The sequence below is a fragment of the Pongo pygmaeus genome, chromosome 11, assembly GCF_028885625.2.
Source record: "Pongo pygmaeus isolate AG05252 chromosome 11, NHGRI_mPonPyg2-v2.0_pri, whole genome shotgun sequence".
NCBI classification, from domain to species: domain Eukaryota; kingdom Metazoa; phylum Chordata; class Mammalia; order Primates; family Hominidae; genus Pongo; species Pongo pygmaeus.
In genome coordinates this window covers 190,689-312,584 of record NC_072384.2, presented here as the reverse complement: position 1 = coordinate 312,584, position 121,896 = coordinate 190,689, and the positions used below count along the sequence as shown (strand labels likewise).

The 121,896-nt window shown below is 42.6% G+C and overlaps 3 protein-coding genes and 2 pseudogenes across 15 annotated transcripts; 3 read left to right on the top strand and 2 right to left on the bottom strand.

Moving 5' to 3' along the window:
• Window positions 1-7,964: 7,964 nt before the first annotated feature.
• Window positions 7,965-49,484, top strand: LOC134737666 (zinc finger protein 717-like). 12 transcript variants are annotated; one of them, XM_063647260.1, is made up of 5 exons: window positions 8,017-8,128; window positions 11,725-11,882; window positions 26,725-26,817; window positions 28,673-28,872; window positions 41,662-49,484. In XM_063647260.1, exon 5 carries the CDS (start codon window positions 45,595-45,597, stop codon window positions 47,353-47,355), a length of 1,761 nt encoding a protein of 586 aa, XP_063503330.1. In that variant the 5' UTR covers window positions 8,017-8,128; window positions 11,725-11,882; window positions 26,725-26,817; window positions 28,673-28,872; window positions 41,662-45,594; the 3' UTR covers window positions 47,356-49,484. The 12 variants fall into 12 exon arrangements, with proteins under 12 accessions (XP_063503341.1, XP_063503330.1, XP_063503335.1 ...); XM_063647265.1 differs by lacking the exons at window positions 26,725-26,817; window positions 28,673-28,872 and adding an exon at window positions 36,634-37,158; XM_063647262.1 differs by lacking the exon at window positions 26,725-26,817.
• Window positions 29,002-30,589, top strand: LOC134737750 (zinc finger protein 33B-like). The gene is made up of 2 exons (XM_063648454.1): window positions 29,002-29,535; window positions 29,589-30,589. Exons 1-2 carry the CDS (start codon window positions 29,002-29,004, stop codon window positions 30,441-30,443), a joined length of 1,389 nt encoding a protein of 462 aa, XP_063504524.1. The 3' UTR covers window positions 30,444-30,589.
• Window positions 49,485-51,006: 1,522 nt separating the features above from the next.
• Window positions 51,007-53,561, bottom strand: LOC129026145 (tubulin beta-8 chain-like; annotated as a pseudogene).
• A 40,541-nt stretch (window positions 53,562-94,102) lies between these two features.
• LOC129026146 (protein FRG2-like-2) lies at window positions 94,103-95,712 on the bottom strand. Of its 2 annotated transcripts, none has more exons than XM_054473649.1 (4): window positions 95,535-95,712; window positions 95,196-95,273; window positions 94,889-94,966; window positions 94,103-94,569 (listed from the first exon to the last, which is right to left on the bottom strand). In XM_054473649.1, exons 1-4 carry the CDS (start codon window positions 95,710-95,712, stop codon window positions 94,103-94,105), a joined length of 801 nt encoding a protein of 266 aa, XP_054329624.1. The 2 variants fall into 2 exon arrangements, with proteins under 2 accessions (XP_054329624.1, XP_054329625.1); XM_054473650.1 differs by having other exon boundaries at window positions 95,196-95,270.
• Window positions 95,713-110,036: 14,324 nt separating this feature from the next.
• Window positions 110,037-112,018, top strand: LOC129026135 (angiogenic factor with G patch and FHA domains 1-like; annotated as a pseudogene).
• Window positions 112,019-121,896: the final 9,878 nt, after the last annotated feature.

Below are 121,896 nucleotides of genomic sequence, written 5' to 3'. Positions count from 1 at the left end.
TCATGAAAATGTATTCTGGGTATACGACCAAGAAGTAGTGAGTTGTAGCACACAGGAACTGAAGGACCAAGATAACTGCTGTTGCTAGGAACATCCCCCTGCATCCCCTCACCTAAAACTGTTGACCAGATTGTAGGAAACCCGAACAATTCCTTTAAGTAGAAAGTAAATAAATTAAGAAAGCTATTTAGATGGCTTTTTTTCTTTTTTCTCTTGTTATTTTCATGATATAAAAGGTTAGACAGGCCTGCACTGCAAATGTGGAGACCTGTGTCATCTTTCTGCTGCCAAGACTATCCCAGTAAGTTCCTCCTGAATAAATCTTTGACTATCTACCAGCCTGGAATGGTCTATCTCTTTCTTTGGTCTGAGAGCTTCCTCTCCATTATGTAGGATAGCTCAGTTCTGGCAGGGAGTTTTCCTAACATTTTTCTAGACTGACTAGGAAAAATAGAAGACTCAAGTAACTAAAATCAGAAATGAAAGAGGATATATTACTAGCAGCATTGCAAAAAGAAAAGAACATTTAAGGAAAAATAATATGAACAATGGTATGCCAAAATATTAGATAATTTAGATACAATGGAAAAATTCCTAGACACAAACCAGTGACACTGATGCAATAAAAAATGCTCTCACTAGACATAATAAGCAAAGAGATTGAATTATTAATAAAGAAACAACTCCACACCAAGAAAAGCCCTAGCCCAGAAAGTTCACTGGTGAATTTTGTCTAATATTTGAAGAAGATTTAGGATCAATTCTTTTAAACTCTCTAAAAAATAGAAGTGATAGAGACATGTCCCAACTCATTCTATGAGGCCAGTATTACCATGATAGCAAAGCCATACAAAGACATCACGAGGAAAGAAAAATTCAGACCAATATATCTTATGGATACAGATGCTAAACTCTTCAATAAAATACAAGCAAATGGAGAGGCCAGGCATGGTGGCTCATGCCTGTAATCCCAGCACTTTGGGAGGCTGAGGCGGGGGCATCACAAGGTCAGGAGATCGAAACCATCCTGGCTGACACAGTGAAACCCTGTCTCTACTAAAAATACAAAAAATTAGCCAGGCATGGTGGTGGGCACCTGTAGTCCCAGCTACTCGGGAGGCTGAGGCAGGAGAATGGCATGAACGCAGGAGGTGGAGCTTGCAGTGAGCCAAGATCGTGCCACTGCATCCCAGCCTTGGTGACACAGCAAGACTCTGTCTCAAAAAATAAAATAAATAAAATAAAATAAAATAAATAAAATACAAGCAAACAGAATACAGCAACATGTAAAAATAATAATACCTCATGACCAAGTTGGATTCATCCCAAGTATAGAAGGTTGGATAGCAGCCAAAAATTATTTAATATAATACACTATACCAACACAATAAGCAAAACCACAGTCATCTCAATAGTTGCAGAAACAAAATCCAACATCCTTTCATGATGAAATATTCAACAAAGAAGGAAAGAAGGGAACATCTTTAAACTAATAAAGGACATATGAAAAACCACAGCCAACATCATACTTAATGTTGAAAGCCTGTATACTTATATGCTAAGATCAGGAACAAGACAGATAAATCCACTCTCACTACATCCATTCATCATTGTGCTGGAGGTGCTAGCCAGGACAATTTGACAACAGAAATAAATGTAAGCCATCTAGATTAGAAAAGGAGAAGTGGGCCAGGCATGGTGGCACATGTCTGTAATCCCAGCACTTTGGGAAGCCAAGGTGGGTGGATCACCTGAGGTCAGGAGCTCGAAACCAACATGGCCAACATGGTGAGAACCCGTCTCTACCAAAAACACAAAAATTAGCCAGGTGTGATGGTGCGTGCTTGTAAATCCAGCTACTTAGGAGGCTGAGGCACAAGAATCACTTGAACCCAGGAGGCGGAGGTTGCAGTGAGCTGAGACTGCACCACTGTGCTCCAGCCTGAGCAACACAGCCAGACTCCATCTCAAAAAAGAAAAAAAAAAGCTGAGCTGGTGCGTACCTTAAATAAACAACCCTCCTGTCCTGCATATCAGCCTCTCTCATCCTCAGTTTCCTGCAACATTTTCGGCAACCATGAAGGGAGTGGAGACGGCAAGTTTACTGTCTCCTTTGCCTCTAGGGGCTACAGCCCCCAGCCTCAGGAGACCTGTGACCCCAGGCACCACCAGGAGAGCTTCAACCCAGAGAGCAGATCGGCTTTCACGTGACCCGGCACCCCTACCCAGCAGTGCAACATAACCTAAAGAAAGGCTCCAGGATGATTCCAGAAACAGTGTGCTTCAAGAACTGTGGTAAAGTTTTAAGGCCCAAGGCAGGACCCATCCCATAAGGATGGAAAAGGAGCCTGATCACCTCCCGAGGTGCGCCTAATAGTCCAACCCAGAGAGGCTAAAGGCGGTGAGAAAGGCTCACCAATTCAGATGAAACTCACACCCCAACAAACACAAGATGTGAGACTGTCTTGCTAAGTCTGTTAAGAAAAAGAAACTAGAGATGGTGAGAGTGGCTTGCCACCCCAGTTAGGTACACAGGGGTGTACCTAGGAGTAGAGAAGTGTGTGAAAGTGTGTGAATGAAAAGGCCTAATTAAGCTCATCAGCCGTGAAGTAAGGAGTCACAGATCTCTTAGCGTGGACTGTGTGCTCCGAGCAAAGTGTAAGGCCGACTACGAACAGTAGCGATCTGCGTATGACTAATAAGAACTGCCCTAAAGCTCAGAGTTGTAGCAGGAATAAGGAACTCTCCAAAGCCAAGCAGCCTCTGAAAACTCCCCTAATAGGAGATGGTATAGTAGGCCGAAATGAGAGGAAAGAGTGTGCTGTGCCATAAAAGAAAGAATAGGAAGAAAGTCATCAAAACTTACCCCGTTAGAGTGCATGTTACAGAACTTTAAGAAAGGTTTTGCAGAGGATTATGGAGTTAAGCTAACCCCACAGAGGTTGAGAACTGTCTGTGAATTAGAATGGCCTTCTTTTAGTGTTAGATGGCCGACCGAAGGAACTACAGATGAGGAAATAATTGGCTGTGTATTTAAGGTGGTGACAAGAGTCAGAGGACACCCAAGGCATCCAGATCAATTTCCTTATATTGATTCACGGTTAAATATAGCATAGACAAGACCAACCTGGATCCAGCCCTGTTTAGCAGCTTATTGTGAAACAAGTGTGGCCTGAGCCCAGACAAGAGTGAAAGTAAGAGCAGCTTCACTGGCAGACACAGAGTTAAACAAGTCCCAAAGAGACCAAGAAAAGTCAGTTTTGCAGGAGCTGCCAGAAAGAACAGAGATTCTTCCTCCACATGTCCCAGCCTACCCCTCTTTACTGAGTCCAACAGCCCCCCAGAAGCCAGACTGAAGAGCCAGCATGCCCCAAGTTTCACCCCAAAGGGGAGGATCAGAGCCTTGAAAGGCCAGGGAAGGAAGTCAAGATAGTCAAGTAGGCTGTCTCAGATCTGGTGGTGCTCAAGCTCTGCAAATGCCTCTCTAGGAGACACAAGGACCCATTTATTATGATGACCAAGGCCAAGTCCAAAGAAGGCAATGGACTTTCATCAGTCAGCCCTTTTCAACCACTGATCTTTTAAACTGGAAACACCATACTCCCTCATACATGGAGAAGCCTCAAGCTCTTATAGATCTGATACAATCCATCTTTCTGACACACAATCCAACCTGGCCAGACTGCCAGCAGCTCCTCCTCACATTATTTAACACTGAGGAACGCAGGAGAGTAACCCAGGAAGCTCTCCACTGGCTAGAAGCCCAGGCATCAGCAGACGCAGTGCATGCTCAGGCACACACGCAAGGTCAGTTCCCAGATGCTGGCTAGGAGCCCAGGCATCAGCCGCAGTGCATGCTCAGACATGATGCAGACACAGTGCATGCTCAGGCATATACTCAAGGTCAGTTCCCAGATGCTGGCTAGGAGCCCAGGCATCAGCAAACGCAGTGCATGCTCAGGCATACACTCAAGGTCAGTTCCCAGACCAAGATCCTAACTAGGACCCAGAGGATGCAACTCAGTTTCAGCATTTGCAGAGGTACCAAGAGGCACTTCTGCAAAGGCTGAGATGATGGAAAGAAAGCCATTAAGATAAAGAAGATTTCAGAAGTGCTTCAAGGAAGTGATGAGAGCCCTAGCCAGTTTTATGAAAGATTCTATGAGACATACCGGCTTTCACCCCGTTTGACCCTGAGGCCACTGAAAATCAGTGTATAGTGAATACATCATTTGTAGGACAGGCCCAAGTGATTTCTTAAACGAAAGCTTAAGAAGTTAGAAAGTTTTGGCTGGGCACGGTGGCTCACGCCTGTAATCCCAGCACTTTGAGAGGCCAAGGTAGGTGGATCACGAGGTCAGGAGTTCAAGATCAGCATGGCCAAGATGGTGAAATCCCGTCTCTACTAAAAATACAAAAAATTAGCTGGGTGTGGTTGTGGGCACCTGTAATCCAACTACTTGGGAGGCAGAGGCAGAGAATTGCTTGAACCCAGGAGGCAGAGGTTGCAGTGAGCCAAGATCGTGCCACTCTACTCCAGCCTGGGCGACAGAGTGAAACTCTGTCCAAAAAAAAAAAAAAAGAAGAAGAAGAAGAAGTTAGAAAGTTTTGCAGGTATGAATGTCATCCAGCTTGTAGAAGTAGCCACCAAAGTGTATGTTAACTGTGACCAGGAGGCAAAGAAAGAAGCAGACTGGAGGCTTAAGATCTGTTGGCAGCAGCCCTTATAGAAAAAGAGATTACCAATGTAACATGACGTGGACGCAGACGTGGATGTAGAAGAAGTCAAGTCAGACAAGGATTTGAAAGTTGACCAAGGCTAGAGAAGTATCGGTGTGCGAGATGCAAAAAGAAAGGACACTAGAAAGATGAATGTCCAGAAGGCAATGAAAGAAATGACCAAGGCCATGAGACAAAGAGGCCATTGGCCAAAGGCTGCCGCACCTTAGAGGAACCAGATATTGATCTGATCAGGCTAGCAGGAGCTGAAAGATGTGAGGACTAAAACAGACCACACTCCTTCTCATTAGGCCTCCAAGAGCCCATCGTCATATTAGAAGTTGAAAGCAGCAAGATTCTGCTGTATCTAGATTATAAATTTCTCACTGATGGCTAAGCCATTATATGAAATTACAAAAAAAAAAAGAGAGAGAGAGAGAAAAAAGAACCCCTCCTCTAAGAAACTGAACAGGAGAAGGAGCCATGCCTTCATGCCTTGTGAAAACTTGCTTATGGACTTTATCAAAATGCCCCATGGCAGAGGCTATCAGTCTATGCTAGCGTTTATTTGCACTTTTTCAGGATAGGTTGAGGCTTTCCCCATCAGGACAGAAAAAGCACGAGAAGTGACTAAAGTACTACTAAAAGACATTATCCCTAGGTTTTGACAGCCTCTAACTTTAAAGTCAGACAATAGGCCAGCATTTGTAGCTGAAATAGTGTGAGATTTAACAAGACTGTTAAAAATAAAATAGAAGTTAAACACAGCCTATCGGCCGCAAAGTTCAAGAAAAGTAGAACGCATGAACCAGACACTCAAGCAGCTACTGAAGAAATATTGCCAAGAGACTCATCATGAGAGATCAAAGGAAGGTCCTCTCTTAAACCAAACCAGGGTCCCTCCCTTTTACCAAGGGCCTATTTCTCTGTATTTTGATGCTTGTCAGGCAGCAGACCAAGACTCCCCTCTCTGTGGTAACCTACCTTTAGAAAGATACTATAGAAATGACTACAAATACGTATGCATGCCAAGAGTAACTCCACCTTGTTCCCCTAGGACCCCAGAAAAATATTGTTGGCATTGCATATCGTAGCACCCTAGCACACAACAAAGGTCAATTATGCTTACCAAAATGCTGGTGAAACCAGATTGTGAAGCAAAAACCTGTAATCCTATAAATTTCACCATTCTAAAGCTAGACTTACCCATGTACACTGCAGGTTACCCCATACATATGTATATACACACATACCCAGCAATCTACCTATATGTTATCAAAAAAGAACCCGGACCCATCCAGCCCAGCAACAGTTCCAACTCTTTAAATCATTCTATAAGCATGTAGACCAGAAGTTACCAGAGCCTACTCCTTTAGCCAAAAACCTGTTTGCTCAGCTGGCTGAAAACACTGCCGGCAGCCTAGGCATTTCATTACGTTTGTAGAAAGACTAACGTAGGAGACCAATGGCCTTAGGAAGCAAAAGAGTTAATGCCACAAGATAATTTAACTCTAATAGACTCTTCCCCTGAACGGATGCCCACAAGTTCAAGTGTCTAGCTCTTAAAGACTTCTATTATCAGGAGATACTGTGTTGCTCCCTGAAGAAAGGCTTTTACAGACGCAGTAGAACTAACCTGCTTTGGACAGCAATATTATAATGAAACACTAAAGAAAATTTTGTGGCGAGGCAGAGATGACTCCAAAGCACCTCATCCAAATCAGTTCTCCTGTTTCTCTCCTCTAAACCACACCTGGTATCAGCTTGAAGCTCCAAACACTTGGCAAGCACCCCTTGGTCTTTATTGGCATCTGTAAGCCACAGGCATATCGACAGTTGCCAGCTAAATGGACAAAGTCCTGTGTGTTTGAAACAATTAGACCATGTTTCTTCCTACTCCCGCTGCAACAGGGACAAACTTTAAGGTTTCCCATCTATGATGGAGTTAGAAGAAGCAAAAGAGATGCAGACATAAAAAGAGATATAGAAATAGGAAATTAGAAAGACACAGATCGGCCCCCTGAAAGAATAATTTAATACTATAGGCCAGCTACCTAGGCACAAGATAGGTCGTGAGGGTACTGCACTCCTATTTACATGCTTAGCCGCATCATAAGTTTGCAGGCAGTACTTGAAATGATCACTAATGAAACAGCAAATGCATTAGATTTACTGGCCCAGCAAGCCACAAAATGAAAATTGCTATTTATCAGAACAGATTAGCTTTAGACTACCTCCCAGCCCAGGAAGGAGGAGTATGTGGAAAGTTCAATCTAACTCATTTCTGCCTGGAAATTGATGACAATGGAAAGGCAATTGTAGAAATAACGGCAAGAATGAGAGAATTACCCCATGTTCCAGTTCAAACTTGGAAAACGTAGTCTCCAGATTCCCTCTTTGGAGGCTGGTTTTCTTCCTTCAGTGGATTCAAGACTTTAATAAGAATAGTCCTGGCCATACTAAGAGTTTGCCCAGTAGTCCCTTGCCTCTTACCCCTCCTTGTTAGAAGCACTCAGTCAGCTATAGAGGCAACAGTAGCTAGGCAAACTACCACTCAGCTAATGGAGCTATATAAATATCAGCCTGTGCCTAAAGAAGAAAACTTGTCTCTTCAGGCAGAATACCCTACATACCCTAAAATAAACAATCGTCCTGTTCTCCATATTGGTCTCTCCAGTCTCTGGAGTCCTCTATTTCATGTTGGTCTCCCTAGTCTCTCTAGTCCTCTAGTCCAGCACTTTTGAAGGCCAAGGTGGGCAGATCACTTGAGGCCACGAATTCAAGACCAGCCTAGCCAACATGTGGAAACCCTATCTCTATTAAAAATACAAACATTATCTGGGTGTGGTGGCGCATTTCTGTAGTCCCAGCTTCTCTGGAGGCTGAGGCAGGAGAATCACTTGAACCTGGGAGGTGGAGGCTGCAGTGAGCTGAGATCCTGCCACTGCACTCCAGCCTGGGAGACAGAGGGAGAATCTGTTTAAAAAGAAAAAAAAAAAGTTTTTTCTGTGACAGCAACATTTAGAACTAAAAAAAAAAGTAAGATTACTTGCTAATATAATTGACTAGTTGGTCCGCATTCGAATTTTCCCAATATTCCTGCAATGTGCCTGGTTGTCAAACCAGGATTTAATAACCAGATTCCACGTCTGTCAGGCGGATAGACACCAATCCTGATCCATCCTCGGCTCCCGCTTGGAACAGAATTTCCCGCTTCAATACCGCAATGTCTGTGGGAAATGCAGTCTTGGCTTCCAATGACGTCACCAGCACAGGACGGCGGGAAGGGCTCTTTGCGCATGCGCCATCCCGCCCACGCCCGCCATCTTCCGCTAGAGAATTCCGGCTCCTGCCGCAATGGAGAGGGTGCTCTGGAAGCTCTGGGGTTGGAGTCTCTTCGTCCCTGCAGGTCGGTGGTAGGATGAAACAGGAGACAGCGGGCTTGGAGGCACCATAGGGAGGCGGGGCTGACGTGCCACAGTTGGTGGGAGCAGAGGCGCGGGCACATCTCAGGGGGGCGGGGCCTGATGCGCAGGTGCGGGTCGCGGACCCAGGCTGGGGCTGAAAGGGCGGCGCTGCTGGGAGGGCGGGCGTGGGATCCCGGTACTGAAGCCAGTTCCAGAGACGCCGGAGCGGGTGGGTGAAGCCGGTGGCGGGCGGACGGGGTCTGCAGGCCACCCGAGCCTGGGAGGTCTGCGGGGAGGCTGCGCTCCCGCACTGCATGAACCTTGTGCGGCGTTCCATGCACGCCCTTGTAAGGTCAGCATAGGGAAGTTCTAGGGAGATGCCCCTCATTCCCAGACGAGGAGTATGAAGCGCGTGCACACCGACCGTCCTACTACTTGGCGAGTGTATTAGTAGGGTTTCCCGGTGTCTTTTCAGCAAGTGAAGATTCTGCTTGTGTCCCCTTCCTACGCATCCCATCCCGGCTTTAGTTTATAGGAGTTTATACAAGATCTGGTTTCTAGGGAAGTTGGGGGTCCCAGATGATGGTCCTGTTTTCTTTGTAATAAAGTAGGTGTTACAAAGTTTGGAGGAGGGCGCCTTTTAGGAATCCCACCTAAAAGAACACCTCTTTGGACTAACCCTCTCACTGGTACTTCAAAGCAGAGGAAGTGTCACAGGTGAAGATTCCAGTTTGTATGACCTAAGCAGTTATTTTCCCACTCCCCGGAATGGCCCAGATTTGGTTGATAAGACCTTATCCAATACCTCTCAAACACTGGGTGGTAGCGGAAGGTTTGGACCAACATTCAGAAGGAAGAGGGGAGTTTGGCTGCGAATGACAGGCAGGGGCCAAAGAGATGTTACTTATTGGAGAGGACTTAATAGTGTGGCCTTCGGTGGAAAAATATCCTGTTATACCTGAGAGGATCTGTCTCGAGTACTCTGTAAAGACACTTTCATTCCTTCAATCTTTTCTCATTGTTTCCAGTGGCTGAACTTTCTTAAAAGTAGCCTAGGCCAAGGCAGGAGGATCATCTGAGGTCAGGAGTTCGACACCAGCCTGGCCAACATATAGTGAAACCTTGTCTCTACTAAAAAATACAAAAATTAGCTGGGCATGGTGGTGCACACCTGTATAGTCCCAGCTACTTGGGAAACGGAAGCAAGAGAATGACTTGTACTGGGGAGGCGGAGGTTGTAGTGAGCCGAGATTGTGCCACCCTAGTCTAGCCTGGGCAACAGAGAGAGACTCTGTTTCTCAAAAAAAAAAAAAAAAAAAAAAAGGCCTGTCATGAAATTCAGCTTCCAGTGATATGCCGAAGCTCCCTCTATCCTGGTAGCTCTTTCTGGTAGTTCAGTAAGGGTTAGCCAAACTATTTCTACCTTATGAGAAACATGAAAAAAATCTGGCTTTGAGGAGCTGTAACTTGCCAGGGTCACATGATATACAGATGTTATGCATCCTGACTTTTTGGCTAGTGTTACTCATTTTGCCCCAATTAAGTCAAAAGTTTTTTTTTTTTTTTTTTTTTAGATTTTTGCTGACACTGAAGTCAACTAAGAACAAACATTGCTTTAAAGTACTTCCTCAGCCCCTCCCTGCCTGTTCACCCCTCCCACTGGAAAAAATAATAATAAAGTACATTCCCTTGCCGGGTGTAGTATCTCACAGCTATAATCATAGCACTTTGGGAGGCCAGACAGGAGGATCGCTTGTGCCCAGGAGTTTGAGACTGGCCTTGGCCACATAGGGAGACCCTATGTGTTCACCAAAAAAAAAAAAAAAAAATTTAGCTGGTTGTGGTGGCATCCACTTGTGGCCCCAACTACTTGGGGGGCTGAGGTGGGAAGATCACTTGAGCCCAGGAGGGCGAAGTTACAGTGAGCTGTGGTTGTGCCACTGCACTCCAGCCTGGGTGACAGAATGAGACTCTGTCTCAAAACCAACCAACCAACCAATCAACCAAGCAGAAACATTTCCGTAACCATCTCTTTTCCTTTTTATCCCCAACTCTTTCTTTGAATTATGTGACCTCACGGACAAATAACACAAGTGTTTCCTGCTCAGTGTCAGTAATCTGTTCTTGGAAATTATAAATTCTGTAGGAAAACAATAGTATATTTTACATACTTAAAAAGGGAAGATTAGACAGTGTCTCACTTCTATTCCAACCAGTATCTTAAAATGTAAGTAAAATACAGTACAATGCTCACTTTGTAAGAGATCCTTTTTGTGTATTTTTTTAAAAGTCAACAGACATTTTTATGATGTAAAGAACCTTAAAACACAATTTACTAATATGCAAAGAGTTGCTTTTTATGATTTAGCACCAGCAGTCTCACTGATTTCCATCAAGTTGGCATTTATTGTGATTTGCAAAACTTCTACATGAGGTTGTGATGTTCTAGTGATTGTATTTGACAAGTAATTTCACATTATCTCCTTCACACGATTTTCTTAAAAACATTGAGTTCTGGTGGCTTAGGTGTATCAGTTACTGTTTTCTGTGTAAAGAACCAACGAAACTCAATGGCTTAAAAAGAAGTGACCACTTTATTTGATAGAAGTTCTGTTGATTCACATTTTGGCGTGTGTTCTCCTGGGCATTTCCTTTGCTAATATTGTCTGGATCACAAATGAGGCTTTAGTCATCTGGTGCCTCCACTCATATGTCTGGTGGTTCATGCTGACACTTGTCCAAGAAGGCAAGCACCAGTGGGCAAGTACTTTTCCAACATATATTTTCATCATATTTTCTATGTCCCATTGGCCAAAGCAAGTCAAATGCCAGAGCCCCATTCATTATGAGAACACACTCTATGAGGTCTTAGATACAGGGAGACTTGTCACTAGGAAACATTACTAAAACAGTATATCCCAAGAAATATACAATATGTACATCTTTCCCCCTATATAATTGTGGGCAAAAAATGTTGGGTTGCAAGATGCATTCTTTCAATGATGCTTAGGTATATAAAAAATGCATCCTTTCAATGATGCGTAGGTATATAAAAGATGCATCCTTTCAGTGATGAGTAGGTATATAAAATGCATCCTTTCAGTGATGCTTAGGTATATAAAACATACATCCTTTCAATGATGCGTAGATATATAAAAGATGCATCCTTTCAATGATGCCTAGGTATATAAAAGATGCATCCTTTCAATGATGCATAGATATATAAAACATGAATCCTTTCAATGATGCGAAGGTATAAAAGCAAGATGTATTCTAGTGGAAACACCTATATGGAATCGTGTAGAATCTCCATATTAGTAGTGAAATAGATAATGCAGCTGAATTATATTTCTACAATATTAATTTCATTGAAGACTAAATGTATATTTCTTTAGTTTAAATTATTACATTGTTTCTTTGGATAAATTAATTGTCTCTTAATCAGTAGGTAATACATGTTTTCATTAATCCCAAAATAAATTGTATGTATCTCTACTAATTAACGTTCTTGTGGGTACATCTTCAGTGGGATATTTGTTGTCCTTTACTGAGGCATGAATGACTATTCTGTCACAGGGAGGTTTTGTTGTTGTTTTAGTCTTTTCCAGCTATTGTGTAGAGCGTTTTGGGCAAGAGAATCTAGGACCAAGACACATCGGTTCTCTGCTTAACCCACTCCATTCGACTGTTCTCCCAGCTATGCTTCCAGAGTGCTCTGTGCATTTCCACAATCAACAAACGATGAATAAATCTCTGGTGAGTCATTTGTTTATATATTCCTCACTTTGTTTTACATTGTATTTTTTGCCTTTATGGAGTCCACCCACGGATTAAAATGAAAAAATAGAAATAAGTAAAATTCAGGTTAAAGGAAATGCACATAAATAAAATAATGCTGGCATGTAGACATATGCAGGTTATAAGCCATGGAACTTGAGTACAAATGTGTCTCTGGTCTTTCTGATGCTGCAACAAAAAGGCAGTTACATTTGTTGCATGATTGGAATGGAACCTGTAAGGAGTGCATGCTGCATTCTTGTGGGACAGGAAGACTTGCTGTCACCAAAGTCTGGAACACTGACTGCATTGGTCACAGAGATGATGTAGTGAAAAGTTTTTTTACTACCAACCTGGAAATAAACACTTTTAGCATTTTGCAGTAGAAACAGTCACTTAGTGCTAAAGCATAACTCCCGTAATGAGGTTTTTCTGGAGTTGCTAAAACAGTGCGGTCCCAGACGGCTTTTGGAAGGCCCTACTTGATTCATGGCTAAAACTTAGAACATCTGGAGGATTGAGTTGACCACAGGTCCTTAACTAACCCCCCATACGTTTCTGTCAATTCATCTGTACATGAAGAATTTGTAGCAGATTGTTCACAATTGTATTTTCTGACAAATATTTCCACTGCTCACTTGCATTTTCATTCAGTGTAGTCTTAATTGGTTTATTCTAATGCTCACCATTAACCTAAATTATATGCAACCCCAATGGCTGTTCTGTAGTCTGCCTTACTTGAATCTTGTGCCGTACAGTAATCCCCCTTATCCACAGTTTTGCTTTCTGTGGTTTCAGTTCCCCGTAGTCAACTGCAGACAGAAAAGACAATAAGATATTTTGAATATCTTAAATATTTTGATATTTTGAATATGTTGAATACAGTAGAATAAGATATTTTGAGAGACCACATTCCTATAACTTTTAGTATAGTATGTTGTAATAATTGTTCCATTTTATTGTTGTTAATATCATGCTGTGCCTGATTTATAAATTAAACTGTCAAGGGTATGTATATATAAGAAAAAACATAGTGTATATAAGGTTTGGTACTATAAACAGTTTCAGGGATCTGCTAGGGGACCTGGAATGTATCCCCCATGGATAAGGGGGGATTCCTGCATTTCAAATTATTGTTCATTATCTTCTCCTGGAAATTCTTCTGTGTTAGTTTCTATCATGATCTCACTGATGCTGCTTGTCTTTTTTTTCTGAATTCTTCTCCTTCTCCTTTACATAGCTTATCCAATTGTTTCATCCAATTCCCCATCCATCCCACTGTGCAGTTCTTTTTTTGTTGTTGGTTGTTCGTTTTTTACCAGTTCTGCTCTCTGTGGTGTAGCAGTTGTGTTTCTCTCCAGCATGGACTTCTCCAGACTTTAGACCAGGGATCCCCAACCCCCAGGCCATGGACCGGTCCTGTCTGTGGCCTGTGAGGAACTGGGCTGCACGGCAGGAGATGAGTGGCAGGCAAGCAAGCATTACTGCCTGCACTCTGCCTCCTCTCAGATGAATGACAGCATTAAATTCTCATAGGAGCAGGAACCCTATTGTGAACTATGCATGTGAGGGATCTAAGTTGCCTGCTCCTTATGAGAATCTAATGCCTGATTAATAGCTTCATCCCAAAACCATCCCCCTCACACCCTGGTATATGGAAAAATTGTCTTTCACAAAACCTGGTGCCAAAAAGGTTGGGGATCACTGCTCTAGACCACAGGTTCAACTCTCCATTGAATGATTCTTTGTAGCTATCCGGAAGGCACCTCAAGCTTAACAAATCCAAAATAAAATTACATCCTTCTCTCTTCCTTTACACACGGTATTAGATTAGAGACTAATTAGCTTCTACCTCTCAATAAGAGGAATAGTGAGAATCTGTAGCAGTCTTTAATAAAACAGTTTTCCCTCGGGCTACAAATTATTTACATTCCTTCCACATGCAAAATATACCTACCTGTAGAGATAAGTATTCACCCATGGAACCGTCACCACAAACAGTGCGATAAACAACCTTTGCCTCCACGAGTTTCTCCCCCTGCTCCCTGCCCGTTTTGGGATACAACCATTTGACATATGATATATTCTCTGTATAAGTCTGTTCTCCCATTGCTATAAAAAACTACCTGGGACTGGGTAATTTATAAAGAAAAGAGGTTTAATTGACTCACAGTTCCACAGGCTGTACAGGAAGCATGGCTGGGGAGGCCTCAGGAAACTTACAGTTATGGTGTAAGATGAAGGGGAAGCAGGCACGTCCTATGTGTCTGGAGCAGGAGGAAGTGGGTGGTGAAGGGGAAGGTGGTGTACATTTTTAACAACCAGACCTCATGAAAATTTACTAACACGAGAACAGCAAGGGGCAAGTCTGCCCCCTGATCCAGTCACCTCCCACCAGGCCCCTCCTCCAGCCAGCCTTGAGGCTTACAATTTGACATGAGATTTGGGCAAGTAAACAAATCGAAACAATACCATCCTCTTAACACATTTTTAAGTATGCAATTCCGTATTAACTATATGCTTTGATCTGTAGATTCGATATTTTGAACTTACTCATTGCATAACTAAAACTTATACCCTGTGACCAATACTTCCCCAGTTACCCTTCCCCATCAGCCCTTGGTAACCATGATTCAGCTCTAGGCTTTTGTAAGTTTAACTGTTTTACATTTTTATATACGTGGAGTTCCACAGGCTGTACAGGAAGCATGGCTTCATTTGTGCTGGAACAACAACATGCTTCAGACTTGGAAATTAATAAAGAACAGAAATTTATTCTTAACAGTTCTGAAGGCTGGGAAGTCCAAGATCAAGGCACCATCATCTGGTGCCTGGTGAGAGACTTCTTCCTGCATCCTTACATGGTGGAAGGCAAAAGAGTGGCAGAGAATGAGTGCACTCCATGTCCATTCGAGAGGGAAGAGCCCTCACCTCATCACTCCCCTGAGGCCTCACCTTCTAATATTATCACCTTGGTGATTAGATTTCAACATAGGAATTTGAGGGGAATACATACATGTAGACTATTGCAGATGGGATTATGTAATACTTTGTTCCTGTTTGGCTTATGTCTTAGCACAATATCTTTCTGGTATGTGCATGTTTTTGCAGATGGCAAGGTTTTCTTCCTTTTTAAGGCTGAGTAATATTTCATTGCATGTATAGACCACATTTTCTTTATGCATTCATTATTATTGAGAGTTCTTATTACAAATGGGGAAGTGGTTTTTAATATTCATTTAATTTTTATTATTAAAAACGTTTTTAGATGGTTAGATTCTTTTTAAAAATAAATATACTTTATTAAGGCAGTTTTAATTTCACAGCAGAATTAAGAAGTACATAGATTTCCCATATACCCTGATCCACATATATATGTAGCCTTCACCCTTTTCAACTCCTCCCCTCACCATAGTAGTACCTTTGTTAAAATGAGGAACCAACATTGAGACATCATAGTTGTCCAAAGGCCATAGTTTACATTAGGGTTTACTCTTGTGGTTTTACATGCTATGGGTTTGAGTAAATGTATAATGACATGTATCCAGCCTTATAGTACCTCACAGAACACTTTGTTCTAAAAGTCATCCCTGCTCTTCCTGTTTATTACATATCATCCCCTTAACCCTGCAAACCATCTCCATCATTTTGCAGAATGTTACATAGTTGCAGTTGTATAGTAAGCAGCCTTTTCAGACTGCCTTCTTTTACTTAGTAATATGCATTTAAGTTTCCTCATCTTTTGAGGACAAGATAGCCCATTTCTTTTTAGTGCTGAATTATGTTCCATTGTGTGTACCATAGTTTATCCATTCACTTACTGAAGGGCATTTTGGTTGCTTCCAAATTCTAGTTATTTTGAATAAAGCTGCTATAAATCCCTGTTTACAGGTTTTTATGCTAGCATTTATTTTCACCTCCTTTGGGTAAATACCAAGGAGTGCAGTTGCTGGATCATATGGTAAGAATATGTTTACTTTTGTAAGAACAACCAAATTGTCCTCCAACTGAGTGACTGTACCATTTTGCATTTCCACAATCTGAATGAGAGTTCTGGTTGCTGTGCATTCTCACTGTCAATTGTTGTCAGTGCTCCCAATTTTGGCCATTCTACTAGGTATGTAGCGGTATCTCATTATTTTAATATGTTATCTTAATGTTACACAAGATAATGCATTATTTTATATATTTATTTCCTATATGTTTCTCATCATTGGTGAGGTATCTGTTAAGGTCTTTGGTCTATTTTATTAGGTGGTTTTCTTACTGTAGAGTTTTAAGAGTTTTTGGAATGTTTTGCATAAAGTCTCTATATCAGATGTGAGTTTTAAGAGTTTTTGGAATGTTTTGCATAACAGTCTCTTTATCAGATGTGAGTTTTAAGAGTTTTTGGAATGTTTTGCATAACAGTCTCTTTATCAGATGTGAGTTTTAAGAGTTTTTGGAATGTTTTGTGTAACAGTTTCTTTATCAGATGTGAGTTTTAAGAGTTTTTGGAGTGTTTTGTGAAAGTCTCTTTATCATATGTGAGTTTTAAGACTCTTTGGAGTGTTTTGCATAACAGTCTCTTTATCAGATGTGAATTTTAAGAGTCTTTGGAGTGTTTTGCATAACAGTCTCTTTATCAGATATTTTGTAGAACAGTCTCTTTATCAGATGTTTTGTGTAATGGTCTCTTTATCAGATGTTTTGTTTAAAAGTCTCTTTCTCAGATGTTTTGTAGAACAGTCTATTTCTCAGATGTTTTGTGTAACAGTCTCTTTATCAGATGTTTTGTGTAATGGCCTCTTTCTCAGATGTTTTGTTTAAAAGTCTCTTTCTCAGATGTTTTGTAGAACAGTCTATTTCTCAGATGTTTTGTGTAACAGTCTCTTTATCAGATGTTTTGTGTAATGGTCTCTTTCTCAGATGTTTTGTGTAATGGTCTCTTTCTCAGATGTTTTGTGTAACAGTCTCTTTCTCAGATGTTTTGTAGAACAGTCTCTTTCTCAGAAGTTTTGTGTAACAGTCTCTTTATCAGATGTTTTGTGTAACGGTCTCTTTATCAGATGTTTTGTGTAACAGTCTCTTTATCAGATGTTTTGTATAACAGTCTCTTTCTCAGATGTTTTGTGTAAGTCTCTTTATCAGATGTTTGGTATTAACAGTCTCTCAGATGTTTTGTGTAACAGTCTCTCAGATGTTTTGTGTAACAGTCTCTTTCTCAGATGTTTTGTAGAACAGTCTCTTTCTCAGATGATTTGTGTAACAGTCTCTATCAGATGTTTTGTATAACAGTCTCTTTCTCAGATGTTTTGAGTAACAGTCTCTTTATCAGACGTTTTGTAGAACAGTCTCTTTCTCAGATGTTTTGTGTAACAGTCTATCCGATGTTTTGTAGAACATTCTCTTTCTCAGATGTGTCTTTTGCAGATATTTCCTCCAAATCTGTGGCTTTTCTTCTCATTTTTGTGACATTGGCTTTTGCAGAACAGAAGTTTTCAATTTTAATGAAGTCTTGTTTATGAATCATTTTAAAATGGATATTGACATTGTTATTATATCTAAAAAGTCATTTCCTCTCCCAGGATTGTCTAGGTTTTTTCCTTTGTTATTTTCTAGTTTTATACTTTTGTATTTTACATTGAAGTCTATGATCCATTTTGAGTTAATTTTTGTGATGGCATAAGAGCTATGTCTAGATTCTGGTTTCTTGTTTTTTTAAATGTGGATTTCTAGCTGTCCCCATGCCATTTGTTGAAAACAGCAACTTTGCTTTATTGTATCAGTTTGGTGTATTTAGGTGGGTGTATTTCTGGGCTCTTTATCCTGTTCCATTGTTATGTTTGCCTACTTTTGGGTAATACCACAGCATTTTGATTAATGAATATGGCTTAAAGTTAGGTAGTGTTAGTTTTCCAACTTTGTGCTTCAGTAATTGACTATTCTTGGTCTTCTGCTTCTCCATGTGAACTTTAGAATCAGGTTTACTTTTATTTTATTTATTAAGGTTTTATAGTATTCCTCATATAGATCCTGTTACATTTGTTAAATTTATACATAGGTATTTCATCTTTTGGGTGCTAAATATAAGTAGTACTGTGTTTTCATAGCAAATTGCACTTGGTTGTTGCTGGTGCATTAGAAAGTGATTGACTTTCTCTTTTAACCTTGTATTCTGTAATCTCGCTTTTCAGTTCCAGGAGGGTTTTTTTTTTTTTTCGGTTTGGTCTTTTTTCTTTTTTCTTTTTTTTTTTTTTAATTTTTTAGATTTTCTGTATAGACAATCCTGTCATCTGTGAACAAAGTTTTATTTATTCCTTCCCAAGCTGTATGCCTTTAATTGTGTTTTCTTGCCTAATTGCTTTAGCTAGTATTTTCAGTACGATATTGAAAGGGGTGATGAGAGAGTACATCCTTTTCTTCCTCCTGATATTGTGGAAAAGCTTTGAGTTTCTCATTATTAAGTATGATGTTCCCTGTAGTTTTCTGCAGATATTCTTTATTAATTTCAGGAAGTTCCCCTCTTAGCTTGATCATGTGATTTTTCCTTTTCAGTCTCTTGGTGTAATGAATTACATTAATTGATTTGCAAATGTTGAACCAGCCTGGCATCTCCAGAATAAATCCCACTTGGCGATGGTGTATGATTCTTTCTATATATTGTTGGATTTGATGTGCTAGTGTTTTTGAGGATTTTTGTATATATTTTCATGGGAGATCATGGTCTGTGATTTTCTATTTTGAAATGTCGTTGGAATAATGCTGGCCTCACATAATGAACTAGGAAGTATTTCAACAGCCTCTATCCTCTGAAATAGATTATGGGAAATGGGTATAATTTCTTCCTGAAATATTTGGTCAATTTACCAGTGAATATATCTGGGTCAGGTACTTTCTGTTTTGAAGGTTATTAAAATAATAGGTTATTCGGATTGTGTGTTTCTTCTTGTGTGAGTTTCAGTAAATTGTGTCTGTCAAGGAAGCAATCCATTTGAACTAGATGATCAGATGTGTGCACAGAATTGTTCATAGTATTTCCTTATTATCTGTTTAATGTCCACAGGATGTGTGGTGGTAACCCCTCTTTCATTTCTGATATTATTAGTTTCTGTCTTTTTTTCTTAGCCTGGCTATAGGGTTTTTAATTTTATTGACCTTTTAAAAGAACCAGCTTTGTCATTAATAATATTCTCTTGATTTTTCTGTTTTCAATTTCATTGATTTCTGCAATAATTTATTTTCTTCTTACTTTGAGTTTAATCTGCTCATTTTTTCCTTTATTTTATATCATTATTATTTTCTAACATATGCATTTGATGCTATAAATTTTCTTCTAAGCCATGCTTTTGCTGTATTCTACAAATTCTGATAAGTTGTGTTTTTATTTTCATTTTTAGTGAAAATACTTATTAGGCCAGGCGTGGCTCACACTTGTAATCTCAGCCAGGGAGGCTGAGATTTGGGAGGCCAAGGCAGGAGGATTACTTGAGGTCAGGAGTTTGAGACCAGCTTGAGCAGCTATAGCAAGACCCTGTCTCTACAAGAAAATTTTAAAAAGTTAGCAGGGAGACATGTCCCTGTATTTTCAGCCACTTGTGAGGCTGAGGTGAGAGGATTGCTTAAGCCCAGGAGTTCAAGCCTGCAGTGAGCTTTGATCATGCCACTGCACTCCAGCCGTGGTGACAGTGAGACCCTGTCTCTAAAAATATATATAAATAATAAAATAAAATATTAATTTCTCTTGAGATTTCTTCTTTGATCCATTCATTATTTAGAAGAGGTTCTTTTATTTTACTGTATTTAGAGATTTTCCACTTCTCTGTCTATTGCTAATTTTAAGTTTGATTTCATTGTGGTCTAAGAGTGCAAATGGCAAGATTTGTTATTTTAAATTGGTTAAAGGGTATTTTATGGTCCACAATGTGATATATCTTGGTGATTATTGAGCCTGAAAAGAATGTATATTTTACTGTGGTTGGATGAAGTCTATAAATAGAATTGTATTTGTAAGAATTAAAGAAAGAGGAGAGAAACATGAAAGGTGTCTTGCCAGTTAAGACAGATTTATTTTAGAGAAAACAAACCTGAGAGACGCCTTCTGGACAAGTGAGGTCAGAGGCACACTCTCTTACAGACTAAGAGTTTTTAAGGATTCAGGGTGGGAGAGTTGATTAAGCCTTGGACTGCTTCTGTGTCTGTGTTGCACTTATCTGGGAGGGAGAGTTGTGTGTCTGTCCCCATACATCTTTCTGCAGCTGCAGGCATGTCCCCTGAGTCTGCTTTTAGCTTTTCTATCTTAGTGCACCTGCAGGGAAAGGAATGTGCTTACTAAGGCCCACATTTTACTGGGCCTATTGTATGAGGGTGAAGTTTGGCAGTTAAACTTTACCCAAGAGACTTTCCCCCCACCTCTGTCTGGGCCCGAGCTGTCTTATCGGTGTTTTACTGTCTGCTCTTTCTGGCTGCTTGTAGTTAGAAGAGAAGTGATTTCCTTGAAATTCATGAGGCTAAGAAGGGAGCTGGAACTTAAAGTGGTAGTGATTGTCTGAGGTGATGGGTGCTCCTGCTCTGTCAGTATCCAGTTGATGTATATTAATATTGAATTCAACTATATTGTTACTAATTTCTGCCTGCTAGATCTGTTTCTGATGGAGGGTGCTGATGTCTCAAATTGTGACAGTGGATCCATCTATTTCTCCTTCTAGTTCTGTTTTTGCCTCATGTCGTTTGACAATCTGTTGTCAGGTGCATGGACATTAAGGATCGTCATCTTTTTGGAGGGTTAACTGCTATGTCATGATGAAGTACCATTCTTTATCCATGATAACTTTCTTTCTTTGAAGTCTACTTTGTGTGAAATGTAGTTACTCTTTTTTATTTTGAGACTGAATTTCACTCTTGTTGCCCATGCTGGAGTGCAATGGTGCAATCTCAGCTCACTGCAACCTCTGCCTCCTGGGTTCAAGCGATTCTCCTGCCTCACCCTCCCAAGTAGTTGGGATTACAGGTGCCTGTCACCATGTCCAGATAATTTTTGTACTTTTTTTTTTTTAATACAGATGGGGTTTCACCATGTTGGCCAGGCAGGTTTCGAACTCCTGACCTCAAGTGATCCACCCACCTCAGCCTCCCAAAGTTCTGGGATTACAGGCATGAGCCACCACACCTGGCCACTCCTGCTTTCTTTTGATTATTGTTAGCATTGTATATTTTTCTCTATTTACTTTTAATTAATGTGTGGTTTTATATTTAAAATTGGCTTCTTGTAGACAACATATAGTTGGGTCTTGTATTTTGATCCACTCTGACAATCTGTTTTAATTGGTGCATTTAGACCATTGACATTCAAAGTGATTATTGATATAGTTGAATTAATATCTGCCATATTTGTTATTGTTATTATTCCCATATTGTTTTGTCTTCCACTCTTTCTGCCTTTTGTGATGTTAACTGAGCATTTTATGATTCCATTTTCTCTTCTTTCTTAGCATGTATTTTCTTTATAGCTGTATATTTTTAAACTCTTTATACTAGTTGCCCTAGGGTTTCAATATGCACTTACAAGTCCAGTTTCAAATAATACTATACCACTTCACAAATAGTGTGACTGTCTTCTAACATAATTTTTCTCTTCCATCTTCCTGTCCCTTGTGTCGCTGTCATCATTCATTTCAACTATATATAAGCACACATAATCATGCATGTGTATGTAATTGTATATATTTGTACACAATAATATGTAGATTGGTTAAGATACCCCCATTTATTGTTTCTTTACTGCTCTTCCTTTATGTAGATCCAGGTATATGACCTGTATCTTTTTCTTCTCTCTAAATCATTTTTAATAGTATGAAGATGATAATTTTAAAAATTGGTTTGATTGATACTTAGTGCATACAATATATTAGGCATGATTCTAAGCCATTGTACATACATATTTAATAGACATGATACATAAGAGTTTAAAATTAGGGACCCAGAGATTCATTAGTAGTGACAGATTGACATGTTTTAAATCCTATTTGGTAACTGTAAAACTATCATACAAATTTACTATTTAGGTTTACAATAAATGAACATACCATTGTTAGAAATTTTATTAGAAAGTTGGACTAACTGGGCTTGAAGATAAATGGGTAGCACAATTGAACAGTAAGCAGAGGATACACACTATTAGCAAATGACAGACAAAAATATTTTAGAAGAAAAAATACTAGGACTAAAAAATGCGACTGACTTTGTAACAGCAAAAATACAGCAGATCACATTTTGGGGCGCTGTGATATACTAACAGAGGCTATCATTTAATGTGTAATGACAGTCCATTGTGCTCCTCATTACACCAAATAACTTTTTGAACTAATAAACTAATTAAGTAACATTTCAGGATATTGTATCAATGTACCAAAAGTACCACTTGCATTTCTGTACCCTAACAATATATCTGACAAAAATCCAGAAATAAATCCATTTAACAAATGTCAAAGTATTTAGGAATAAATATAACCAAGAAAGTGAAGGATCTGTACATCAAAAACTGTAAAATATTAATGAAAGCAATTATAGGAGACACAAATAAAACAAAAATATGTTGTGTTCTTGAAAAAGGTTTCTTTAAACATCCATACTGCCCAAAGTGATATACAGTTTCAAATCAGTCTCTATCAAAATTTCAACAGCATATTTCACAAAAATAGAAAAAAATTCTCGTTTAGAATCATGAAAGAGTAAAGCAATTTTGAGTAAAAAGGCAAAGCTGGAGGCGTTATACTTCCTGATTTTAAACTACCTACCAAAGCTGTAGTCATCAAAACAGAATGATACTAGCATAAAAACAGACACATAGACCAATGGAACAGAATAGAGAGGTCAGAAATATATCAGTCAACCCGGCCTGAGTGAACTAATTTTCAACAAATACATACAAATACACACAAGAAAACAAACCCTTCAGTAAATCTGGTTATCTACCTGCAAAAAATTGGACCCATATTTTACACCATACACAAAAGTAAATTGAAAATGAATTATGGCAAGATATTAAAACAACCTAAATGTCCATAGAAATATCAGTGAATATAGAAAATGTTATATAGTTGCACACTGTAGGTCATGTCTTCAATCCCAACACTTTGGGAGGCTGAGGCAGAAAGACTGCCTTAGGCCAGGAGTTCAAGACCAGCCTGGGTAACACAGTGAGACCTCATGTCTACAAAACAACAACCAAAATATTAGCTGGGATAGTGGTACACTTCTGTAGTCCTAGCTTCCCAGGAGGCTGAAGAGGGAGGATTTACTTGAGCCCATGAGGTTACAGTGGTCTATGATTTTGCCACTATACTCCATCCTGAGTGACAGAGTGAGATCCAGCAGCAGGATGGTCTGGGTGGCCCTTTTCTCTGGGGTGAGTTTGGTGCTGGGAGTGTCTCTACTTAAACGAAAGGATTACCATGTGTGTACTTGAGAGCAGCATGAGACCTATAAGGCAGACATCACTAAGTTTTGGAAAACACAGTAGGAACAGCTAGGTTCCAAACTTTTCCGTGTGTGAGCTCATTTTTCTAGATAACTTTGGCCTGGTTGATTGTGTGGTCTCAGTGTTTGTCATCAAAACAGGTATCTCCCAATAGTCCAACCATGGCAATCACTTGAATTTGTATCTTCCAAATCTTGCAGTAAAATTAGAGGTCAGGTTTCCAAATAATGATTTTGGAGGACAAAAACTTGTAGACCATAGCCAAAGTGGGCTGTAGTCCCATCAATAGGGCTTATTCTTTTCATGAGCTCTTCTTCCTTTTGAACTGTGAACTTCACAAGTGTTGCTCTTTTTTTTTCCTTCTATTTTAGGTGGGACATGATGGCTAGAGTGGGTTGGAGTTGGGTGTTTCCCTTCACCTAGGTCTTTGAAGCTGTCAATAGCACACCAGGCTAGGCTCTGGTTAAGTAGTTTCTCTGAAGGCAGGCCTGGCTCTGGTGAAGTAGTCTCTACCCAGGGCAGGCCTTGGCTCTGATGAAGTAGTCTCTCCTGAGGGCAGGCCTGGGCTCTGGTGAAGTAGTCTCTCCTGAGGGCAGGCCTGGGCTCTGGTGAAGTAATCTCTCCCGAGGGCAGGCCTGAGCTCTGGTGAAGTAGTCTCTCCCCAGGGCAGGCCTGGGCTCTGGTAAAGTAGTCTCTCCCCAGGGCAGGCCTGGTAAGAAACAATGCAGTGCTCTTTCGTATTTCAGAATGATTTGCCTTTTCCGCTCCTGCCTGCACGTGGAAGCAGGAGGGCAGGTGGAAGCAGGAGGGGAGTTACCTCCAATATTTACTGTAGGAGCCTGTTTAAGCTCCTAGAGGTAAATTTCACAATACTGTGGAGTTACCCCTATGACTGGGTCCTCCCAGAGTTTTTAACTTTTGGAGTTGTTCACACTGAACCTCTCACAATTTGTCAGTTACAATTCAGAATTTCCTACTCCTGCACTGGTTCCCATGGTGGTTTTTGCTAGTGAATCTCTGTTCTTCTTTTTCCCTGTCTATATCTCGAATCCTGGGGCAGTGGATTGTCCTGTGTTCTCCCTCCCTTACAGATCCAAGAAGAGTTGCTAATTTTTCCGTTTCTTCTGCTTTTCGTTTGTTGTTAAGATGGAATGATGACTTTCAAGCTTCTTACATGCAGAAATGGAAACCTGGAATGTGGTTCTAAAAGTACCTTGTGTATGTCTATGTGCAAAATTGAATTTTTCTTTATAGAACTATGAATATGATTACATTAGTATACTTATTAACACTGAGCTTTATTTGTAGAATAGTCTTAGAAAGTTTCTCTTGGTCAGTGTTTCTGTAGATTCTGCATTTGTTACTTTTTTCTTTCAATCTCTTAAACTGTGATGACTACAAGTACCTTACAAATTCTGATACTTTCCACATATTTATCTTCTGCTTAGATATCTTTTCTGAACTTGAATTGTATACCCAGTTGCTAGTTGGACATCCCCACGTACGGTACCTCAGATGTTTCCAATATGATCTAAGTCTGTGTCACTTCTGGTAATCATATTTTTAATTTTCTAAATTTGCAGTACCAGTACCTCACTAGACATGATTCTGCATCATCTGGAAGTGAAACTCCCCACTTTACCCTCTGCACAGCAAATTAGAACCAAATTCTTTTTCTTTTCCCCTTTTCCTTTTTAAGGGTTACTTCCCTGTTCTGTATTCTTACTGCTCTGTGATAGGATGAATGTGATCATCTATCACTCTATTTTCTTCCCCTCTGAGTCTCCCCAAAGTCCTTACCCATTCTCCCTCTGGGTGACTGTTAAAATGCATATTTGGTTACGTAACATACTTGTTCTTACAGGTATGTATTACACACATTATACTCACAAATGAGTGTAAATTTTACACAGATTTACACATTATTTATACCAGGTGGTTAGGGAAATAGGAGTGTTCATCCTAGGGTGGACACAAGCAGTCATTGGGCATGAGGAAGGAAATGTTCAGATGCTTGTGTACATTATTTTAATTTATAAATAATTTAAAAATAAGGTTTGGAGTTAGGTCAGATATTTACATGCAGACTCACTCCATAATCAGTTCCTTCAGTGTTGTGTTCTCTCTCATCACAGCCCAGTGTCATTCACCTAGACAGGGTGCTGGGTGCAGTTCCGTTAATGTGGTATGTGTTCCTCCTGTTCTTACGGCTAGGCTCCGGTGTTGCCTCATAGTCATGAGAACACACGGTTCACATGGAAGTACTAAGCATCTTTGGTTTTTCAATGAAGTGCAACCTTCTAATACAATATAGAACTATATTTTCTCTTTTCTTACTACAGTCAACATTAAACTTATGTCTCTACTAGTTCATCTATCATATTGTTCCAGGTATGTATTTATAATTTTTTTCATCATACCAGATTACAGCAGAATTTTATTCCTACTTTTATCTTTCACAATAAGGATGATTCTACATCTACAAGGTAAACTCTGTAATCTATTTTATTAACAAAACATTATAGTGGCAGGATACTTCTACTGTGCTTGTTCTTTCTCCATATAGAGTACAGAGAAGCTACAGTTTATGTAAGATACACATAAGAGACATGCAGCTACAGAAGAATGAACTCTGACATTCCTATTCTTGTGACCCTGGGCTGATGACTTGAGGAGAAATGTGCTATTACAGGGGTTGGGGTCCTTTGAGGAGGTAGCCATGCACTTCACCTGGGAGGAGTGACAGGACCTGGATGATGCTCAGAGGACCCTGTACAGGGACATGATGCTGGAGACCTACAGCAGCCTGGTATCATTGAGTGAGTGAAGCTTCCCAGTAACCCCCAGAAGCAACACTTACTTCCACGTTGGTAAATATAGGAAGCATTTATAAGGTTTCTTTTTTTTTATTGAGATGGAGTCTCACTCCATCGCCCAGGCTGGAGTGCAGTGGCATGATCTCAGCTCACTGCAAGCTCCGCCTCCTGGGTTCATGCCGTTCTCCTGCCTCAGCCTCCAGAGTAGCTGGGACTACAGTTGTCCACCACCACACCCAGCTAATTTTTTGTATTTTTAGTAGAGACGGGGTTTGACTGTGTTAGCCAGGATGGTCTCGATCTCCTGATCTCATGATCCACCCACCTCGGCCTCCCAAAGTGCTGGGATTACAGGTGTGAACCACCATGCCCAGCCCCACATTTATAAGGTTTAATGCTATTCCATGTGAAGAATGTGTCAACCCTCTCTAACAAAAGATTCAGATAGGCTCCTTCATTATCCAGCTTCTGAAACCGAGCTGTTATCATTCTGAAAAGGACCTTACTTTGCAGTTTGGCTAAGTCCTACATTATTTCCCATTACCAGGCCATTGCGTTACCAAACCTGAGGTGATCTTCAAGTTGGAGCAAGGAGCAGAGCCATGGTTAGGAGAAGAATGGGTGAATCAGTGTCTCTCAGGTTGGTCACTGCATCCTGGGCAGGGAAGCCAGGAAGAGCAAAGCCCAGCAGATATCTGCATTGTTGACTTGTTTTCACCAGTTTTTCTCCCAGGTCCCATACCTGAAGACAGCTGGTCTTTGTGCATCAAACATGTGAATTATATCATCTCCAAGGAGGGCTTTCATGCATATATCCCTGAATTTTATTTTGCTGAATATTTAAAAATATTTCCTCAATCTAGTCCCTACCTTGCTCTTCTTAGACATTTTTCTTTGCTGTTCATTTTCTCAGTTGTCTTCTTTTCCTGCATTTTCATGGACTGCTTTTTTCCCCCAGACATTTATTCATACATCTATTTATTCTTTCAACACATCTTAATTGAGGAGCTTGTAAGCCGTGGTAACTTTATACTTGCATTTATAAGAGCAATGGTCAAAATAATGTCTTTTTCATAAAGTGTACATTGTGATAAGAGAAAAACAAAATAATATATGTTAAGTAGTTGTAAAAGAACCATGTGGAATATTTAACCAGAGTGAGAAAAAAAGATATAATTTAGGAAAGATGTTAAGACAATGCAGTGTCAGAGGCATTGTTAACTTTGGCATAGCTCCAGTTCAATTTCACTCTTTTCCAATTATGGCACATAGTAGGTGAATATAAATATATATGTAAGAGTGGACATCACAATTGGAGATACCAACTTAAAAATTGGTAAGTCACAGCTGGTGTTTAGAATCATAATTATAGAGGAGGTCACCTAGGGAGTTGAACAAAAAATAAGAGCAATCTAAGAGTGAGGCTTTTTTTATAATGACACCAGAAATCCTTACAGTGAGGAAGACCCAGCATAAGAGCATGGAACAGGATAGGCCTGGACTTTGGAAGAGAACCAGGAGGTTCTGGATTCCAAAGCCTATTGAAGCAAAGGTTTGATGTTGAAGGGCTGAGATTTCTGTTTGGCAGTAGACAGTGAGAAGTGTACAAGAGACCCCATTTTTCTCTGAAACTAGGAGACAGCTGAAACTTGAACACACAAAATAAAAGCCTTCAGAGGCATTGAATTATGAAGCAGGGATGGATGTGCCAGGAATTTGGGGGGAGAATATCAGGGCTGTTCATCTCGGAAGGAACCCATAAATGACTTTTCAAAGATGGTGAACACCACCCGAGTTCCAGAACTGAATCCTTAGGACCAGCAGGGAGGGGATGCCCACAGTGGTGGAGTGGCACTTCTTGTACCTATTACAGTTCTGAGAAGTGAAGCAAGTCAGTTTAAATTAGAAATTTGAAAGAAGCAGTCTTCATCTAGTTTGGAGGAGAGACTTTGTATTTGAAAAATGCCCAGATGCCTATAGACATTCCCAGGGAAGCATGAAAACTAAAGAAACACTGGTATAAAATCTGGTCCTGAAGACACGTGGCCATCATGGGCACTTGCAGGTAGCTGATCCAGGAATACCTTATCATCTTCAAGGCAGAATGAGAAAAATAGCAGCACAAGATACCTCCTGTTGTTACAAGAATGAAATGGAGAAAAACAATAGAGAAAACAGTTGGCAGGTGATAAGCACTTAGGTGAAAATTACAACTAGGTGTAGGTGAATATTTTTTACCAAATATATTTGATGAAACAAAAAACAGTGAAAGACATGATTTCACATTAGAAAATCTATTAATGTAATTTCTTATATTAAGTTAGTAGGAACAGCCATGTGCTTATAAAACCAGTACTGATTATTGATTTTTAAAGAACCTTATGCCACTAGGAGAGAAAGTAACTTCATTGAGTCTTTACATAAGCATTCCATAACAAATGCTTACGTGTGGTTCATGGATTTTTGTTTCACTTTGTTTCGTTTTTTCATTTCAGATGTCCAGACAGTTGACATAATTGAAAGAAGCCAGGAAGTTCATCAGAGACATATATGGCAGGTTGCAATCATCAACAGCAAAACATCAACTGAGGAAACAGTTGAATTAGGAAAAATACTTAATTTGAGCTTAAACTGTATTCTAAATATGATGGTAAATAATGCAAGTGATTCAGGAATGAGGGCTGAGGAGTTAAATGTAAGTCAGAACATATTTATCTCTATTGAGCCTCATGAAATACAGGCAGGAGGAAAACTTGATGATTGAAGTATAACTGGGAAATCTCTCATGTGTCATGAGTATCTTAGTCACCATAACAAGATTCATATGGCACAGCAGCTTTTTGAATATAGTGGACAAGGAAAAGCTTTCAGCACTGAGGCAGAGAAGGTTCATGGTAGAGAGACTGCATGTACTTATAATGAATATGGGAAATCCTGTGATAAGTCAGCACTCTCTTCCCAGAAGATAAATGTTGAATGTAATGTATGTGGGAAAATGTTCAGTAAAAAGTCTAAACTTACCAAACATCAGAAAATACACACAGGAGACAAACCCTATAAATGTATACAATGTGAGAAATCCTTCATTAGGAAATCATACCTTGCAAATCATCAGAGAACACATACACAGGAGAAACCCTTTGCATGTACTAAATGTGAGAAATCCTTCTGTCAGAAGTCAAATCTAATTGTTCATCAGAGAATCCACACAGGGGAAAAGCCCTATGAGTGTCATGAATGTGGGGAAACCTTCTGCCAAATGTTAGCCATTATTTATCATCACCGAATACACACAGGAGAAAAACCCTATAAATGTATGGAATTTGGGAAAACCTTCTACCAGAGGTCAGCCCTCAATGTACATCAGAGAATTCACACAGGAGAGAAACCATGTAAGTGTAATGAATGTAGGGAAACTTTTTTCAGAAGTCAGTCCTCACTGTACATCAGAGAATTCACACAGGTGAGAAACCATATGAATGTAAAGAATGTAGGAAAACTTTCTACCATAAGTCAGCCCTCACGGTACATCAGAGAACTCACACAGATGAGAACCCATATGAATGTAAAGAATGCAGGAAAACTTCTGCTCAGAAGTCAAAACTTTCTGTATATCAGAGAACTCACACAGGGGAAAAACCCTATGAATGTAATGAATGTGGAAAAACATTTTGCCTGAATTCAATTCTCATTATACATCAAAGAACTCACTCAGGTGAGAAACCATATGAATGTAATAAATGTGGAAAAACCTTTAGCCAGAAGTCAAATCTCAGGATGCATCAGGGTACTCACACAGGGGAAAAACCCTATGAGTGTAATGAATGTGGGAAAACCTTCTACCAGAAGGCAGTACTCACTAAACATCAGAGGACTCACACAGGGGAAAAACCCTATGAGTGTAATGAATGTGGGAGAACTTTTAGCCAGAAGTCAAACCTGAGGATGTATCAGAGTACTCACACAGGGGAGAAACCCTACAAATGTAGTGAATGTGGAAAATCCTTCTACCAGAAGACAGTGCTCACTACGCATCAGAGAACTCACACAGGAGAAAAACCCTATGTTTGTAACGAATGTGGAAAAACCTTTCATCAGAGGGCAAACTACAGCAGGCATCAGAAAACTCACATGGGACAGAAGCCTTGTAAATGTAATGGATGTAGGGAAACCTTCTTCCTGTACCTGAAAGAATTCACACAGGGAAGAAATCCCATGAATGTAATGAATGTGGGAAAACATTCTACCAGAAGTAATCCCTCATGATACATGAAAGAATACACACAGGGGAGAAACCATATCAGTGTAAAGAATGTGGGAAAAGCTTTTGCCAGAAGTCAACCCTCAGTAGACGTGAGAGAACTCACACAGGTGAGAAACCATATGAATGCAAAGAGTGTAGGCAAGCTTTCTACCAGAAGTCAGCGCTCACTGTACATTACAGAACTCACTCAGGTGAAGAGGCCTGTTAACATACTGAAGGTGTGAAAAGCCTTATTAGCAAATGAAATCCTACAGCCTATCAGTGGATGCATACAGGAAATAAACCCTGTGCATGTAACCAGTGTGAGAAATCCTTCAGTTACAAGTCAAGCCTTACTGTCCATCAGAGAAATCACACAAGGAAAGCCCTATGACTGTATGAGTGTTGGAAACAGCTTTTAGTAGAAGTCAGACTTCAGGAGGCATCAAGAAATTCATACAAGGGAGAAAGCTTAAGAGTATAATGAATGTGGGCTGGGTGCAGTGGCTCACGCCTGTAATCCCAGCTCTTTGGGAGGCCAAGGCGGTTGGATCATGAGGTCAGGAGATCGAGACCATCCTGGCTAAGATGGTGAAACCGTGTCTCTAATAAAAATACAAAAAAATTAGCTGGGCATGGTGGTGGGTGCCTTTAGCCCCTGCTACTCAGGAGGCTGAGGCAGGAGAATGGCATGAACCTGGGAGGCGGAGATTGCAGTGAGCCAAGATCATGCCACTGCGCTCCAGTGACAAAGTGAGTCTCCAATCTCAAAAAAAAAAAAGAGTGTAATGAGTGTGCAAAATCCTTTTGTCTGAGGTAACACCTCAGCAGGTATTAGGGAATTCACACAAGAGAGAAATCCTGTGTGTCAGAGACTGGCTGTGTGTTCTACAAAATTCACCCTTTTATCTGTTGGACACACAGATTGCATTTCTCAGCCCCCTGTTATTGTGGGTGCATTATATAACAGCTCTGTAGTAGAATATGTATGCAAGTAGCCAGGCACAGTAGCTCACGACTGTAATCCCAGCACTTTGGGAGGCTGAGGTGGGCAGATCACGAGGTCAGGAGTTTGAGACCAGCCTGACCAACATCGTGAAACCCTGTTTCTACTAAAAGATATAAAAATAAATAGCCAGTCATGGTGGTGTGCACCTGTAATCCCAGCTACTCTGGAGGCTGACGCGGAAGAATGGTGTGAACCCAGGAGGCAGAGGTTGCAGTGAGCTGAAATCGTCCCATTGCACTCCAGCCTGGGTGACAGAGCAACACTCCATCTCAAAAAAAAAAAAAAAAAAAAAAAAAAGTATGTGAGTGATGATCCTTACGGGCCTGGCTCTCACACAGAGTGACATAAAGCCTTCCACATTTTCTCAGATCCTGTGGTACCGAAGTACTGATGACCCCTATGATGGCCTTGGGAGACATAGGTGGGAAAAGGTGACTGCTTTAAGACTGAAGGAATTACATACACCTACTATGTCCCAACAAAAATTAAAAATAAAAACATTGAACTGATTGTCTATCCTTGGCTTACTCCTTTAGGACGTGTTAATCCATGGCAAGTGGCGCACACAAGTGTGGCAGCGTTTTTTCCGAGTACAGTAGTTTAATGGGGAAGAACAGTATTGAAGAACATGTCAAAAACAGAAACAGACACCTGCTGAGGCAAGGTAACATATACAGGATCTTGACGAATAGGATTTTGCAGTGGTGGAGTGACACAGCTCAATTCCAAATGCAGCATGGTGAAATGGGAATGTTTAACAAGGGAGGGGGTTTAGGGTCACTCAGGGTTACGGCTTAGAATCCAAAGATAGGTTTATGATTGTTATGGTGAGAATTAGGGTTACTATCAGTGTGAGGGTTAGGATTAGGGTATGATGTTGGGGTTGGGGACAGCATTAGCATAAGGGTTTAGGGGTTGTGATTAGGATTAGAATTAGGGTTAGGGGTTATGGATTAGGATATGTCAGCTTTGGGATTTGGGTTGTGGTTACATTTTAAGGTTAGGGGGTTAGGATTTGAGGGGTAGGGTTAATGTTTGGGGTTAGCATTAGTGGTTATGGTGAGGGGTTGCAGTCAGATTAAGGTCAGGGTTTAGGGTTTGGGCTAGGGTTATGGGCTACCATTAGTGGGTTTGTGTTATGGTAAGGGTTAGGGGTTAGGGTTAAGGTTTAGAATTAGGATGAGGGTTAGTGGGTTAGGGATGTGGGTTCAGGTTCAGGTTATGGATAGGGGTTAGGGTTAAGGTTTAGGGTTGGGGGTTGGAGTTAGGGTTAGGGTTATGGTTTAGGGGTTAGAGTTAGGGTTAATGCTAGGGTTAGGGTTGGGGTTAGGTGTTAGGTTCAGGGCTGGTTCTGGGGTCAGGGTCATGGTTAGGGGTAAGGGTTAGGTATAGAGTTGGGTTAGGGTTAAGGGTAGGGTTAGGGTTAAGGGTTAAGTTTAGGGGTTAGGGTAGGGTTAGGGGTTGGGTTTGGCATTGGGGTTGGGGTTAGGGTTAGGGTAGGGTTAGGGTTTGGGGGTTAGAGGTTAGAGGGTTAGGATTAGGGGTTAGTGGTTTGGGTTAGGGGTTGGCGGTAGGGTTAGGGGTTGGTGTTAGAGTTTGGGGCTGGGGTTAGGGTTGGGGGTTATGGGGATAGGGTTGTGGTTAGGGGTTAGGGCTAGGGTTAGGGGTTGGGGTGAGGTTTAGGGTTGGGGTCAGGGTAGGGTTAGGGTTAAGGGTTAGGGTTAGTGGTTAACTTTAGGGGTTAGGTGTTAGGGCTAGGGCTATTGGTAAGGGTTAGGTTTAGAGTTAGGTCTTAGGATTAGGGGTTAGGGGTAAAGGTTAGGGTTGTTGCTGTGGTTAAGGTTAGGGTTACAGGTGTGGGATTACAGTCGTGAGCCATGATGCCTAGCCTCCCCATCTTGAAAAATTGGCATATATGGTCCAAATAAATTACCACATTACTTCAAATAAATAAAACTTATTATATAAGTCCTAATTAATTAGTGAAGGGGTGATTATCCTCATTGCTTCAACAGTTAGCAGTAGAATTTGGTCTGTTCTTAAACCTACAAATAATAAATGGTGTTTCATAGTGGGTTGCTGTATTGTGAGTGAAGTGCTCCCATCCATTAAGGCCCCCATACCCAGTGCCTGATATTACTGTGGTTAATTTTTTTTATTTCGGTAGGTTTTTGGGGAATACAATGGTTCTTTTTTTATTTCAACAGGTTTTTGGGGAACAGGTGCTGTTTGGTTACATGAATAAGTTCTTTAGTGGCGATTTCTGAGATTTTTGGTGCACCCATCACCCAAGCAGTGTACACTATACCCAACATGTAGTGTTTTATCCCTCACTGCACCCACCCCACCACTCCTAGCCTTTCCCCTAAGTCCCCGAAGACTATTGTATCATTCTTATGCCTTTGCATCCTCATACCTTAGCTCCCACTTATGAGTGAGAACATACAATGTTTGGTTTTCCATTCCTAAGTTACTTCACTTAGAATAATGGTGTCCAGTTTCATCCAGGTTGTTGTGAATGCATTCTTTCATTCCATCTTATGGCTGAGTAGTATTCCATGTTAAATATATATACCACATATTCTTTATCCATTTATTGATTGATGGGCATTTAGGCTCGTTTCAAATACTTGCAGTTGCATATTGTGCTGCTATAAACATGCATGCGCAAGTATCTTTTTCATATAATGACTTCTTTTCCTCTGGGTAGATACCCAGGAGTGGGATTCCTGGATCAAATGATAGATCTGCTTTTAGTTCTTTCCAAAATCTCTTCACTGTTTTCCATAGCTGTTGTACTAGTTTACATTCCCTCCAAAAAGTGTAAAAGTGTTCCCTTTTTACTACATCCATGCCAACAGCTATTATTTGTTGATTTTTTGATTATGACCATTCTTGTAGGAGTGAGGTGCTATTGTATTGTATTGTGGTTTTGATTTGCATTTCCCTGATAATTAGTTATGTTGAGCATTTTTACATGTGTTTGTTTGCTAGTTGTATATCTTATTTTGAGAATTGTCTATTCATGTCCTTAGCCTACTTTTTGATGGGTTTTTTTTTTCTTGCTGGTTTGTTTGAGTTCCTTGCAGATTCTACATATTAGTCCTTTAATCAGAAGTATAGATTGTGAAGATTTTCTCCCACTCTGTAGGTTATCTGTTTACTTTGCTGATTATTTCTTTTACTGTGAAGAAGGTTTTTAGTTTAATTAAGTCCCATCTATTTATCTTTGTTTTAGTTGAATTTGCTTTTTGGGTTATTGGTCGTGAAGTCTTTGCCTAAGCCAATGTCTAGAAGGGTTTTTCCAATGTCATCTTCTAGAATTTTTGTGGTTTCAAGTATTAAAGTCCTTGATCCATCTTGAGTTGATTTTTTTATAGGGTGAGAAATGAGGATCCACTTTCATTCTTCTATGTGTGGTTTTGCCATTTATCCCAGCACCATTTGTTGAATAGGATTTTCTTTCCCTGCTTTATGTTTTCATTTGCTTTGTTGAAGATTAGATGACTGTTAAGTATTTGGCTTTATTTCTGGGTTCTCTATTATCTTCCATTGATCTATGTGCCCATTTTTATAACAGTACCATGCTGTTTTGGTGACTATGGCCTTATAGTATAGTTTGAAGTGGGCTTCTAGATTTGTTCTTTTTGCTTAGTCTTGCTTTGGCTATCAGACTCTTTTTTGGTTCTAGGCTTTTATTACATTAAGGTATGTCCCTTCTATGTCTTTTTTGTTTCCATATGAATTTTTCTGGTTCTGTGAAAACTGATGTTGGTACTTTGATGGGGATTGCATTGAGTTTGTAGATTGCTTTTGGCAGTATGGTATTTTCACAATATTGATTTTACCTATCCATTAGCATGGGATGTGTTTCCATTTGTTTGTGTCTGTAATTTCTGTCAGCAGTGTTTTGTAGTTTTCCTTGTAGAGATCTTTTGCTTCTTTAAGTATTCCAGATGTAATTAAGATTTTGTCTGCAAATATTGCACACAATTGACAATTATAGGAATATACTATTATAATTATAGGAATTATAATATTCCTAAGGTTTTTATTGCAGCTATTGTAAAAGGGGGTGAGTTCTTGATTTGATTCTCAGCATGGTTATTGTTAGTGTATAGCAGAGCCACTGACTTGTGAACATTAATTTTGTATCCTGAAACTGCTGAATTCATTTACCAATTCTAGTAGCTTTTGGGATGAGTCTAGGGTTTTCTAGGTATATGATCATGTCATCAGCAAAGAGTGACAGTTCGACATCTTTACCGATTTGGATGCCGTTTATTTCTCTTATCTGATTGCTCTGGTGAGGACTTCTAGTACTGGGTTGAATAGAAGTGGTGAAAGTGGGCATCATCGTCTTTTTCCAGTTCTCAGGGGGAATGCTTTCAACTTTTCCCCATTCAGTATAATGTTGGTTGTGTGTTTGTCATATATGGCTTTTATTACCTTAAGGTATGTCCCTTCTATGTCGATTTTCCTGAGGGTTTTAAACATAAAGGGATTCTGGATTTTGTCAAATGCTTTTCCTATGTCAGTATTCCTGAGGGTTTTAAGCATAAAGTGATGCTGGATTTTGTCAAATCCTTTTTCTGCAGGTATTGAGATGATCATGTGATTTTTGTTTTTAATTCTGTTTATATGGTGTATCACATTTATTGACTTGCAGATGTTTAACCATCCTGCATCTCTGGTTTCTCTTCAGATCGTATACATCTTTCGCCTTTGATGGTAAATTTTATTTGCCAAGTTGGGTTGCCTAAACACTCTGAATGTGTCTGTGAGGGTGTTCCTTGATGAGATGAACATTTGAATATGTAGACTTAGTAAAGTAGTTGCCCTCCTCAATGTGAGTGGGCCTCATCCAATCCATTAAAAACCCAAATAAAACACAAAGGTAGAGGAAGAGAGAATTCACTCTCTTTGTCTGATGATTTCAGAGCTGAGACATAGATTGAAGTCAGACGTGGACTGTAACTTATGCCATCAGCTTTCCTGGTTCTCAAGACTTTAGGCTTTGACTGGGACTCCAACATTGGCAGTCCTGGTTCTTCAGCTTGCTGACTGCAGGTCCTGGGACTTCTTCGCCTCCATAACCACATTAGCCAATTCCTTACAATAAACCTATATATACTCATGCAACTGATAAATACTTTGTTGTTACAGATTTGGCTACCATGTTCTTTTTGTGCCTATTTTAACAGAGTCTCAGTCATAGCCTGCCTTCATCTCTGAAGGGACCAGGCGACCCACGGAGTGCCTCGGCAGCCTTGTCATTGCATGCAATCTTCACAGACAAGATCTCACTGCAACCACCTTTCTACAGGAGCACAGTTGTGACATTATACTGATGACATCATTCTCAGAGAAAATTCATTTTACACACTAAGGACACACAGATACAAGGAGGCTTACACAAAGGGAATGGACCTTTCCCTAACACACTGGTGCAAGGCCCTGCCACTTTGCTTCAATTCCTGAAAATTCCTTGGTAAACATGGGGCTGCCCTATTCCTGAGACTTTCAAAAAATAGTTATTGATCCTCTCAGCATCCACAATGTTAATACAAGCCCAACAGTGTTTAATTTGTGTTTTGTTTTTTGGAGGCACAGTCTTGCTCTGTCACCCAGACTGGTGTGAAGTGGCACGATTTCATCTCACTGCAGCCTCGACCTCCTGAGCTCAAGCAATTCTCCCATCTCGGCCTTCCAAGTAGCTAAGACTGCAGGTGTGTGCCACGACACTCAGCTAATTTTTTTTTTTTTTTTTTTTTTGGTAGAGAAAAGATCTTGCTATGTTACCCAGGCTGGTCTCAAACTCCTGGGCTGAAGCGATCCTCTTGCCTCGGCCTCCCAAAGTTCTGGGGTTATAGGTGTGAGCCACTGTGCCCAGCCCTTTAATTCTTCACTTGGGGTTCAGGTGACAACATATTTCTTATTTACAAATCTTACTTAATCTCACTGATGCTGTCATTGGCAAACTGACCCACCTTGAAAGAAGCCTCCTTCAACAAGTCTGGAATCTGTCCAAATTTAAATTAACAGGTGCCCCTATGAATATCCTCAGAGAACACACTGTGGATGCTTTAGCAACCTCTTCTCATGCTTCCTGAAGTATCTGGGTTGCATATGGTGGCCATAAGTAGTCCATTGGCTTCTGATGTAAAAAACAAACCTGCCCCTTTTGACCCTGTGCTGTACAGCATCAGGGCAGTGATTGCTGACCACATACTGGACACTCTGGAAACAGAGGGCTCTGCATCCATGTCCACGAGTCTTCATGCCTATCTGGTCATCAGGCCTTGGGAAGTAGCACCCCACAGCCTTGGCACAGCTGCAGAGACCTCCTTGCCTCAGGATGGAGTCAAACCTGGACCCCCTACCATCTCATCTGCAGGAAACCCTGGCCTGCTTCATCCTCAGGCTGTGGTGCTGGAAGTCACCCGTCTCTGAGGCCCCTCGGGATCGACTGAGTGACCAGCAGTGAAGTTCGTCCACCTTCTGAATGAATGCCATCATCAGACATTATGGAGCTCAGTGGGATGCTGCTGCCTTCCCTCCCTTAGCTAGGATGTCCCTGATAAAGGATGACACCCAAGCCTCAGCATGACCGGCCAAACTTGAGGTGGTCATCTCAGCACTGATGCTTGGCCAACAATTAGCCCCATTTGTAAATTTTTACAAACTTTTTGGCAATTGCCAAGAATTGTCCACCTTCCCTCCTCATTGAATTGAAGAAACTTCTTGTCTAATGGATACTCAGAATACAATCAAGGTAACATGCCTTTTTTTTAACCAAGGACATAGTACGGATCTCACAGGGACACTCCTTATCCCCTGCAGAGTTCCAGACACTACTGATGGTGACCAAGGCAACATTTCATCAGAAAACACAGTGCTGGGCTTGTGAAAGTGTCCACTAGAGCTTCCACTGCCCCTATAGGCTGCAGGCAGCTGCTTTAGTTGAGAGATAGACTGAGCTCCTCAAAGAATTCCTATTTAAGTTACAAAGCAGTGAGTGGATGCCCTGCTGGGTTCCACTGTTGTCCCAGGCTTTGATTACTCTAAGTTCATGCTTCTTAGGAAAGTGCACTTTTTACACCAATGCTACACAGTTCCCTCAGTTGCCTTTACTGGACATCAAGGAGTTCACATTTTTGACAACCATTCAGTCCTGGACTGTCCAGGGGTGGAGGTAGCTCCACACAGGAAGCTGCCTGCTGCTTGTGAATCAGTAATATCAGACTTGCCCAACAACTCACTGGAGACATGAAAACCAATGCATGGGGAATGCGTGACGTCACCCAAATATTTATGAACACACTTGTGCTGCCAGAGGCCCCAGATCTCTAAACCAATGCATGGGGAATGCATGACATCACCCAAATATTTACCAACACACTTGTGCTGCCATGGACCCCAGATCACTTTTCCTGTGTCCTGCTAAATAAATGGGGCCAGTAGCTTTGCATCAGCTTCCACATTACATTACTCATAACTGTGGCCTTCCTAATCTCTCATGTCCCTAAGCACTTATTACAATGTCTCAACAGCTTTCTCTCAGCCTCTCAAAATATTAGTCATCATGAAAATAAATGTCTGATGTTAAAACATCGGGGTCAATTGTATTTTGGCACCTAAAATTTCATGCAGCACCCCACCATGTCCTCAGCCTAATGGCTTTATGCCCCCACCAGACTGCAAAACTCAATTAGTCAAGCAGATCCCTGAAGGGACCAGGGTTTACCCCACCCTCTGATTTCTACCAAGTCTGCCTTCCACACCCACTAATCCAGAGTGCAAACCCTGGGTAGACCTGCATAAATGCAGTGTCATCCCCCGCTGGGCTGAGTATGTGTGATGAGTAAATTACTGTGAATTTCATCTGCTCGGTGTTTGTTGTGTCTGCAGCCATTCCCAGACTTCTAGGGCAAGACTAGCTTCTTCACCAATGGGGTGAACAGGAAGGAACCCAACTAGGAATTGCCTTTTTAAAAAAAATCACTTCCCACCCTCTTAATTATGTAATGCATGCATTTTTATAGCTTTTTTTCTCATTCCATTACCTGAGGTCAGCCACTGATATTTAATCCATCCTTAGCCTCGGAGGAGGGCAGAGGAACACTGGTCATATTGATTTCTCTAGCAGTGACATGGTTTCCTCCTGTGCCACTCAAGTTATCTCCTTCTTTAACTTGATGCTCAGTAAGTTGCATTTCACTCATCTTTGCAGATTGTTAGGAAGGTGAGAATCAGCTTTCATTTTTGATGTTGCCATAGAGAAGACTCCATGGTAATGTTTATTCGCACAATCAACTTTTTCTTTTCCCCCAGAAATTGCAAATTCTTATGTGAGAGACAGCTTTCTGGAGTCTGCAAACATAGATTATCGTCTCTCTTTTGATGGCAAACTTCTTATATCCCCACCAACAATAAGATACTTACATATAATTTTGGCATGTCATATTGATTGCCAACTACAAGTAAGAACATTCCTTGATTTTAAATCTAGACTAATTATGAAAATTTGTGTAGTCACAAAAAATTATTGTGTACAAATTTATAGACCTTAGGATTAAATGAGTTACTATTAACTAATATTTATTGTGCAGTTAGTGTATGGCAGAAGCTTACTATGTACTACTTCATTTTATACTTAAAACAATATTCTATGCAAAATGCTATAATTTCCCCGTGCCTCCAATTTGGACATGTTAAAACTGGGTCTCATAAAATTTTCACCCCAGAGTTCTCTGCTTAGTAAGAAGTAGAAGGAAGTCTAAACTTAAGTCATCTGATTTCAGAGCCCATATAGTTAAATGCTCTAAATGCAGCTTCCCATGGTGATGGTGACTATTAGAGCCTGCCACATATGATGTAGGACAGTGCTTCCCTGTAATGTGTGCAAGATTCCCGTGATGATGGTGACTATGAGAACCTGTCAGATACGATGTAAGACAGTGCTTCCCTGTAACATGCACAAGATTCCCATGATGATGGCGACTATGAGAGCCTGTCACATATGATGTAGGACAGTGCTTCCCTGTAACGTGTGCAAGATTCCCGTGATGATGGTGACTATGAGAGCCTGTCACATATGATGTAGGACATTGCTTCCCTGTAACACACAAAAGATTCACCCGGGGATCTTATTAAAATGCAAACTCATAGACCACACTTTGACTAGCTAAGACAAGAGCATTTAAATGGATGTCCAGGTGACAGTGCTAAGATCCTACTGTTCATGTGGGCACTGGCTCACCATATTAATGAAGCTTAGGACCTCCAGTCCATGCTGGAAAAGAAATACAGATACATAGGATGTGACTGTGCATATGGAATATCTGTTATGTTCTCGACATTGTACTAGACACTAGAGATAAAAAGTCAAATATCCCTTGCCTGTATCTGAAAGGAGCTTCCTACACAGTGGCTTCTGACTGCTGTGTATATTTTCTCTTCTGTCCTGGGTGGGTGAGCTCTATCTCAACGTTGGTAACTGAACACTGCCTAGTGGGTTTGACGGGGGAGACCATAGCTGGCTGTGCTACCACATAGCTATGACCATAGCATGTCTCATGTTGCCATTTCCCCCTTGTCGAAAGGCTCCCTCCAGTATCATACATGCTCCCCATTATTATAAATTCTTCCTCCTTGCACCAAATGTTCCTAAATCTTGCAAAGATAAAAACATAAACCACATTCTCATCATATTAGTTATAAATGATGAAAATTCCTTTTATTTCTTTTTTGTTTCTTGCGACGGAGTCTCACTCTGTCCCCAGGCTGGAGTGCAGTGGCGCAATCTCGGTTCCCTGCAGGCTCCGCCTCCCAGGTTTATGCCATTCTCCTGCCTCAGCCTCCCAAGTAGCTGGGACTACAGGCACCTACCACCACACCTGGCTAATTTTTTTGTATTTTTAGTAGAGACGGGGTTTCACCATGTTAGCCAGGATGGTCTTGATCTCCTGACCTTGTGATCCGCCAGCCTCGGCCTCCCAAAGTGCTGGGATTACAGGCATGAGCCACCGCACCCAGCCCAAGTTCCTTACTTTCATGTGTTTAATATTTTCTCCCAATTTATAGAATATATTGATTAAGAATAAATGTTAGCCATGCACATCTATTACAAACTTCATGATATACTTTGCTGTTTTTAAATTTCTTATACTCATAAAATGTGTGTTCTGGACTCACGTTGGCTTCCATTTCTTCCCTCTGGCTTCTATTAGTTTAGGCTATGAGCAGAGATGGACGAGGTGGCTACTGCAATGGATCAAGGCTATGAGCAGAGATGGACGAGGTGGCTACTGCAATGGATCAAGGCTATGAGCAGAGATGGACGAGGTGGCTACTGCAATGGATCAAGGCTATGAGCAGAGATGGACGAGGTGGCTACTGCATTGGATCAAGACTATGAGCAGAGATGGACGAGGTGGCTACTGCAATGGATCAAGGCTATGAGCAGAGATTGACGAGGTGGCTACTGCAATGGATCAAGGCTATGAGCAGAGATGGACGAGGTGGCTACTGAAATGGATCAAGGCTATGAGCAGAGATGGACGAGGTGGCTACTGCAATGGATCAAGGCTATGAGCAGAGATGGACGAGGTGGCTACTGCAGTGGATCAAGGCTATGAGCAGAGATGGACGAGGTGGCTACTGCATTGGATCAAGACTATGAGCAGAGATGGACGAGGTGGCTACTGCAATGGATCAAGGCTATGAGCAGAGATGGACGAGGTGGCTACTGCAATGGATCAAGGCTATGAGCAGAGATGGACGAGGTGGCTACTGCAGTGGATCAAGGCTATGAGCAGAGATGGACGAGGTGGCTACTGCAGTGGATCAAGGCTATGAGCAGAGATGGACGAGGTGGCTACTGCAGTGGATCAAGGCTATGAGCAGAGATGGACGAGGTGGCTACTGCAGTGGATCAAGGCTATGAGCAGAGATGGACGAGGTGGCTACTGCAATGGATCAAGGCTATGAGCAGAGATGGACGAGGTGGCTACTGTAATGGATCAAGGCTATGAGCAGAGATGGATGAGGCAGCGGCTGTAATGGATTAAGGCTATGAGCATCTTGTGAAGTAGGATGTTAAATCTGTAAATATCAGAATGAATCCAAACTTACCAGTTCAAAACTGGATTGTAAAATAGCTCAAAAAAGACTGAAAACACAGCTCTACACATTAGGAGGCTGAGGCAGCAGATTGCTTAAGTTCAAGAATTGCAGACAAGTCCAGGAAACATGGAAAAACCGTCTCTACAAAAAAAAAAATTATTTTTAATTAGCTGGGTATGGTGATATGAGCCTGTGGTCCCAGCTTTTCAGGAGGCTGACGTGAGAGGATTGCTTGAGCCCAGAAGGCAGAGGCTGCAGTGAGCTCTGATCACGCCACTGCCTAGGTGACAGAGTGAGACCCGTCTCAAAAACAAACAAACAAAAATAACAAACAAAAACAGCTCTAAACGAAGGTGGCTAGAAAAGTAGCTCAAGTTGTTCCTGTCTGGTTAAACACAAACATAAATGAACTACTTGTGTGCCCAGTGGCTTCATAATGCTGAGAGCAAAGTCAATTATTCTAGCAGGTTCTAGAAAACTTCATCATATCATGGGGTTCAATGAAAATATCAAATCATAAATATAATAATCAAATCTGAAAGTGAATCTAGTTTCAAAGACCTCAGAAGCCACTGTGTAGGAAGCTCCTTTCAGATAGAGACAAGGGATTATCTGACTTCTCTATCTTTCAATAAGAGAAGATTATTTCAATATTTGAATTAAGATTATTTCAACATTTGAAATAAATAATAAATTTGATTATTTCTCTATCTTTCAGATAGAGACAGGGGATTTTTTGACTTCTTATCTCTGTTGTGTAGCACAATGTCCAGAACACAACAGATATTCCATATCCATAGTCACATCCTATGTATGTGTATTTCTTTTCCAGCAAGGACTAGAGGTCCTAAGGTTTGTTTATATGGTAAGCCAGTGCCCAAATGAGCAGGAGAATCTTAGCACAGTCACCTACACACTCATTTCAATGCTCTGGCCCCTTATCCAGGCTAGTCAAAGTGTGGTCTATGGTTTTGCATTTTAAGGGATCCCCGGGTGAATCTTGTGGCTGTCAAAGGAGGAGAAGCACTGCCCTCAAAATATAGAAAAGGTGAACTAATTTATCGTGGCAGGCTGGCTATTTATTTGTGTATTTATTTATCTTGTTGATGGGAAAATTCAAATTGACATACACAATCACCCCCATAAGGATTTCAGGTAAAAAACAAAGGTTTAGATATCAGATGTGTTTTACAATTACCACACCAGTCTTTTTACTACAGCATCTAGTAGCACATTTCCAATAGATTTAGGTGAAAATTTCTATCTCATGAGCCTTCTGTCAGTGTTTTTAAAATTGGATTCTCTATTAGTGGCCATATTGAATCTCTTACAGGCATCTCACTCAAACTGCAGTCATACTTTCCAATAGGCCCCATAAAAATCCTTGTTCTGGAGCAATCTAATATATTTATCCACCTCGTTAGACACTTAGGTAAGTATAATAATACAAGTTTTGTGTGTGTTTGTGTGTATTGTGTAGGTTGTGGCCTCTTGCTCAGTTTCTGCAACACCCGAAGCTGATGCAAGTTTAATGTAAATAACGTCCAGCAATGTTAGAAATGTTGACTTCTATGAGCCCATCAGGAAAAAAAGGTGAATGTTATTGTAGAGGAAATTTTCATTCTGGAAAAAATGCATACTGTTTAAATATTACTTTCATGCTTTCTGCAGATATTATACACAGATATTATATTCCAAGGGTTATGTTTCAAAGTCTTCAAAAATAGAAAATACATTTTATATTTCTAGCTGAAAATAATAACAGTAATTAGCCTACCTTTGGGGAAATGGATAAAAATACTAACGAACATCACAACTCATTTAAAAGCATAAAATGTGCAATGATTTAAACTACATGTTCTTTCTATGAATCTGCATAGAAATATAGACACATTTGATGAATGCTATTTAAAGTCTGAGTGCTTTGGTAAATGATTCATCTATAGGTTGAAGGGATTACTTTTATCTGCCTTCATAGTGAGAATTAGATTTCTATTCTTTATAAAGCAAGGAATACAGATTGTGCATGGATTAAAAGCATTCAATCCTTAATAATGATGGTAGCTGCACTGCAGAAAAGAAAGCCTGTCAGAGTAACGTATTCAGTTTTACATCATAATCAGAGGTATGTCGATCTCTGTTGAAGGCAGAATTAAAAACGCCTTCAACATTTTTAAAATAATAGATGAAAAACATCTCAAAGTCACTTTTAAAATTTGAATTGATGATTCCACATAACAGGAAAAGGACCAAGAACATCTTAAATACTTCACTATGGAAGTGATGTTTTAAGTGCAATTTCATCAAGGAGAAGTTTTTCCAGAAAGTCTTTTGACCTCAGTAAGAATCTTATTTACTCTGGTAAATAGTTTCTAGTAAAATGAGAAAGACTTGATTTTTTAAAAACAATAAAAAATTTACATGGTTTAATCTAATGTTGTGATTTCGAAAGTACTACTTGTGCCCTTATAGTTACGCATGTGTATTTATACGCATTTTCTTGGCTCATTCAAACGCCAATAAAATACTTTACTATCCAGGCCCCTTAAAAGCCAAATTAATTTTTAAAAGTGAGGATTGTATGTATGCTGTGAGGTGTGCGCAGGTGTATGCGTGTGATGTGTATGTATGGTGTGTGTGTGTCTGTGTGTGTAGTAGGTTCATGGGGTATGTATATGTGTGTATGGTGTGTATTGTGGGTGTTATGTGTGTATACTGTGTGTAGTTTGCGGGTGGTGCATGGTGTGTATATGTGCTGTTTGTGATGTATGTGTGTGTGGTGTGTATGTGTACTATGTGTGGTGTGCGTGTGATATGTGTGTGTGCAGTGTGTGGTGTATGTGATGTGTGTGTGTGGTGCTGGGTGTGTGTGCACTGTGTGTAGTGTTTGATGTGTGATGTGTGTAGAATGTGTGGTTTGTGTGTGTGCACACTGTGTGTGGTGTGTGTGCTCTGTGTGTGTGTGATGCTATATATACGTGTGCAGTGTGTGGGGAGTATGTGTGGAGTGTGTGTTTGACGTGTGTGGGGAGTATGGGATGTGTGTGGTGCTGTATGTGTATGTTGTGTGTGTAGCAGATTCGTGTGTGTTGTGTGTGTGCAGTGTGTGGGGGGGTATGGGTGTGTGCACATTGTGCGGTGTGGTGTGTGGGGATGTGTGCACGTGTGCACATGGTGTGTGTGCAGTGTGTGTGGTGTGTGGGTGTGTGTGTGTGCACATGGTGTGTGTGTGGTGTATCAGGGGTGTGCGTGTGTGCACCTGGTGTGTGTGCGGTGTGTGTGGTGTGTGTGGGGGGGTGTGCGTGTGCACATGGTGTGTATGCAATGTGTGGTGTCTGTATGTGGTGTGTGTACATGTGCACGTGGTGTGTGTGCAGTATGTGGGGGGGGTGTGTGCATGTATACATGGTGTGTGTGCAGGGTGTGTGGTGTCTGTGGGGTGTGTGTGCGTGTGTACATGGTGTGGTGTGTGGGGGGGTGTGTGCATGTATACATGGTGTGCTGCGTGCAGTGTGTGTGGTGTCTGTGTGTGGTGTATGTGTGGGGCGTATGTGTTTGCATACATGGTGTGTATGCAGTGTGTGTGGTGTGTGTATGTACACATGGTGTGGCGTGTGAAGTGGGTGTGTGTGCAGTGTGTGGTGTCTGTGTGGGGTGTGTGTGCACATGTGTGTGCAGTGTGTGTTGTCTGTGGAGTGTGTGCACGTGTGTGTGCATGTGGTGTCTGGGGTGTGTATGCGTGCACATGGTGTGTGTGTGGTGTGTGTGTGCACATGGTGTGTGTGCAGTGTGTGGTGTCTGGTGTGTGCATGTGCACATGTGTGTGCAGTGTGTGTGTGTGTCTAGGGTGTGTGCATGTGCAGATGGTTGTGTGCAGCGTGTGTGGTGTCTGGTGTGTGTGCACATGGTGTGTGTGCAGTGGTGTCTGGGGTGCGTGTGCATGTGCACATGGTGTGTGGAGTGGGTGTGGTGTGTGTGTGGGGTGTGCATGTGCACATGGTGTGTGTGCAGTGTGTGGTGTCTGGGGTGTGTGCGTGTGCACATGGTGTGTGTGCAGTGGTGTCTGGGGTGTGTGTGCATGTGCACATGGTGTGTGGAGTGTGTGTGGTGTGTGTGTGGGGTGTGAATGTGCACATGGTGTGTGTGCAGTGTGTGGTGTCTGGTGTGTGCATGTGCACTTGTGTGCAGTGTGTGTGTATCTAGGGTGTGTGCATGTGCAGATGGTTATGTGCAGTGTGTGTGGTGTCTGGGGTGTGTGCACACGGTGTGTGTGCAGTGTGGTGTCTGGGGTGCGTGTGCATGTGCACATGGTGTGTGGAGTGGGTGTGGGTGTGTGGGGTGTGCATGTGCACATGGTGTGTGTGCAGTGTGTGGTGTCTGGGGTGTGTGCGTGTGTACGTGGTGTGTGTGCAGTGGCTGTGGTGTGTGTGCAGTGCGGGGGGGCGTGTGTGTGCGTGTGCACATGGTGTGTGTGCAGTGGGTGTGGTGTCTGGGGTGTGTGTGTGGTGTCTGGGGTGTGTGTGTGTGCACATGGTGTGTGTGCAGTGGGTGTGGTGTCGGGTGTGTGTGTGGTGTCTGGGGTGTGTGTGTGTGGTGTCTGGGGTGTGTGTGTGTGCACATGGTGTGTGTGCAGTGGGTGTGGTGTCGGGTGTGTGTGTGGTGTCTGGGGTGTGGGTGTGGTGTCTGGGGTGTGTGTGTGTGCACATGGTGTGTGTGCAGTGTGTGGTGTCTGCGTGTGGGGTGTGTATGCGTGTGTGTGGGGAAAAGAAAGAGATCAGACTGTTACTGTGTCTATGTAGAAAGAAGTAGACATAAGAGACTCCATTTTGTTCTGTACTAAGAAAAATTCTTCTGCCTTGAGAGGCTGTTAATCTGTAACCCTACCCCCAACCCTGTGCTCCCTGAGACATGTAATGTGTCAAGTCAAGGTTAAATGGATTAAGGGCTGTGCAGGATGTGCTTTGTTAAACAAATGCTTGAAGCCAGCATGCTTGTTAAGTCACCACCACTCCCTACTCTCAAGTACCCAGAGACACAAAACACTGCGGAAGGCCGGCCACAGGGACCTCTGCCTAGGAAAGCCAGGTATTGTCCAAGGTTTCTCCCCATGTGATAGTCTGAAATATGGCCTCGTGGGAAGGGAAAGACTTAACTGTCCCCCAGCCTGACACCCATAAAGGGTCTGTGCTGAGGAGGATTAGTAAAAGAGGAAGGCCTCCTTGCAGTTGAGGTAAGAGGAAGGCATCTGTCTCCTGCTCGTCCCTGGGAAATGGCATGTCTCCGTGTAAAGGCCGATTGTATATTCCATCTACTGAGATAAGGGAAAACCGCCTTAGGGCTGGAGGTGGGACATGCTGGCAGCAATACTGCTCTTTAAGAAATTGAGATGTTTATGTGTATGAACATAAAAAGCACAGCACTTTTTTCTTTACCTTGTTTATGATGCAGAGACATTTGTTCATATGTTTTCCTGCTAACCTTCTCTCCACTATTACCCTATTGTCCTGCCACATCTCCCTCTCTGAGAATCTCCCGATAATGATCAATAAATACTAAGGGAACTCAGAGACTGGTGCCGGTGCCGGTCCTCCATATGCTGAGCGCCGTTCCCCTGGGCCCACTTTTCTTTCTCTATACTTTGTCTCTGTGTATCTTTCTTTTCTCAAGTCTCTCATTCCACCCGACGAGAAATGCCCGCAAGTGTGGAGGGGCAGGCCACCTCTTCACGTGTGCACATGGTGTGTGTGCTGTTTGTGTGGTGTCTGTGTGGGGTGTGTGTGCGTGTGCACATGGTGTGGTGTGTGCATTGTGTGTTATGAGTGACTGCTTCTCTTAGTATGTGGACATCAGTCTTCCAGACCAGCTTTCTCCATGTGTCTGGGAACATAAGAAACAAGTTTCTGCAATTATTGTTACACAACTTTTCCCGAGAGGGACCAAATCTCTGTCGTGAGTGGGTATCTGCGTCATTGCAGGAGGGAATGTGATGTCCTGGCTTGGTTCACACCCTCTGTGGGTTTAGGCAGGGTTCCTGCTGGATCCCTCACTGTGGCCAGAGAGGGAGGGCTCTGTTTAACCACAGGGAACCAGAAGAGGACTGGTGTGTGGGAAGACCAGGTAATCATAATGGTATTAATAATAGTGGTAATAATACTGTTTTATACATTGTATATGTCATAAGGATTTTAACTTTCATGTAACATAATTGTTGTAAAAATGTCCCCAGTTTGTTTCGTGTCATTTACCTGGTGTTGAAATATGTAAGAATTTATGTTTTAGGTATGTTAGGTTTATTCCTTTTTATATGGTTTCTGTTTGAAATTTTGATTTCAGAAGACATTCATTCTCAAGGTCGTAAAACACACACACATTTAATTTTCTTTTCTTTTTTTACATTTAATACTGTAATTAACTTTTATGTAAGGTGTGGGACCATGATTCAATTCTATCATTTTATATTCTCAAATCATTACCCAATATTTTAATATCATAAATGGAAAAATCGCTGTTTTGTGGGTTTAAAATGTTACCCTGTTAGTAAATGAAATTATACTCAATTTCTGTGTTTTTAATTCTCTTTCATTAATGTGTTTATTTTTGTACCATTTCAAATTTAATTTTGAATAGTCATAACAATCTTAAATATAGTAAATTTTATAATATTGGGTCTCGTGTGTGTGTTCAATAGATGGATTTAAAATCACATTTTCTTGTTCAAAAATATTTTTCTTAGAATTTTTATTGGAATTTGAGCATATTTTGAAATGATTTACAGCAAACTAAATAGTTAATATTGAGTCCTGTCATCCAGAATGTGACATGCAAATTCCTCAAACCTCCTTTAATGCCATTTAGTCAAAATTAATATGTTAAATCAATATAAATTAGTATAAATGAGTATAACTAATGATTAAAATAAATTAATGTGTTTGGCTCCACGTTTCTGTCTTCTGCCTTCTATCACTGATGTTTTATTCCTATCCTTGTTGTTTTCTATAGTTTCTTTTATTATGTCTTTTTCTGTCTTGTGATTTGAAAACTATATGACACATTGTAATGTTTTAATTTTTCTAATTTTTTGCTTTTAATTTTAACTAATTTTATTTTTTAGAGAAGTGCAGGTTCACAGCTAAATGGAGCAGAGAGTACAGACTTCTCATATGTCCCTTTCCCCACACACAGCCTCCCCACTACAGCTTCCTGCCTCACAGGAACACACCTGTGACAACCAGGAACCTACCTTGACCCTTCATTATCATTCAAAGCTTACAGTGCACATTCATGTTTACTCTTCACATTGTACTTTGAGTCTTGACAAAACTATAATGGCAATGGGATATTATTCACTGCTAACAGGAGATGATCTAACAAGCCACAAAAAAAATACATGGAGGAAACTTAAATGCATATTGCTAAAAGAAGCCAATCCGAAAAGTCTATGTACTTTTCGATTCCAATTATATGACGTTCTGGAAACGGTGAAACTATGGGAACAGTAGAAAGATCAGTGGTTGCCATGGTCCAAGGGGAAGGAAGAGATGGATACACAGAGCACAGAGAATCTTCACGGCAGTAAAACCATTCTGTATGATACTATAATGGTAGATATATACATTTTTCAAAATCTTTTAATCCTTTAAATTATGTTGTTTTTTTTTTTTTTTGATGGAGTCTTGCTCTGTCTCCAGGCAGGAGTGCAGTGGCACTATCTTGGCTCACTGCAACCTCCGCCTCCCGGGTTCAAGCAAGTCTCCTGCCTCAGCCTCCCGAGTAGCTGGGACTACACATGTCCACAACTACGCCCGGCTAATTTTTAGTAGAGACTGGGTTCACCATCTTGGCCAGGCTGCTCTCGATCTCCTGACCTTGTGATCCACCTGCCTTGGCCTCCCAATGTGATGGGATTACAGGCGTCAGACACCACGCATGGCCATTTTTGTTTTAAGAACTGCAGACATGCTGGGTCTCCTAGAAGTTTGGTACATAGGATAAGCCAAGGCTTCCTTCAGGAACAGGTTCTCCACCACGTCGCTGCTCAAAGGCTCAGGGCATCCCCAAGTTCGTGTGAAGCCTGCCTGCCATGTCCACAGCCCATGCCGACCCCTCCTGAAGGCACTGGAATGCTTGTTCCTGCTCATGTGATAACTCCAGACAGCTTCAGCCTTGCAGGACAACTATGCGCCTCTGGCAGCAGTGGCCAGAGGGCCCATAGAAAGAGATTGGAGGTGAAACCAGATGCTGTGAGCATACTTTGTTAGGCAAAACCACATACTATAAAAGTGCTTTAAAATGCAGCAGGAGGAGACGTGAAGACACAAATGAACAAGTGCGTAGTGACACGTGGCTGTCAGAACACAGTGAGGGATCCACACTGCTTCCCCCCTTTACCTAGGAAAGGAGAGTTCTAGGCTACCTCCTCCTCAGCCGTGGCATCCTGATATTGCTGATATTCAGACACCAGGTCGTTCATGTTGCTCTCGGCCTCGGTGAATTCCATGTCATCCATGCCCTCGCCCGTGTACCAGTGGAGGAAGGCCTTGCACCTGAACATTGCTGTAAACTGCTCTGAGACACGCCTGAAGAGTTCCTGGATGGCTGCGTTGTTCCCAATGAAGGTGGCCGACATTTTCAGCCCCCGGGGTGGGATGTCACAGGCGGCTGTTTTTACGTTGTTGGGGAGCCAGTCAGCAAAGTAGCTGCTGTTCTTATCTTGAATGTTGAACATCTGTTCATTCACCTCCCTCATGGGCTGCGACCCCTGAAAATGGGGCCGCCGTCAGGCAGCGGCCATGGCGGGGGTCGCAGGCTGCCATCATGTTCTTAGCATCAAACATCTGCCGGGTGAGCTCAGCCACGGTCAAGGCCCGGTACTGCTGGCTGCCCCGGCTGGTCAGTGGGGCGAAGCCGGGCATGAAGAAATGCAGCCGGGGAAACGGGACCATGTTCACGGCCAGCTTCCGCAGGTCGGCATTCAGCTGGCCTGGGAAGCGCAGGCACGTGGTGACCCCACTCATGGTCGCAGACACCAGGTGGTTCAGGTCACCATAGGTGGGTGTGGGCAGCTTTAGGGTCCTGGAACATATGTCATACAGCGCTTCGTTATCTATGCAGAAGGTCTCATCCGCGTTTTCTATGAGCTGGTGGACTGAGAGGGTGGCGTTGTAGGGCTCCACCACGGTGTCTGACACCTTGGGCGAGGGCAGGATGCTGAATGTGTTTATGATCCTGTCTGGGTACTCCTCCCGGATCTTACTGAGCAGAAGGGTACCCATCCCAGACCCAGTCCCCCCACCCAGGAAGTGGGTCAGCTGGAAACCCTGCAGGCAGTCACAGTTCTCAGCCTCCTTTCTGACAACGTCTATCACTGACTCCATCAGCTCCGCGCCTTCTGTGTAGTGTCCCTTGGCCCAGTTGTTTCCGGCCCCACTCTGACCTGTAAGACAGTACAGCCGGTCACTCGATGGCCAGGTTTACGGTCATCAGTGGTCACCACCATATTGCAAAAAGAGCCAAGTGTCACGTGTGAGGTGAAAGCACCATTCGCCCTGCAGGTGGAGCAAATGAAACCCCCTCCCCCGGAGTTACAGGACAGCAGCTTCCCCCGTTAGGAATTAAGTCAGGAGTCAAACCTGAGATGGGCTAACAGACCTCACTGCAGGTAGAGCAAATGAACCCCCCCCCCCCCCGGAGTTACAGGACAGCAGCTTCCCCTGTTAGAAATTAAGTCAGGAGTCAAACCTGAGACCGGCTAAGAGACCTCGCTGCAGGTGGCTCCTGCCCATTTTCAGGGAAGGCAGTAGCCACAGCCCCAGCTCAGCTCCCTGCAGGGAGTTTACATCAGTAGCTCCTCACCTTGAGGAGACACCCGGGCCTTCCATGGGGGGCAGGGTGGGGTGGGGCGGGAAGGGGGGAGCAGGCAAAGTGGTTCACTCCAAACTTGAGAGGGATTTAAAGACAAGTCTCTATTTTAAACATTGGTGCAAGCCTTGCATTTGACTCCAAGAATATCTGTGTTAGTTTTCCTACCAAAAATATGATTTTTAGCACTAACCATTGTGTGCCATGGATAGACTGGAATATGACCCATAGTTACCCAGGGACTCCACAGCCCAGCTTGAGGATGGCACTGAGGGTAACAGGAGGTCATGGAGTGTTCTCCATAGAGGAGTAATTGGGTCATTCCTGTGTCTTAGGGAAGTCTCTCTGGCTCCCGAGGGCAGCATACTAGACACAGGAGAGGCGGATTGAGCGACTCCACTCGGAGGATACAAGGGTGTTCAGAGGCCCTGGCTCCACAGTTCCCACAGCGATGACCTTGGGGACACTCCTGGATTTTGAGCTGCCCTGGCTAAGGAGCCCACCCCAGTCTTCTCCCGCAGCTCACCGAAGATGAAGTTATCTGACCTGAAGACCTGCCCGAAGGGCCCTGAGTGCACAGAGTCGATGGTGCGGGGCTCCAGATCCACGAGCACAGCGCGGGGCACGTACCTGCCACCTGCGCGGGGCGGGAGCGCATCAGGAGGGGAGGGCCGCGTTCCCAGGAGGGCGGTGGGGAAGGAGGGGATCTCACCGCTGGCCTCGTTGTAGTACACGTTGATGCGCTCCAGCTGCAGGTGGCTGTCCCCGTGGTAGGTGCCAGCGCAGTCGATGGCGTGTTCATCAGAGATCACCTCCCAGAACTGCCAGAGAAGGGAGGGACCAGACAGGCCAGGGCTGAGTCTCGGAGGCGCCCCAGCCCCCCTCGCACCCCCACCCTCATCCGCACCCCCATCCCTAGGCCGCCGTGTCCCTGGGGTCCACCCCGGCCGCCTCGACAGCAACCAGTTCCACCACGTTCCCAGCAGGGAGCCCAGAGGCCGCAATGCAGGGACTCCGCCCCCGCTACTGCCAACATCTTCCCCGGCACCCAGCAGGCCCGGGCTGGGCCCTCAGAGCCACGGCTGCCAACCTTGGCGCCGAGCTGGTTCCCGCACTGCCCGGTCTGCGTGAGCACGATTTCCCTCATGGCCAAGGCGGGATCAGGGCTGTAGGAGAAACGCGAGAAGGAGGAGCAGACGCGCAGCGACCCAGCCTGCCCTCCGCCAACGCTTAAATAGCCCCGCGCCCACCTCCCCCAGGCTCGGATTCGGCTCCCAGAATAAGCAACAGCTTTGCTTCCACACAGGTGCACCCACCTGTGAATACCTTGGCGTTGAACGTCTGTTGGAGAGCTCAGGTGTCCTTGCGTGGTCCTTTCCACGTTGGGGAAAGCTGCTCAGCTGGAGAACTTCCTCGCGCTTCTTTAGTAAGACTAAATCTCTAGCTGAGCTGAAACTGAATTTTCCTCCCATGTGGGAGGGGAAGACTCTTGTTTCCATATTCACAGAGTGCCTTTGCACCTGTCCTAGATTGATGACATATTTTTGTAATGGATGCGTCCTTTCAATCTGTTAGGAGATCTGTGGTTAGGAAAGGCCTTCCGTGTGTTAACTCAACGGACTTAATTATACGTTTTACTTTGGAGCAGTTCAAATCCGCAGTAAGCTATGGGTGTTAGAGATAGTCAGGCCTCTGATTTAGCTAGAGTCTTCTTTAGAGTACGATTAGCCCTTTCACCTTTCCAGAGGACTGCAGTCTCCAGCAGAGTGAAGGTAATAGTGGATTCTTAAAGCTGAGGATAGGTGTTGGGCTACGCCTGCTGTGAAAGATGGGCCATTGTCACTTTGCAGGCTTTTAGATTACCCAAACTGAGGAGTTATTTCTTCTGGTAAACATTTTTCAGATGGGGTGGGGAATGCCTCGATCTAACCAGTGAAGGTATCAGTAAACATTAGCAAATATTTGAATCTCCTGCAGAAAGGCATCGGTGTAAATTAGAGTTGCCAGTTCTCACCTGGATAGGTTCCTCAATTTTGGACAGGTTTAACTGGAGAAGGAGAAAATTGCTGGGCATTTGGGTCATGCCCGTCACAGAGCTCACAGTGCTGAGTCACCTGTTTTAGTGTCTTGAAAAGATTTACCCCTATAGACAAATGAGACATTAACAGAAACAATCCCTTCTAGGGTGAAAAGAATTATGAAAGTGCTGAGTTATGTTCCTGTGATTGGTACTTGACATTAATAATTTATTACCATCATTCAGCCAGCCAGAGGGGCCCTGGACGGAAATGCAATCCCTGGCCCATTTTTGTTCTTCTTCAGGGTATTCCGGCCCAGTTCTATGTATGCTGACCAGCACGCCCATAAGCTTCACTGGCCTTTCAGTGCAGGGGCCTTGGCTGCGGCATCTACAAGGGCATTTCCTTTTACATGGTCAGTCTCTCTTTTGATGTCCTCTGCAATTAATTATAGTCCCTTTTTGGCAGCAAAGCAGCATTCTAACAAACTCAAAATCTGAATGATATTGTATGGAAAAGCCCTCGGGGGTCAGGAGTCCCTACCCATTCCAAATTGCAGCATAAGCATGAAGCAAAAAAAAAAATCATACTTGGAATCAGTGTAAATGTTAATTTTTAAATCCTTTCCAACTGCAGGGGCCTAGTAAGTTCAATTAACTCAGCTTTTTGAGCTGAGGTCAAGGTCAGCAATGCTTGTGCCTTGATTCTCTTGTGCTGACTAATAGTAGCATATCTAGCCCTCCTGTTTTCCTGATGCATAAAACAACTTGCATCTGTTAACCACTCTGCCTTGGGATGGTCAAGGGGCTCATCTCTCCTAAGTCTGGCCTGCTAGGATAAATTTGTTTCATAACCTGTGACATGCTTTTGCTGTATCCCCAGTCAAATCTTATCTTGAATTGTATCTCCCATAATTCCATATATCGTGGGAGGGGCCCCGTGGGAGGTAATTGAATTGGGGGATGGGTCTTTCCCATGCTGTTCTCATGACAGAGAATAAGCCTCATGAGATCTGATGGTTGATTTATTTATTTATTTTTGAGACAGTCTTGCTCTGTTGCTCAGGCTGGAGTGCATTATCATGATCTTGGCTCACTGCAACCTCTGATTCCTGGGTTCAGCGATTCTCCTTTCTCAGCTTCCCAAGTAGCTGGGATTACAGGCGCCAACCAACATGCCTGTTTAATTTTTGTACTTTTAGTATAGATGGGGTTTCACCATGTTGGCCAGGCTGGCCTCCATCTCCTCACCTCAGGTCATCCACTGCCTTGGCCTCCCAAAGTGCTGGGATTACAGCTGATGGTTTTATAAAGGGGAGTTTCCCTATGCAAGCTCTTTTGCCTGCTGCCATGTACGAGATGTGACTTTGTTCTTCACTTGCCTTCTGCCATGAGTGTGAGGCCTCCCGGACCATGTAGAACTGTGAGTCAATTAAACCTCTTTTCTTTATAAGTTACCCAGCCTCAGATATGTCTTTATTAGCAGCATGAGAACAGACTAATACAACCTGTATGCCAGAAAGGCTAGGAGCACCTGCGGACTCTGGCAGATAAGCAGCTAGGTTTATGGTTTGGCAGGCTTTAAGGGTTATGTCTGGAGTTTCTAGCAATAAGGCCTGACACTTTCATAAATGTTCTCCTATTATCCACTTGTGCCCTTTAGTTTCTAAGACCTTCTTCCTTTGGTGTGGGGTCAAAAACCTGTAGGTGCTATTCTAATTTTAGTTTATTAGCTTTGCCTACTAGAAAATTGGTAGCAGCAATAGCTCTAAGACATCAAGGCCATCCTGAGGCCACCTGGCCTATCTGCTTAGAAAATTAGGCTACTGGCCTTGGAATGTCCCCCAGTTTTGGGACAAGGTTACCCAAGACCTATGACTTGATTTTTGGTCACATAAAGAAAAAGTGTTTCATCCAACCTGGGGACTCCCACGGCTGCAGCAGAGCCCAATTTCTCCTTGAGAGTATTGAAGGTTTGCTTGCAGTTATACTTACATTCTAGGAGCCCTAAATCTTTCCCTTCAGTGTATCATATAACGGCTTGGCTACATGTCCAAATCTGGGCACCCATAAGCAGCAGTACCCAGCCATCTCCTAAAAAAGCCCACAGTCATTTGTCAGACTGGGAATCCTTAGATGACTAAAATAAATTTTTTATCTTCTAGGGATGTTGATCAGTTCCAGAGGTTAAGATAGATTCCAAATATTTAAGTCTTTGAGTCAATATCTGAGCCCTGTATGGTGATACCATATATCTGCAAGTTCCCAGGAAATTTACCAACTTAACAGTATTATTATTTGAGTCTTCTTTAGTTGGGCTAGCAATGAGCAAGTCACCTACATACTGAATAATTGTGTCCCTTTCCAATTGTAGATTTCTTAAGTCCTTAGCTAAAGCATTTTCAAATAAGTGGGGGCTATCCCAGAACCTTTCAGGGATGACTGTCCAGGTTAGTTTTGAGGCTGAATCCATATCTGGATCAGTCCATTCAAAGGCAAACATATTATGAATCTGGATGCATTGAGATGCAGAAAAATGCATCTTTCGGATTTAAGAATGTAAACCAGCTCGCATCCACTGTGACTTGGTAAATTTTGGGGACAATGAGGTATATGGAGACAACTGCATTTCTTAATGCTCTAAGGGTTCTGACAAATTTGTACTTGCCATTTGGCTTTTTATCTGGTAATATGCAAGTATTGTAAGGAGACTTTCATGGACTTCATAACTCATATGGCAAGAATTTGGCAATAAGGGGTTGAATTTCCCCTCATGCTTCTTGCCTTAAAATGTATTATCACTTCTGAGGGCAGGAGAACTAGGCTGAAGTTGGATTTGAATGGGGGAGGTGTTTAGTGCATTTCCCAGAGCCTGTGTGGCCCAAACCTCAAGATTTACTTGAGACAATACCTCAGGTGGTAAATGTGACAGCTCATTCTTAACTTCTTTTTTTCCCCCGAGGGGTCAGGAACAAAAGTAACCCTTGCTATGCTTTATGATCTGTGAAGGTGACCATGACTTGGTCTCCTGAGTCAATAAACCTCTCCCCAGTAAGAGGTCAGGCATTCAGACAGTACTAAAAGGTAGGTGAGAAGCCCAGAGGCCCTGGAGGACAACTTAGAAGATACCAAAAGCAGTTATTTTGGGCTTGTCCATCGTGAGGAGACAGGAGCCCATTGTATTGAATCTGGACAGAGTCATCTGCTCCCATACCTAATAAGAAGTTAATACTCTTACCTGCCACTTCAAGAGTCACCTGACGCTCCTCCATCTCTCGATAGCTAATAGTCCAATGGGAGTGGCAGTAAGTATCAGGCCCTCCCACTTGCGAGTCTGCTGGGCTCTCAGGATGGCTCCCTTGGAAGCACGGTGCATTTCCTTCGGCAGTGGCCGACCTTCTTACAGAAGGCACATTGATTTATATCCACGGCACAGTGGCCCAGAGGCACAGACTGGGACTTTCACCTTCTCACTTCCTCTGTGAAGGCCAGGGTTAAGGGGCTGCCTCTGAAGTGGTGGAGAGCACAAGGCTGCAGCTAGAAGCTGGACCTCTTGGCAGATTTGGTTTATTTTATCTTTTCTCTGCCCTATTCCTGTGACGGAAAACTACAAAATCCAAATCTAAAATCTGATCCATGGGAGTCTGGAAGCCAAAGGCTGCTTTTGGCAGCTTCCTGCAGATATCAGAAGCAGGCTGGTCTATAAAGTAAACTCCTAGCAATGCCTGTCCCTTCTTGGAGTAAGGGTCACTGTTAGTGTATTTTCTCAAGGTCTAAATTATCCACCCTTGTAATAAGGCTAGGTTTTCATCTTTTCCGAGTAATTTTCCAGACTTTATAAAAATTAAAAAGCTTTATCACAATTTTTTTTATTCCTTCAAGGAGTCAAATGATCATAACTTTTTCCCTCTATATCCCACTTTCTTCCTAATTCATTTGTCTTTTCTAGATTCTAGTTCTCTTTTGGGTCTTAGTCAGGCACTGCTGTGCCTCCTACTTGATAGGTGTCATGTCCCTGGTTGCAGGCTGCCACCCTATTAGCATGTGCTCTACCACTCCCATAACACACTGCTTTCCTTTTTCCTTTTTTTTTTTTATTATACTTTAAGTTTTAGGGTATATGTGCACCACGTGCAGGTTTGTTACATATGTATACATGTGCCATGTTGGTGTGCTGCACCCATTAACTCATCATTTAGCATTAGGTATATCTCCTAATGCTATCCCTTCCCCCTCCTGCCACCCCACAACAGGCCCCGGTGCATGATGTTCCCCTTCTTGTGTCCATGTGTTCTCATTGTTCAATTCTCTCCTATGAGTGAGAACATGCTGTGTTTGGTTTTTTGTCCTTGTGATAGTTTGCTGAGAATGATGGCTTCCAGCTTCATCCATGTCCCTACAAATGACATGAACTCATCATTTTTTATGGCTGCATAGTATTCCATGGTGTATACGTGCCATATTTTCTTAATCCAGTCTATCATTGATAAGCACTTGGGTTGGTTCCAAGTCTTTGCTATTGTGAATAGTGCCACAATAAACATACGTGTGCATGTGTCTTTATAGCAGCGTGATTTATAATCCTTTGGGTATATACCCAGTAATAGGATGGCTGGGTGAAATGGTATTTCTAGTTCTAGATCCCTGAGGAATCACCACACTGACTTCCACAATGGTTGAAGTAGTTTACAGTCCCACCAACAGTGTAAAAGTGTTCCTATTTATCCACATCCTCTCCAGCACTTGTTGTTTCCTGACTTTTTAATGATCACCATTCTAACTGGTGTGAGATGGCATCTCACTGTGGTTTTGATTTGCATTTGATGGCCAGTGATGATGAGCATTTTTTCATGTGTCTGTTGGCTGCATAAATGTTTTCTTTTGAGAAGTGTCTGTTCATATCCTTCCCCCACTTTTTGATGGGTTCGTTTGTTTTTTTCTGGCAAATTTGTTTGGGTTCATTGTAGATTCTGGATATTAGCCCTTTGTCAGATGAGTAGATTGCAAAAATTTTCTGCCATTCTGTAGGTTGCCTGTTCACTCTGATGGTAGTTTCTTTTGCTGTGCAGAAGCTCTTTACTTTAATTAGATCCCATTTGTCAATTTTGGCTTTTGTTGCCATTGCTTTTTGTGTTTTAGACATGAAGTCCTTGCCCATGCCTATGTCCTGAATGGTATTGCCTAGGTTTTCTTCTACGGTTTTTATGGTTTTAGGTCTAACATTTAAGTCTTTAATCCATCTTGAACTAATTTTTGTATAAGGTGTAAGGAAGGGATCCAGTTTCAGCTTTCTACATATGTCTGGCCAGTTTTCCTAGCACCATTTATTAAATAGGGAATCTTTTCCCCATTTCTTGTTTTTTGTCAGGTTTGTCAAAGATCAGATAGTTGTAGATATGTGGCATTATTTCTGAGGGCTCTTTCTGTTCCATTGGTCTATACCTCTGCTTGGGTATCAGTACCATGCTGTTTTGGTTACTGTAGCCTTGTAGTATAGTTTGAAATCAGGTAGCGTGATGCCTCCAGCTTTGTTCTTTTGGCTTAGGATTGACTTGGCAATGTGGGCTCTTTTTTGTTTCCATATGAACTTTAAAGTAGTTTTTTCCAATTCTGTGAAGAAACTCATCAGTAGCTTGATGGAGATGGCATTGAATCTATAAAACACCTTGGGCAGTATGGCCATTTTCACAATATTGATTCTTCTTACCCATGAGCATGGAATGTTCTTCCATTTGTTTATATCCTCTTTTATTTCTTTGAGCAGTTGTTTGTAGTTCTCCTTGAAGAGATTCTTCACATCCCTTGTAAGTTGGATTCCTAAGTATTTTGTCAACCAAAAAAAGTCCAGGACCAGACGGATTCACAGCCTGATTCTACCAGAGGTACAAGTAGAAGCTGGTACCATTCCTTCTGAAACTATTCCAATCAATACAAAAAGAGGGAATCCTCCGTAACTCATTTTATGAAGCCAACATCTTCCTGATAGCAAAGCCTGGCAGAGACACAACAAAAAATGAGAATTTTAGACCAATATCCCTGATGAACATCGATACAAAAATCCTCAATAAAATAATGGCAAATCAAATCCAGCAGCACATCAAAAATCTTATCCACCATGATCAAGTGGGCTTCATCCCTGGGATGCAAGGCTGGCTCAACATATGCAAATCAATAAATGTAATCCAGCATATAAAGAGAACCAAAGACAAAACCCACATGATTATCTCAATAGATGCAGAAAAGGCCTTTGACAAAATTCAAAAATGCTTAATGCTAAAAACTCTCAATAAATTAGGTATTGACGTATCTCAAAATAATAAGAGCTGTCTATGACAAACCCACAGCCAATATCATACTGAATGGGTAAAAACTGGAAGCATTCCCTTTGAAAACTGGCACAAGACAGGGATGCCCTCTCTCACCACTCCTATTCAACATAGTGTTGGAAGTTCTGACCAGGGCAATCATGCAGGAGAAGGAAATAAACGGTATCCAATTAGGGAAAGAGGAAGTCAAATTGTCCCTGTTTGCAGATGACATGATTGTGTATCTAGAAAACCCCATCGTCTCAGCCCAAAATCTCCTTAAGCTGATAAGCAACTTCAGCAAAGTCTCAGGATACAAAATCAATGTGCAAATATCACAAGCATTCTTATACACCAATAACAGACAAACAGAGAGCCAAATCATGAGTGAACTCCCATTCACAATTGCTTCAAAGAGAATAACACACTGCTTTTCTACCATGCAGCAGGTAAACATAAATATATGTAAATCTTGTCTGGTCAGATCATACATCAAGATTAGCCTCTTAAATTTTTCTATGTGTTTTCCAGGCACCTCTGAAAACTGTTTTAGTTTTTCCTTGCATATGGCTAATTCAGACATAGAAAAGGGTACATATACCTATACAGTGTCCCTATTATCACCTGTCACTTCCCAGAGAGGGCAAACATTCAACTTTGCCAGCTGATAAGAGGCCCCACTGCATGTTGTTCTGGTGAAGCTTGGGTGTTCAAACAGTGGGGTATGTATGTAAGACAGGACTCGAAGGGCAGGGAGAAGATGATGACTGGACACTAGATAACCCTGGAAAACTAGATGAAATTAACAACATGTTGCACACCTCACCAGAACTGTAAGGAGTCTGACTGTGTTCTTATGGGGTGCTTGGACTGGCAGGGGGAGTTCAGCCCCAGCTAAGAAAAGCCTAATATTGAGAGGCACTTGCATTAAAAGGGTAATCAATTATGTGCCATCCCTATTTTGTCTTTTCCTCCATCAAACATATAGAAGCCCATTTTAATTTTTTATCCTGACCAAGCATCAGAGAAGCCTGTATATAATGTATTTCCTCCCACTTAGTTTCTCTTCTATAAAACAAATGAAGCTGCAAAAAAAGGAGTTAGACTGAACAGGGGAAATGGGAAGGCTGTAACTTGTATATTGTAATGTATTAGTCCATTTTCACACTGCTATGACAAAACTGACAAAACTCTCTCAGGAAAAAAGTGACATGCTGGGTTTAGAAAGTAGGGTCCAGCTGCCCTATACCAGCTCATCAAAGATGACCTTATGGTCAAGAAATGAGAGAAAACTCTTAAGAAAATCTCTCATGTTCTCCAACTTGAGGCTAATTGTTTGCAGAGGGTTGTCATAAAAGAGGATGTCACTAAACAGGCATATCTGATCTTATCATGTAGGGCTGTTAAATACCACATTTCAACTTCTAGTCATAATGATGGAGAGGTTATTGCTGATTTTTTTCTGATAATTAAGGTACAAAAATACTAGGTTCCAAGACATCTCTTTTTTTCAGTTCACTTGGACCAGTGGCAAATTAAATAAGCAATCAGCTAGAAGTCAGATGATCGCTGAGGAAAGGAAAAGCTAAACTGTTTGGAGCCTCTTTCCTGGGGCAGCCTCCAGGCTACTAGTAAACAGAGGAGGTGAGCAGAAAGGTGACAAGATGCAGAGCACTCAGGTGAGGGAAAGAGATTACAAGCTGGACAGTCCAAAAAGAGAAAGTGGTAAACACCTTGTTTAGCCAAATCCATTCTTCTCAATATTCCCAAGGGCCTCTAACCCTGTGGGCTTGGCCTCTAATCTGAGTATGACTCCCCCGGGCCTCTAACTTTGGGCTGAGTCTCTCACCCTAACATTATGCCCTAGGGCCTCTCACTTAAGTAGTAGTCGATAATCGTTCTTGCCCACCAGAATGGCTTCACAACTCTAAAAGACAGCGCACTTGACAGGTGTTAGCTGATTGATTCTGTGTGGATTGTTTTCCTTGGAGTGGGGGGTCTTGTCTTGGTGTCCCTTCATGGTGTTGCTGAAAGATGTTGCTGGAAAAGAGGGTCCTGATACAGACCACAAAGTAGGATTCTTAGACCTTGTGCAGGAAAAAATTTCAGGTGAGTCAGAGAGCACAGTGAAAGAAGCAAGTTTACCAGAAATACTCCATTAGAGTTGTACATCCTCAGAAAACAAGAGCAGGAATGCATTGTCTTTTGTTAGTGTCTCTACTTATAAGTAACCATAAAGAGAAAGAGTTATAATTAAACTTGGAAGGTGCAGATGTACTCACTAAAGTTGGGGCTATTGGTTTTAACAATGATCATTAACCCATTGACCTAAGCTAGCTCATTAATATTATCCTTACAAAAAAAAATGCTGCACTCCTAGGACATTTATACATTTTTCAGGCTTAGTGGAAGATGTTTTGTATGACCACAAATATTCAGCAATTGTAATTTGTGGCCAGCTAAAAAATGTGGCTATTTTCAGACCATGAGTATTAATCTTCTAGATGCCTTGTGAGTACCTAGCTACTCATATTAAGATAGAATATTCTAGTCATGTTTATTAAACTAGAAGCTTGGTAACCATGAGCTGCTCTAACACAACAAGTCTACTCCTCAAGGAGAAAATGTATTTCTCAGGAATTCTGTGCATTTTGTTTGATGGAATTTGGTATGTTTACCAAAATGGCAGAAAAGAGTGAAATTAGTCCTCAAAGATTTCTCAAGATTGGATATAAAGTAAACAAAATGATTATAGGTAATATGCAAGTTGATACAGTTGATATTCAAAAGAAATTTTGTTTGAAACACAATGAGATTTTTATTTTTACTTATTTATTATTATTATTATTTTGAGACAGAGTCTTCTCTGTTGCCCAGGCTGGAGTGTGGTGCACCATCTTGGCTCACTGAAACCTCTGCCTCCCAGGTTCAAGCAATTCTCCTGCCTCAGCTTCCCAAGTAGCTGCGATTACAGGCATGCATCAACACACCCAGCTAATTTTTGTGTCTTTAGTAGAGATGGGGTTTCACTCTGTTGGCTGGGCTGGTCTCAAACCCCTGACAACAAGTGATCTGCCCACCTTGATCTCCCAAATTGCTGGGATTACAGGCATGAGCCACTGCTCCCAGCCACAGTGAGATTTTTAAATAATTCTAACTGATTTACTGCTGTTGAGCAGGGAGCTGAGTAAATTCAACAGATCGTGGGCCTAAAGTAGGAGAAGACTGAGGACAAACTCTAGAACACATGTGATTAAATTAATTACAATGGAAACCAAATCAAATTTAATGAGGCTGTACCTCTTAGTTTCAAGATGTTTCCCCTCACTTTGAAATGTGGTGTTATTCAGTGGAAAAGAACAGGGTTCCCTGCAGGGATTGATTGACTGAAAGACATAGCTCAGGATTAAAAATCCTTTTTTCCACTTATAAACTAAAAATAAATTTTGTCATAAAAGAGGCTGTCAGTAAACCGGCATATCTGATCTTATCATGTAGGGTTGTTAAATACCACATTTCAACTTCTAGTCATAATGATGGAGAGGTTATTGCTATAAACTAAACTAAAAATAAATAAACTAAAAATAAATTTCTAAGCCCCTATTGACTAAATGGGCCCCTCTTCTTGGATAAGGACATTCCAAAGTTAACCTGAAAAGCTAGTTCAAGCCATGGGCCTCATTATATTCTCCTCCCTTTGGTTTTAATTTTAATTTCAATTTTTAATTTATTTTTGTGGGTACATAGTTGGTGTATATATTTATGGGGGTACATGACATACTTTGATGCAGGCGTGCAAAGAGTAATGCCTAATAAAAAATGAGGTGTCCATCCCCTCAAGCATTTATAGGTTGTGTTATAAACAATCTAATTATACTCTTTTAGTTTTTTAAAATGTATAGTTAAATTATTTTTTACTATAATCACCTTGTTGTGCTATCAAATACTGTCTTATTCATTCTTTCTAACAATTTTTTGTACCCATTTCGCATCCCCACTAACCGCCTGTTCCCTCACTGCCCTTCCCAGCCTCTGGTAACCATCCTTATACTCTCCATCTCTATGACACCAATTGTTTCAAATTTTAGCACACACAAATAAGTGAGAACATGTGACATTTGTCTTTCTGTGCCTGACTTATTTCACTTAACATAAAGACTTTCAGTTCCATTTATGTTATTGCAAATGGCAGCCTCTCATTCTTTCTTATAGCTGAATAGTACTCCATTGGGTATACATACCACATTTTCTCCATCCAGTCAGCTGTTGAGGGACATTTAAGTTCCTTCCAAATCTTGGCTATTATAAACCCTGCTGTAGCAAATATGAGAGTGCCAATATGTCTTTGATTTACCAATTTTATTTCTTTTAGACATATACTGAGCAGTGGGATTGCTGGATCATATAGTAGCTCTATTTTTAGTTATATCAAGAACATCCAAACTGTCCTTAAATGTGCTCCCAACAGCAGTGTACAAGGATTCCCTTCACTCCACATACTTACCAGCATTGGTTTTTTACTGACTTCTGCATAAAAGCCACCTTAACTGGGGTGAAATGATATCTCATTTTGGGTTTGATTTGCATTTCTATGATGATCAGTAATGTGTAGCACCATTTCATTTGCCTGTTTGACATTTGTATGTCTTCTTTTCATAAATGTCTATTTACATTTTTTGTCCACCCTTTAATTGGATTATTATATTTTTTATATAATTTTTTGAATTCAATATATTGTAGTGTATTATTCTGTTTCAGCACTGGTATAAAAAAAAATCAAGACTGGGTTATCTATTTATTTAGTGAGATGAAGTCTTGATCTGTTGCCCAGGCTGAAGTGCAGTGGTGCAGTCTCGGCTCACTGCAACCTCCGCCTCCTAGTTCAAGCAACTCTCTGCCTCAGCCTCCTGAGTAGCTGGGATTACAGGCACCTGCCACCATGCCTGGCTAATTTTTGTATTTTTAGTAGAGACGGGGTTTCACCATCTTGACCAGGCTGGTCTTGAACTCCTGACTTCGTGATCTACCTGCCTCGGCCTCCCAAAATGGTGAGATTACAGGAATGAACCACCGCACCTGGCAAGACTGGGTAATTTATAAAGGAAATGGGTTTAATTGACTCACAGTTCCACATGGCTTGGCAGGCCTCAGGAAACTTACACTCATGGCAGATGGGGAAGCAGGCAGCTCTTACATGACAGCAGGCGAGACAGCATGTATGTGAAGCAAAGGGGGAAGAGTCCTTTATAAAACCATCAGATCTCATGAGAACTCACTCATTATCAGAAGAACAGCATGGGGGAAACCACCCCCATGATCCAATCACCTTCTACAAGGCCTCTCCCTCAAAACCTGGGGATTACAATTCAATATGAGATTTGGATGGGGACACAAACCCTAACCATATCATGCAGCTATTAATTGCTTTTCAGATGGATAATTTACAAATATTTTCTCCAATTCTGTGGATTTTCTCTTCACTTTGTTTATTGTTTCCTTCACTTTAAAACGGCTTTCTGACTTGCTGTAATCCCATTTGCCCGTGTTTGTTTTGGTTGTCTGTGCTTATGGGGCATTATTTAAGAAATTTTTGCCCAAACCAATGCCCTAAAGAGTTTCCCCAATGTTTTATTGTAAAAGTGTGATACTTTGAGGCATTAGGTTTAAGTCTTTAATTCATTTTAATTTGATTTTTTTATGTGTCAAGAAATAGGGTTCTAGTTTTATTCTTCTGCCTATGGCTTGCCAGTTTTCCCAGCCCTATTTATTACAAAAACTGTCTTATTTTTTATTGTATGTTCTTGGCACTTTTGTTGAAAATAAGTTTAGTTTAGCTGTATGAGTTTGTTTCTAAGGTCTCTACTTCGTTCCATTTGTCTTTATGTCTGTTTTTATGCTACTGTCATGCTGTTTTAATTACTATAACTTAGTAGTATAATTTAAAACCAGGTAATGGAATTCCTCCAGTTTTTTTTATATACTCAGCATAGCTTTGACTATTGTGGTGTTTTGTGACAGTTCCATATAAATTTCAGAATTTTTTTTCTATTTCTGTGAGGAATGTCTTTTTTTTTTTTTAGATGGCATCTCACTGTGTCACCTAGGTTGGAGTGCACTGATGCCATCTCAGCTCACTGCAACCTCTGCCTCCTGGGTTCAAGCAATTATCTGCCTCAGCCTCCTGAGTAGCTGGGAAGGCACCTGCCACCACGCCCGGCTAATTTTTTTGTATTTTTAGTAGAGATGGGGTTTCACCAAGTTGGCCAGGCTGGTCTTGAACTCCTGACCTCGTGATCCACCAATCTTGGCCTCCCAAAGTGCTGGGATTACAGGCATGAGCCACTGCCCCTGGACTGTTACTTTGACAGAGATGGCATGAAATGTATAGATTGCTTTGGATTGTATGGACATTTTAGAAAAATACTGATTCTTCCAATCTGTGAACATAAAAATATCTTTCCAATTTTTGGGTCCTCTTTCATTTCTTTTATCAGTGTTTTACAGTTTTAATTGTTGAGAACTTTTATTTCTTTGGTAAATTCCCACACATTCTCTTTTATTTGTGGCTATTGCAAATAGTATTATGTTTTTGAATTCTTTTTCAGTTTGTTGACTGTTGGCATATAGAAATCCTACTGATTTGTATATGTTGATTGTGTATTCTGCAAATTTACTCAAGTTATTACTTCGAATAGTTTTTTGGTGGATATATTAGGCTATTATCACATTGCTATAAAAAATAATCAGTGACTGGTTAATTTATAAAGAAAATAGATTTAATTTGTTCATGGTTCTACAGGCTGTACAGAAAGCATAGCACTGGCTTCTGCTTCTGGGGAAGCCTCTGGCAACTGACAAGGTGAAAAATAAATCCGGTGCTTGCACATCACATGGTAAGTGCTAGGGCAGAGGGTAAGTGCTACACGCTTGTAGATAACCAGCTCTCATGAAAACTTACTATTGTGGGAATGGCACCAAAGGAAATGATGCCAAACTGTTCATGGAAATCCTGCCCTCTTGATTCAATCACCTCCCCACTAGGCCCACTTCCAACATTGAGGATTACATTTCAATATAAGATTTTGGTGGGAACACACACCCAAACTGTATCATTTTGCCCCTGGCCTTTCCAAATCTCATATCCTTCTCATATTTCAAAATATAATCATGACTTTCCAATAATTCCCAAAGTCTTAACTCATTTCAGCCTTAACTTAAAAGTCAAAAGTCTCATCTAAGACAAAGCTAGTTTATTCCTCCTATAAGCCTGTAAAATAAAAAAAAAGTTAGGCACTTTCAAGATAAAAATGGGGCAGTGGCATTGGGTAAATACTCCCATTCTAAAAGGAAGAAATCAGCCAAAAGAAAGAGGCCACAGGACCCACAATATTCTGAAACCCAGAAGAGAAGTTATTGAATTGTAAGGCTCCAAAATAATCATTTTTGACTCGGTGTCCCATTTCCAGGGCACACTAATGCCTTGGGAAGGTTCAACCTTGTGAATTTGCATGGTTCAGCCCCCATAGCTGCTCTCATGGGCTGGCATTGTGTGCCTCTGGCTGGTATTGTGTGTCTCTGGCTTTTCAAGCTGCAAGGTGCAAGCTGTAGCTAGATCTACCATTCTGGGATCTGGAGGACAGTGATCCTCTCCTCACAGATCTACTAGGCCATGCCCCAGTGGGGAGCCTGCATGAAGACTGTCACCCCACATTTATTTTCTCCATTGTTTTAGTAGAGGTTCTCCATGAGGGCTCCACCCCTGCAGCATGATTCTGCCTGCACACCCTGGCTTGTTCACACATCCTTTGAAACAAAGGTGGAGGCTCCCAAGTCTCAATTCTTGCATTTTGTACACCCACAGGCCTAACACCACATGGAAGCTACCAAGGCTTATGGCTTGCACCCTCTGAAGCAGTGACTGGAGTTGTAACTGGGTCAATTTGACCTACACCTGGAGCTGAAGCAGTGGCCAGGATGCAGGGAGCCATGTTCCAAAGCTACCCAAGGCAGCAGGTCTTGGGCCTGATCCCAGAAACTATACACTTCTTTTAGGCCTCAAGGCCTCTGATGGGGGGGCTGCCTTTTAGATTTCTAAAATGCCTTCAATTCCTCTTCCCCATTGTCTTGGCTATCAACCCTTGCTTTTTTTTAGGTTATACAAATATCTCTAACAAGTCGTTGCTCCATAGCCTGCTTGAGTTCCTGTCTTATAAAATCTTTTTATTTTTTAGCCACATGACTAGGCTGCAAAGTTTTCAAGCTTTTACACTATGCTTCCGTTGTAAGTTACAACTTATATATATTTTTTTGCTAGATCATGTGAGCATAGGTTTTTAGAAGCAGCCAGGCAACATCTCAAATGCTTTGCCGCTTAGACATTTTTCCAACAGAAACCCTAAATCATCAATTTCCAAATCAAAGTTTTATATATCCCTAGGGCATGACAGAAATTCAGCCAATTACCTTGCTAAGACAACATGCATGACCATTGTTTCGGTCCTAATTAAGTTTCTAATTTTATCTGAGACCTCCTTAGCCTGGCCTTCACTGTCCAGATCACTATCAGCATTTTGGTCACAGCCATTCAACCAGTCTCTGAGAAAATCTCAACTTTCCCTCATTTTTCTGTCTTCCTCTGAATCCTACAAACTCTTCCAACCTCTGCCTGTTTACCCAATTATAAAGCTAATTTCACATTTTCAGGTATTCTTATAAGAATTTTTCACTCCTTGGTGCCAATTTTCTGTATTAAGCTATTTTTGCATCACTATAAGAGTGGGACTGGACAATTTATTTTTAAAAAAGGAGATTTAAGTGGCTCATGGTTCTACAGGCTGTATAGAAGACACAGCACTGGCATATGCTTCTGGGGAGGAGTCTGGAAGTTTCCAGTCATGGCAGAAGTTGAAACAGAATCTTGCACATCAAAGGGTAAAAAGCCAGAGCAAAAAACAGAGGGGCAAGTTGTTACACACTTTTAAATAACCAGATCTTATAGGAACTCACTCACTGTTATGAGTATAGTACCAAATGGGATGGTGCTAAGCCATTTCTGAGTAATCCACCCCGATGGTTAAATCACCTTTCACCAGGCCCACCTCCAACATTAAGAATTACATTTAAATATGAGATTTGGGAGGGGACATGCATTCAAACCCTATCAGAGGAGTCTTTATGTTTTTTCAAATATAAGATTATGTCATTGGCAAAAAAAGATAATTTGACTTCTTTTCCAATGGGGATGCCTTTTATTGCTTTCTCTTGTCCAACTGTTCCAGATAGGACTTTCAGAATTATGTTGAATAACAGTGGTAAAAGTGGACATTCTTGTCATCTTCCAGATTTTAGAGGAAAGGCTTTTAGTTTTTCCCCACTTAGCATGATACTAGCTGTGGGTCTGTCATATATGACTTTTATTATGTTGAGGTATGTTCATTCCATACCCAGTTTTCAAAGAGCTTTTTATAATTAATGAATATTAAATTTTATCAAATAATTTTTTAGCATAATTGAAATGATTATATGGATTTTGTCCTTTTATTTATTTATTTTTTGAGGTGAAGTCTCCCTCTGTCACACAGGCTGGAGTGCAATGGCGTGATCTCAGCTCACTGTAACCTCTCCTCCCAGGTTCAAGTGATTCTCCTTCTTCAGCCTCCCGAGTAGCTGGGATTACAGGAGCCCATCACCGTGCCTGGTTAATTTTTGTATTTTTAGTAGAGATGGGGTTTTGCCATGTTGACCAGACTGGTTTCAAACTCCTGAACTCAGGTGATCTGCCCACCTTGGCTTCCCAAAGTGCTGGTATTACAGGCGTGAGCCACTCTGCCCGACCCCTTCATTCTGTTTCTGTGATGTATCACATTGATTGATTTGAATGTTGAACCATCCTTGCATCCCTGGGATAAATCCCACTTGGTCATTATGAATTACCTATTTATGTATTGTTTAACTGAGTTTGCTGGTGTTTTGCAAATTTTTGCACCAATATTCTCAGATATGGGCCTGTAGTTTGCTTTTTTAATGTGTCTTTGTCTGGTTTTGATATCAGAGTAATACTAGCCTCAAAGAATGAGTTTGGAAATGTTCTTTCCTTCTCTATTTTTCAGTCTGGTCCTACTGACTTTTTTATTAAGGCTTTAATTTTGTTAATTGTTATTGGTCTGTTCAGGTTTTAGATTTTTTCCTACTTCAATCTTGGTAAGCTGTGTGTGTCTAAGAATTAATTTCCTCTAGATTTTCTAATTTGTTGGCATACAATTGCTGATAGTAGCCACTAATGATCTTTTGATTTTCTGAAGCATTAGTTGTAATGTCTCCTTTTCACCTCTGATTTTACTAATTTGTATCTTCTCTGTTTTTTAGTTAGCCTGTCTAAATATTTGTCGATTGTTTTACTTTTCAAAAAATCAACTATTTGTTTCATTAATCTTTTGCATTTTCTTCATTTTATCTTTATTTACTTCCACTGTAATCTTTATTATTTTCTTCTAATTTTGGGTTTGGTTTGGCCTTTTTATTCTAGTTAATTAAGATGTATTATTAGGTTATTTATTTGAAGCTTTTCTGTTTTTTATGTAGACACTTACAGTTACAAATTTTCCTTTTTTAATAGTACCTCTTTTACTATATTCATAGGTTTTGCTATGCTATGTTTCCATTATCATTTGTTTCAAGAAATTTTTCTCTTTTCTTCTTAACTTTCTTATTGACCTACTAATCATTCAGGAGCCTATTGTTTAATGTCCGTGTGTGTATAGTTTCTGAAATTCTTTTTTTAATTGATTTCTAGTTTTATTCCCTGTAGTCAGAGAAAATGCTTGATATTACTTCAATTTTTTGGAATGTTTTTAGACTTGTTACTTAACATATGGTCTATCCTTGAGAATAACCCATGCACTGAGGAGAATAATGTTTATTCTGCAGCTGTTGCATGAAATTTTCTGTAAATATCTATTAGGTTCATTTGTTCTATAGTGCAGATTGTCTGATGTTTCTTTGCTGATTTTCTGTCTGAAAGGTCTATCCAATGACTAAAGTGGGGTGTTGAAGTGTCCAGCCATTATTGTATTGAGGTCTCTTTCTTTAGATCTTATAATATTTGCTTCATTTAAATATGTGTTTTAGTGTTGGGTGCATATATATTTTCAATTATTATATCCTCTTGATGAATTTATATCTTTATTATTATAAAAGACCTTTTTAATCTCTTTCTACAGTCTTACAGTCTTTTGTTGAAATCTATTTTTATCTGGTATAAGTATAGCTATTTCTGCAAAGAACTCAAACAAATTTACACAAAAAAAACAAACAACCCCAGTGGGTGAAGGATGTGAACAGACACTCCTCAAAAGAAGACATTTATGCAGCCAACAGACACATGAAAAAAGGTTCATCATCACTGATCATCAGAGAAATGCAAATCAAAACCACAATGAGATACCATCTCACACCAGTTAGAATGGTGATCATTAAAAAGTCAGGAAACAACAGGTGCCGGAGAGGATGTGGAGAAATAGGAACACTTTTACATTGTTGGTGGGACTTAAACTAGTTCAACCATTGTGGAAGACAGTGCGGCGATTCCTCAAGGATCTAGAACTAGAAATACCATTTGACCCAGCCATCCCATTACTGGGTATATACCCCAAGGATTATAAATCATGCTGCTATAAAAAAATGGAGGCTTTCTAAATAGATCTTCATTAATGTTGAAAGAATGAGGTTTTAAGTCTTGGTCTCAGCCAAAAGGAATTCCTCACATACCCAGGAGGGATGAAACACTTGCATTGTTGCATTAGATATTCTTAGAGAGAAAGAGGACCATGTGTAATGGAAAATTGTTAGCCTTGCCTCAGGGAGACCAGGTTGATTCACTGAGAAAATTTGAATTGGTTTAGAAAGCATAGTTCTGAGTTTTCTAGGAGAAGGAGAAAAGTTAGGGTAGGGCATAAGAAGTAATGCCCACACCAAAAAGTTAGAAAGATCTCAAATTAAAAACCTAAAATCACAATTGAAAGAATTAGAGAAGGAAGAAGAATTCAACCACAAAGCTTATAGAAGACAAGAAATAACTAAAATCGGAGCGGAATTGAAAGAAATAGAGACATGAAAAACTGTTCAAAAAATCACTTAATCAAAGTTTTTTGAAAAAATTAATAAGATAGGGTACTAGCTAGATGAATAAAGAAGAAAAGAGAGAAGATTCAAATAAACAAAATTAGAAATGATGAAGTGAATGTTACCACTGGCCCCAGAGAAGTAAAAATAACAACCAGCAACTACTATGAACACATCTACACACACAAACTAGAAACCCTAGAAGAGATGGATAAATTCCTGGCCACATACACAGTCTGAAGACTGAACCAGGAAGAAAGTGAGTCCCTGAACAGACCAATAATGAGCTCCAAAAATTGAATCAGTAGTAAATAGCCTACCATCCAAAAAAAAAAAAAAAAAAAAAAGCCTAGGACCTGATAGATTAATAGTCAAATTTTAACAGATATACGAAGAAGAGCCAGTACCATTCCTACTAAAACTATTTCAAGAAATAGAGGAGGAGGGACTCCTCCCCAGCTTGTTCTACGAGGCCAGCATCATCCTGATACCAAAGCCTGGCAGTGACACAACAAAAAAAGAAACCTTCAGGCCAGTATCGTTGATGAACGTCCATTCAATAATCCACAACAAAATCCTTGCAAACCGAAGCCAGCAACACATCAAAAGGCTAATTCACCACAGTGAAGTAGGCTTCTTCCCTGGAATGGAAGGTTGGTCCATCATGGGCAAATCAATAAAATGTGATTCATAACATAAATAAAACTAAAGACAAGAACCACGTGATTGTCTCAATAGACGCAGAAAAGGCTTCAATAAAATTCAGCAATGCTTCATGTTAAAAAGTCTCAATAAATGAGGTATTGAAGGAACATACCTCAAAATAATAAAGGCCACCTATGATAAACTCACAGCCAACATTATACTAAATGGGCAAAGTCTGGAAGCATTCTCCTTGAAAACCGGCACAAGACAAGGATGCCCTCTCTCACCACTCCTATTCAACACAGTATTAGAAGTCCTTGCTGGAGCAATCAGACAAGAGAAAGAAATAAAGTGTATTTAAATAGAAAGAGAAGTCCAACTACTTCTGTTTGCAGACAACGTAATTCTCAATCTGAACCCTATAGTTGTGACCCAAAAGCTCCTTAAGCTGATACAACTTCCACACAGTTTCAGGATACAAAATCAATGTACAAAATTTGCTAACATTCCTACACACCAAGAAGAGCCAAACTAAAAACCAAATCAGAGAGGCAATTTTATCCACAATTTCCACAAAAAGAATAAAATACATAGGAATACAGCTAACCAGGGTGGTGAAAAATCTCTATAATGAAAATTACAAAACACTGCTCAAAGAAGTCAGAAAAAAACACAAACAAATGAAAAATCATTCCATGTTAATGGAGACAAAGAAGTAATATCATTTAAATGGTTTTACTGCCCAAAGCTATATTAAACTACCAATGACATGCTTCACAGAAGTACAAAAAGCTATTTAAGAATTCACATAGAACAAGAAAGAACCTAAGTAACCAAGGCAATCCGCAAAGCTTGAGGCATCACATTACTTGACTTCAAACTATACTACAGCACTACAGTAACCAAAACAGCATGGTACTGGTGTAAAAACAGACACATATACCAATGGAACAGAATAGAGAGCCCAGAAATAAGATCACATACCTACAACTATCTAATCTTTGACAAAGCTGGCAAAAACAAGCAATGGGGAAAAGATTCCCTATTCAATAAATAGTGCTGGAATAACTGGCTAACCATATGCAGAAGATTGAAGTTGGACTTCTTCCTTATACCACACACAAAAATCAACCCAAGATGGATTAAAGACTTAAATGTAAAACCCAAAACTATAAAAGCCCTGGAAGACAACCTAGGCAATACCATCCTGGACATAGAAACAGGCAAAGATTTCATGATAAAGACACCAAAAACAATTACAACAAATGCAACTATTGACAAGCAGGATCTAATTATACTTAAAAGCTTCTGCTCAGCAAAAGAAATTATCAATAGAGTGAACAGACAATCTATAGAATGAGAAAAAGTATTTACAAACTATGTCTCTGACAAAGAGCTAATATTCAATATAAGGAACTTAAATTTACAAGAGAAAAACAAACAACCCTATTAAAAAGTGGCCAAAGAATTGTCTATTCATGTCCTTAGCCTACTTTTTGATGGGATTGTTTGTTTTTTTCTTGCTAATTTGTTTGAGCTCTTTGTATATTCTGGACATTAGTTGTCAGATATACAGATTGTGAAGATTTTCTCCCATGGTGTGGATTATCTGTTTATTCTGCTGACTGTTCCTTTTGCTGTGAAAAAACTCTTTAGTTTAATTAAATCCCACCTATTTATCTTTGTTTTTCTTGCATTTGCTGTTGGGTTCTTGGTCATGAAATCTTTGCCTAAGCCAATGTCTAGAAGGGTTTTTTTGATGTAATCATCTAGAATTTTTATACTTTCAGGTAGTATATTTAAGTTCTTGATCCATCTTGAGTTGATTTTTGTATAAGGTGAGAGATAAAGATCCAATTTCATTCTCCTACTTGTGGCTTGCCAATTATCCCAGTACCATTTGTTGGGTATGGTGTTCTTTCCCCACTTTGTTTTTGTTTGCTTTGTCAAAGATCAGATGGCTGTAAATATTTGGGTTAATTTCTGGGTTCTCCATTATGTTCCATTTGTCTATGTGCCTGTTTGTATACCAGAACCATGCTGTTTTGGTGACTATGGTCTTATGATATAGTTTGAAATCAGGTAATGTGATGCCTTCTGATTTGTTCTTTTTGTTTAATATTGCTTTGGCTATGCAGGCTCCTTTTTGGTTCCATCTGAATTTTAGGGTTGTTTTTTCTAGTTCTGTGAGGAATGATGATGGTATTTTGGTGGCAATTGCATTGAATTTGTAGATTGCTTTTGGCAGTGTGGTCATAGACGATTCTCAGAAGATAAACAAATGGCCAACAAACATATGAAAAAATGCTCAGCATCACTAATGAGCAGGGAAATGCAAATTACAACCACAATGCAGTGCCACCCTACTCCCACAAGAATGGACATAAGAAAAAAACAATAGATGTTGGTGTGAATGTTGTGAAAAGGGAACACTTCTGCACTGCTGGTGGGAATGCAAGCTAATACAATCACTATGGACAATAGTGTGGCGATTCCTTAAAGAACTAAAAGTAGAAGTACCATTTGATCCACCAATCCCACTACTGGCTATGTACCCAGAGGAAAAAAAGGTCATTATACAAAAAATATACTTACACACACATATTTATAGCAGCACAATTTGCAATTGCAAAAATGTAGAACCAATCCAAGTGCCCATCAATCAATGAGTGGATGAGGAAACTGTGGTACATATGTACGATGGGATACCACTCAGCCATAAAAAGGAATGAATTAATGGCAGTTGCAGCAACCTGGATGGGATTGAAGACTATTATTCTAACTGAAGTAACTCAGGAATGGAAAACCAAACATCATATATTCTCACTTGTAATTGGGAGCTAAGCTATAAGGATGCAGAAGCATAAGAATGACACCATGGACTTTAGGGACTCAGGGAGAAAGGGGAGAAGGTGGTGAGGGATAAAAGCTAAAAATTGGGTTCAGTGTATACAGATGAGGTGATGGATGCACCAAAATCTTACAAATCAATAAATAACTTACTAATGTAACCAAATGCCCCCTGTTGTCCTAAAACCTATGGAAATAAAATGTTTCAAAAGTGGGCAAAGGACATGAATACTTTTCAAAAGAATACATACATGTGACCAACAACCATAGAATACAACACTCAATATCACTGATCATTAGAGAAATGCAAATCAAAGGCACACTGAGACACCATCTCACACCAGTCAGAATGGCTATTATGAAAAAGTCAAAAAATAACAGATGCTGGCAAGGTTGTGGAGAAAGAGAACACATACACAGTTGGTGGGAGTGTACATTGGTCCCACCATTGTGGAAAGCACAACAGTGCTTTCCTCGAAAGAGATAAAAGCAGAACTATCACTTGACCCAGCAATCTCCCTACTGGGTATATACCCAGAGGTATATAAATTGTTCTGTCATAAGGACACAAGCACATAAATGTTTATTGCAGGACTATTCACAATAGTAAAGACATGGAATCAACCTAAATGCCCAACGATGACAGATTGGATGCAGATAATATGGCGCACTGTGGAGGAAAAGTTAAATATTAAATTTGAACTCAATTGAACAGGGACACAAACAATGGTCACTAAGTCCTGGAACGAGTTGTGTGAGTCCCTTGAGGCATTCATCCAGTGCTGCTTCGGAGAAACAGTTATTGAAAAACAACAGTTACTGAAAAACAGTTATTGAAAACAACAGGCAATTGCAAAAACAAGTTGACCTTTTTGTGTTCCCTGAGCTCAGTTGCGAAGGGCCCTCATGACTGGGCTTCATGACAAACAACCTGTTACAAAAAGAGCTCGGTTCCCAGACTGCGCTGAAGCTTCATGGGACCCCTCCTCATCTGTGCATGGACTAGTAGCCAATTCTGAATCCCAGGCTGTTGCTTCCCAGTCTGGTGATGAATCCTCCATAGTCTGGTGAGTGTAAATATATATATATGTATGTATATACCTTTTCCCTTCTCCCGTTCCCATTAAAATTTGTTTATTGTATCATTTGCTTATTATATCTATATTGCCATATACTCGGGATAAAGTCTATTTACCTTTAAAAGTATTGTGTGTTTCTTTTCTTTCCTCACACGTTTCCTACACAGAACAAACACAGGCACCATGGAATACTATGCAGCTACGTGTTCTCACTTGTAAGTGGGAGCTAAATAATGAGAACTTATGAACACAAAGAAGGAAACAACAGACAACAGACACTGGGGTCTACTTGAGCAGGGAAGGTGGGAGAAGGGAGAGGAACAGAAAAGATAACTATGGGGTACTGGGCTTAATACTTGTGTTATGAAATAATCTGTATAACAAGCCCCTGTGTTATGAGTTTATCTATGTAACAAACCTTCACATGTACCCCCAAACCTAAAATAAAAATTTTTTTAAATCCTTTATGAAAGCTGTATGATCTGCTCCTGTGTGTTTGTATGTCTATATGTGTTACATGTTATATGATAATATTTTGTAAATAAAGCTCATTCTTAAATCGTTAGTTAAATAGAAATAGCTTTACAATTATCCATTAAAAATAATTAGATACTTGCTTGATTTAACTGTGAGCTTATGTCTTTTGTTGAAAGTTTCTAGATTCACGGGTCTTGATAGGTGACCATGATGAAGTATGGAGACATGTTCTCAGTGCCTAGACCAGCAGCTACAAGCCAGAATCAAGCAATTGGCCCCTTCTTTCTGTGCTTTTCCTGTTTTGCCTCCTAGCTAATTTAGGCAGGGTTGGATCCTCCAGTTATAGCCTTCACAGCTTTGTCTTTAGTCCTAATGGACTCAGGCATGCCCTGATATTCATAGTTTTCCTGGGTGCCATGTGGCTACTTGGGACCTAGAATTACTGAGGGAAGACATTACGGATGCTACCTGTGTCGCAGTTTCAAAATTCTGTTCATTAATTTAAAATCTTAAAATCGCGTTAAATTAAGTAATACATAACCAAAAAAAATCTTGAGTCATTTGTAAGCTAAAATAGTGAAATATTAACCATTAAATAATAGTTTAGGTGTATATACCATGACATGTTACTTATATATGGTATAAAAACCTAAATATCTTTAGTTCTGTTAATAAACAGTAATTTGAAGAACTGTATTTCTTAAAAGTTATAAAATGGTTTTTATCTAAAAATACTGATACAAGACAGTTGAAAATCACTTTTTAGGGTTTTCATTGAAAATTGGGGCTCCTAAGACTTAATTACTAGATATGAGAGAAACAATTCTGCATACAGAGTGTATAAAAAGCAAGATATGCTTTTTTTTTCTTTTTTGAGAATGAGTCTTGTTCTGTTGCCCAGGCTGGCATGCAGTGGCATGATCTCAGCTCACTGCAACCTCTGCCTCCCCAGTTCAAGGGATTCACCTGCCTCAGCCTCCCAAGTAGCTGGGATTACAGGTGCTCGCAACCACACCTGACTCATTTTTGTATTTTTAATAGAGACGGAGTTTCACCATGTTGGCCAGGCTGATCTTGAACCCCTGACCTACAGTGATGCACCTGCCTCGGCCTCCCAAAGTGCTGGGATTACAGGCTTGTGAACATATGCTTTTGATGATAAAACTTATAAAGACATAAAAATGTGTTTTAATTTTTTTTAGTTTGAAGTTACTTAAAGATTTCAAATTGAAGAAGTAAAAAAAAAACTACATAAAACTAGATAAATATAGAAAGTTGGGGGAAAATGCACAGCATAGGTTCACAAAAATCTGGGATTAAAAGATAACAACATTTGATAAATTTATTTATAAAGTTTTATTAAATTTACTTTAGAGGCTAGGCGTGGTGGCACACACCTGTAAATAATAAAATTATCTTGCCAATTATGTCTAACTATGATAGTTTAAAGTCATTTCCACTGTAAATTGCTTAATTCTGAGGCAGTTTCTGAAAACTTTACAAGCCTGCAAAATCCTGGAATATTGTATCTTTAAGGAGGTTCATGAAAGGATGGAGAAGACCCTGAGAAACACTCTTGAATACAGGTTTTTGAGAACTTTAGAATTACATTATTTGAACTGGGTAAGAATTCCCAGAACTTTAATGAAGAGACTGACTGGTTAATAAAACTGCTAACTCAAGCAGAATAAAAATCAATTGAATACCAAGAAAATACTTTGCCAGATTTTCATGCCAAATCAGCTAGTACTTAAATTGTCTAGATAAAGAATTTGAATGAACAGCATAGTTCAAGTCAAATTATCTATGATAATCCCTGATTAGTCAGTGCTAAGCACCTAAGTTGAAGAAACAGTCCAATGTTAAGCATGGAGAACCAGAATGTCTTCCTTGTCCTTCCTGAGTTCTGAAAGCTTTTCTTATTAAAAGTTCTGCATTCTGATTCTTGGGTGCAAGAGTAAAGCAAGATGGCAGAAAGAAGGCTCCACTGATTATCCCTCCTGCAAGGACACCAGATGAACAACTATTAATATCCACATAGAAAATACATTCATAAGAACCAAAAATCAGGTGAGTACTCAAAGTACCTGGTTTTAACCTCAGATCACTGAAAGAGGCACTGAAGAGACAGAAAAAACAGTCCTGAAATCACCATTTCCTCATCCGCAGCAGTGATGGCATGGTGCGGAGATCAACTCTGGGTTCTGCGGGAGGGAGAACACAGCAATTGTGAGGCACTGAACTCAGTGCTGTCCTGTTAGAGCAGAGAGGAAAACCAGACCAAATGCAGTTAATGCCCATCCACAGAGGGATCAATTAAACCAGCCCTAGCCAGAGGGGAATCAGATTCCAGTGGTTGGAACTTGAGTGTTTGGAAACCTGGCAACTAAGTGCTCCTGCACTCTGTGTGTCTAAGAAAACTTGAAAGGCAGCCTAAGCCATCAGGACTGCAACTCTTAGGTGAGGCCTAGGGCTGAGCTGGGCCCAGGGACAGTGGACTGGGGTGGGGAGGGCATGCAACATACTGAGACACCAGCTGGGGCAGCCAAAGGAGTTCTGACATTATCACTCCGCTAACACCAGACTGCACAGCTCATGGTTCCAAAAGGGACACCATCCTTCTGCTTGAGGAGAGGAGGGAAAAGAGTAGGGAGTACTTTGTCTTTCATCCTGGACACCAGATCAATCACAGCAAGTTAGTGCACTGGTCAGAATCCTGAGGCCTCCTTTCCAGTCTCTGGCTCCTAGACGTTCCTAGACACACCCTGGGCCAGAAGGAAACCTGCTGCCTTGAACAAAAGAACCATGTGCTGGCAGGATTTATCGCCTGCAAACTTGAAAACCTTTGGGCCCTGAATAACCAGCAGCCATACCCAGGTACTACATCAAGGGCCTTGGATGACCCTCATAGACTTGCTAGACTTAGGTGAACTCAGCACATTACCAGCTGTGGTGGCTAAAAGGCAAAACTCCTTCTTCTTGGGAAAAGTAGAGGGAAAATTAAAGGGGACTTTGTCTTGCCCCTTAGGTACCAGCAAGGCCAGAGGTGGGTAGAGCACCAAGCAAAATTTCAGAATCCCTGATTCTAGGGCTTGATTCTTGGTTGGCATTTATGAAGCTGCCCAGGGCCAGTAGGGAGCCCATTGCCCTGAAAACAGCAAGACCCAGGCCAGGCAGCATTCATCGCAAGCTGACAAGAGGCTTTGGGCCTTCTGGGAACATTGGTGGTAGCCTGGCAGTACTCATTTTGGCCTGAAGTGGCGGTGGCTACTCTGCCTTTAGGAAACGAAGGGAGGAATAGGAAGGACTATGTCTTATGGTTTGAGTGCCAGATCAGTTGCAATGCAATAGAATGCCAAGTGGACTTTTAAAATTTTTCACTCTACTCCCTGACTTCTGAATGGCACTTCTGGACCCAGCCAGGGACTGAGGGCACTCACTGACCTAAAGGAAAGAACACAGGCCTGGCTGGCTTTGCCACCTGCTAATTGTAGAGACCAAAGGCCTTGAGTGAACATAGGCAGTCGTCAGAAAGTTCATGCAGCAGGACTTGAGCAAGACCCGGTGCTGTGCTAGCTTCAGGTCTGATCCAGGGCAGTCATAGTGTGGTGGCCAGGGGTGCTTGTGTCTTTCTTCTCCCAGCTTTAGGTGACTTAGAACAGAGAGAAAGACTCTGTATCTCTGAGAGAAAATAACGGTAGAGAAAAAGAGTCTCTGGCTAGTAATCCAGAAAATTCTCCTGGATCTTGTTGAAGGCTGTCAAGGTGGGACTTCTCTGAGTCTGGAAGAATTACAGCATTATTGGGTACAAAGTACCCATAAAGCAGATATGGCTTAGATCAAAACACCGAAGTCTTTTCAAATATGTGAAAAGTCTTCCCAAGAAAGACAGCTACAAATAAGCCCAGACAGTGAAGACTACAATAAATACTCACCTTTTCTCTTTTTAATTTTATTTTTTAAACCTCTCATATGGTGCTGCATGGCCAACATTTTAATGTCCAGACACTGAAGAACATCTACTAGCATCAACATCAACCAGGAAAACATGACCTCACCAAGTGAACTAAATAAGGCACCGGGGACAAATCCTGGAGAAAAAGAGATATGTGACCTTTCGGACAGAGAATTCAACATAGCTGTATTAAAAAAAAAAAAAAAAAAAACTGAAAGAAATTTAAAATAACAAAGTAAAGAAATTCCAAATTTTATCAGCTAAACTCAACAAAGAGATTGAAATAGTTACAACAAATTCAGCAGAAATTCTGGAGCTGAAAAATGCAATTGGCATGCTGAAGAATACATTAGAGCCATTTAATACCATTTAATAGCAGAATGGATCAAGCAGAAGAAATAGCGAGCTTGAAGACAGGCTATTTGAAAATACATAGTCAGAAGAGACTAAAGAAAAAGAATAAAAACAAAAAATCATGCCTACAGGATCTAGAAAAATAGCCTCACAAAGACAGATCTAAGAGTTATTGGTTTTAAAGAAGATGTAGAGAAAGAGGCAGGGGTAGAAAAATTTATTCAAAGGGATAATAACAGAAAACTTTCCAAACCTAGAGAAAGATATCCATAACCAACTACAAAAATGTTATAGGACATTAAGCAGATTTAACCCAAAAAAGACTACTTCAAAGCATTCAATAGATCTTCCAAAAGTCAAAGATAAAGAAAAGTTCTAAAGGAAGAGAGAGAAAAGAAACAAATAACATACCGGTGAGCTCCAACACCCCTGGCAGGAGACTTTACAGTGGAAACCCTACCGGCCAGGAGAGAGAAGCAATAAATATTTAAAGTACTAAAGGAAAAAAAAAAACTTTTACCTTAGATTAGCATATACAGTGAAAATGTTCTTCAAATAAAAAGAAGAAATACTGACTTTTCCAGACAAACAAAAGCTGAAGTATTTCATGAATACCATATCTGTCCTAAAGGAATGGTAAAGAGAGTACTTCAATCAGGAAGAAAAGGACATTAATGAGCAATAAATGATCATCTAAAGGTAAAAAAAAATCCTCACTGCTAATAGGATACAAAACAAAACAGAATCTTATAACACTATAGCTGTGTGGTGTGCAAACTACTCTTATTCAAAGCAAGAATACTAAATAATATCCAATCAAAAGTAATAACTACAACAACATTTCAAGACATAGCACAATAAAATATAAATAGAAACAACAAAAAGTTAAAAAGTGAAGGGATGAGCACACCCGTCCTGAGCCGGCCGACGTGGTGGAAGCTGGGAGCTGGGGAGCGGGGGAAGGCCAGGAGCGCGGGCGGAAGGGAGGCCGCCCCGAGAGCCGGAAGCCTGGGCAGGGGACCGAGGCCTCCTGCGCCCCCCAGCAACAGCAGGGCGGCGCCACATTGGTCTTGCGCGAGACCTGGCCGCCGGCGACGGCGGGACGCTCTGGGAGGCCGGCGGTGCTCGGGCGTAGAGGGAGACAGCTGCCCGGGGGCACGGGCGAGCGGCTCGGGGGTCCGGGATCCGAGCCCCGCTGCCCCGGGGTGGCGGTGACGCCTGGAGTCGGGCGGGCGTGGCTGGGCCGGGCTCTTGGGGCAGCCAGGCGCCGCTGCGGGCGTCTAGGACACACCACCCTGAACGCGCCGCTGCGGGCGTCTAGGACACACCACCCTGAACGCGCCGCATCTCCTCTGATCTCGTGAAGCTAAGCAGGGTCGGGCCCGGTTAGTACTTGGATGGAGTCCGCCTGGGAATAGCGGGTACCCTAGGCTTTTGGCTTCCCGCTCCCTCCCTCTTTCCCCTTTTTGCCTCCGTGCTTCCCAACCGCCCCCCTCCCTCCACCTTGTCCGCCCCTGCGCCCCAGCCTAAGCCCAGGACCTCCCCCTGAGGGTCCGCCACTGCAGCACCACCAGGCAGCAGCATCCCACCTCTTCCCATTCGCTGCAGCCCCACCAGGAGCCCGGCTCCAACCCGGGCGGACGGGACCCACCCCCAGGGCGCAGGCGCGGGTTCCCTGAGGTCCCGGGTGTCTTTCCTGCTCCCCGGACGCCCAGGCAATTCAATTAATTCATCCAGCGCCGTCACAACCGTCCAAGCCGGGGGAAGGGGCGGGCAAGGGCAGCGGGTCCCACAGAAGCCAGCCAAGACCTCCGCTCCGGAACCCGTGGCTGCTTTACCCGGGGGAAGGACATTGCCTTCGCCAGCCACGAGGAAATCCGTCCCTGTGCACTTTGCCACCGGCTTCGTGTAAACTCCAGTCCCCAGGACACAAGAGAGACCCAGGCCTGGCCCCGTGGACAGGCTCAGAGCCACGGCTCTTGCCTGCCGGATTGGGCGTACTCTACAAATCTGGGGGCCACCGCACCGAGAAGACAGAAAGAAGCAAACAAAGGAAGGACCCCATGAAACACACCCCCAAAGCAACCAACAAATCCAAGAAAATAAAAGACGTCTCAGGGCTTGGTTTTCCCACATGGGGGGCTCTGACCCCCTGTTGTAGCCGGGCCTAAGCACCCTCCACCCCACCCCGGCCTGCTCAAAGGGGCCCTGTCTACCTGAGCAGAGCCTCCCTCTCCAAGGCTCTGTCGCTCTCGCTCTACAACTCCCTCACCCTCTCCCTTTCTCTATTTCCCCCTCCACCTCGCGCTCTTCTGTCGCGCTCTCTCTTTCCCTCTTTCCCTCTCTCTCTTTCCTCCCCCACTCTCTGTCTCTCTCTCTATCGCTGTCTCTCTCTCTCCCTCTGGTTCTAGCTCTCCATTCCGCTCTCCCTTGCTCTCCTTCTGTAACAGGAAGAGCCGCAGACAAAACCCCTCAGACACTGAGTTGTAGAAGGAAGGGCTTTATTCAGCTGGGATCATCAGCAGACTCACTTCTCCAAAAACCGAGCTCCCAGACTGAGTAATTCCTGTCCCTCTTAAGGGCTTACAACTCTAAGGGGGTCTGCGTGAGAGGGTCGTGATCCATTGAGGAAGCAGAGGGTACTGACTGGGGGCTGCATGCAGCGGTAATTAGATCAGAACAAAACAGGACAGGGATTTTCACAGTGCTTTTCTATACAATGTCTGTAATCTATAGATAACATAACCGATTAGGTCAGGGTTATATCTTTAACTACCAGGCCCAGGGTGTGGCACCGGGCTGTCTGCCTGTGGATTTCATTTCTGCCTTTTAGTTTTTACTAAAAGGGGTGCGCCCATGTGTGTCTGTTTGGGAATGGGTTTGCTCGTGATTGTGGTGGGGTGTGTCTGGATGTACGTCAGTACCTTTGTCCTGGGATCAGGCTGCTGACTCTATTGCCAGCGCGTGGGTGTCACAGTTGCTGTGATACTCTCAGTACGCAGAAACTGGGCATAAGACAATATGAGGGGTGGTCTCATCCCTTACTTCAAGCTATCTTTGTCTGTGTCTTTGTGTGTCCGTGTGTGTGTGCCCGTGTGTGTCTCCGTGTGTGTGTGCCCGCGCGCGTGCTCCCGTGTGTATCTGTGTGTGTGTCGGGGTGGGTTTGCTCGTGGTGGTGGGGTGTGTCTGGGTGTCCCATCAGCCCCTTTCTCCCGGGATCAGGCTGCCGGGGCTCTAGTGCCAGCGCGGGGCAAAGCAGGGCCTTGGCCAACGGGGCGGGTCCTCGTTGGGACAAGCGACAATTGTGTGGGAGTTGTGAGAAAAAGGGCCCACGAGGCTGGGCCGGCTGTTTGCCCCTGGAGGGCCCTGACAGCTCTGGGTGTGTGGGGCAAAAGGGGGTCTTGCAGGAGGGGCGGCGAGGGATCCAAAATAATTTTTCCGCGGCAAGGCGGAGGACCAGAGGGGAACCCAGGACCGTTGGCTCTGGGCCCTGACACCTCGGAGCACACCCCGTCCTGAGCGGGCCCTATGTGTTGGAAGCTTGGGAGCTCCCGAGCAGGGAAAGGCCTGGAGCGTCTGCGAAAAGGGAGGCCACCTGGTGTGCCTGGAGCCTGGGCAGGGGGCTGAGGTCTCTGGCTTTCCCGCGCTGCAGCAGGGCGGTGCCACGGCGGTCCGGCGCGTGGTCTGGCCGTAGGCGAGGGGGGTGTCTCTGGGAGGCCGGCGGAAGGCGCAGCGCGGCTGCCGGCGGTGCTGGGGCCTTGATGGGGAGAGCAGCCCGGCCGCGGGGGAGCGGCTCTGGGGCCCCGGATCTGAGCCCCGCGGCCCCGGGGTGGCGGTGAAGCCTGGAGTTCAGCAGGCGTGACTGGGCCGGGCTCTTGTGGCAGCCAGGCACCACTGCCGGCCTTTATGGCCACACCACCCTGAACGCACGGGATCTCGACTGATCTTGAAAGCTAAGCAGAGTTGGGCCTGGTTAGTACTTGGGATGCAAGACCCCCTGGGAATACTGGGTGCTGAAGGCTTTTGGCTCCCCGCTCCCTCCCTCTTTCCCCCTTTTGTCGCCGTGCTTCCCAACCGCCCCCTGACTCTACTCCGACTTTTCCGCACGCCTGCGCTCCACAACGCATGGGCTGCTTTCCACCGGGAAAGGACATTGCCTTCATCAGCCACCAGGAAAACCGTCCCTGTGCACTTGGATTTTCATTGCCACCGACTTCGTGTAAAATCCAGTCTCGGGGACAGGAGAGAGACCCAGGTCTTGTGCCCTGTGAGCACGCTCGGCGTTCTGGTTCCCGCCAGATGGACAGGCGCACTCTACAACTCTCGGAGCCTACTGCATCAAGAAGACAGAAAGGATCAGACGAAGGAAGGACCCTACCAAACGCACCCCTGAAGTAACCAACCAATCCAAGAGTAAACACATCTCAGGGCTCAGTTAGTCCTCTCCCTTGGACGGCCCTGCCCCCCTGTTCTGGCCCAGCCCAAGCACCCTCCACCCCACCCCGGCCTGCTCAAAGGCTCCCTGTCTACCAGAGCACAGCCTCTTTCTCCAAGGCTCTATCGCTGTCACTCTCCAGCTCCCTCACCCTCTCTCTTTCTCTTCTTCCCCTCCACCTCTAGCTCTTCTGTCACATTCTCTCCGTCTCTCCCCACCCTCTCTGTCTCTATCTCTATCTCTGTCTCACCCTTTGTTTCTATCTCTCCGTCTCTCTCCCTTGCTGTCCTTGAAGCTGTCTGTCTTTGTGTGTGTGTCCGTGCGTGTCCGTGTGCGTGTGTGCCGGCGCGCGTGCGTGCGCCCGTGCGTATGTGTGTGTGTGGGGGGGGCGGGTTTGCGCGTGGTGGTATTGGGGTGTGTCTCGGTGTCCATCAGCCCCTCTTTCCCGGGATCAGGCTGCCGGGGCTCTAGTGCCAGCGCGGGACAAAGCAGGGCCTTCCTGCCCCGTTGGCCACGGGCTGGATCTTCCTCAGGACAAGCGACAATGGTGTGGGCGTTGTGAGAAAAAGGGCCCGCGGGGCTGGGCCGGCTGTTTGCTCCTGGGCAATCCTGGCTTATCTAGGTGTGTGGGGCAAGAGGGGGCCTTGCAGGAGGGGCGGCGAGGAATCAAAATAATTTCTCCGCGGCAAGGCGGAGGACCAGAGGGGATCCCAGGACCGTGGGCCCTCGGCCCTGGGCCCTGACGCCTGGGAGCACACCCCGTCCCGAGCAGGCCCCAACTGTTAGAAGCTTCGGAGCTCGAGAGCCAGGGGAAGGCCTGGAGTGTCAACTAAAGGGAGGCCGCCTGGAGAATCCAGAGCCCTGGCAGGCGATGGAGGCCTCTGGCGCCTCGGCGGTCCCGCGCTTGGTCTGGCCTCGGGTGACAGCGGGACGCTCTGGGAGGCCGGCGGAAAGCGCAGCGCGGCGACTGGTGGTGCTTGGGCATATAGAGGGGGAGAGCAGCCCGGCCGCAGGCGAGCGGCTCTGGGGTGCCTGATCGCAGCCTCGTGGCCCCGGGTTGGTGGTGACGCCTGGAATCAGGCGGGCATAGCTGGACCGGGCTCTTGGACCAGCCAGGCACCACTGCCATTGTCTACGGCCATACCACTCTGAACATGAGAGAGACTCAGGCCTCGGCCCGTGGGCACGCTCGGCGCCACTGCTCCCGCCACGGGAACAGGCGCTCTCGACAACTCTCAGGGTCCACAGCACGAAGAGGACAGGGAGGAGCCAGCAAAGGAATGACGCTACGAAACGCACCCCCAAAGCAACCAACCAAGTAAAAACACGTCTCAGGGCTCCCTTGGTTTTCCCGCGTGGGCGGCCCTGCCCCCCTGTTCTAGCCCGGCCCAGGCACCCTCCACCCTACCCTGGCCAAAGGGGCCCCTGTCTACCAGAGCAGAGCCTCCCTCTCCAAGGCTCTGTTGCTCTCCCTCTCTAGCTCCCTCACCGTCTCCCTTTCTCTACTTACCTCTCCACCTTGCCCGCTCGCGCTCTCTCTCTCTCTCTCTCTCTCTCTCTCTCTCCCTCGCAGTTTCCCCGGTCCCTCTCTGTCTCTCGCTCTATCGCTGTTTCTCTCTCTCCTTCTGTTTCTATCTTTCCATCTCTTTGTCCCTTGCTCTTCTTCAAGCTGTCTGTGTCTTTGTGTGTCTGTGTGTATGCTTGTGTTCCCGCGCGTGCCCCCGTGTGTGTCTGTTTGGGAGTGGATTTGCTAGTGATTGTGATGGGGTGTGTCTGGATGTCCGTCAGTACCTTTGTCCCAGGATCAGGCTGCCAACTCTATTGCCAGCGCGTGGGTGTCACAGTTGCCATGATAGTCTCACACACGCAGGTGTGTGGATCTCGTTCATTTTCATGTAGACAAAGAGAGTGAAACCACAGAGAAAAGAAACGTCCCGTGCATCAAGGCCTGACTATGGATTCTTGTTTCCTGCAAAATGGGGAGTCTCCAATATAGCCTGTTTGTAAACTGGAAAGTAGAGCACCGACACGATGCTGGTCTTCCACGCATTCCTGGAAATTTCTGGGTCCCCACAGAGCTCGGGAAACAAACAGTCAACATGGTCACACTTTCGGGGAGGGGGGAGCGGGCAGAGACTTGAGCAACAGGCACCTCCGCAGAGGGCAAAGAAACGTGGAATCCAGAATCACGCTTCAGTCGGCCTGAGTGTGACTCCCGTGTGGATGGGACTATCCGCCTCGCGCTCTGTTGCAGGCTCAACGTGGGGATTTGTCATCTGTGAACCATGTGGATGAAAAACAGACAACCACCAGGCTCATTGCTCTCTGGGGAATTCGCTCATTCCTTCGGAAACGGAATTCGAATTCGTCTGAATCGCTCCGGGATGACGATCCGGAGCTGGGAGCCAGCTCCCAGGCTGGCGATCCGGAGGGCCGCTGAGCGCCCCGCCGGCCAACGGGGCTGTGGGCCCAGCACTCAACCTGCACTGGTCACCGAGCATTTTCCTGGAGTGCTGGGAGCTGTTGGTTCTGGAGGCAGAAGACCGTTTTTCTGTCTGCCTTCCTTTATCTGTTTCTTGCTCCTTTTGTCCCTCGGTCCATCCTTCCCTCTGTTCTTCCCTCCCTCCCCCGATTTTTTCCTCGCTTTCTCCCTCCCTCCCTCTTTCTCTCCTTTCCAGGGTCCCTCCGTCCATCCATGCTTTCCTAGCTCCATCCTTCCGTCCCACTCTGTCTCTGTTCCTGTCCTCATCTCTGCCTGCCTTCTCTCTTGCCTGGAAAGGGCAGCACCCCAGTTTGCGCGGGGTCTCCGGTCTTTATTTGTTGCAAGGCGCTCCGCGGTGCTGGCGAGGAGGCTGGCGGGACACGGGTTGGCAAGTGATAGTGAGCGAAGGGGCAGAGAAGTCGAGCCGCGGAAAGAACTCGCCTGGCTTCTGTCCGGGCCCAGTGTTTCGCGGACTGAGGTCTCCGCCAACCCGACTGAAGAACGCGGGGGAAAAAGGGATGAGAGCTCCTCCTGGGCTAGTTAGAAAACCTGGGCTGCTGCCTGCAAACCCGCGCATGCGCAGTAGACAGTCCACCTCCCGGTACCTGGAAGGGCCCTGGGATCCCGGGGATGCTCAGGAAAGAATGACAGCCCTCCTCTGTGTGGAGTCTCTCGCCGGACCTGGAACTCAGGGAGCCTAGACAGATGAGCTGGAAGGGAAGACACGCCTCTCCATACCGAGCCAGAGGTTCACCGCGAAAGAGAGGCCGCCGCTCTGCCCCCGCCCCCGCCCCAACCCCGCGTCCTAAAGCTCCTCCAGCAGAGCCCGGTGTTCTTCCTGGCTGAGGAGTGGTTCCAGCAGAGCGGGCTCTTACACCTCCTTCATTTCCCCCAGTGACACCGGACCTAGGAAAGGTTGTGCCTTTTGCTGAAACTCTGGGGTCTACAGGAGCTCATCTAACAGGCTGGAGGTGAGTGCAGACGAGCGCCCCGGCTCCTGGAGCGGTTGGGAGGCGCCTGCGTGGCTGGCATCTGTGCTTGACGAGGAGGCCTCCCGGGTCGCGAGCTTCGAAGGCGGAGGTGCCCCGTCTTCGGGTTCCCACTCCGCCCTGGCGACCTGGGGCTCCAGCCCCACCGCGGACTCCGGTGGGACATGGGTGGCGCAAGCACACCTTGCCCCTGTGACTCAGCTTCAGGGGGCCCAGGCTGTCCCACCGAGCACGCACCCAGCAGGCCGTCGCGCTGCGGGTCCCGGTCCTCCCGGCCTTTGCTCGGGTGCGCAGGCCACCCAGGAGCCTGAGGGTGGGAGAGCGCCCCGTCCGGGGGAGCCAGGGCAGCGTAGGCAAAATCCTCGCGTGCCGGGGCCGCTTGCGAGATCCCTCCTGCCGGCGCGGCCTGGCTGGGCTGGAGCACGGGGACGGCCCTCGCTCCCTGGCTCACGAAAGCCCCCTGGGGGAGAGCCCCAGGCACGCAGGGCACGCGGGGTGCGGGAAGCGCCGTTCCTCACGACCCGGCGTGGGCGAAGGCGACCCACGAGGGAGCAGGGTGACACCCGCCGGGGGCCGCGTTGCACAGGCCGCCTGCGTGCGCGGGCGCCCTGCCACCCTGTCCCGGGTGCCTGGCCCTTCGATTCTGAAACCAGATCTGAATCCTGGACTCCGGGAGGCCCGTCTCTCTGGCCAGTTGTTCCCTGGCGGCGATGCCTGGAAAGCGATCCTTCTCAAAGGCGCGGAGGAGCAGGGCGGTCTGGGATCCGGTGACGGCGGTCCGCTGTCGCCTGCCTTCTTGCGGGCCGCGTCTCCCGGGCCAGGGCCGAGATTCCCGCCGGTGCTGCCTCAGCTGGCGTGACCTCTCATTCTGAAACCAAATCTGGACCCTGGGCTCCGGAACGCCGATGGCCTGGGCCAGCCCTTCTCTGGTGGCGATGCCCGGGTACGGGTTCCGCTCAAAGCAGGCTCGCAGGGCCTCGCTTTGGCTCGGGGTCCAGACGAGTCTCCTTCGCCGTCCTCGTCCTCGGGCTTCCGCGGGGAGGGTGCCGTCCGAAGGTGTCGGGAGAGCCATCGCGGGGAGCCCCGGCCGGAATTTCACGGACGGACACGGGCAGAGAGAGGCCCGCGGGCTCCCGGGCACTTCAGCCGGCCTGTGCACTGGGCGCAGGTGCAGCCAGGAGGCCCTTAGAAAGACGTACCACCTCCACCCCGTTATGAACATGCATGAGCTCGGGGCCCAAGGTCCCGGGGTAGCCCGCCCTCCGAAGCCGAAAACCACAGGGACCAGGGCCTTGTGGGGTGGGTGGGTGTAGGGCCAGACTGGAGGGGAAAGAGGGGCTTTGGGGCTGGCTCTCTGAGGTTCTCCAGTAATTCTATGGAAACTGGAAGCCGCTGTCTTGACTCCCAGTTTTCAGGCAGAAACCACCCTGAAGGGTGGAGTGTGGGACTGAACTTCCATGACAGTCTTGAGTTTTCCAGGCCCTCTCCGTGAAGGCGGTAATGCCTGTGGATGTCGCCGTTGCCGTGATAGTCTCACACACGCAGGGGTGTGGATCTCGTTCATTTTCATGTAGAAAACGAGAGCGAAACTACAGAGAAAAGAAACGTCCCGTGCATCACGGCCTGACCACGGATTCCTGTTTCCTGCAACAAGGGAAGTCTCCACTGTGATCTGTTTAGAAACTGGAAAGGAGAGCGAAGACAGGATGCTGCTTTTCCACTCTTCGCTGGAGGTTTCTGGGTCCCCACAGAGCTCGGGAAACAAACAGTCAACATGGTCACGCTTTCCGGGGCCAGAGACAGCAACAGGCCCCCTTGCAGAGGGCAAAGGGGTGGGCCTGAGTGTGACTCCTGTGTGGACGGGACTATCCCCCTCGCGCTCTGTTGCAGGCTCTAGGTGGGGCTATCTCATCTGTGAACCACGTGGATGAAAAACGGACAATCACCCGAGTCTCGGCTCATTGCTCTCTGGGCAATTCGCTCATTCCTCGGGAGGCGGAATTCGTCCGAATCGCTCCGGGATGAAATGACCCAGGCAGGCGATCCGGAGGGCCCGTGAGCGCCCCGCAGGCAGACGCGGCTGTGGGCCAAGCACTCAGCCTGCACTGGGCACCCAACATTTTCCGGGAGCGCGAGGTCCTGCTGGTCCTGGAGGCAGAAGACCGCTTTTCTCTCTGCCTTGCTCTCTCTGTCTCTTGCTCCCTTTCTCTCTCTGTCCTTCCCTTCCTCCCTCCCACCTCCCTACCTCCCTTCCTCCCCCCTCCCCACTTTCTCCTTTCCAATGTCCCTCTGTCCATCTGTCCTTTTCTCGCTCCATTCCTCCTTTTCTCTCTGTTTCTGTTCCTCTCCCCATCTCTATTTTTCAACATTATATGATCCCACTGTGTGTATCTGTGTGTTAACATTTTTAGCAATGAAGTTCATTTTCATTAAGATATGTATATTGTTATTTAGACATGTTATTTATGTATGTGCATTTGTTTAATAGACATAAATTTATTTCAGAGTTATTCTACAGCGTAGTGTAAGCATAACTCATAAGCCGTGTCAACCCAAAAATTGTGTGACTCGCGTTACTGTGATTCTTTTCTATTGCAGTGCTCGAGAATAAAATCTCTCTATCTCCAATTTATATCTGAGTATTACCATTGAATTGGCCCCGTTTCCTGTAGTGACAGAACACTATTCCCGGACTATGACAAGAGCTGTGGACTGTGGGGAGGTCAGGGTTAGGATGATGCAGAAGTGAAGATAAGACATTCTCTTTTTCACATCTTTATTAAATACAAATTCCATATGAAAGAAATTTAAAATTCCAAATAACATTAATGTTTATTTCATTATTACATAAAGTGAAAATTATAAAGCAACCAAACAAGTCATTAATACACTTAGATAATGAAAGATTGTATGATCTCAGTACAAAATACAAGTAGAATATACATCAAATATAACAAATACACTGTGTTGTAGTCATATCCTGCAATACAGTACAATCAATTGAAATGTATAAAATACAATAAAATATAAATTCAGGATGTTTAAAATGAAATAAAACATGAGACAGGTCAATAAATAAGTACAATCATTTACCATTTAATATATCTTGACTTAAATTTTATGTAGAAATATTAAAAGTAAACAGCTTGCATAGTAATTTTACTATAATTATATCAAACTGTAAAAATGTATAGACATTTTCCCACAGGGAGTGCTACTAATGGTTTGTGGATAGTAGTACTCCATGGGTTCAGGCTGGAAGAGTGAGAGCCTACAACATTTTCTGGATTAAAAGAGAAGCAATTTCTTGGTAAAGCGGCTCATGCCTGTAACCCCAGCACGTTGGGAGGCGGAGGCTGGCAGATCACTTGAGTCCGAGGCCAACCTGGCCAACGTGACAAAACTCTACTAACAATACAAGAAAAAAAATTAGCCAGGCATGGCAGTACATGCCTGTAGTCCCAGCTACTTGGGAGGCTGAGGCATGAGAATTGTTTGAACCCAGGAAGCAGAGGTTGCAGTGGGCTAAGATTGTGCCACTGGACGCCAGCCTGAGTGACATAGCAAGACTGTCTCAAAAAAAAAAGAGCATATAATTTTATATTTACTTTTCTACAATCTAAAATATGCAAATTCACAATTACAATCTAATATTTTTCTGATTATATAGAAATGCACGACTGTCATCAGACATCCAAAAGGCATCAAATGTCTAACATGAAATATCAAATTTGTCTATAGCCTTAGCGGTCTGCAAAATGCAGGGCTCAGCATTCTGAGTATACCGCTCAAGTTTCTTTCCTATGACTTCTTCAGGTTCTGTCATTTATTAACACAGTGTGTCTAAAATTGTCACTGCTGGTCATCTGGAAGAATCTGAGAAGAAGCAGGTCCTTGTTCTCATTCCTAGAGCTGCATCTCTGCTGAATAGGGTCAGGGTGCTCCCAGCTTAGCCTTATCTGATCCACTGACAGGCTCAGTTATCTCCTGCCCAGGGAAGGATGGATTTCTCTCTCCAAGGCTGTATCCCCAGGGCCAGGCAGTGTGGCTGGGACAAGCCAGCTCTCAGCAGGGAAGACATAAGCTGCCTGGGTGGCCATGGAATACAAAGTCTGCACCTGGGCACACAGAGGCCCCCGGAGCTGAGTGAGCAGTATCCGCTGCTCACAGATCAGTGGAGAATGGATCTGCTGTGCCCACACCTGGGCTAGGTCTTGGTAAACAGCCTCTGACATAGCTCGCACAGAGGTCACCAAGCTTTTTCGAAGTGACGGTGTTTGGACTCCTAGGGCCTGAGACCTATGCCGCTCCCTGCGCCCAGTGCGAACCCTGGAACGTCCCCTATGGTGGGCATCACAGGTCTCCTGGATTTCACTGTTGTGCACAGCGGTGGAGGATCTTGATTTTTTATTCAACGTCAAGCTGCACTCCTCTTCTGGACAGTTACCTGCAAAGAAAGCATGTGAGAGACTCACCAGAGCAGTCCCCACAGACCCTCATTTCCAGAACCCCCTGTGCACCCAGGTGAACCCCACTTGTCTCTCCCACTCCTTCCTATCTCAGCACTGGAATGAAGTGAGGCTGAACGGCTTGTGAGTCCCCAAGTATTCTCAGAGTGCTAAGATCTCAAAAATTTACTTGTCAATAAGTAACTCTCTTTCCGCTCCAGCCTCATATAAAAGTTTCCTAATTATTTGCTTTTTGGGGCAAACCAAAAACAAAAAAACCACCACCACCACCACCAACAACAAACACCAAGATTCTACCTGCTCTGTCTTGGCAGCTGTCCTTGGAACTGATTTTTCTTTTCCTGCAGTTTTCCCGGTATGAGCTGGACTCTGGTTCTGTGAACACAATGAAAGTTTGAGAAAGTGCCTCCAACTGAACACCCTGAAATTCCTAGTCCATCCTGGACACACAGGAGCTGAGGTTACCAGCAAACTCCAGCTCTCTTCTGTTCTCCAGTGTCCAGGATCTGTATGGCCCTGGCTGCCAAGGAGCTCCCAGTTTCCTTGCCAGGGGAGCCTGTGTTGCTACCCTGTCCCTTCTCACCTTGAAAGAGCCAAATCTTACCTGATCCAGCAGTGCTGTTCCCGGCCTTGAGCTTGGTTTCCTCAGAATTCTCCTTGTTTGGATTGGGCTCTGATTCTGCTGCAAAAGAAAGTTTAGATGGGTCACCTCTCCCTAGGAAGAGTCCCATAGTCTATCTCTGAAGCATTTTTGCAGATCAGTCTTTCATGTGAAGCTCTTCTGCCAGAGTCACGAGTGAACACATTTCTCAAAGTCCTCTGAGAGCACTAAGCCATTTCCCATCCCCAAATCTCAAAATAAAACCCTACTAAAGACATATAGCTCAGTATCCCTGATTCCAACCCTCCTTCCAGCCTTCACAGGAGCAGCCCAAGGCCTTACCTTGCCTTTGTATGTGCTTCTCACTGGAATGGGAGAAGGCGGTCTTGCCTTTTCCTTTGAATGGTTTCTTCTCATCTGAGCCCTTTTCTGTAAAGGAGATCTGTTGGAAAGGGGGCTGGTCAGTGGAGCACTGGATGGAGGAGCAGTGGAGATCGGGGTCTTCATTTCCCTTTCCCATGTTGAAGCTCAAGTCAAAGGTGCGCTCTCTCACACGTCCAAAGGCAGAGTGTGGGTTATTCTGCTAGACCTGCCTTTTATACCTCCCTCGGCTGGGCGTGGCTTACTCTTATTGGCTGAGCAGTTTTCTCATTCCTGCCGCTTCTTAGAGCCTCAATCAGAAGTTTCTTGCTGTAGTTCTACTGGGGACCTAGACACAGTTAAGGGGAGACATTTTCAGGTCCTCTTATAGTTTCAAGAAAACAAAGAACTGGGAGCACAGGGATCGGAAGATCGGGGAATCTTTTCTTCCAATTTCTGTCCCAGTTCCTACCTGGAAGTATTTATGATCCTGTTCACCTTTCAAGATGCACAATTAAACATGCCTATATTGACATATGTTATATATTTTGCACAGAAAGAGAATTTATTATAAATAGTGTTAACATAGTGTGCATAGATATTATAATTTCTTAAATGCTTGGAAACAACAAATGTCAAATTATGGTTGATTGTATTAGATCCACACATATATGATGAAATAAAAATGCAGAGAAAAAATAAATAACAAATGAAATGGCCCTTCCTACCTTAAAAATGGGGAAGATAATTAGATCAAATGCAATAAAATTGAATTGATTAGGTTGAGCCAGTGCTAACCTAATCAGCCCCTGATTCCTGAGGTAGCAAAATATCTAGGTGGAAAAACTTTCCTACTTTCTCACCCTTCCTCAGTCATCCTGGGAGCGCCATTGTGTTCTGTGGAATTTATTCAGCCTCCCTAGTAAAAGTGGACTTGGTCTCAAACAGGTAACCCAACTGATCACAAGAAAAACAGCCTAGATTCTGAACATTCAGCTACTGTCTTCACACCGCGGACACCACCTGAATCCCGTCAAAGCCCACATTATTTCTCAACATCCACCATATTCCAGGGCAGACTCTCAAAATTGCCTCAGTGAGACGGGACAAGGTGTGGTGGAGCTCCAGGTTCAGAATAGCTGCCTCATCCCTTCCTACTGAGGCGGAGTCTGTCCCTGCCGGTCAGAGCCCTCCAACTAGCCTAGTCTATGTCCAAGCAAGTGTCCCCTAAAAGGACCTTCTTGTCTCCCCCTCTGCTGAGGAAAGCAGCAGGAATAAGACCTTCTATGTTAGGAAGTACTCAGCCTCCAGTCCTAAATGACTTGATTGACTGATGAACTGATTCCCTAAGGGACAAGGTGTGGTGGAGCTCCAGGTTCAGAATAGCTGCCTCATCCCTTCCTACTGCGGTGGAGTCTCTCTGCTGGTCAGAGCCCTCCAACTAGCCTAGTCTATATCCAAGCAAGTATCCCCTAAAAGGACCTTCTTGTCTCCCCCTCTGCTGAGGAAAGCAGCAGGAATAAGACCTTCTATGTTAGGGAGTACTCAGCCTCCAGTCCTAAATGACTTGATTGACTGATGAACTGATTCCCTAAGGGGGAGAAAGACAGGGGGAAGAGGCTGTGTTGGGTGAGTCTGTGTTTTCCCAGCTGTGCTGCCTGTGCAAACAGTGGAACGAGAAAAGAATTAGTGGTAGACAGACACTGCCTAGGGAAATTATCTGAATGTAAATGGAACTTATCATAATATGATATCGTTATATATTATAATATTATATCAAAATTTATTTGACATCTAAATAAATTTTGATATATTATGATATAATATATAAAATTTGGTCAGGTAATTTTATAAGAAAATTGAGTTAAATTTTATAACAATATTAACATGTAAACTCAATAGAAAGCTAGGAAAATTGTCTGCTCTTGTGTAAATGACTGCTTTTTGGATAACTCTGTAAAAGGGGTGAAGAGGGGTCTGCTACTTACTTGATAGTAAGTACTTGATAAGACATCGACTTCCACATCTTTGCTGTTTTTAACCATTGCCCTTTCAAGATATGAGAATATTTTACTCTAAGAAAGTATTTTCATAGATATCATAATAGAAATTTTGTTCATTTTAGTTAATAAATTATTATAACATTTAGTGATTATTAATAATATATGTCATTGTTAAAATATACTCCTACAGACAACATATTACACATGTGTTTTGATGTGTCCTTTAATCTCAGGTAAATTTTTTAAATTTTTATTTATTAAATTCTATATATTTTAGATAAAAGAGACCTTGTAACTGCCATATGATGTACTTTCTTAGAAAGACAAATTCTCAGGCAAAACTCAAGCCTGGCTGGGCGTGGTGGCTCATGCCTGTAATCCCAGCACTTTGTGATGCCAAGGCGGGTGGATCACCTTAGGTCAGGAGTTCAAGGCTAGCCTAGCCAACATAAGGAAACCCCATCTGTACTAAAAATACAAATACAAAAAAAAAAAATTAACTGAATGTGGTGGCTCACGCCTGTAATCCCAGCTAGTTGGGAGGCAGGAGGATTGCTTGAACCCCGGAGGCACAGGTTTTAGTGAGCCGAGATTATACCACTGCACTCCAGCTGGGCGACAGAGCAAAACTCCGTCTCAAAAAAAGAAAAAACTCAGGCTTATTTTTATCCAAATCTAGATTTTAAATAACATTTCTAGGTGTCCCCTTTCAATAAAAATCCAAACCAAAGCAAACAAAAAATTTCTAGGTAATTCCCATGAATATTAATGACTGTTAAATTGGGTACTTTTATTTTTAAGAAAGGGATTTTTTATATGGATGTGTTGATGTGTCAAACACGTACAGTTAAAATTGTATCTTTTTTTGACAGAGCCTCACTCTGTCCCTCTGGATGGAGTGCAGTGATACAATCACAGCTCACTGCAGCCTTGACCTCCCAGAATCTAGTGATCCTCCCAAGTCAGCCTCCCAAATTGCTGTGACTACAAGTATGCACAACTATGCCCAACTAACTTTTAAAAAATTGTTGTAGAGATGAGGTCTCACTATCTTGCCCCAGTGAGGTCTTGTTGTGTTGCCTAGGCTGGTCTCAAACTCCTGAGCTGTGGCTTCCAAAGTGATGAGGTTATGAATGTGAGCCACTGTGTCCAGCCAAGATTAGACCTTTCAATGAGTGCACATCTTACCTCAAAAAAAAAAAAAAGAAACTTATTAAAAGATGAAGTCTGAGTTAAAAATGGGTTCATATTAATGATTTTTAATTTGGTACTTCTATTGTTAAAAGAGGGATTGTTTATATGGGTGTGTTTATGTGTAAAAAGCTAGTTAAGGTCGATCCTTTATTTATTTTTTTTTGAGACAGAGTCTCACTCTGTCACCCAGCCTGATGTGCAGTGGCACAATCACAACTCACTGTAGCCTCAAACTCCTAGAGTCAAGGGATCCTGCTATGTCAACATCCCAAGTAGCTGGAACTACAGGCGTGCACCACCGTGCCTGATTAATTAAAAAAAAAATTAATAAAGATGTGGTCTCACTATGCAGCCCAGGCTGCTCTCAAACTCCTGACCTCAAATGATCCTCCTGCCTTGTCATTCCAAAGTGATGGGATTGCACAGGCTTAAGACATTGTGCTCAGCCAAGATTTTACCTTCAATGAGCACACATTTTTTATCAGAAAAAATAATAATAAATAATAAAGTCTGTGTGAGAAATGAGTTGAAGTATAGATAATACAAAATTGGCATGTTATTAGTTGCTGTTGAGGATGGGTAACAGGCCTATTGTACTGTTTCTTTTATTTTTGTGTATGTTTTAAATTTTCTGTAATAAAACATGTATAATAATACAAAGTTGATCTACAATGTTAGCTCTTAAGATCTTAGTGACTTTGGGGGAGCAAAAAGAGAGAAAGTGGTTGCCAGGACATCAGTGAACCTGGTTCTATTTCTAGGTTACACACGTGTGTTCACTTTGTAATAATTCATTGAACTTTACATGATTTGTTTGTACACATCTTTCTGCAAGAACGTTATACATATATACAAATTTAAATATTACTTATTTGCACAAAATTTTAACATCATATCTCAGAATAATAGCACTGTTTTGTGTTGTTTTAAAGTGGGACATGTTTGTTCAGGGCATCATCAGATGGATATTAATATTCCAAGGTATTTACTTATGTCCTAACACTTTGGTGACCTTCTAGGTCTTCCCATGTTTACATCAATTTAGTAAGTAAGACAGTTTTAATTTTTTAGGGTATAGGCCAAGCACGGTGGCTCATGCCTACAGTCTCAGCTCTTTGGGAGGCCAAGGCAGGAGGATCATTCGAGTCCAGTATTTTGAGTTTTTTTAGGATGCAATTATTTTTCAGCAAAGTCCTCACCCAAGAGTGAGGTTCAGCAATGCAAGGGCACCTAGTGCATACTATGCATTTGGTATGAGTAGAACTGGATTGAATCAGGAATAAAATATGTAGCAGAGGTCAGTTCGGCAAGGAAAAGTAGGTAATGCAGGTAAGATCAGAAGAGCACAACCCAGCAGCAAATCTTTCCATTTATTTCAGGAACCCATTTGCCACTAGTTCACCGGAAGAGGCTGATTTAAACCATTCATTTCAGGAAACCATTTGCCCTTCACCGGAAGAGGCTGATTTAAACCATTCATTTCCGGAAACCATTTGCCACTAGTTCACCCGAAGAGGCTGATTTAAAGCAGCAGTTTGGGGGTTTGGTTGTACCCCATAGTCACCCAGAGAGCTTTAAACAGCACTGTGGCTTAGGTCCCACCGCAGGGATTCTGAATTCATTTATCCATTGCCTTTTGAGTTTAGGTAATTTTAAAAGCCTCCCTGGTGATTCGTGTGTGCACCCAGGGGGAACAACCCCTGGTTTGGGGTGAGAAATGTATTTGCTGCGCATGCATTCCTTGTGTGCAGCGGTGATTTACCCCATGGCCACTCCTGAGTTTGGGGTCTTAGAAAATACACTTGTCATGTTAAAAATCAAAAAACAACTTCAAGACACACTCAGCTGTTTGACTAAAATGCAGCAGGAGAAAATATCTTCTCAACAGGTGTATCTGGATGGCACTTGCTTTCAGAGTAAAAGATGGTTTCAAGCACAATATAGCACTTTTTTCCTACAGGCTTTCAAGGCCTTTTACTATCATATCCTTATGAATCACAGGAATAAAAAAATCATAGTTATATAACTGTCAAATATTGTATTAGGAAAAAAATTAAGGGCATGTCTTCCATGCTCAGGTATCCTGATTAAAATCAGTTAAGACCCATCTGCCTGGTGTGGTGGCTCACACCTGTAATCCCAGCACTTTGAAAGGCAGAGGCTGGAGGATCACTTGAGCTCAGGAGCTCAAGACCAGCCTGCTCAACGTAACAAAACCTCATCTCTGCCAAAAATACAAATATTATCTGGTTGTGGTAGTGTGCACGTGTAGTCCCAGCTACTTGGGAGGCTGAGGTGGGAGAATTGCTGGAGCACAGAATGTCAAAGCTGCAGTGAGCCACTGCACCCCAGCCAGAATGACAGGGAAAGAGATCCTGTCTCAGAAAAAATAAATAATTAAAGAGACCCATTCTTTCAGACACCCTCATTCTTCTACATAAAACACGAGGCTTTTGACTGAAATGTTTTAAGATGAACTGAAGATTCTCCCATAATCAGGAGCAGCAGATGGGGGTTGCTCCCTTCCTGTTCTTTGAGTTGAAGCAAGGCAGAGGTCTGGAGACTGAAACTGGTAAATACTCAAACTGGTAAATATATCAATTGCTTTCTTTTCATATGATGTATTAAGCTATTTTGCATTGCTATTTAAAAAACCTGAGACTGGGTAATTTATAAGAAAAGAGTTTGATTGGCTCATGGTTCTGCAGGCTGTACAGGAAGCATAGCACCAGGGTCTGCTTCTGGTAAGGCCTGGGGAAGCTTACAATCATGGTGAAAGAGAAGCAGGCATCTCACATGGTAGAAGCAGAAACAAGAAAGATGGGGGAGGGATGGGCCACACTTCTAAACAACCAGATCTTGAGAGTACTCACTATCACAAGGACAGCACAGAGCCATGAGGGACTCACCTGGTGGTTCAACCACCTCCTCCCCAGGCCCCACCTGCCACATTGAGGACTAAAATTCAATATGAGATTTGGAGGGGACATCTAAACTATAGCACATGACCATCAGAAAAACAGATGAAGAATTCATGGTTTCTACTGTCCAGAAACTTTTTATCTAGAGCAAACAGATTAATGGCTGAATTCAGCATCCCATAGTCGGAAGGGAGAAGGGAGCTGCACAGGGGGCCTTGGCTGCATTTGCTCCATTTCCCTTATGCTGTTCCTTGAGTTCCGATGTCACCACCTGAAGGGCTATTAATGGACAGAAGAATTATTGTTACTGTTGTGATTATTTCTATTTCTTTTATCTTGGTAAAAATAAGTTTTTAGCTTCTCATATAATTGTCCTAAAAAACCCTAAGAGTTTTGCTTAAGTTTCTTGTTATCATGTGTTATAAAAGTTGACAGGGAAGTGACTAAAACAGATTAAAATTACACAAGCTCTAAGAGTCAAGTCTCTGTTGGGCAGGCTTAGGAAAGACAGACCTGGAAATACTCCACCAGCATGAACATCAGAAACATGGGGTCCACTTTCTGTTCCAGCCCTGCCCAGATCCACCCTTTTCTAAGGCCTCATCCAGGTCTGGCCTCACCCTAGAATCTTCTCTCACAGAACTGATTAAAGGAGACCAGAGATTCGGGCGGGGGCTCCTGCTGCCTCTCCTGAGCTGGTGCCCACAATTTCCTAAAATGGAAAAACAGATAAGTGGAAGGAAATAATTCTATATTTGGGGGTTATAATTTCTTTTTCATTGAAGCCAGTGCTTCTAGAGACACCCCACCTAGCAACTTGTTTTCCATTCCTGCAAATTCAGTAGCTGCTCCACAAGGCACAAGAAGGTAAATATAAATATAAAACATCTCTCTGAACAGTTCACCCTTTTTTCTCTATCCCTTTCATCTGTCGATATAGCTTTTATTCTGCACATTTTATTTTCCAGGTAAATAATTTTTAAAATGGAAGAAAAAATAGAAACGCTAGGCCCTTCATTTAAATCCTGAAAATTACAGAAAACTTAGCACCCAACTCCCAGGGTACTATGAAGATTAACTCACATCATGTAATGTTTCCTGAACAGTGCTCTGTAACAGACTTCTGAACACATAGTATGTGCTCAATAAACATTGTATTAACTCATGTGTACATGTTTTCCAAATGCAGACTTATTCAAACATTGATGCCTTCTCTAGGCTTTCTAAACTGTAAAGAGCCAGCAGAAAATGACATGTTTGAAAATGGTGATTGGTGGCTTCCACTTTGGGCCAAAAGTATTTGTGTTGTGGTAACAGTGTTGGGTGTCAGGAGGTCTGTGCTGTGCTTACTTCCTCTAGCTGAGTGCTACTATATTGGATGTAGTGGAAGAAACATCAGCATTAAGAGGAGACTTTTTAAAGAAGCCAATTCATGGACCCCTTCCAAATCTGCAGTATCACATCACTAAGAGAGAGCCTGGAATCGGAAATAATTCATATGCACATTGAAACTTGAGAGGCAGCTGGGCGGAGTGACTCATGCCTGTAATCCCAACACTTTGAGAGGCCGAAGTGGGCAGATCACCTGAGGTCAGGAGTTCAAGACCAGCCTGGGCAACATGGCCAAACCATGTCTCTACTAAAACATACAAAAATTAGCCAGGTGTGGTGGCTGGTGCCTGTAATCCTAGCTACTCGGGTGGCTGAGACTGCAGAATCACTCGAACCTGGGAGGTGGAAGTTGCAGTGGGCCAAGATGGCGCCACTGCACTCCTGCCTGGACAATGAGTGAAAACTCTGTTGAAAGAAAGAAAGAAGAAAGAAAGAAAGAAAGAAAGAAAGAAAGAAAGAAAGAAAGAAAGAAGGAAAGAAGGAAAGAAGGAAAGAAGGAAAGAAGGAAAGAAAAGAAGAAAGGAAGAAAGGAAGAAAGGAAGAAAGGAAGAAAGAAAGAAAGAAAGAAAAAGACTTGAGAGGCAATGCTTAGCTAAGTGGCTCTCAGCCCATGCTTCCAGCCATAATCACATGGCCAGTTTAAAGAAATACCATCACCTGTGCCCTCCCCAGAGACTCTGTCTATTGATCTTGGTGGAAGCATCTAAGTGGTTGTAATTAGAAAGTCAAATTGTCCCTCTTTGATGATTATATAATATGATAAATACAAAAATTCTAAAGACCGCCGTAAAAACTCTTAGGTTTAATAAATAAATTTAATAATGTTTCAGGATGCAAAAATCAGTGTACAAAAATTGGTAGCATTTTTATACACTAATGATGATCAAGCTGAGAACTGAATTAAAAAGTCACTTCCTTTTACAATAGCTACCAAAAAAGGTAAAATGCTTAGAAATACAATTAGTCAAAGAGATGAATGATCCCTGCAAGGAAAACTACAAAATACTGATGAAAGAAATTGTACATGACACAAAAGAGAAAAACATCCCATGCTCATGGATTGGAAGAATTATGATCAATAAAATGACTCTACTGCCCAAAGCAATCTACATATTAAATGCAATTCCTACAAAAATGCCAATGTTACTTTTTATAAAATTAGAAAAAAAAACACTAAAATTCACATGGAACCACAAAAAGAGCCTGAATAGTCAAAGCAAATCTAAGCAAAGAGAATAAAGCTGGAGATATTACATTATTTGACTTAAAATTGTGCTAGAAGGCTGTAGTAACCAAAACAGCACGGTACTGATATAAATCGACACATAGATCAATGGTACAGAATAGAGAACCTAGGAATAAAGCCACATACCTACAAACAACTGATATTTTACAAAGTCAACAAAAACACACACTGGAGAAATGACATCCTATTCAACAAATTGTGCTGGAAAAATTATATTGCCGTATGCAGAAGAATGGAATGGGACCCCTATGTCCCACCATATACAAAAATCAACTCAATATGGATTAAAAGACTAAAATGTAAGACCTGAAACTATAAAAATGCTAGAAGAAACTCTAGGATAAACTCTTCTAGACATTGACTTGGACAAAGAATTTATGACTAATATCTCAAAAGCAGATGTACCAATAACAAAAATAGACAAAAGGAACTCAATTAAACTAAAAAGCTCCTGAAAATGAGCTTTCTAATTAACACAGTGAACAGAAAACCTATGGAATGAGATAAATGTTTACGAGTTTTGCATGTGACAAAGATCTAGTGTCAAGAATATGCAAGGAACTCAAACAGCTCAACAAAAATAAAACAAGTAAACATTAAAAAGCAAGCAAAGAACATGAACATTAAAAAAAAAAAAAGACACTGATGGTCAATGGTCAACAAGCACGTAAAAGATGCTCAACCTTGTCAATGAACAGAGAAATACCAGTTAAAAACCACAATGAGATACCAACTTACACCATGCAGAATGGCTATTACTAAAAAGCAGAAAAATGAGCTATCGGCAAGGATACAGAGAAAAGGGAACACTTATACATTGTTTGTGGGAAAGTAACTTTCTACAACCTCTATGGAAAACAGTATGGAGATTTCAAAATAGACTAAAAATAGAACTTCCATTTGATTCAGCACTCCCACTACTTGGTATCTACCCAAAGGAAAACAATTTGTTACATAAAGAAAATACCCATGCTCACATGTTTATCACAGCACTATTCATAATAGCTGATATATGAAATCAATTTAAATTTATCAATCAACAATTGAATAAAGAAAATGTGCTCTACAAGTATACCATGGAATGCTACTCAGCCATGAAGAATAAAATCATGTCTTTTGCAACAACATGAATAAAACTGGAGGCCATTATTGTAAGTGAAAAAACTCAGAAACAGAAAATCAAATTCTGTATTTTCTCACTTGTAAGTGGGAACTCAATTACGCATACACTTGGATATAGAGACTGGAAAAATAAACGCTGGAAACTCAGAAAGATGGGAGGTTGGAGAGGGTTTAGGAATGAGAAAATAACTAATTGGGACAATAAACAACATTCAGATGATTGTCACACCAAAAGCCCATGTTTCATCACTATGCAACATGCTCCTGTGAGAGAGCTGCATTTGTACTCTCTAACATATTAATAAAGAGATTAAAAAAAAAAAGGCCTGGTGCGGTGGCTCAAGCCTATAATCCCAGCACTTTGGGAGGCTGAGGCGGGCAGATCACTTGGTCCAGGAGTTCAAGACCAGCCTGGCCAATATAGTGAAACCCCATCTCTACTAAAAATACAAAAATTAGCCGGGCGTGGTGGCACATGCCTGTAGTCCTAGCTACTCGGGAGGCTGAGGCAGGAGAATCACTTGAACCCGGGAAGCGGAGGTTGTGGTGAGCCGAGATTGTGTCACTGCACTCCAGCCTGGGAACAGAGGGAGACTCCGTCTCAAAAAAAAAAAAAAAAAGAGAAAAAAAAAACTTTGGCTTTTATCAAGAGGACAAACTGAATAGACCTCATAATTTTCATAAATAATTATATTAGACAAAAAATTTTAATAAAAATAAATAAAATAATATTGTATTTTAAGAATGGTATAGAAAGATAATTTGATGAATTCGAGTAGTTAGTACTTAGCACATACAATATGTTAGGCAAGATTCTAAGCCACTTAGACCTTTATGGACAGAATATGTAATAGGGTAAAATAAATAACACAAAGATTCATTGGCAATGACAAATTGACATATTTTCAATCATATTAGATGATATTAAAACCATTAACAAATTTACTGTTTTGTTTCATAATAAAAAAGAATGTTAAATAACTTCATTAAAAAGTTTGACTAATTAGGCATATAGATAAATGGGCAGCATTTTGACCAGTACACATACACATTTTCAAACATCAGACAAAATTATTTGTTTGTTTTTTGGGGGGAGAGAACAGTTTTATTATCTGGGGATACAGTGGGGTCCTTTCCCTGGGAGGTGGGTCTTCCACTGGTTACCCCCGCCAGGGCTCCAGGGGGCGCCATGCGATTCAGTGCTGGGCTCCGCTGGGGGCCGGGCCTTGGAGAAGGCGAACTGTGCGGGGAACCAGCAGCTGTGGGGTCCTCACCGCCCGCTCCGCCCGGCTGCACCGGGCCTCCTGGTGCTCCTCAGGCTCCCGCCGAGTCTGCGTCTCTGGAGGGCAGCGAACCATCTTGCCCAGAACCCTATCCTCACAGTCCAGTTTGACGCAGGTCAGGCATTTCTGCTTCCTCCTCTCGGGCAGGTCTTTGCACTTGGGTTTCTTCCAGTCCTTCCTCCCGCCGCTTCTCTGTCTGCCGGAGCTTAAATTCCAGCCTCACAAATGTTCCAGCTGGGAAGGGCGTGTCCAGGGCGCTGTCCACACTGGTCTCCCGGAAGGCCCGCTACATGGGCGAGTGCTTGCAGCAGATTCCTCCAGGGCCACCCCCAGGCCCCGGCGCTGGCACCCTGTGCTCGGCCCCCCCGCGTCCCCCGCGCCCACCCACGGGGCCAGCGAGATCCGCAGCCGTCTCAGGCTTCCCCTGTCACCCTGGCCTTGCGAAGCGGGTGTGCGCCCCTTAGTTCTCCGAGCCCGCCGGGAGCCACCTCCTCCCCTGCCCTGCCCCTGGGGGGGCCATGCCCGCAGAACGCTGGGCAGAGGCGAAGGAACCGGGAAATGTCCCTTTCTCCACACTGACCTTGGGGTGTGCCGGGTCCTCTCCACTCCCTCCCACCCTGCCCGCGCTGTTCCCCGGGGCCCGCAGTTTCAGCAAAGTTCCCTGCCGCGCAGGGAAGCCGTCCTGTTGCACACTCTCACCCTTCCTCCTTTTCTGGCCCATTCTCTCTCCCCACTGGGTCTCCGACACAACCCTCTCTCCTCCCGGCTGTATCCGGAGCCCCTCTCTGCTTCCCCAGCTCAGCCCCCTCTCTGACGGCTTCTCCCTCCCACCCCCAGGCGAATCTCCGGGCTCCCACGGGGTGCCCTCAATCCCCGGGGCTAGGTCAACCAGACAAAATTATTTTAAATGGGAAGGTTTGAATTCCATTGAATTCATGAAAGCAGGAATCCATCTGGTCATATTTTAAATAATTGTGAAATGATAATAGCAATTATCAATTTAAAGTTTAACCAGAATTCAGAATAACCATCATTTTACCAGGAAAAAAAAAAAACCTATTATAACTAACCAAGTCAGTAAATTCTCAGGATACAATATTAACATATGAACATCAGTTGCATTTTTTTACAGTAATAACAAAATATCTGAAACAGGAATAAAGATAGTTCCATTTACAATATTATCAAGTAGAATGAAATACTTAGGAATGAGTTAACAAAGAATATGGAAGATCTGCATACTGAAAACTATAAAATGTTGAGGAAAGAAAATGAAGAATACAAAATGAGAAATATGTGTTCATGGATTCTAAAAATTAATAATATTAAAATATCCATACTACACAAAGTGATCTACAGAGTTAAATTTCTATCAAAATTTTAATGCCATTTTATTAAAATGTAGAACAACAATTTTAAAATTAGTATGGAACCACAAAAGACCTCAAATAGCCAAATGCTGAGAAGAACAAAAAGGCTGAAAGCCTCACACTTCCTGATTTCAAACTATATTACAAAACTGTAGTCATCAATATAGTATAGTACCTACATAAAAACCAATAGAACAGAATAGAGGACCCAGAAATAAACTCACGGATATACAGTCAACCAATCCCACAGAATGGAGAAAGGATAAACACATCAAGGAGTGGTGTAGGAAAAACTAGATATGCACAGAAAAAAGTGAACCTTTCTCTCATATCATCACAAAATGAATTTGAAATGAAATAAAGACTTAAACATAAGAACTGAAATCATGAATCCTCTTAAAAAAAAATGGAGAAAAACCTCCTTGACACTGGTCACGGCAATGATGTTTTGGATATGACACCAAGAACACAGTCAACAAAAGCAAAAATGAACAAGTGGAACTATGTCAAAGTAAAAATTTTCTGCACAATAAAGGAAACAATCAACAAAATATAAAGGCATTATAGGAAATGGGAGAAAATATTTGTAAACCATATATAGGATAATATGTTACTATCTAAAATATATGTCATACTAATCAATACAAAAAAAGAACCCACAGCAGAATTAAAAGCAATTTCTTGATTAATAATTGGGCAAAATATATAAATAGCAATTTTTCCAAAGATATACAAATGGCCAGCAGGTATATAAAAAATGCTCAACATCACTAATTATAAGAGTAATTAAAATCAAAATCACAATGAGGTATCACCTTATCGTGGTGTTTGGATGCCTATTATCAAACAGTCAAAAGATAAAAAGTGTTAGGGTGTAGAAAAAGAGAGCACTTGTCCACTGTTGCTGAGGATGTCAATTGGTGCAGCTATTATGAAAAACAGTATGGAAGTTCCTTAAAATTTTTAAACTAGAACTACCATTAATCCCAATTTGGAGTATATAGCCAAAGGACATAAAATCAGGATCAGCAAGGGTATGTGCACTCCTCTGATACAGATAAATAAACTGATACATAATTTCAGCTTTAATAAAAATGAAACTCTTTCATCTACTACAATATTGATAAATCTTGAAGACATTATGCTAAGTGAAATAAGCGGAATACAGGACAACTACTGCATGATCTCCTTTGTATGTAAAATCTAAAAAAGTAAATAAAAATAAAAGAATAAAAAGCCATGGAAACAGTAGAACAGTGGTTCCCATGGGCTAGGAAGTGGGGAAAGTGGGGAGATTTCCATGGAAGGGGGCACCTTCTGTTACAAGGTGAGCAACTGCTGGGACCTAATGTACAGAATAGTGACTATAGTTAACAACACTGTGTACTTGAAATTTGCTACAAGAGTAGATCTCAGGTGCTCTCACCACGCATACAGAAACGTATTAACTATGTGAGGGGATAGATATGCTAACTAGCTTAACTGAGGTAATGTAAAGACTACTGACATCTCAAAACACTCTATTGCACACCCTAAAAATACACACTTTTCAATTTGTCAATCATAGCTCAACGAATGGAGAAAAAAAATAAGAGTAAGCAGCAGGTCATATCTAGCCACAGGGAAACTCGATTTAAAACACGCTTGGATACTGTTTGCAGCTCAACTCGGGAACAGCTGGAGCGCTTCTGACCCCTGGACTTCGACGCTCCTCCCGCGACCCCCGTGGCTGTGGCTCCGCCGGCCTCCGCTTCGGACCCGAGCAGCCCCTCCGAGGCCGCAGCCGTCGGGCGCCCGAACTCACGGCCTCGGGCCCGTACCCGCCGCCAGCGCCTTCGCTGTGGCCCCTCCTCCCCCTCTCCGAGCCCGAGCTGGCCCAGCGGAGAAGGAGGGCGGAGAAGCTGGAACCAGAACGCGGAGCTGCAGGCGGCAGGTGCGGGAACGGGAGACGCTATGGCCTCGCACAGGACGGCTGCTCAGAGCGACACGAGCAACCGCCAGGAGCTCCGCACGCAGCTGGAAGAACTCAGTCACGTACTCCGCTGAGGGAGAAATGGAGATAATAAAAGTCTGATGTAGAAGTACTCGCAGAGAACCATGCTCCTTGGACAATCTCAGATTATTATTATCAGACCTACTCTAATGATGTTAGTCTTCCAAACAAAGTGAGTGACTGAACTGTCAAATCAGCAAGATCAGGATATTGAAACTCTTGCTTTGAATTCTAACGACCAGTTATAAATAGAAAATGATGCTCACCCTGGTACTGATAAGACACCAAATGTTAAATGTAGACAAGAGGGTCATTTGCCTCAAATTCACAGGAGCCAGCAACTGCATTAGCAGCACAAGATACGTCCTTAGAAGGTTCGTCATCAGATGGAAGTTTGAGAGGTGCAGCAGAAGCGGCTTTATCACAGACTGGATTAAGTTATGATGAAAATACTGGACTGTATTTTGACCACAGCACTGGTTTCTATTAAGATTCTGAGAATGAAATATATTATGATTTAATTTATTACTACTGTGATGTGGGAAGTGGTCGCTATGGATTTCATTCTCGAGTAGATTTGCAACATTTTCAGACTTATAGCACAAAACAAAAATGAAAAATTGTGAAAAGAAAGGATCCAGATTCTTCTACAAAAAAAAAAAAGTGAGGAAAAGGATTTGAATTCAGAGGATCAAGAAGCCTTCAGTGTTGAACATACAAGCTGCAACGGGAAAAACAATTTCACAAATGTGAAAAAAAAGCCAAAATAGGCATTCATCACAAAAATAATCCCCCAAAATTCACTGTTCCAGTTAGTGGAAATGCTATGGAATCTCCTCTTAATGAAAACATCTCGATTCATCTTTAAGGATGAGAAAATCACAGAGAGTGATAGTGAACCTGAAGAAGGTGAAATTACGACTCTCAGACCGAGGGTAGTTATGATGAAGGCATTACCAGTAAAGGCAATGCAACTGCAAAAGATACTGAGGAGGAAGATTAGGAAAAAGTGTGGCCCTCATATATGACAGTAATTGTCGTTAGATCACCTGTGTTACAGACAGGATCATTCTTCATCATTACTGCTGTAAAACCTGCTACAATTGGAAGAGAAAATGATATGGAGCATACTCTTCGAATCCCTGAAGTTGCTGTAAGTTTCATGCAGAAATCTATTTTGACCATGACTTACAAAGTTATGTCCTTTTGGATCAGGCAGTCAAAATGGAACAATTGTTAACGGAAAATGGATTGTTCAGCTGAAAACTAAATGTGACCCTTATGAACCTGAGCATGGAGATAAAGTGAAAGTTGTAGACACTGTGTTATCTTATTACATTCACCATGGCAGTAATAGCTGTGTTGGATGTGAACCAGGGCAGGTTAGAGCTCACCTTTTCCTTGATAAGAAAGATGAATCATTTGTTGGTCCATCACTAACTAAGAAGGAAACGAGTTGGAAAGAAGAAAAGGATTTTAAAAATATACGAGTAAAATATGGTTTACAGAATACAGACTACAAAAATGATAAGATACCGGAGAATCAAAAATATAAAGATAGAGTTGGAAAACATAGGGAGCAGATTGGAAGTGAAGGAAATTTCCAAAGAGATGATGCTCCTGCATCTGTTCGTTCTGAAATTACTGATAGCGACAAAGGTCAGAAGATGTTGAAAAAGATGCGTTGAAAACAGGAGAAGGCCTGAGGAGGGATGGTGGGAGAATAAAAATTCCAATACAGCTTCAGCTTTGGCAAACACATGCAGGATTGGAGACAGACAAACCATCCTCAATTAAAGAGACTCACCTTCTCCAAAACAAGAACAACAACAACAACAACTGGGACAAAGCACAGGAGAGATTTGCTGAAAACTTTCCAGAAACTAAACTTCCAAAAGATGACCTAGGAACCATTCCTTGGGTAAAAGGGACTGAGGAGTGAAGGTTAATCACAGAAGAAAACTCAAGCTTTTTTATAAATAGAGTTTGGAAACTCTTATTTTATTGCAGAATGTTTCTCCCCAAAAAAGTCAGTACCACAAGAAAGCTGTGTCACAGTTTACCCCTTCCTGATTCAGAAATGTGTAATAAAATGTGGTTTGCAGCTTTTAAAAAACACTTTTTAAACTAATTATTAGTGACTGAATTAAATTATACAGTAAGTGAACTAAAGTTCACAGGGCACAGATAAGTTTATCAAACTTTACTATTTTATCTTGTCATTTACAACATCCATATAAGCAATTAGCCATATAAGCAAAATTCATATAACCACTTAAATGTTCATTTGTCCTTGTCTCCATATATTCATACTAGTATGCACAGAAAATACAGCAAAAGAAACATCTAAAATCTATAAGAATAAATCTGACAATATATATTCTTTTTTATGCCCTTCAGGACCTAGATAAAAAATGTTGAGACAACATGAATAGTGATGCATACATTTTCTTATATTTGGAATAGCCTAAATCATATTAAAGAACTAATGAACAGGTGACACGTCACAGAAAATTCGTCTTTTATTGTTTTCTTCGGTGAAGAATCTGAATATGTTGATATATACTGTACATTCAGCATTTGCATTTGGTTTGTTTCATAGCTAATGAAATGTTTATACATGAACAAATGAGTACAGTATTGAAATAGTCCATGTGCTGGCATTCATACTTCTTATAAATACCATTGCAGGCAATGAAGTTGTGCCAGAAAAATCTGGTTTTGAGTACAAAAGGAATACTTAGCAAGGGCCTCAAGCTCAATATATTTATTGAAAATGTCCTAAATTGCCATAAAACATTATAACGTTAAATTATTCATTTCAATAAATTATGAATTAACAAAAAATACAAATGTCTTTTATGGATCAGGGAAGTCCTAATGAGACAGAATGGCCATTGAAGCCAAAAGGTCTGAATTCAGGAAAATAATTTTACTCATATTAGTTTTATGTTAGAGAAAACAATACTTCTGACCATATACTATTTATTGCAGTGGAGTATTTCAAAAATATGTACATAATATATAATTAATTTTCTAATGATATAAAGTAATCACACTCTACAAATTATTACAATATGGTCTATTGATGAGAGGGGTGTTTCAAATGAAAAAAAACTTGGAATTTCTCATGGTGATAGATGCCATAGAAAATCTATGTAAAATATTTCACTCATATATGCAATTATTGATATTTCTGCTTTTCAGAAAAATAATATAAACACTTAATGCAGACAATTAAAATCACCAAGAAGTTATAAGAATTCACAGAATGCCTAATATAGTTGAAAGGAAATTAAGAAAACTTCCCAGGACTGGAAGTAAATAAAGGTAATGATCCAGAGAAGTAATCAACCTAAGAGGCCAGGGCTCCACTCAGATGCATGTGATTACAAGAATGTCAGGTCCATGTGGGTTGTTCCCTTCTGACAAGGCAAATGGAATAAACAAAGAGACACTGCCTGCAGGCATTGGAATGTGGTGTTTCCCATATGTGAGGATTAAATTATAAATTATGTTGCACACAATGAGATGAGCTACTGGGGTGAAGCATCAGAAGAAATTATATGGCACATAAATCTCAGATATTGAATTTGTATTTAAATGTTTAAGTCAATATAATGGAAAAACAAAAAAAGCAAAATAATGTGGAAAGAAACTACGAGCTTGTCAAGCTATCTTTGGAAAAGAGGCAAATGAAAAATAAAGTATTGAAAGTGTTGTAAAACAATTTAATGTACAACACACAGATTACATATTAAAATAGGCTGAGCCAAAAAGAGGGCTAGTAAAGTGAAATGCTGATCACAATTAATGTAGTCATATATGTTATAGAAGGCAAATTAATAGAAAATATAAATATATTTATATATGAATATTAGATTGAGAAGAAATAAAAAGAATTTAATTGTTTTACCAGACTCTCTAAATAGGAAGGCAACAGTCAAAGAATCAGTGACTCGTAAGTTTCAGAAATTGGAAACCAGACATGAATCCTTTAAAAGTTTAGGGTGTAATATATGAAAAAAAGGTAAATTAAGAAATACTTGGAAGAAATAGTGGTTTGGGTTCTTGTGAATACTGCTTAATAAACATGAGAGTGCAGTTATCTTTTTTGACATGCTTATTTTGTTTCCTTTTGATATAAACCCAGCAATGAGATTGCTGGATCATATGGTATTTCTATTTAGAATTTATTGAAAAACCTCCATACTGTTCTCCCTATAGAAATGGGAAATGATGGTACTAACTTACATTCCTACCAACAGTGTATAAGTGCCCATCTACAGAATGAATAAAGAAAATGTTATACACACACACACGCACACACAGGCACACACACACAGGAATAATGTTCAGTCATAAAATAGAATGAAGTTCTGTCATTTGTGTCAACATGGATGAGCCTAGAGGACATTATGTTAAGTGGAATAAGCCAGGCACAGAAAGAAAAAGACCACGTGCTCTCACTCACGTGAAATCTGAAGAAGTCCATCTCATAGAAATAGACAGTAGGATGGTGGTTACCAGAGGTTAGCGATGGCAGAAGGATGAGGGAGTGGGGAGAGCTTTGTCACTGGGTACAAAGTTACAGTTAGGAAAAATAAATCCTGGTGTTCTGTTACACAGCATGATGACTATAGCTAATAATAATGTACCATTTATTCTATAATAGCTTGAAGTGAGGATTTTGAACTTTACTAGCACAAGGAAATAAATGTTTAAAGTGTTAAATATGCTAATTACTCTGGTTGGAACACTGTACAGTGTATATGGTACAATGTGATGCAGTGAAACATAATTAACATAATTATACGTTTGCAGAGTACAGTGTGATGTTTCACTGCATCACACTGTACCGTGTAGTATGATGCAGTGAAGCATCACGTAATTAACACATGATAGTTATAAATGTTTACAGAGTACAATGTTATGTTTCACTGCATCACACTGTACCGTGTAGTATGATGCAGTGAAACATCATGTAATTAACACATGATAGTTATATGTTTACAGAGTACAATGTGATGTTTCACTGCATCTCACTGTACCGTGTAGTATGATGCAGTGGAACATCATATAATTAACATGATAATTATACATGTTTACGGAGTACAGTGTGATGTTTCACTGCATCACACTGTACCATGTAGTATGCTGCAGTGAAACATCACATTGTACCCCATAAATATTACTGGTTCAGCAGAGAACTGTGGGACACAGAGCAGCTCCAGATTAGCCATGACCAGCAGCTTCACCTGTGTGGGGTAGCGAGAGGGGAAGGGCCCTGTGCTCGGCTGAGAGTTGACCCCGACCCCATCCACTTTGACTGCTAGGTGCCAGTAGAGGTCAGGGACCCCTAACTTCAGGCAGAGGCAGGAAGCAAGGTCATTGAATCTTTTTTTTTTTTTTGAGAGAATCTCAATCTATCACCCAGGCTGGAGTGCAGTGGTACAATCTCGGCTCGCTGCAATGTACATAGAGGTATACTTCAGAATCACACCTGCAGGAAGGTCCCTGGGTGAGATAAACAATCCCACATAGAGGTGTATGTCAGAATCACACCTGCAGGAAGGTCCCTGGGTGAGATTAACAATCCCACATAGAGGTGTACATCAGAATCACACCTGCAGGAAGGTCCCTGGGTGAGATTAACAGTCCCACATAGAGGTGTACATCAGAATCACACCTGCAGGAAGGTCCCTGGGTGAGATTAACAATCCCACATAAGTGCCAGTTCTGGGTATGAGAGCCAACGCCTCCTGTATGTTGGGTGTATGTACATAAGTAACAATCTCAATGGTGGAATGGATTTTTCCATGAGAGGCTTAATGCCTTTTGAAAATTGAGTTATCTTAGTGGAGTCACAGCCTCACAAGTGTTTTGGATCTTGGTCAGGGAGTCACAAACCCGCTTGTGGACAACATCCACTTATGAGAGCCAACTTTCCAACTTTTGACTGCCTCTGGGTGTGAAATTCAGAACCTCAATTGTGGGCTGTGTTCATGTGGGAAAATGACAATTTTTACTGATGGCTGGGCTCAGGCAGGAGCCTCTCATCCTGTAGGTGTTGAGATAAGTGATATGTCACAATACCCAAAATATGCTGGGTGCAGGCAAAAGAGGAGAGTCATATTGGCTGGTTGCTAGGTCCAGTTATATTTCACCACCTCCATTTTTGGCAGGGCTAAGGCAGAAGAGGAGAGTCAGAGCTAAAGAAATGTCACAATGTCCCTGTGGGTAGGGCCTACGCATAAGAATTGCATCACCTAGTCATTGAACCCAGCCATATATTACAATACACAATGTATACAAGGCCCAGGCAAGAAAGGAGAGCATATCACATAGATACTGGGTCCAGCAATGTGTCACAATACCTGCTGAGGGGAGGCTCCAGGCAACAGGGTAATATTACCCAAGTGACGTGCCCAGAGAGATGTTTCAATGCCCCTGGTGAGTAGGATTTTGAAAAAGGAGAAGTTACATAACCTAGGGGCCAGGCCTAGCTGTGTGTCACATTCATCTCCAAGACGGAGCCCAGACATGAGAGAAAAGTCACATCATGTAGGTACTGGGCAAAGTAATATGTCACAATCCTTACTGTGAGCAGGCCCTAGGAAGAAGTAGAGAGTCACATAGTCTAGATGATGGGCCCAGAGGTATTTGACAATGACTACTGTAGGTAGGGACTGGGCAGAAGAATCACTTCACCCGTGTGCTGTGCCCGGTTATAAGTCACACTTCCCTCTGTGGGCATGACCGAGGCAGGGAGAAGAGTCACATCATCCCGATGCTTGGCCCAAAGATATGTCACAATCTCTCTTATGGGCAATGCTCAGGTAAGAGAGGAGAGTCACATCAAATAGGTAATGGACCCAGAGGTATGTCACAAGGCCTTCTGTGAACTTGATCCAGGCAGAAGATTCACATCAACTTGGTGCTAAGCCCAGCAACATGTCACAATCCCTTCTGTGTAAAGGGACCAGACAGGAAAAGAGAATCACATTACCTGGCCAATGAGCACAGAGATCTGTCACAATGCCCCTTGTAGGCAGGGCCCAGGCAGAGAAGTTACATCACCTGGGTAGTGGACCCAGCAATATACCACAGTGTCCCATATGGGCACAAGCCTGAGAGTCACATAACCTGGGTGCCAGGCCAAGCTATATAGAACAACACTTCCTGTGGGCAGCACCAAGGTGGAAGAGGAGACTCACATCACCTGGGTGCAAGGTCTAGTGATATGTCAAAATGCTCACTGTGGGCAGTGCCAAGGAAGGAGAATAGAGTTACACCCTCAAGGTGCTGGATCCAGCAATACGTTAGTATCCCATCTGTGGGCTGGGTCCATGCAAAAGCGTCAAGTCACTCAGGTGCTAGGCACTGGGAAATTTCACCATGAAACCTGCAGAGTGGTCCGGGAATGAGATTAACAATCCCACAACTGTCACAGTTGTAGGCATGAAATTCAACACCTCTTGTATGTTGGGTCTAAGCCCATGAGTAACCATCTCAACACCAGACTGGATTTGTGCATGAGAGCCTCAATTCCTCTGCAGACTGTGTCACCTTAGTGAAGTCACAGCCTCACAGTTGTGCTGAATCTTGGCCTGAGAGTCACCAACCCATGAGTATCCATATATGCCAATTTTTCCCACCTTTGACTGACTACAGGGGTGAAATTCAGAACCTCAACAGTGACCTGTGTTCATGTGAGAGGATGAGAATATTTACTGTTGGCTGGGTGTGCATATGAGTGCCACAATCTCACCTGTGTGCTCGGCGCAGTTAGCAATCTCTGTGTACTACCCAATGGCACTATACAGTCTGAATGACAGTTGCAATCAACTTTGAGACCTTCCTGCTGGTAGGGACCCATGGTCATACCTGTGGCATTAAGCCCGGGTTTGAGAGTCAACGTCATTACAATTAACTAGGTCAGGATAGGACAGTCCTCCCTTGCCTATAAGCTGGGTTTAGAAATAAGCCACCATTTTAACTCTGGTTGAATGTTTATATATGAACATGGGCCTAGCACCAAGATGATGTGACTCTTTGGCCTAGACAACTCAAGCAGGAGGCATTGTGAGATATCTCTGTGCGTAACAACTATTTGATGTGACCTGCTTTTTCACCTGAGCTTTCCCCATAAAAGAGATGTGACATATGTCTAGACCCAGCACCGAGGTGATGTGGCTCTCCTTTTTTGACTGAGCCCTGTGTATTTTGGGTATTCTGACATATCCCCGGACCTAACATCTGGAAGATAAGAAGATCTAGCATGGGCCCTGCCTAAAAAGTTTCTTGTGACATATTTCTACATTAATCACCTTGGAGATGTGACTCTCCTCTCTTACCTGGGCTTTGCCCATAAGAGAGATTGTTACGTACCTCAGCAGCAAGCACCTAAATGCTGTGACTCTTCTTTCTTGCCTGGGTCATTCCCACAGATGAAAGGGTGGCTTATCGCTGTGTCCAGCACACAGGTTATGTGATTCTTCTGCCTGAACTCTGCTCACAGGAGCCATTGTGACATATCCCTGGGCCCAGAAACTATTTAATATGACTCTCCTCTATTACCTTAACTTTGTGCATAGGATAAATTGTGATGTATCTCTGGGTCCAGCACCTAGGTGATGTGACTCCTTTTCTGCATGGACTACGCCCACAAGAAGGAGGCTGATTTATTGCTGTGTTGAGAGCTGATGTAATACCTCGATCTTTGTCTTCTTGGTTTGTAATAATGTAAACAAGAGACACACAGAAAAGAATTACAGCATAATTCATTGGAAAAGAAAAAAAATTTTGAAAGTTAACTGCAGAATACAGTACACCGTGAGAGAGGTATTCCAGGGCGGGCTGCTCATAAGAGTGAGACAGCGTGGATTGTCGCTAGAGAAACCCCCTTATGGGAGTTTTACATTATTATTAATAAGGAGGGGGAAGAGGAGCTGCTAGTAAGCCTGTTCTGAGTGGTCTTCCGAGTGCACATGTGCAGTAGCTGTACATGCTTATTCATATTTTGCATGTCTCATTGGCATCTTAGACCTCTAGCCAGGAGTGTATTTTTGTTTGTTTGCTTGAGACAGAGTCTTGCTCTGTTGCCCAGGCTGGAGTGTGGTGGTGCACTCTCTGCTCACTGCAACCTCTGCCTCCCGAATTCAAGCCATTCTCATGCCTCGGCCTCCTGAGTAGCTGGGATTACAGGCATGCACCACCATACCTGGCTAATTTTTGTATTTTCAGTTGAGATGGGGTTTCACTATGTTGGCCAGTCTAGTCTTGAGCTTCTGGTTTCAAGTGATCCATTCTTCTCAGCCTCCCAAATTGCTGGGAGTACAGGTGTGAGCCACCATGCCCAGTTGGGGGGTGTATTTTTTGCTATTAAAATAAGCAAAAGTTAAGTTTGAGGACAGGGAAAATCAAAATGCACATGCTCTTTAGAACAGAAAGTCCTTAATGAAGATAGCTTAGCTTGAATGAGCCCAATTACAATGCGAATGCTAAGGCTCATTGTGTTGGCTGTACAGTCACCACAGTTTCAATGAAGGGGTGGCCTACCCCTCCACACCTGTGGGTGTTTCTCATCAGGTGGAATGAGAGACTGAGAAAAGAAAGAGACACAGAGACAAAGTATAGAGAAAGAAAAATGAGCCCAGGGGACTGGCGCTCAGCATACAGAGGACCCACGCCGGCACGGGTCTCTGAGTTCCCTCAGTATTTCTTGATCACTATTTCTACCATCTTGGAGAGGGGGATGTGGCAGGACAATAGGGTAATAGTGGGGAGAGGGTCAGCAGGAAAACGTGAACAAAGGTCTCTGTGTCATAAACAAGGTTAGAAAAGGTGCTGTGCCTTGATGTGCGTGTATACAAACATCTCGGTGCATTAAAGAACAGTATTGCCACCAGCATGTCTCAACTCCAGCCCTAAGGCGGTTTTCTCCTATCTCAGTAAATAGAAGATACAATTGGGTTTTACACTGAGACATTCCATTCCCCGGGGATGAGCAGGAGACAGATGCCTTCCTCTTATCTCAACTGCAAATAGGCCTTCCTCTTTTACTAATCCTCCTCAGCACAGACCTTTTATGGGTGTTGGGCTGGAGGATGGTCAAGTCTTTACCTTCCCAGGAGGCCATATTTCAGACTATCACATGGGGAGAATCCTTGGACAATACCTGGCTTTCCTAGGCAGAGGTCCCTGTGGCTTCCGCAGTGTATTGTGTCCCTGGGTACTTGAGATAAGAGAGTGGTGATGAATTTTAACAAGCCTACTGCCTTCAAGCACTTTTTTAACAAACCACATCCTGCATAGCCCTAAATCCATTAAACCTTGAGTCAACACAGCACAAGTCTCTGTGAGCACAGGATTGGGGCTAGGGTTACAGATTAACAGCATCTCAAGGCAGAAGGATTTTTCTTAGTACAGAGCAAAATGGAGTCTCTTATGTCTACTTCTTTCTACATAGACACAGTAACAGTCTGATCTCTCTTTTCCCCACATTTCTGTATCCCAAGATCATGGTCATTTTCTTGAATATCTATTCTGATCTATTCTGCCTCAGTTTCCCCCTAAGAGATCTTAGGGTCATAATCATATTGGAGGTTGAGGGGCTAGGTCACTTTTTCTGGAGGTGTTTCTTGCTGAGTGGGTGTAATTTCTGCCTAGTCTGGGCCCTAAAGTTTCTTCCTGTGTGATCTAACCTGGTGTAAACCATGTCATTCGTGGAACCAGTGGGCAAGATGTTGGCAGCCAAAGGTTGAAAGCCTTGCAAAACCATCATGCAAACATGGAGTTGCCATAAGCAAGAGAGCAAGAAATCAGTTAACATTTTAAACAAAATTAGAACAAAAGTAAAAGCTGAAAGTATAGTAATGACTGTTACTATTAAAGAGAGTAAGGCAGGTAATAGATATTGCTTTCATATTCCCATGGAAGTTCCTAGAGATTCAATTTTGTCTGCCTGGGTGATGATATTATTAATATTTTCTTGGACTAAACCGGGCTGATTGATCTCAAAAACAGCATTCTTCTTTTAGATATAAACGTGCTCCTCTTTGCCTGGCTAGGAGAAGATCCCAGGCTTTTTGCTTTTCTCGGACTACAGTGGCCATGGAGTCCAGACATTGTTGAAGTCTATTGAGGCCTTTTGATGCTTGTTGCGGACCCATTGAGGTTTTCTGAGATAGTTTATACTGGATTCCCAAGGCTCCACCTTATGGTGACATTTATGCTGCAAAAGTATTTTGCATTAAAATGGTGAAAGCAACAAATGTTTTAAGTATTTTCTATTTTTTGCTAATAAGCAAAATTTTGTGCAGCTAAGTTGGCAGCAGTCATCCGGTCCATTTATGGATGGTACAGTTGAATGGTGGTCAAAGTTAGAGCCTGGAAGCATTCAGTAAATGCGCTGAAGTTGTCTGAGGGCCATCAGAGTTGTTGCTTATATTGGATTAGATCATTTATTGAGAGTAGAACAAGCACTCTGATGGTTCTCTCTCCATTTGGGACTTTCTGTAAGGGGAGCAATTTCTCTGGGCCTGAATGGTGTGAAGTCCCACTGTGAGTAACTGCAGCTGGGCTGGTCTCTATTGTATCCGGCAAAGGCCGATAGAAAGGAGCATAAGGAGGAGGTGAAACAAGCTTAGATTCTACAGAAGACTCTGATAGTGTAGGGATGCAGGGGATTCTAAAGGTGTGGGCCCCTGAGGGCCCCTGTCTGGAGCTGGTGTTGGGCTGTGGGGTCTGGGGTCCCTTCCCCTTAATAAGAGATGATCTTCTAATGGTTCTGAGGGGCTTTCTGCCTTACTAGGCTTT

Bases quoted from the DNA above. Each gene is read 5' to 3' on its own strand.
- LOC134737750 (XM_063648454.1), top strand. From the start codon at position 29,002: ATGGCACAGCAGCTTTTTGAATATAGTGGACAAGGAAAAGCTTTCAGC. The intron at 29,536-29,588 runs GTACATCAGAGA...TAATGAATGTAG, and splicing joins ACCAGAGGTCAGCCCTCAAT to GGAAACTTTTTTCAGAAGTC.
- LOC134737666 (XM_063647261.1), top strand. From the start codon at position 45,595: ATGTGTGTGGTGCTGTATGTGTATGTTGTGTGTGTAGCAGATTCGTGT.
- LOC129026146 (XM_054473649.1), bottom strand. From the start codon at position 95,712: ATGGGAAAGGGAAATGAAGACCCCGATCTCCACTGCTCCTCCATCCAG. The intron at 95,274-95,534 runs GTAAGGCCTTGG...TTTCTTTTGCAG, and splicing joins GAAGCACATACAAAGGCAAG to CAGAATCAGAGCCCAATCCA. The intron at 94,967-95,195 runs GTAAGATTTGGC...TTGTGTTCACAG, and splicing joins GAACAGCACTGCTGGATCAG to AACCAGAGTCCAGCTCATAC.